Source organism: Crotalus tigris, unplaced genomic scaffold (genome assembly GCF_016545835.1).
Source record: "Crotalus tigris isolate CLP2741 ecotype Arizona unplaced genomic scaffold, ASM1654583v1 scf7180000019175.1090142, whole genome shotgun sequence".
In the NCBI taxonomy this organism is placed as follows: domain Eukaryota; kingdom Metazoa; phylum Chordata; class Lepidosauria; order Squamata; family Viperidae; genus Crotalus; species Crotalus tigris.
The window spans coordinates 750-119,108 of record NW_024097416.1 but is presented as its reverse complement, the minus strand read 5'-3'; the positions used below and the strand labels follow the sequence as shown (position 1 = coordinate 119,108).

At 39.8% G+C, this 118,359-nt stretch overlaps 1 protein-coding gene and 1 long non-coding RNA gene across 2 annotated transcripts; both read left to right on the top strand.

Annotated features, from left to right (window-relative positions):
- Positions 1 to 20,578: 20,578 nt before the first annotated feature.
- On the top strand, positions 20,579 to 115,602 carry GUCY1B1 (guanylate cyclase 1 soluble subunit beta 1). Its single transcript, XM_039360888.1, has 14 exons — positions 20,579 to 20,761; positions 21,236 to 21,309; positions 66,195 to 66,295; positions 67,391 to 67,509; positions 78,101 to 78,298; positions 100,651 to 100,881; positions 101,872 to 101,988; positions 107,585 to 107,718; positions 108,336 to 108,533; positions 109,721 to 109,958; positions 110,888 to 111,028; positions 111,669 to 111,823; positions 113,726 to 113,846; positions 115,162 to 115,602. The coding sequence occupies exons 1-14, from the start codon at positions 20,759 to 20,761 to the stop codon at positions 115,183 to 115,185; spliced, it is 1,854 nt and encodes a 617-aa protein (XP_039216822.1). The 5' UTR covers positions 20,579 to 20,758; the 3' UTR covers positions 115,186 to 115,602.
- Positions 70,268 to 71,360, top strand: LOC120315883. Its single transcript, XR_005558807.1, has 2 exons — positions 70,268 to 70,855; positions 71,095 to 71,360. It is a non-coding gene; the product is annotated as an uncharacterized LOC120315883 (long non-coding RNA).
- Positions 115,603 to 118,359: the final 2,757 nt, after the last annotated feature.

Genomic DNA, 118,359 nt, shown 5'->3' with positions numbered 1-118,359 from the left:
AGTTCTTTCCCCTGGCAAGTGCTTGAGCGTAAAGTGGAATTGATGAAAATGGTGGGACCAGTGGGCTTGCTTGGGGTTGAGCTTCCTGGGTGTTTTCAAGACTTCCAGGTTTTGTGGTCTATCCATACCTGAAAAGGGATTTTATTCCCTTCAAGGAATTGGTGCCACATAAGTAATGACCAACATATCCCGTATGCTTCTTTCTCCCACACGGGCCAGCACTGTTCCGTTTCGGTTTCGTGGATGTATACGTGCATGGTTGCAATACCCCTTTATAGTTTTCTTGTAACAGTACAGCCCCCACTGCCACATCACTTGCATCCATCTGTATTACGAAGGGTTTATCCATGTCTGGATGCCTCAGTACGAGTTTGGCAGAAAAGAATCTCTTTAATCTCTCAAATGCTGCTTGGCATTCCATTGTCCATTTTAGTGGCTGACTAGATTTCACTGAGGATTCTCCCTTCATTTTTAGTAAGTTCATGAGGGGCATGGCTATCTGGGCAAATGAGGGAATGAATTGGTGGTAAAAGTTTGCGAAGCCCAAGAAACTTTGCAGCTGCTTCCTTGTGTGAGATAATGGTGCCCATTCTAATACTGCAATGACCTTCTCAGGGTCCATTTCAATGCCCTATGGCAGTGGTTCTCAACCTTTCTAATGTCGCAACCCCTTAATACAGTTCCTCATGTTGTGGTGACCCCCAACCATAAAATTATTTTCGTTGCTACTTCATAACTGTAATTTTGCTACTGTTATGAATCATAATGTAAATATCTGATATGCAAGCTGTATTTTCATTGTTATAAATGGAAAAAAGTGATAAAGTACAGGTAGTCCTTGACTTACAACAGTTTGCTTAGTGACTGTTCGAAGTTACAAGGGCACTGAAAAAAGTGACATGACCATTTTTCACACTTATGATGGTTGCAGCATCCCCAGGGTCATGTGATTTATATATTTATGCTTGGCAACTGATTCATATTTATGATGGTCACATTGATCCAGGGTCATGTGATCGCCTTTTGCAACCTTCTGACAAGCAATGTTAATGGGGGAAACCAGATTGATTTAACAACCATGTTACTAATTTAATCTCTCTCTCCCTCTTTCTTTCTCTTCCTCTCTTTCTCTCTCCCTCTTTCCCCATTTTTCTCTCCCTCTCTCCCTTTCTTTCTCCCTCTCTCCCTCTATTTCTCTCACTCTCCCTTTTTCTCTCTCTATCTCTCTTTCTCTCCCTTTCTCTCTCCCTCTCTCTCCCTCTATTTCTCTCCCTTTCTCTCCTTTTCTTTCTCTCTCTCCCTCTCTCTCTCTCCCTCTTTCTCTCCCTGTCTCCCTTTCTCTTTCTCCCTCTTTCTCTCTCCCCCTGTCACTCTCTTTCTCTCTCTCTCTCCCTCTCTCTATTTCTCTTTCCCTCTTTCTCTCCCTCTCTCTATTTCTCTCTCCCTCTCTTCCTCTCAAAGATCCTTAAAATCCTTAAAAGTTATGCTTGGGTGGAAGACTTTTTCTTTTACAGATGGGATGGGTTGGCAGTATTCAAAAAAAAAGGAAAAAAAGTGCAAATAGGCATCCAGTAGCTAGCTTGAAGTTTGAATGACTTCTTTCTCTTGCCACCGGCTTCTAGGAGCAAAAGACATCCAGATCTTCCTCTCAAAGATCCTTAAAATCCTTAAAAGTTATGCTTGGGTGGAAGACTTTTTCTTTTACAGATGGGATGGGTTGGCAGTATTCAAAAAAAAAAAGTATTCAAAAAAAAAGGAAAAAAAGTGCAAATAGGCATCCAGTAGCTAGCTTGAAGTTTGAATGACTTCTTTCTCTTGCCACCGGCTTCTAGGAGCAAAAGACATCCAGATCTTCCTCTCAAAGATCCTTAAAATCCTTAAAAGTTATGCTTGGGTGGAAGACTTTTTCTTTTACAGATGGGATGGGTTGGCAGTATTCAAAAAAAAAAAGTATTCAAAAAAAAGGAAAAAAAGTGCAAATAGGCGTCCAGTAGCTAGCTTGAAGTTTGAATGACTTCTTTCTCTTGCCACCGGCTTCTAGGAGCAAAAGACATCCAGCGCTGCAACCAGGCACCCTGGACTGGCCATTCCAGGGCTTCCTGCACCAGCTGATTTAGTTGTTTGCAACCTCCTTTTGTCGCTTGAGGGGGGGGAAGGGACACGGGTGGGAGAGATTCCTTCTTTCTCATCGGAGGGAAGTTATGTTGGACCGTCGACTCTGTGTTGAGCCCCGCGGGCCCGACATTCACAGGCAGGCGGGAACCCACCCGCCGAGCCGCCACCTCCCTATCGCCCTCCAAAAAAGCCCATCTTTCTCCGAAGGGTCTCCAGCCGGGGAGAGGGACAATTGGATGGGGGCGGGTCCTGGAAGACTGGAGGGGTTCAAAACCTCACTTGCTCCGACTTTTATTCCCTCTCTGGGATCTGTTTCTCCAAGCGCTCGATCCAGCTGCGATCGGGATCCCAGAGGGTCGCTCCCCTTCCGCCGGCGGATACTCCGCAGGGTTTACTCACGAGTAAGGGTGAGTGTCAGTCCCGGCTCAGCCCTTTACCCCGCTAAGGCTGTGCGTTGATTAACGGGCTCCCCAGGTTTGTTTGGTGTTTTTTTCCCCAACCCTTCTCCCTCGCCTTCTCTTGCGCCGCCAAAGACCCTTTTTAGGATGGGGAAAATTAGATATCTAGAAAGCGAACTTCTTCAGGAGGGAGTCATTTAAGGGTGGCGGCAGCGAGGAGAAGGCGCCTATGGGTTTACTCGCAAGTAAACCCGACAGCTTCCTTCTCCACCCTCCCCCCTCCTTCCCCAAAGCCGGTTTTGCAGTGCGCACCACACGGCTCCCATTCTCCTCCCCGTGAGCTAAGAGGAGCCAAATTATGTGAGGGAGGGTGGGGTGGGGGGCAAACTTTCAAAGCATTCCCTCCGTGCCCCCCCCCCCAGAAAACGACCTCCTCTGCCTGCGAGGCTACGAAAGGAGAACAAGAAGGGGTTGGGTGGGTGGGATGCTTAATGCTTTTTCATGGAAGTTTCCCAAAATAGAAGGATACGACTTTACAGCTGTCCCAGATTCCAGCTATTTCATTCTCTTCTTCTAACATTTTCATCTTCCACTGAGCGTACTTGATTCTCAGCTAAATGTTTTCTGACAAGTCCCTCTCTCAATGCATTTCCTTTTTCCTAACAATTTCTGTCAGTGGAGTATACACTTCCCCAATCGGAGCCTCGCCTTTGGATCCCGACCAGGCAGGAGGCAGAATAAAAGGAAGCCGTTTAAAGGTGGGAGGAGGGAAAATCCCGAGGTTGGCTTGCTCCCGATTCACCACGAAAAAGGCGAAGGGAAGCTTGCAATTCAGGCAGGCAGGCTGGCTTGCTGGCTTTCTCGCCCGCGCCAACTCCCTTCTCTTCACTTGTAGCCGGGTGATTCCGAGTTTAAGTGCAGCTCCTAGCAACCCCAAGGAAAATCCCATGGATGGGGGTGGGGAGACTCAATTAAGGTGCTTGCAACCCCCACACGCAAGGGCAGAGACCAACCCATTTTTGTTTTTTTTTAAAAAAAGCTAAAATTTTAAAAAAATACAATCCAAAAGTGCTATTTAAAAAAGCAATTGCACTGGGACTTCCGGTGGTTAAAGCGGTGGAGATGGCGGCTACTTTGTAGCCGTCCTCCTGAGAAGGTGTCAGATCCGCGGAGCACAGCGTTTATCAGCTGGCCCGCGGCTCGCAATCCCCTTCCCGGGCGAAGGGAAGGGGTAGAGATCGCATGAATAGAGGTAGAACCTCTTAACTCTCCCTGGATTTTTATTTTTAGGGGGGTAGAAAGAGGGTTCCCTCGGAGTTCATTGCCTTCTCCGCCTCTCAGCTGTCTTTGTTTCTTCGGAAACAAAGCGAGACGCCGCTACCATCTCCGTACTTAAAGAAACCGTGAGTAATCTTAAACCGGACAGAACTGTTTAAAGGATTTTATTTATAGTTTAGCTTTATTTTATTTTTTTTAGTTTATTTAGTTTATTTAGTATCTGCTGATTTTTTTTTTTATTTTTTTGAGCTTTCTCTTTTTTTTTTGGGCGGAAAAGTGAGAGTGAAAGTAAAATGGCGTTTTGAAAGTTTTTTTTTCCTTTAAAAGACGGATCGGCTGAATTGTTGTTTAATATTGCTTTTTTTTTACTTTTTTTACTTTTTTATTCTTGGGGACTTTTAGATTGATCTTATCTTATTCTATTTTATCTTATTTTTAATTTTTTTTTGGATTACTTATTTTTATTGGTATTTTTAAGAAGAAAGGAAGATAAATTAAAATGGCTTCAAAACGACAACCAGCTACTGCAGCTTCTAAAGTAACTTCTTCTCCTGCTACTTCTACTGTGCAACAACAACTTAAAATAATACCCTCAGTGCAGCAACCTAAATCTACTCCACCTTCACCTCCCCCATCTGGCACATCAGCACAAGACATTAAAGAAATAATGGTAAGTGCTGTCTCACAGTTTAGGGAGGAAATGAAACAACTTTTGGATCAGAATAAATCTGAAACTAAGGAGGAAATGAAGAAAGAGATGAAGGAGCTTTTAGAACAGAATAATGCTATTTTGAGGGATGATATACTTCTAGCTCTATCTGGAATGGCCTCAGTGGTTGTGAAGCTGGACTCCAGAGTAGAGGAAATTGAAGAAACAGTTGAACTTTTGGATTATAAATTTCAAGATATGGAGAAAAAAGTGGAGACTTCACAAGATGATATTCTTATGTTCCAGTATAGACAGATGGAATATGCTTTGAGAATAAGGGGTCTGAAAGAAGATAAAACTCAAGATTTGATGGAAATGGTGATTAATGACTTGGCTGTTATTTTGAATATTGATAAAGAAGAGTTACGTGGGGATGTGGAAAGAATTTATAGAGTTAATTCTTGGATTGCAAAACAGAGGAATTTGCCTAGAGATGTGGTGATATATTTTGCTAAGAAGTCTTTGCGAAATCAGATTCTACAAACTTTTTATAATAAAAGATTTCAGATTGCTGCCCAAGATATTATTATTTTAAAGGAAATTCCACCTAAAATTTTAAGAAGCAGAAAAGATTTTGCTTTTTTAGTAAATGAACTTAAAGCAAGACAAATGCCATTTAGATGGGAGATTCCGATGGGCATTGTTTTGAGCCATGCGGGGACACGTTATAGACTTAATACAGTTGCTAAAGCTAAGGAATTTTATAAAACGGTCCTGGGAGCAGGCTCTCCTTTGCCCATGATGCATAAAGTCTTGAGTGACAAAGAGATGGAACAGAAATCTGAAGGTACAGGGATGATGACTGCTGGACAGGTGGTATGGATGTCTCAACCAGAGGTTAAAGAACAGAGAATGACCCGTGCAGCACATAAACGTAAAGAAAAAGAACAACAGAAAAAAGAAAAAGAAAAAGAAATTGAAGAATCTACTCAGCAAATTGCTTCAGTGCCGGTGGGAGGAGCAAGACCCAAAAGCTCTGCTACATATTCATCAGCAGCAGAATTTGAGCGGATCTTCTCCAGGCTGAAGGCCAAGGGAGATGGCAAAGCTCCTGTCCTGGAATGTTAATGGATTAAACATTCCTCAAAAGAGAAAAAAAATTTACCACTATTTGAAACAACACAACAATGATATTATTTGCTTGCAAGAAACTCATATTACAGCTAAAGATCAAAAATATTTAAATAATCCTCGCTTGGGATCTCATTTTGTATCTCCCGCCCCTGGGAAGAAAGGGGGTGTGGTAATCTATGTTAAACAGAATTTATCTGCTACCTTGTTAGAATCAGATCCTTACGGAAGATATGTTATGCTTGAACTTGGTTTATATGGCAAGAAAATTCTTATTGTGGGGTTGTATGCACCAAACCAGCAACAGGAGCAATTTTATAGGTTACTACATCAGAAAATAACTTTGTTGGACTATAGATCCGTGATTTTAATGGGAGACTGGAATGGTGTCTTAGATATACAAATGGACAAAAAAGGCTCTTCTACCTTTTTTAAACAGGCTAAATTACCTAAAGCCTTTTTTGACATGAAAGAAGATTGGGAATTGAGAGACTATTGGCGTGAACGTAATCAAGAAGAAAAGGATTTTACGTTTTTCTCAGATAGACACCAATCTTTCTCAAGAATTGATTTCTTTTTGATCACAACAGATTTATACAACAGGGTGAAGAATGTAAAAATTTTTCCTAGGACATTGTCCGATCATAGTCCAGTTTGGATGGAACTGTTTGTAGAGAAGGAAGATAGGAGATCCTGGCGGGTGAATGAGAATTTATTTAAACAAGAAAAAAATGTTCATAAATTAAAGGAATGTTTAAAGGAATATTTTACTTTAAATATGAACAAGGGAACATCAATGTCAATGGTCTGGGATGCAAGTAAAGCTTTTATGCTTGGTATTTTGATAAAAATGAATAATTTGCATAGACAGAAACAGATTCAGAAACGGAAAGACTTGGAAGAGGAGATTAAATTAAAAGAGAAACTTTTAATTTTAAATCCCTTAGATGAAAAGATTAAAGGAGCTTTAAAATTGTTAAAAACACAATTTAACATGCTGATGGCTGATCAAGCTGCAACTAATTTGCTATTTATGAAACAAAATACATTTTGTAATGCTAATAAACCAGGGAGATGGTTGGCTTATCAGTTAAGAAAAAAACAGAAACAGAGGAATATAGATAAAATAAATTATAATGGTAAATTGGTTTATCAGAAAGAATTGATTAAGAAATCTTTTTTAGAATACTATCAAAAATTATATAAGGGTACCAATATTCAAATTACAGATATAAATAATTATTTAGGCAAAGTCAACTTTCCTAAATTAACAGAAGATCAGGAAAAAAAGATTAACGGTTTAATTACTAAGGAAGAAATTGTTACAGCTATTAAACAATTGAAATTGGGCAAAGCGCCGGGTACGGATGGGTTGACATCTATTTATTATAAAGCTTTAGTAGAAGAGATGATCCAACCGTTGTGTGAACTGTTTAATAATTTATTACAGGGGTTAGAGATCCCTCCATCCTGGCGTAATGCATTTATATCATTGATTCCAAAAGATAGTCAAGATCTTACTTTGCCTAAAAATTATAGGCCTATATCTCTTTTAAATGTGGATTATAAAATTTCTGCAAAAATTTTAGCTAACAGGCTTATGGGGATCTTGCAGCAGTTTATACATAGGGATCAATCGGGTTTTATAACTGGAAGGTATATGAAGAATAACGTTAGACAAATTATTAATTTATTAGAGTATTTAGAAAAGAATAACCAAGTCTCTGCAGGCTTGATATTTTTGGATGCTGAAAAAGCCTTTGATCAAGTGAATTGGCAGTTTATGCTGTGTTTAATCAAGGAGATGAATTTTGGACAAAATATATTACAAGTATTATCCAATATATATCAAAAACAGACTGCTCAAATTATTGTAAATGGGGGTTTGTCAGAGGCTTTTGTAATAGAAAAAGGAACAAGACAGGGATGCCCGTTGTCTCCGTTATTGTTTGTTTTAACACTGGAAATTTTGTTGATTAAAATTCGGGAGTCTCAAGAAATAAAAGGAATAGAAATTAATAAAAAAGAATATAAATTAAGAGCCTTTGCAGATGACTTGGTTGTTACTTTGTCTCAACCTGTTTCTTCGGTGGTGAAATTATTACAATTGATTCAACAATATGGACGTGTTTCTGGCTTTAAAATTAATAATAATAAGACCAAAATATTAGCTAAAAACATGACTAATGGTGATAAACAGGCTCTAGTTAACTTAACAGACTTTGAAATTGTTGATAAGGTAAAATATTTGGGGGTTACATTATCTGCTTCTAATGTAAAATTGTATAAAAATAATTATGAAAAGCTGTGGATGGAGGTACAGAAGGATTTAAAAAACTGGAATAATTTACAGTTATCCCTTATGGGCAGAATTGCAGTTATTAAAATGAATGTCCTGCCAAAGTTTATTTTTTTGTTCCAAATGTTACCTATCTTAAAGAACGAACGTAATTTAGATGAATGGCAAAAAGGTATTAATAAATTTGTTTGGGCAGGGAAAAAACCAAGGGTGAAACTTAAAATAATGCAAGATTTTCGTGAGAGAGGTGGACTCAAGGTACCAAATATGAAATTGTATTATGATGCTGTAGTATTGACATTGATTAGCGATTGGGTGAATTTAACAAATACAGAAATACTTCATTTGGAAGGCTGGGACCTATTTTTTGGATGGCATGCCTATTTAATATTTAATAAAAAAGTGGATTGGGTTTTTAAGTCTCATATTATAAGAAACTCTTTGCTAAGAGTGTGGAGAAAGTATTATAAAAGTGACTTCAAAATACCATTATGGGCTATACCTCGGCATGCCATAGAAGGTATAAGGAAAGGGGTAAATATGGACAAGGTCTCTTACGTACAGTTATTAAGATGGGATGGCCAAGACTGGCAGTTAAAATCTTTGGAAGAATTAACACATGAAAACTTAACTTATTCATGGTTCCAATATAGACAAATAGTGGATAGATGGAAGATGGATTGTAAAATGGGCTGGCTTAGAGAAGATGAAATTTTTTTAAAACAAGTAAGAGATCAAAGGCCAACCCATATTAAGAGAGTTTATGGGGTTTTAGTGGAATTAGATTCAGAACTTGAACTAGTTAAAGATTGTATGATTAAATGGGCACAGAATATTGGTGAAACGATTTCAATGGATACTTGGGAACTTATTTGGATAAGAAATGTTAAATTCACACAAGCGCAAAATTTAAGAGAGAATTTTTATAAGATGTTTTATAGATGGCACCTTGACCCAAAGAAAATGTCCATTATGTACCCTAATCTACAGCCGAAATGCTGGAGATGTGGATATTTGGATGCTACCTATTACCATATTTGGTGGACGTGTAAGCATATAAAAGCTTTTTGGATTAAGATATGGTGGAATATTCAAAGAATTTTTAAAAGAAGGGTAAAATTTACTCCGCAATTATTTTTACTAGGTATTGTTATTGACTGTGATGCTAAGGAGGTTATATTGATGTTAAATTTGATTACAGCCGCTAGGTTGTTAATAGGACAATATTGGAAGAAGGAATCTTTGCCTACTTTACAAGAATGGTTTCATAAAGTTTCGTATTTGGCAGAAATGGCAAAGATTTCGGCTTTCTTAAAGGAGCAATCTCAAGAAAAATTTTTTGCGGTATGGGAAAAATGGATAAATTTTATACAACATAATTTGGATATGGAAAAATATTATTTAGCCTTTTTATAATTTGTAATGATTGTTTTTTCTTTCTTTCTTTCTTCTTTTTCTTTTTTATATATATACATTTTTAATGTATTATTATTCATATATTTTTTTTTTTTTATATATATATATGCTTTATTTTTCGTCTACTTTCTTCTTTCTTCTTTCTCTCTCTCTCTTCTCTTTTTATTTTTTATTTTTTTTTCTTTTTTAGTATATATTATTCATTTTAAAGTTTATGTTATGTATATTATTTCTATATATATTATTACTGTGATTTTTATTATTATTATTAATTATTTTATAAATTGCAAATGTTATTTTTAAAATATTTGTTAAATAATCCTATATTCAGTTCTGGGAAGTCGGGGGGGGTGGGGTGGTTGGGGAGGGGGGGGTGGATTTTTATTTGTAAAACTTTTGAAAAATTTCAATAAAAAAAAAAAAAAAAAAAAAGCAATTGCACTGAATGCATCAAGGCGAGCTGGTGAAAAGAAAAGATGATCTCCAGCACTTTTATTCACAGACACCAGATTTTTTTTTCCCAGATCATAAAATGTCCATTCCTCCCTCCAAAAGGGAGGGAATCAAAATACAAAAGGAACCCACTCCCATGGCAAAGCTCTCCGGTGTGCTAATTCCACAGCTAACAATCCTTCCTTCCCTCCCTCCCTCCCTCCCTCCTTCCTCCTCCTACCTCATCCCCCTCAACTCCTCGCCAGCCCGTCTCCCCTCTTCCACTGAGGCGCGAGCGACTGCAGGCAAGCACGATCTGAAGCAACTTCGCCGGCTTCACGGATTCCCCGGGAAGATACGTCACAGACGCCAATATCTGGGCCGCAGCTTCTGATTGGTGAAAAGGCTGGGAGAAGGTGGGCTGAGTTGTTGGCTCTTGCTAGCTCTACCTTAGAGGCGGGGAGTCGCTCCTTTGATGCTTTCAGTCTTACCATTCTCTGTGTTATTTTTATGATAGAGGAGCGGTGTCTTGGTTCCTAAGACCATCGGAAATAGGTGTTTTCCGATGGTCTTAGGGGACCCAGTGAAAGGGTCGTTCGACCCCCAAAGGGGTCGCGACCCACAGGTTGAGAACCGCTGCCCTATGGGGATATGCGATAACCCAGGTAGTCTATTGTTTCCTGGTGGAATTTGCATTTTGATAATTTGGCATATAGGTGGGCAGCTCACAGTTTCTTTAAAACTGCTCTGTCTAGGTTGACAGGTTTCTCTTTGGATTCGGTGAAGATAAGGATGTCATCTAAATAAACCAGGACCCCCTTAAATAGGTGCTCCCTTAGTATCTCTTTGATTAATCGCATAAATACTGCGGGGTCCCCTTGTAATCCAAATGGCAAAACTTTGAATTGGTAGCACCCCATTGGGAAATTAAATGCAGTTTTCCATTCATCCTTTTCCTGAATTCTAAAGCGGTAATATGCTTCCCTTAAATCTAATTTAGTGAAAATTCTTCCTTTCAAGAGGTGGGATAACATGTCCTTCATGAGGCGTAGGGGGTATAGGTTGCTTTCACTGATTGCATTCAAGGAGCGGTAGTCTACACATAAGTGTAAAAAGCCGTCCCTTTTCTCTATAAAAAGGACTGGGGCAGCCACTTTAGGCTTCGCAGGTTCATTGAGCCCCCTTTCTAGGTTTGTATTTATGAATCTTTCCATTTCCTCTTTCTCCTTAGGGTTCATGTAGTCTGGGGGGTTTTGCCCCAGGCTTGAATTCTATGGCAGAATCCGTGGGTCAGTGAGGGGGGAGCTCATCCGCCCTCTCCTCACTGATAACTTCAGCAAGGTCTCGGTATTCCTCTGGTATTTCAGGTAGCCCCTTTTCTTCTCCCATGGATGCTTTTTCCTTTCTTAATTTTGGCAGGATTCCTTGGGGGTTTAAATCCCTAGGGTCCCCCTTCGGGAAATTGATTTCTGCCATCCTCCAATTTACCCAGGAGTTCCATTTCTTTAACTATTCCAGCCCTAGGATCACTGGGCATTCCATGCCTGGGGTCACTACAAATGTTACGTCTTCCTCATGGTTTCCCAGGGATAGGTGGACTAGTAAAGTAGCTAGGGTAGCTGGCACTTCCCCCCCCTGTTATGGACCCATCTAACTGGCCAAATGAGATTGGTTGTTTTAGCCTGCTCACTGGAATGCCCAAATTCCCTACTAGCATCGGGCTAATGAGGCAGCGGGTGCAGCCAGAGTCTATTAATGCTTTCACTTTGACAACTTCAGGCATGGAAGGGGCTAATATAGTCACTGTCTTGAGAAGGGGTGTGATGGGTCCACTTACCAGGGGTTCACCCTCTGAGCTGTCATCTGAGGTGTCCACTGGCCCTGCGGTGTAGGCTGGAGTTCCCTACCCACATTGGGCAGACGTTGGGGACTCCACAGCCTCTCTCGCTCTCATGGCGGGTTCTTTTGGCTTGGCTGAGGACTTCCCGGATTTCCTGGCCGGTGATCAGTCTGGGTTGTGCTGAGGGGCTTTCAAGCGGCATTCTACGGCCCAATGCCCCTCCTGCATTTGAAATAGCCAGTTGGCTTCTTCGCTATAGCCAGTGGCTTCACTGGCTCGTTTGTCGGTTCAGGCGGTGAGCGCCCCCATGGTTTTCCTCAGTGGTTCCACTTCAGTAGGTCAATCTCTGCTTCCTCTGCCAGGACGTACCATTCGTCGAGTTGGTGTGGGTCCCCCTGGGGCAGGCAAGTGTCAAACAGGTCATAATTTAGGCTGTCTTTGAATTGGCTAAGGAGGATGTCTTCCGGCCAGTTCAGCTTGCTGGCAATGGTCCGGAATTATTGTGTATATTCAGCTACCAGGCATCTGCCTTGCCTCACTGTTTTGATTCTTTCACAGGCTTTGCGATCAGCCAGGGGATCCTCAAAACGCCTTCTCAGAGAGGACATGAAACGGTTGAAGTCATTGAGCTCTGGGGCATCGGAATCGTGCAAGTTCACCACCCAATCTGTGCCTGGTCCATCTAGAGCGGATTGCACGATACGGATATGGGCTTTGTCGCTGGAGATGTCCCGGCCGTATTCTTCCATATAGTTGAGGACTTAGGTTAGGAAAAGCCCCAAGCATGTCAGTTCCCCCTTGAATTTCGTGTCCAGCGGCGGAGTCTTTGAATGGGTCAGTGCCTTTGTCGTCAGTGGTATGGTCTTCCATCCTGATCGCCATCTGCAGGTCGGTGGGGAGTGGGGGCTGCTGAAGTGGTCACTACTGGATCAGCGGACATCCCCGGGACTACAGGTTCCAATTCCCCTTCAGTGTTTCTCCAGCTGCAGCTCCAGGTGCTGGTGCTGCTGCGGGACTCAAAATTCTCCTCCCCTAGAGAGCCGAGGGTTCTTTTCATCAGGTCAATAGCTTTCTCTAGGATCCAGTTCGAGTGCTGTGCATTACTTCCTTCATCTTTGCTAACATGCATGGATTTCTCCATCTCCTGCTTCCATTCTGGTTGGTGGCTGCCCCGTCTCAGAGTCACCTTCCTCGATCTCTTTTCCCACTCGCCTTTCTTTCCAACTCCTATTGACCACCGAGGTTTGTGGTTACGCATCTCCACCACCTCTTCTCCTGAAGAGTATGATATTTCAGATCCTGACAGCTGGCAGATTTTCGGTCGGGGGGAAGGCTCCCTCTCCGTGAGCTTTTCTCCCTTCCCTGCCTTGTCGTCTGACACTGTAATTTTTGCAAAGTTCCTCGGCAAGATTCTTCCTTCCAGGTTGACTATTACTGCAGATCCTGTCTAATGTAAGGAACCGCTTCAATCCACATCTTAAGAAAGCAGAACTTTTGGAAACAGTCTCTTCCAACAGGAACTTTTATTAAAAGAAATTGATAGTAGGCATAATAGACAGGATCTGAGGGATTCTGTTATACATTGATGTTTTAAAGTGTCCCTAAGCAAACTGCTCCCCACATTCCTTCTGGCCGACTCAGGCTGGCAATTCTCTAGGTGTTAAACCAATGAAAGATAAATCAAACTGGCTCCATGATCATTCACCAGATCTTCAGAGTTTATCTTGACGACGGAGAAATAAACCAGATTCCAGAGGTCTGTGTCTTTTCACCCCCCCCCCCTTTTCTAGTTTCCCGGTAAGGAAGAGAAGTTCAGAGGGACATAGTATAAGAGTCAAATGATTCCATTGTAATAGTTAGTAGAGGCGAATAAACAAAAGGTTACTTTGTAATGAATGGAGGAAGTGAAAGTAATAAAACCCCTCTGCATGTCCCCCCTCCCTCTTGGGAGTATGGCAGGACCCAGGAAATAGTAATAATTGGTTTTAGATTAGATGAGATAGATAGAAAGGAAATATAACTGGATCCTGACATCCAACCTAGAAGCAAAGAGAAAGTTTCTGACAGAACAATCAGTGGAATAGGTTGCCTCCTGGAATTGTGGATGCTCCATCATTGGAAGTTTTCAAAAATAGACTGGATAACCATTTGATTCGGATGGTGTAAGACTCCTGTCTTGAGTTGGGGGGTACATTAGAAATTCCTTGCCCATTCTATGTTCTATGTTAGGCATCCCATGTAGGTTGGGAAACTGCCCCCCCCCAAAAGGCAGAACTCAGATCATTGAAACATTTTGCATTTCTACTTTTCCTTTCCCTCCCTATAAACAGTAGCTCCAGCATTTCAGTTAAAGACCGACTCATTTTTTAGCATTAGTTTTTCTTCTGACATGATATATAAATTGTTGGGATACTTTAAAATATGGTTTCAGGCTCTAGTGTATAATTGGAACAAATCAATGACATAAAGCAATGCCAATAGCCCAGTTGTAAAAATCTTTGAATTTCAGGGTCTCTTGATTAAATAGTCCTTTGGATACTCTCAGGGTGACTTCTAGGCTTACTATTCACTTGCTGGAAAGACACATTTTAAATATAAGCCTGCTTCACATGCGGATTCCACCTAGGATTTAGAATTCTATATAAAGAGTTATAATCACACCAATGTTAATATGTAGTAAGCTTCTTTTAAACAGATGTAAACAAAGGCTGAAGCTGGAGGAAGGGAAGAAGGAATCCCAGATTGCAGGACAAAAATTAATGGTTTTAAGGTACCTGAACGCATATTCTGGTGGAAAGTTAAAGTAAGATCACTTCAATAGGAAGTGTTGGGTTTCTTTAAGCAAGAGTAGACATTTGCTTTGGATGATTTATTATGGATCCTAACAATGATCAGAGTATTAGGTTAAATGGTCTCATAAGTGATTCTAAGATTGGAAGGTTCTAAAGAAGAAATGAGTCTCTAACTATTAGGTAGCACAGAAAATGCCAATATCTATCTTGTTTGATAAATCTTGGCTATTCCTGTAATAGATACAATCTTTCCAGTTTTCATCAGAAATTATGATCTGCGCTATTACTATACAGAAGAACTGGAAAAAGAAAAAAGTTACTGCTTTCCTATATGCAGTGTTTCAGTCATATTCAAAGTTTTCTTTGCACTGTCTTTCAGAGCCATGAAATTCCACTTATATGTTTGTTGAGGCATATACAAACATATAACCCATTGCTATGAATGCTCCATAGTACCCAAATACAACAATTCAAGATGTTTCTCTCCCAAGTACAAAGGGTAGATCTGAATGTTAAATATGCAGTTATGTTGGAACATGAAGTTAGACATACAGTCAAAGAAATAATAAACTATTCAGGAATTTGGAATAAAATAAACACTCCTCTAACAATATATGTCCCCTGGGCTTTGGAGGTTTCAGTGCCAACAGCAGAATAGCTCTTCTGCTTATACCAGCAAGCAAAGACAAACTTTCCTTTTCCTTTGTATCTATTCAAACTTCATATCTTAACACACATGAACACAATCCAATTAACCCTTTCATTATTTTATATAGTCTTGATAGTCTCTTTGCTGAAGTAATTCTTAAACAACTGGTTCTGAATTAGGAATATTTGGCTCTGGGAATAACTGGAACATAGTTCTCTGGAAACTCTGAAATAAATAAGCTTTCATCTCTGGTTGAAAGGTAGGAAAGAAAAAAGACATCATTGGATTAATCAAGCAGTTTTACCAACTAGCTCAGAAACAACATATCAGAGAATACTGGCTTTGTGGTACTACTCAATTTTTAATAAGTTGTGCTAATAGCAGGAATTGCCCCATAAAAGGACAGAAGAAATAATTCCATTTGGGGAAATTTATTCAGCAAAGCTGAATGTTAAATAAAGTTTATGTCACGCTTAAATCAATTTAAAAAGTATGTAGCTTGATGACAGACTGTATACTTGAAATAAAAAAGTAGTAAAGTAAAATAATCAGCTAAACCAGTCTTCAAAATTATTTTTTAATGAAAAGGCTGGCAAAAAGTGACAAGCATTCAATTTTACTGCACTACAAATGCACTAGATAAGGGATGCAAGGAAAGTCCCAAATAGATATATAATCTTGACAATACAGATAATGATTTCTGTGTAGAAGAAATCAAGTTCAAATTTATCATTAGAAAAAACTGGATGACCAACCAGGTACAGTATTTTGGAAAGCTTTACAGCCCTCTCTAAGTGATTTACAGAGCCAGCATATTGCCCCCAACAATCTGGGTCCTCGTTTTACTGACCTTGGAAGGTTGGAAGGCTGAATCAACCTTGAGCCATTCAGAATCAAACTCCTGACAGTGAGCAAGTTAGTTTGCAATACTGCATTCTAACCACTGCGCCATCATGGCTCAGTGTAGAATTACAATTCATTGTATATAGCAGATCTCTCCAACCTTTCCGGGCTTGCAGCCGGGACGGAAGGAGAGCAACTTCCAAATTGGTGTGTGCACATGGGCACACGCAAATGGGGCCACATTCACTGGTGCACTAGTGGTTGCATTTGCATATGCGGCATGAGCTAGTGCCATGCGCATGTGTGAATGGCCATGCACCTCCCCATGGCAGCTAGCGGCCCCATTCGCACATGTGCAAATGGGCCACACACACCTACCCAGCGCTAGCGGCCCCATTTGTGCCCGCAGACATGTGCAAGTGGGGCCACAGGTGCTAACACAAGTGGAGGGAGTACAGCCATTTCCATGGCCCGCTGGCCAGGAGGCTCCGGCCGGTAGTGGGCTGCGGCCCATAGGTTGGGGACCCCTGGTATATAGCATTAAAATCCAGATTGTCCGATTGTTTCAGGTTAATTTAGTCTAGTCAGTTGAAGATGTCTAGAGAAAATGGAGTTGTGCCATTTTGAGGGATGGGAATACTGATATCAAAAGAACTCCTCCCCCCATATTCTTTTTCTATAATGAATTTCCTGTAGACTTAAGAATCAATTTATGTGGATGAATGGAGAGACTGACACACTAACACACACAGAGAAAGAGAGAGAGAGAGTTGTCTTGACAGTGCAGAGATTTTTATGAACAAATAATAATAATATAATAATGTTGGAAGGGACGTTGGAGGTCATTTAGTCCAACCCTCTGCAGGAAACCCTATACCATTTCAGAAAAATGCTGTCCAGTCTCTTCTTAAAAACTTCCAGTGTTGGAGCATTCACAGCTTCTGGAGGCAGGTTGTTCCACTGATTAATTGTTCTAACTGTCAGGAAAATTCTCCTTAGTTCTAGGTTGCTTCCCTCCTTGATTAGTGTTCATCCATTGCTTCTTGTCCTGTCTTCAGGTGCTTTGGAAAATAGTTGATTCCCTCTTCTATGTGAAATATTGGAACACTGCTATCATGTCACTCCTCGTCCTTCTCTTCATTAAACTAGACCAGGGGTGTCAAATTCGCAATGTCACGTGACATGTCATGACGTATTGTGACTTTTTTGCCATTACCGGCAATGGAGTGGGTGCGGTTTCGATATGATGCATCCGGCATGCGAGCTGGCAGTTTGACACCCCTGAACTAGACATACCCAATTCCAGTAACCGTTACTTACATGTTTTAGCCTCCAGTCCCCTAATCATCTTTGTTGCTCTTCTCTGTACTCTTTCCAGAGTCTCAGTGTCTTTTTTACATCGTGGTGACCAAAACTGGATGCAGTATTCCAAGTGTGGCCTTACCAAGGCATTGTAAAGTGGTATTAACACTTCACATGATCTTGATTCTATCCCTCTGTTAATGCAGCCTACCCACTGTGTTGGCTTTTTTTGGCAGCTGCAGCACACTGCTGGCTCATATTTAAGTGACTGTCCACTAGGACTCCGAGATCCCTCTCACAGTTGCTATTATTGAGCAAGATACCACCTATATGTGGTATTTGGATTTTCTTGCCTAAATATAGAACCTTATTTTTTTCACCATTGAATTTCATTTTGTTAGATAGTGTCCAATGTTCAAGTCTGTCAAGATCCTTCTTTAACTTAAGCCTATCTTCTGGAGTGTTGGCTATTGCTGCCAGCTTGGTGTCATCTGCAAATTTGATGAGTTTCCCATCCCCTCATCCAAATCATTGATGAAGATGTTGAAGAGCACTAGGCCCAGAACAGAGCCCTGGGGCACCCCACTACAGATTTCCCTCCAGGTAGATGCAGTTCCATTGAGGACCACATGCTGAGTACAGCCAGTCAGCGAGCTATGAATCCATCTGGTGGTGATGCTGTCTAACCCATATTTTTTTTATCAAGTAGTAGGTTGTGGTCTACTTTATCAAATGCCTTATTGAAGTCCAAGTAAATTATATCCACAACATTCCTCTGGTCCACTAATTTTGTCACCTGGTCAAAGAATGCAATAAGAGTTGTCTGGCATGATCTGTTTTTGACAAATCCATGTTGGCTTTTGGTAATGACTTTATTTGCCTTAAGGTGTTTGCTGATTCGTTGCTTGATTCCAAGATCTTCCCAGGTATTAAGGTCAGGCTGATAGGTCTGTAGTTTCCTGCATCCATTTTTTCCCCTTTTTTGAAGATGGGAACTACATCAGCTCTTTTCCAGTCCTCTGGTAGTTCCCCAGTGCTCCAGGATCTTTGAAAGACATAGTTCAGTGGTTCTAAGATCACATCTGCCAGTTCCTTCAGAACCTTGGGGTACACCATCTGGTCCTGGTGATTTGAACTGATCTAGGGTGGACAGGTGCTCACTTACCATTTTATTGCCTATCTTAACTTGTGTTTCTAATCTGTTTTTTACGGTACTGTTTTTGATAGGTTGGCCTTTTTTCCCCCTTTGTGTAAATACAGATGCAAAAAATGAATTGAGTAGTTCTGTTTTCTCCCTGTTTTTATAAATATAGGCCCATGAGAAAGAAACACATCAAAATCCTTGAAATAAATTCATAAGTTCACATATCACATTTTATAAATTCAGTATGAGAAAAGTTCAGATGAAGCAGAAAAGTGTAGGTTATAAATATAGAAAATGAATGCAGTAATCTGTAAATTGTGAATCAGCCTGGCAAAATCATTTGATTATCTTATATTCCAACAACAAACTGATCATAATAAAATTTTCTTTGATTAGATGTCATTGTTTTATACTGGATGTGTAGTTTGGCTGTTTTACAGATTTTTAATCAAATCGCTTATTTCTAGTCAATTGCAACCTAGGTGCAGTGAGAATTTGGATTCATATTTCATTTTACTTACCAATAACCTGAAAATTGGAAGGGAGTGATTTGAATTGAACCATAATTTGCAATAAAATGTAATAAATTTAGATAATGAGAAACTTGAATAATTCTGCTAAGGGCTAATTTTGCATCATCACCAAAGCATATCTAATACATTACAGTTTCTCCTTTTCTACTTCATAGATGTTAATAATCACAGTATAATTAAAAATCCAATATTAACATACCTCTGAATTTACACTATTGCTTTGAATCATTGTACTCCATATCTTTATCAGTTATTTCCAAAAAATAGAAGGCACCAATGTCATTTCTTGATTTATTTCTGCCAATTTATTTCATACAATTTTTCAATATATCATCAACAATTTCTAATGCCTTTTGCAAGACAGTATAGTACAGTACATTACTGCAATTTTAAAATGGATCTCAGAAGACCTGGGGAGGGCAGAAAGAAACATTTTAAATGAGACCTTAAGAAATATTTTTGAAATATTTAGCATTCTAGTGGGTGGGGAAACTGTAGGCTTCAAAATATTGTTCTATTATAGTTACCAATATTCCTCACCATAATCCATGATGGTTGAAAAAGTTGTAATTCAGTAATGAAGTGGTTCATATCCCTTATCCTTGTTTTAATGCTTCCCATCTATGTACATATATAATTTTGGAAAATGTTATGGTTTTTATCCCCCCCCTGTTTAATGTTCATTTTAATCATGAAACAATTTGGTAAATAATCACAGCATTTTTCCATTTCCTTTGGGAACAGTCTATGCTAATATTATTAATCCTGGTCATTCAGCTGTAATTATAATTTCAGTTGAGTGCTGTCAGATTGGCTCTTCCATATGCAATTATTAATAAGGTCTAAACTACAACAGAATCCACATCTTTGTTGTCAATTGGCAGCTGAAATGAACTGAAAAAGACTGTAAGGGACAATCTGTAATGTCCAGTTCTTGAGGGGACAGAATATCTAAGGATCAAGAAGCAGCATCCCTGAGCTTGTTGGAGACCTGGATTGGAGAACTAGACTTTCGCAAAAGCCTGAAGATCTGGCTCTGCCAGTTGGCTTGGGGCTCCAATGGGGAAATTTCACACTAGCAGTTGATCAATTAATAGCAGTTTTCCCCTATCCCTCATTCTCCCCTCTTCTTCCCCATCTTTAGTTATAACTTGCATTTTTAATTTTAATGTAATTTTATCTATTTATTCATATATTTATGGCTTTATTTTAATCTTGGAAGCTACACAAAATGTCCTTGTGGCGAAATGGGCGGCCATCAAATTTAATAAATAAAAAAAATGTAACAGATTACAAGAATGTGTATACTGTACTTCCTGGAGATGAAATCATGGATAGAATTGACTCTATTCATTCAAGTAAGCTAAGGCAGTGAAATATAACAGAGATAGTTTCCCTATAAGATTGAAAAAATCCATTTCTAGAAAGGTACATCTCTATATTAATCAGAAAAAAAGCAAACTGGTAACTAAGGCGACCGGGCATCATCTAATATTGCTGGAGAAAGCGGTATGAATGTGCGAAACAGAGAAGATCCTGCTCTCACCGCATTAGGGGCATCACACGTGAACACTTATAATGCGAGGTTTCGCATCTTCTTCTCCCCCCCCCCCCACAATCGAGGGATTCACGCCTTTGCCAGCTTTATGTACATCAGCCCGCATTCTCCTGCCCTCTAATCAATTTTCCTCCCCCGGCCTCTCTCGTCCCCCGCCCGGACCCAGAAGAGTACCCAAATTCCTCCTCTGCTTCTGATTGGAAGTCACCCTGTTGGCTGATCTTGCGATTGGCTACGGTCCGGTGACAATCAGAGGGTGCCCGCGTGGGCGGCTGTCGCGCCGAACTGCTGCTTGCCTGCTCTTCTTCAGCATTTGCTTCGCTAAGCCATTGCTGGAACGGTATCCCGCCAAGCCGGGGAAGGGTAGACTGCAGACGCGATGGTGAGTGTGAATGCGACGCTTCCAAGGGCCCGTCAGAGGGTGCTGGTTCGTCTTTAGCAGTAGAGGTGGGGAAGGAAAAGATGCGCGGTGCTGAGGTGGGAGATGGGGGGACGATAGGAAGAGAAGAGCTCCGAAGGAAAAAAGGAGTGCAAGCGGAGCGATGCAGCGGCCCACCCTGCTCCCTCCTATCCGTCCCAGTCCGGATTGTCTCTCGCATTTCCCTTCCCTCTCCCCTTCTGTGCAATAGCTCCGCCTTCAGTGGGTCATTCAATTTTGTCTTGAATAAGTATTAAATACTTGGAGTAGGTGAAGGGACAGTTGTCAGCTTTCCTACCTAGTCTCTTGCTTATTTTGAACCCAACTTGGATTTTTCTCCGGTTTCCACCCATCTTTTCCCTCTTGCCCTTTGCTACTCTTAAGTATTCCAAAGCCTTCTAGCCATGAAAGATTTTTCCTGGCTTTTATCTTTCACAGTATGGTTTTGTCAATCACGCCCTGGAGCTGCTGGTGATTCGGAATTACGGCCCTGAAATCTGGGAAGACATCAAGTAAGTAGAAGCCATGTGGGCTTCAGTTTTACCTGAAAAACCTCAGGGCCAAATGTGTGCATAGAAAACCACTGTCATTTCCCCACTGGAACTGGCTCTGCTTCCTTGTTTCTTATCAGGAAGTGGGGTGAAAGTTTTCCGTAGGCTCTTCCTCCTCCTTGTTTCATGCCTGGTGGAGCTGAGAAGTGAGTCTGCTTCTGCTGTGGGACTCTCTCCAGGCCATTGCTTTGCCTGGTTCTCACGCTCTGAAGGGTGCAGGAGGGAGAGAAGTGCTGGTGGAAGACTCTTATTTCCCCAAGGGGAGAAAGAGGAGGTGAGAGCAGCTTGTCATGGGAAGAGGTGACCGTTTTTTCATGGCTCACTCTGACCACAAAGTTGATGGGAAAACAAAACAGGCAGCCAAAACATTTAGGGTTGAGAATCTCCATGGGGAGAGGGTAAATAACATCTTAAGTTTTTAGCATTTCTAGTTACAGCAGCTATTTTTCAGGAAAGAGTAGGTACAGCTCCATGAATTTTTCAAGCAGGATGAAGCACCTTTTCCAAGTACCTTTTTCTGGTTCTCCCTTACCTGGAATTATGTCCTGTTTTGCTTCCTTGATGTAACCTCTTAAGTAAATATGCATTAGGTTTTCAAAAACAATATATAAACAATATATAAAAGACACAGAACATGCTTTTTGGTGCTTTTGATTCAGTATTGACTCCTGGCAACTCTCTGGACAAGCCCCTGCAGTTTCTCACCAAGATTTCAAAAGTGGTTTGCCATTGCCTCCTAGAGCTGAGAGAAAGAGAGTAGCTCAAGATCACTCAGCTGGCTTTGTGCCTATGATGGAACTAGAACTCATGCTCTCCCAGCTTCTAGACTGGTGCTTTAATCACATCAACAGACTGCAATAGTTATGTTCTTAATTTTATTAGGATCAACTATTAGAATACAAGCTTGCAGATTTGCTATATGCCTTTATAGATGCTAAATACAAAATAACTTGTGTACTTGAGGGATAGATGAGGTGATAGATGGGAAACTCATCAAATTTGCAGAGGACACCAAGCTGGCAGGAATAGCCAAGACTCCAGAAGATAGGCTTAAGATAAAGAAGGATCTTGACAGACTTGAACATTGGGTGCTATCTAACAAAATGAAATGCAGTGGTGAAAAAAGTAAAGTTCTACATTTAGGCAAGAAACACCAGATGCACAGGTACAGTATAGATGGGTACCTCATTCAATAGTAGTAACTGTGAGAGGGATCTCGGAGTATTAGTGGACAATCACTTAAATATGAGTCAGCAGTGTACTGCAGCTGCCAAAAAAAGCCAACACAGTTCTAGGCTGCATTAACAGAGGGATAGAATCAAGATCATGTGAAGTGTTAATATCTCTTTATAATGCCTTGGTAAGGCCACACTTGAAATACTGCATCCAGTTTTGGTCACCACGATGTAAAAAAGATAAGCGGTAAGCGGTATAAGCGGTATATAAGTCTCATAAATAAATAAATAATGAGACTTTAGAAAGAGTACAAAGAAGAGCAACAAAGATGATTAGGGGACTGGAGGCTAAAACATATAAGGAATGGTTGCTGGAATTGGGTATGTCTAGTTTAATGAAGAGAAGGACGAGGGGTGACATGATAGTAGTGTTCCAATATCTTAGGGGCTGCCACAAAGAAGAGGGAGTCAATCTATTCTCCAAGCACCTGAAGGCAGGACAAGAAGCAATGGATGGAAACTAATCAAAGAGAGAAACAACCAAGAACTAGGGAGAAATTTCCTGACAGAACAATTAATCAGTGGAGCAATCTGCCTCCAGAAGTTGTGAATGCTCAAACAGTGGAAGTTTTTAAGAAGAGACTGGACAACCATTTATCTGAAATGGTATAGGGTTTCCTGCCTGAGTAGGGGGTTGGACTAGAAGACCTCCGAGGTCCCTTCCAACTTAGTTGTTGTTGTTATTTGTATGTGGATGCAAACAGGCCAGCAACAGAAAGCCATCCATTCTATCATCCTAAGAAGAATTCTGTAAAATGCAAAACCATTCTATTTGAAGGTTATATATATATATATTATTAGATCTAATATAAGCATTATCCCATTATGCATAAAATTAGGATGTAACTTGAGCAGGGAAATTATTATTCCTAATCCAATGATTCCTAATGTTCCTGAGATGATTTATTATTTTTTGAGGAATTGGTTGCTCTGGATTGGCAAAAATTAATATATGTTCATCACATATTATTTTTGTTGCTGGGAAATCTTAAATGGGCTTTAATAAATTTGGTGTTGGAAAATCTTAAATGGACCTTATGTGGGGCAAGTGATTAGATACAATTTTCTATGGATTTATAGAAGTATTGTGTTAGACTTATATGCTGTTTTTGTCATATATGCAAATTTATAGCCATGCTTTTGTTAAATATTAATTTTCAAAAATTATAGCATAGCCTGATTGCTATATTAAAATCAATGTATGTAAACTAGCCCAAATCACAAAGCCAACACAACCCCAAGAATATATGGAAAAAGAATAGAAAAAGACATTATTTTAACATGTTGGTTGCAAATGTGGCAGCTGGCTATAGGTTTTAAATAACAAGCTTTAAGGGTCTTTTCTAAGACTCTTAGAAAAATGAGATTTTTTAATTTCAAGGCCAACTGGGCTTCTATGGAATCTTAGATATTGTAATTAAAAATATATATTTAGAAATTCATGCACTACATGATGTTAATGCTTGCAACTGTGGAAATTTTGACATGCTGCAATTCATTTGCTAGGGCCTAAAAATTATTTCAAGGGTTCTTCTATGGTAAATAGATTAAGAAAGACTGCCCTAGACGAAACTTCACTTAATAAGTTACATCTTTTTTCTTTCTCTTTGCCATAATTGAATGCCACTTGTTAATGGGCAGGAATATGCACATTCTGTTTTATGAAATGACTATATATATGCTTATCATTTTGTCATTTGGCACAATTCCTCATTCAAACAAATAGTTTCACTTGGGAGACTGCATTACACTTTGTGTACATATAAATAAGATACGATCTTATCCAGGATGTCTGAATCATCCCTTCATAACTGGGTTAAATGTTGTCAATCGTGTATAGAAAATGTGAAATCATAGAGTTGGAAATGGCTATTGAGATTAGAATCTAATTTATATGCTGAAGGAATCTCAATTAACATACTGGCTAGCTTCAGCTTGAAGACATTGACCAAAGGACAGTCCACTATTTTCTGGGGACAGTAGTTGGTTTTACATGCCTTAACTCAATCTATGACCAGCATCCCACAAAGGCAGTTGGATGCTCCTTTGTACTTCGGCACATTTGGCTGTCCATGAAAGATAAGCACAAATTGGATCTGATTACACTTGGATTAAAGACCAGTAAGAAACTAAACTGGAAAGCTGAAAAAAAAAACAGCAACATTCCAGAACACTCTGGAAATTTATTTTGATGTTATTGCCAAAAATAAAACCTCTATAACTAACCCTGAAATACACATTCTGTGAATGTACATAAGTATGCACAGACAGAGAAAAAAGAGACAAAAAACTATTTCAGTAAGATAAATAGACTTTTAATTAGATTTACTTTCCTTTATTAAAAATAATAGGAAAAGGGAGGAAGAACAATTCAGAAGGCTTTCAGCTTTCTTCATTTGTCTTCATTCAGGAAGATGCAAAAGAGCAGTAACATTTAGTGGTAGGAGAAAAACCATATTAATTCATTTTTGTTTTGATATTTTAGTTTATCAAGTAGTTGTTCTTCTGTGTATTCAAGAGAGGGTAGAACACTTATGTGCTCCTAGATCTTTACTTATAGAAGGAGGCCCATCTTCATTAATCAGTTCCCCAATTCATTTAGGAAACCCTTTTATGTTAACTGCCAGTTACTTCCTGGGATCACAGGCATAATTTTTTTTTTAATTCTATCTGGACATGCTAGTGATAGAATATGAGATGTTCTTCACACATACATTAGCTTCTCTGTTGATGTTTGATTTCTTCCCTGGATCTTCCAAGCAGGTAGTTACACAATGAACTCACTTTTTATAATGATTGAGTTTTTAACATACAGCTGTTTCTCCATCCAAAATTTACATATTTCTGAAAGTGCAGTTACTTTCAGTCACATTTATCTTGTCAGCCTCCTGAGGATCAAAATGTATGCAGAGGAAATAGATTAGTAAGAACAGGTTTAAAAAAAATCATCATTCTGAAACAGGAAAAATGGAAATGAAATACAAATCATAATCTTGTGTTTCAGGCACATTTTTGACAAACTGCTAATAGTAAATCTATCTATATCACATGATGAGAAATTCATATTGTTCTTCAGAAAGTAAATAATAATAATAATAATAATAATAATAATAATAATAATAATAATAATAATAATAATAATAATAATAATAATAATAGTAAAGTTGGAAGGGACCTTGGAGGTCATCTAGTCCAACCCCCTGCTCGGGCAGGAAACCCTACACCATTTCGGACAAATGGCTGTCCAGTCTCTTCTTAAAAACTTCCAGTGTTGGAGCATTTACTGCTTCTGGAGGCAAGCTGTTACACTGATTAATTGTTCTCACTGTCAGGAAGTTTCTCCTTAGTTATAGGTTGCTTCTCTCCTTGATTAGTTTCCACCCATTGCTTCTTGTCCTGCCTTCAGGTGCTTTGGAAAATAGCTTAATTCCCTCTTCTTTATGGCAGCCCCTGAGATATTGGAATACTGCTATCATGTCCCCCTTGTCCTTCTCTTCGTTAAACTAGACATACCCAATTCTAGCAACCGTTCCTTATATGTTTTAGCCTCCAGTCCCCTAATCATCTTTGTTGCTCTTCTCTGTACTCTTTATAGAGTCTCAACATCTTTTTTACATAGTGGTGACCAAAACTGGATGCAGTATTCCAAGTGTGGCCTTACCAAGGCATTGAAGAGTGGTATTAATACTTCACGTGATCTTGATTCTATCCCTCTGTTGATGCAGCCTAGCACTGTGTTGGCCTTTTTGGCAACTGCAGCACACTGCTGGCTCATATTTAGGTGATTGTCTACTAGGACTCCGAGGTCCCTCTCACAGTTACTACTATTGAGCATGGTGCCACCTATGCTGTACTTGTGCATTTGGTTTTTCTTGCCTAAATGTATGTTTCTCATGTAGGTTCCTTGTCTTTTATACTGTTGCTTCCCTTATGATTAATGTAATAGTGATGAAGTAGTATGCCCAACTTTAACTTCTGCCTATGACAAATATATATTTCCATTTTCTTAATTAAATCTGTGTTATGGTAGGCATAACATTAAACTGAATTATACTAATTTAATTAACTAAAGAGGTAAAAAGAAATATTTAGCTATTTCAACATGCAGTTCTTCTAATCCTTCCATGGGATCTTTGCCAAATGAGTTAGATTTCATAAACACAATATTTGACAGTGCAATATATATTATCTGCTAAAAGTAATTGAGTTTATGGGGCTTAGCTCTTAAGAGGTAAACATATGATTTTAAGCCACATGAGATTTCAGAGTTTTGCAGCTCAGTTCTTTCATTTACACAAAGTGAACCAGAACAATATTGTTTAAAGTGAAACAGGAGATTCATCATTTCTAAGACAGAAACAATACACCTAAAAATACACACACAAATGCTTAGCAAACCTGTATAGCAGGACTAACCACTCTTTTGTATCCTGTTTTAGATTACCTACATTCTTTTGTGTGAACTTTCCCAGTGAATCAAACCTGACCTGATTTATTTTCAAACTAGATCTTAAAGGATTCAATTTTCTTTCGGACTATAAAAGGCAAAAATCATAGTTTTGTCCACCTATGTATTTTACATAAGTGCACAAAAATACGATTTAAAAAAAATAATATTTTTTTTTTATCTACCATAAGAGCAGTGTGGTGAAAACATTTGCATCCCATTCAGAAGGTTGAAAATTCAATCCTAGGTAGTGGTAGATGTTTCTCTCCTAGGGTGCAAAGAAAAAATATTTCCCGCAAACTGCATGGTGTCAGGAAGGCCATCTGGCCAGTAAATGCTCAGCTCCATCTAGTTGCCCTGGCTCTACTCCAAATTAAGGAATTACAGGGTCATAAAAATGCATTTAACATAATTTTGTCCAAAGTAATCATATCTTAAAGCAATTTATAATAAAAAGTGTTAAAATAAGTAACAAAATACTGTAAATTAATATTGCATAAAATATATTTATTAAAATAACTATGCAGGGTGGGGAACAAAACAATTCATCCATATAGGGAAGGACCCAAAGGGGATAATATGGTAAGATATTCAAGAGAGAAGACAAGATATCATTTCCAAACCAAGCACAGATATAGTCTCATGTGCAGTGTGTTACAGTACATATGTTAATCTATATTGTTTTTTTTATTATTATTATTATTTTTTATTATAAATTTTTAAAATTTTACAATAAAAACCCCTTCCCCAATCCCTCCCAACCCACCCCAAAACCCTCCCCCATTCTTCCCAGAGCTGAATACAGGGTTAACTAGAACTTAAAAGAAAAAAAAACTTTTAAACCCAAAAAAACCTTAAACAAATATAATTACATTCAGTAAACTAATTATTAAATACTTTAACTCCATTATGTATAAAAAACAGAAAGAGAAAAAAAATTAATAATAATAATAATAATAAAAAACCACAAAAAATCTTAAACTTTAAATATAAATTATTCAAAAGCTAAATGATATTTTCTTATATCATACTTATATTGTATAAAATTTATCCATCTTTTCCACACCAAGAGATACTTCTCTTGCGATTGATCTTTCAAGAAAGCCGAAATTTTTGCCATTTCAGCTAAGTAAGAAACTTTAAAAAACCATTCTTGCAAAGTAGGCAAAGATTCCTTCTTCCAATATTGCCCTATTAACAACCTTGCCGCTGTAATTAAATTTAACATTAAAATAATCTCCATGTCATCACAATCAGAAACAATACCCAACAAAAACAGTTGTGGGGTAAATTTTATCCTTCTTTTAAAAATTCTTTGAATATTCCACCATATCTTAATGCAAAAGGCTTTTATACTTTTACATGACCACCAGATATGATAATACGTTGCATCCAAGCAACCACATCTCCAACATTTAGGCTGCAAATTTGAATACATATGAGACATTTTTTGTGGCTCAAGGTGCCATCTATAAAACATTTTATAGAAATTTTCCCGTAAATTTTGCGCTTGTGTAAATTTAACATTCCTCACCCAAATAGTCTCCCATGTATCTAATAAAATCAGTTCATCAAAATTTTGAGCCCATTTAACCATACAATCTTTAACTAATTCTACTTCGGAGTCCAATTCCACTAATACACCATAAATTCTTTTTATGTGGGTTCGGCTTTGATCTCTAATTTGTTTTAGCAAGTTGTCATCCTCTCTAAGCAAACCCACTTTATAATCTATCTTCCACCTTTCCAATAATTGCCTGTACTGAAACCATGAATAATTAATGTTTTCTTGTGCTAATTCATCTATGGATTTTAATTGCCAATTTTTACCATCCCACTTAAGTAATTGTATATAAGAAATCTTATCCATCTTAACTCCTTTCCTTATTCCTTCTATTGCATGCCATGGAATAGCCCATAATGGAATTCTTGAATCAATTCTATAATATTTCTTCCAAACCCGAAATAAAGAAGTTCTTAAAATATGATACTTAAAAACCCTGTCAACTTTATTCTTATAAATTAAATAGGCATGCCATCCATATAATAAATCCCACCCCTCCAAAAGGAGTATATCTAACATTTGTTAAATTAACCCAATCACTAATTAATGTTAAAACCACAGCATCATAATACAATTTCAAATTCGGTACCTTGAGTCCACCTCTCTCTCGTATATCTTGTATAATTTTAAGTTTCACTCTTGGTTTTTCCCCTGCCCAAACAAATTTATTGATACCTTTCTGCCATTCATCTAGATTTGCTTCTTTCTTTAAAATAGGTATCATTTGAAATAGAAAAAAAAACTTTGGCAAGACATTCATTTTAATCGCTGCTATTCTCCCCAATAGAGACAATTGCAACTTTTTCCAATTCTCTAAATCCTTTTGTATTTTAAACCACAGCCTTTCATAATTATTTTTATACAGTTTTGCATTGGAAGCAGATAAGATAACCACCAGATATTTTACCTTATTAACAACCTCGAAACCTGTCAGTCTAACTAAAATCTCCTTATCCGAGTTAGTCATGTTTTTTGACAATATTTTAGTCTTATTGTTGTTGATCTTAAAACCTGAAACTTGTCGAAACTGATTTATCAATTGTAGCAACTCCAATACAGAATAAGTTGGTTGAGACAAAGTAACAACCAAATCATCTGCAAAAACCCTTAGTTTATAATCATTTTTATTGATTTCTATTCCTTTTATATTAGGTGAATCATGAATTTTAATCAACAAAATTTCCAAGGTTAAAACAAACAGCAAAGGCGACAATGGACAACCCTGTCTAGTGCCCTTTTCAATTGGAAATACCTCTGATAAACCTCCATTAACTATAAGTTGCACCGTTTGTTTTTGATAAATGGCTCGAAGAGCCTGTAAAATTTTATCTCCAAAATTCATTTCCTCAATCAATCTTAACATAAATTGCCAATTTAACTGATCAAAAGCTTTTTCAGCATTTAAAAATATCAATCCTGCAGAGATCTGGTTGTTCTTATCCAAATATTCTATTAAATTAATAATTTGTCTAACATTATTTTTCATATATCTTCCAGTTATAAAACCAGTTTGATCCATATGTATCAATTGATTCAGCACAGTCATAAGTCTATTAGCTAAAATTTTCGAGAAAATCTTATAATCTACATTCAGAAGAGATATAGGTCTATAATTTTTTGGTAAAGTAAGATCTTGATCTTCTTTTGGAATCAAGGATATAAAAGCTCTACCCCAAGACAGGGGGGTCTCTAATCCCTGTAATATATTATTGAAAAGTTCCCTTAAAGGTTTTATCATCTCATCTATCAAAGTCTTATAATAAATTGATGTCAATCCATCAGTACCCGGTGCTTTACCTGCTTTTAATTGTTAAATTACTGTAACAATTTCTTCTATAGTAACCAATCCATTAATTTCTTGTTTCTGATCTTCTGTTAACTTAGGAAAATGAGCATCTTGTAAATATTTGTCTATATCTGAAGCCTGTACTTTCCTACCCATATATAATTTTGTATAATAATCTAAAAAAGATTTCTTAATCAATTCCTTCTGATATACCAATTTACCATTATGATTTATTTTATCTATAATTCTCAACTTCTGTTTCTTTCGCAATTGATAAGCCAGCCATCTCCCTGGCTTATTAGCGTTACAAAATGTATTATGTTTCATATAAAGTAAATTGGTTGCAGTCTGATCCACCATTAACATATTAAATTGCGATTTAAGCAATTTTATAGATTCTTTAACTTTCTCATCTGTAGGATTCGAAATTAAAACTTTTTCTTTTAATTTAATCTCATCTTCCAACTCCTTACGTTTTTGCACCTGTTTCTGTCTATAAGCCTTATTCATTTGTATCAAAACCCCATGCATATAAGCTTTACTTGCATCCCATACCATTGACATTGAAGTTCCCTTATACATATTTAAAACACAATATTCCTTTAAATACTCTTTAAGTTTCTGAACATTCATTTCTTGTCTAAATAAGTTTTCATTCAACCTCCAAGATCTCCTCTCCTCTTTTTCAATAACCAGTTCCATCCACACTGGACTAGATCTGTCAATGTCCTTGGAAATATCTTTACATTCTTTACTCTAAAATATAAGTCCGTTGTAATAAAAAAAAGTCAATTCTTGAGAAAGATTGATGTCTGTCCAAAAAAAAGGTGAAGTCTCTCTCTTCCAAATTATGTTCTCGCCAATAGTCTCGCAACTCCCAGTCCTCTTTCAAATCAAAAAAGGCCTTAGGTAATTTGGCCTGTTTAAAAGAAGTAGAAAATCCTTTTTTATCTCTATATGTATCTAAAACTCCATTCCAATCTCCCATTAATATAACAGATCTATAATCCAATAAAGTCAATTTTTGATGTAACAACCTGTAAAATTGTTCCTATTGTTGATTTGGTGCATACAAACCTACTGTAAGTATTTTCTTACCATACAATCCCACTTCAATCATTACATATCTCCCTTGAGGATCAGAATCTACTAAACAAGCTGATAAATTTTGCTTAACATAAATAACTACACCCCCTTTTTTCCCAAGAGCAAAGGATACAAAATGAGATCCCAATCGAGCATTAACTAAATATTTTTGATCCTTAGAAATAATATGCGTTTCCTGCAAACAAATAATGTCATTATTATGTTGCTTCAAATAGTGAAATATTTTCTTTCTCTTCTGAGGGGAATTAAGGCCATTAGCATTCCATGTCAGGAGCTTTACCATCTCCCTCATCCAATAGCCTGGAGAAGACTGCTTGAAGATCTGCCATTGAGGATTGCACCGAAGATCTCTTAGGTCTTGCTCCTCCCACAGGCTCAGAAGCAAATTCTTGTGAAACTTCTTTTACCTCTTTCTTCTGTTGTTCCTTTTCCTTACATCTATGCGCTGCCCGAGTCATTCTTTGCTCTTTCATCTCAGCTTGTTGAAACCACTCAGCCTGTGATTTTCCAGCTTTCATCAATACAACTTCTTCAGACTGCTGTTCTACCTCCTTCCCATCCAAAGCTTTAAACATTATAGGTGGTGATGAGCGTGCTCCCAGGACCCAAGCATAAAACTCCTTTGCTTTAGAAACAGTATTAAGTCTATAACGTGTCCCCGCATGGCTCACCACTATTCCAATCAGAATATCCCATCTGAATGGCATCTGCCTCTTTTTAAGTTCATCTGCTAGAAAAGCAAACTCTTTTCTTCTTCTTAAAATTTTAGATGGGATCTCCTTTAGAATTATAACATCTTGTGCAGCAATCTGAAACCTCTTATTATAAAAAGCTTGTATGATTTCATTACGCAGAGATCTTTCCCCAAAATAAATTACCACATCTCTTGGCAGATTTCTTTGCTTTGCGATCCAGGAATTGACTCTAAATATTTTTTCAATTTCTCTGGATATTTCCTCTTTTTCTCTGCCCAGAATCACAGCAAAATCATTTACTACCATCTCTCTCAAGTCTTGTTCCATATCCTCTCTCAGGCCTCTGATTCTTAAAGCAAATTCCATCTCTCTATATTGAGACATAACAATTTCATTTTGTGAAATTTCCACCTTTTTTTCCATTCCTTCAAATTTTTCCTCCAACACCTCCACTTTATCTGCAACTTCTTCAACACGAGAATCCAATTTTTCAACCACAGAAGCAAGTCCTTTTAAAGCCAAAACTGTATCTTGCCTCAGAATACTGTTATTCTCCACTGAAAGCTCTTTCACTTCACCTCTAATTTGAGATATAACATTTCCCATTATATCTTGCAAGTCTTTTATCGTTATTGGTTGCAAAGGAGGAGAAGATGGTGGTGTGGCTTTAGGTTGTTGTGCTGGTAATATCGCAGGAGAAGAAGCCACCTTAGGTACTATAGAAGTTACTTGGCGCTTTGAAGCCATCTTCAAAAAAAAATTATTTCTTCTTTCCTCCTTCTTAAAAAAAAATACAAAAAAATACAAAAAAAAATCCCTTAAAAAAGTAACAAAAAGAAAGTTAAACAAAGAGGGAGAATAATCCTCCTGAAACCCAAATCCTCCTTCAAAAAATCATTATAAAAAAGAGTAATTAAGTAACCAAATCCGTTTCGTTCCGTTCCGATCCCTTAAAGAAAAAAAAACCTGCCAATCGCCATTTTACTTTCCCTCTAGCGAAAGAAAAAAAAGAGAATAAAAATAAATCTTTAAACTTAAAGTCCAAATAAGATCCAAAAAAATAAAATCCTCTGTTCAGCTCTGTCCGCTTTTAAAATAACTCATCAGTTCTCTTTAGTCGCGGAGGTGGGAGCGGCGTCTTGCTTTGTCCCCAGCAACAAGAGACAAAGACAGCTGAGAAGCAGAGACAGCCTGAACTCCATGGGAGCACTCTTTTCACCCCCCAAAAAAGATTCTTTTGGGGATTTCAGAGGCTCTACCACTATTCAGGTGATACTCCCCTCCCTCCCTTTGCCCGGGAAGGAGGTTTTAAACCGCAGAACAGCTGTTGCCTGCTGTTCTCAGCGGTTCTAACACTTTCTCAGGAGGACGGCTACAAAGTAGCTGCCATTGCCAGCGCAGCACCACCCAATCTATATTGTTAATATGTTAAAATACGTTAAATGAATTAACTAGTATCCAGGCTATCTTAGCTAGGAAAGAAAGGTGATAATAGATACTCTGGCAAAAATGTTAATTGAACTTTTAATGACAGTGAAGCTTGTTGCAATTTCCCAAACAATATATCCATTCTTTCTGAGAAATATAACATTGACAGACTTACTAATTCTCATACCTAGGAATCATCCTACCATAAAATTCTCAGCTTATTGGAATGCAACCTCATATTATTAGTTGTCACCTATTTCACTACTGCATCTCTACCCAGCTAATTAATTTGCATAAGAATGACTCTTGCGTCCAAATGCTGCCTACAGTGGTTTCATTTAATTTTAAATTTCATTGGGAACAAAATCTCTCATGACTCACAATTTCATAAGAATGTAAATGATTTATAGTATTTACAAAACAAAATACTTGCTGTTAATGAAAAGGTCAGTCTCTGCATGGAGTGAAATCGGATGATACTTAACAATCCAAGTAATATTTCTGTTTGTTGTTTTAAAATAATTTTATATCCAGAGTTCATAAGGATGCCATCTACTTTTACTCTATTAGCTTTCTAAATTAATTCTTTCCAAATTTCCAGAATTTCAGTATCTTATTTCCCCAATTAAATGTACTCTATCATGCATCTGGTCAGTAATATCAAAATGGCAGGCAGGACTGGGCAGGCAGGATTGTGCCCTTTTTATGTGCATGAAGAAGGAATGAGGCTTCAATTGCCTGATCATGCTGACAATTTTGATATAATTGTCTGTCCTTGTGGATGTTCTGTTTGTTGATGTTGGATCTGCAAAAACAAAAAGATTTTATATGAATATAGTAGCATCCATAACAAGCCATGATAATGTTAACATGACAACACATGTAATGATCTGATTGAGCAAATGGTATGTATATATAACACCAAGCTGTCTGAAACAAGTATTTAAGTTGTGTCATTTAATGAAGATGTAATAAAAAACTTTCCCTTTTCTTCCCTTCCCTGAGATCAATACTTATTTTCCTTTATTATCTGTCATTGTATAAAGTGGCCTTCAGATAAAAGAAAACATCTTATTTGCTTTTACAACAATATTATAGTCATACAATATATTCTTCTATGGGTCTTATTATTTTGGTATTGTCAAATTATCTATTTGCTTACAAAAATGTTTTTTTGTTTATCTTAATTTGAGATATCATCTCAGCGTCATGTAAAATTCTACGCAAATAGGCTTAGTTTATACTGACTCATTGTGAATTTATTACCACAAACATATTACATAATTTAGAGTTAAATAGATTGTGCCTAATAAATCACATATTGCTGAGATACTGAGAAAGGTGATAGAATGGTGACACAGAAGCTTATTCCTTTTTATAAATGTATTAGTTTGATAAGGTGCTACCAGACCCATATTGAGTTTTGGCTACCATAAACTAACATCACTGTCTTTCTATAATATCCACAATAATATTCATCTTCGAGGTCAGGATTTCTGAGACAATGGCGCTGTAATTCACTAATACTTTTTCCAAGTAGGCATGAGATCCAGTGGTGGGATTCAGCCAGTTCACACCATTTTGGCAGAACTGGTAGCTAATTTTTTGTTGCCCAGGCCCAGAATGGACTTCCGGAAACGGAATCCATACAGAGAACCAGTTATTTACATATTAGAATCCCACCACTGATGAGATCTCATTTTTCTTTCCTTCTTATTTTCAGATATAAATATAAAGTAATAAACATAAGCACATGGCCTGAAGATGTGTTGAAGGAATTAGAAATAAAATCAATGATTTCAGTTTATTATTTATTTAGTGTATGATGAGAAATGATAGAAGTAAACATATATACACATAATTACACATAATTATAAATAAAACTTATATGGGGGGGGTATGGCAGTGGCCTCATAACTGGATGTCCAGTTCAGCTATTCAAACAGTCGCCTCTGGTACTGCTTCATGCACATCTTATAGTGAACCAGAGAATGCACATCATGGGCAATCTTGCACAATATGTTTAATAGTTTGTGTATTAGCACCACAATTGCAACATGGGGAATCTTTCCATTGCCATTGATACTGAGCAGAGGCACTTCTTCCAGTATCACACCTAATTCTGTTCAATTTTGACCAGACAGAGTGAGGCAGATCAAAACAAGATGGTTTGGTAGAGGGATCACCAAGAAGGTCAGGCCACAAGAAGGTACCATGGACCATTCCTCTCTCCGGGCATTCTGGAGGGCATTCAGCTGGGTAGAAGTTAAATGAATAGCTGTTTTCCATGCTGGTCTACTTGATTTCAATCTTGTGATAGGCCAGTGATGGCAAACCTTTTAGAGACCAAGTGCCCAAACTGCAACCCAAACCCCACTTATTTATTGCATGGATGCCAGATGGCCTACTGGGTGGGTGTGGCCAGCTCAACGTCACTCACATCAGGGCGCTTGTGCGGGTCTGGGCAGGACTGAAGTGGATGAGGGTCTCTGGCAGAGAGGAATGGGTCCACTAGAGGAGCCTCACTGAGCCTCAGGCCATGCAGGGGGGCCCCGGATGGTGGCACGGACTGCCTGGAGCCCTGGGCAGCAGAGGTCAAGCACCCAGCCTGGCCCTTGAGGTCCCATGTCACCAGGAATTCACAGCCCTGCCTACCGTAGCCGTACTTCCCCATGGGGGTTCCCAGCTGTGTTTACCTCCTCCTCAAGGCTACTGCTTCTGTGCTCACTCTCCTTGGCCAGGTTGTTCATGGTGGGTGCAGGAGGGCAAAGTGTGTGGGTCAGAGGGAGGCCCACTCCCTCTCCATGCAAGGAGACCTGGCTTTGTAACCAAAGCATCCTCAGCAATAGGATGGGAGACCACCAGGGGATGGTGAAAGGGCAACAGGGCTACTGGTGGCCAAGTACTAAGGCAGACCCTCAGACCCTCCCTCCCTCTTATTCCAATCTCCTTCCTTCTTTTCTTCCTCCCTCCCTCCCTTTCTTCCCTGCCTCCCTCCTTTTCATTCCCATCTCCTTCTTTCCTTCCCTTTCTTCCTGTTTCCCTCTCTCCCCTCCTTCCTTCCCTCCCTCCCTCTGTGTCCAGGAAGGGACAAGGGGAGGGGGAGAGGTTGGAAGTGCTTCTCTCAAAGAGTGTTGGAAGAGACCTTTGAGGTCTTTAGTCCAAGCCCCTGCTCAAGCAGGAGATGTATACCATTCCAGACAATGGAATATCCAATCTCTACTTAAAAGCCTCCAGTGATGGAGCATCCACAACTTCTGAAGGCAAACCTTTTCACTGGTTAGTTGTTTTCACAAGTCCTTAGTTCTAGGTTGGTTTTCTTCTTGATTAGTTTCCATCTATTATTGCCTTCTGATGCTTTGGAAAATAGGTTGACCCCTTCTTCTCTGTGGCAGTCATCAAATATTAGAACATTGCTGTCATGTCACCACCCCTAGTCCTTTTCACTAAGCTAGATGCACGCAATTCCCACAAACATTTGTCATGTGTTTTAGCCCCCAGCCCCGTAATCATCTGTTTACTATCCATTTAGACCAGATGGTCCCCCTGGTTTGGTTTATAGAATAGTGGCCATGAGCAGAGCCTTCTCCAGCACTGAAGATGGAGAATCCACCAATGGGTTTAGACTGTGTTCCTGCCCAATCAGATCAAGTCAGCCAAAGTTGCCATGCCTCTCCTGGGCTAGAAGGTCCCAGTCTTGACTTGATCTTGCCCATGAACAGACGTGCAAGTTTGGCTCTTAGGCAGGTGTAGTCTCCATTGGTGGATTTTCCATCTTTCCTTGACTTTAAATAGTTTTCTGATCAGTGCTGTGCTCAGCACTGAGGTCAGATTGCTGTTTATTCCAACCCCCTTCCTTCCCCTCTTAACCTTAAAGTGAGGCTGGGATCAGCTTCTCTTTCTGCGTTTTGTTGTCTTTCGGTTTTGTTTTTCTCTATCCTCCCTAACCTTCTCTGTTGGATTCCTATTAAGTTCAGTTCCATTTAATAATTTCTCCAGGAACAACTGTAGTTGTCCTTTCTATTTTGCTTTAGTTTCCTTCCCTGATTGGGGTCTGGAACGCAGCTCCAGGAGCTACGATTCAAGAGGGGGTGTGTGGGAGTGCTAATCAGTAGGAAGGCTTATCAGCAGTTTAAAACACTGTTTTGTTGCCTTTTTTAGTGATTTACGGGGCTGTCCTTGCTGTTCTGGGGGGCTGAAGGATCGTCGCTTCCCTTTTGCAGCCCCTGTTGCTGGCTGAGCAAACGCTGCTCCGAACGGGGTTTTTTTCATCGAATCAGCTGGCTGGCAGTTCAGTTAGGCGGCTAAGCAGGACGGCAGACGCAGGCGAGCTCTGTTTACTTTTCAGAGGCTTCGACTGCTCCATTGAAGCTCTTTAGTGATTTTCTCGTTGGTGGAGTTCTCTGGATCCTATAGGGAGGCTCAGAGATGCATAGTGGTGGCCAAATAGTTATTAAGAATTGCGTCTGCCATTTTGTGGATCCGAACACCATTCTCTGTTGTTGAACAGTCTCAATGAGTTTCATTTTCACTTCGGCCACCATCTTGAATCCGCCATTTTGAGATCATTAAAAAAAAATAACAGTTCTTTCATGATTATCTGGTTTTTTTGTTTGGAGCCTGCACTGAATCCCTTTTCAAAACAGTTATTCAGTTTAGTAACATTCTCCTTCTAGCAGAATTTCAACTGGTGTCTCCTCAACTACACTCAATATTATTTACACACACAGTAGGTCCTTGACTCTCCCTGTATAGCAGCATTGAATAAAATAGCAGTTTCTGGATTCCAGGTGTACCCTATCGTGCACCTAGGTTATCCATTAATTGTTAGTTTCTGGTTACCAGGTGTACACTATTGTACACCTGTGTTAGCCATAAATCAGCAGCCCTTGGATACCAGGTGTACCCCATCGTGCACCTGTATTATCCACAAGTTAGTAATCATTGGATGCCAGGTGTACCCTATTGTGCACCTGTGTTATCCATAAATTAGTAGTCCCTGGATACCAGGTGTACCCCATCATGCACCTGTGTTATCCATTAATTGGCAATCTTTGGATACCAGCTGTACCCTATCGTGCACCTGTGCTATCCACAAATTAACAGTCCTTGGATACCAGGTGTACCCGATTGTACATCTGTGATTATCCAAGTAGACAATAACAGCTGTCTCTGGATACCAGGTGTACCCTATCGTTCTCCTGTGCTTATCCAGAATAGACAAACAGCTGCCTCTGGATACCAGGAGTACCCAATCATGCTTCTGTGATAATCCACGAGGATGGAAAAATCTGGCTCTTCCAAGAAGGGACTTTCACCTCTCTCATCAACCTCTAAATGACAAAAATCTTCCAACCAAGAGGCGGCAAGTAAGATTTCGGCCAAGGCTAAAGCCAAGGCTAGATCTGCAGGAAAAACATCAAAAAAGGAGGAGAAACAGGCCAGTAGGAGACACCGGGCGTTAGAGAGGGTATTCGCTAAAGCCCAAGAACAGACCAGGATTGAAGCCACTCAGGCTGAAGTTCCTTCATTTGATTTACCACTGGGACCCTCCACTTCCCCTCTGGGAGTCTGGTCCACAGGAGACACTGTCTCTACCACTCTACCGGGTGATTCATCTCATCGAGGACACATCTTGCAGCCTGTGGCTCAGCGGTCTCTGCAGTCCGCCCTGGAGGCCACTTTTACCCCCACAGCGGCTGGACTCAGACTACCAGAGCTGGTTCCTCTGCCCACAGAGGACAGTCTAAATGAGTTGATTGCTCAGGCGGTAGAGCGCGCCTTTCAGGCTAGATCTCAGGTACCTAGGGCTACCTCAGTTTCTCCTCTGCCGATTCACCAGCCAATGACGGAGGCATATGGTGCACCTACTTGACCTTCACAGTTGTCTTATTCTGAGGGTTCATCCTTTCATGAGTATGATGCGGACGTGAGGATTCCGATGTCAGATCAGGAGGAAGACCCTCCTGAAATGCCATCCTTTATGGGTCTCTTTAATCCTTCTCATTTTGTTTCCCTACTCCGAAAGGCCACTTCCACAGCCCATCTTGGTCCCAAGCCTTCTACATCAACTTCGACTGCGGCTCCGGACTCGGAGGCGGATCCGAACTTCATTGAACTGGTAACCACACAACGCCGTATACCATGTCCTTCTATGTTTCTGAATGCGATCAGGAAACAGTGGGAATCCCCGGGTACCCTTCCCATCCCGAGTGGCAGCGATAAAAGACTCTTTAACGTGGCCCAGGACTTAGCAGATGCCCTAGAGGTCCCCAAGATGGATGAACCCTTGGGACCCCTGGTATCTCTCACTGTCACTCCTGGGGACGTGTCTGATGCCCTAAAGGCAGAAGACCATAAAAAGGAGCTCACCTTTCGCAAGACACACCAAGCTACAGCTGGGGCTATTAGGGCAGCTACATCAGCCTCTTTCTTCAATAAGTCTGCTCTCCGCTGGCTGAGGCAGCTCCAGACCAGAATTCGGTGGAGGATATCCGAACCCACCAGGATTTGAGCAAGATGGTGACAGCAATGGAATATGCTTCCGATGCAACACTGCAGGCGGCCAGATTTTCAGCCAGGGCCATGGCTTCCAACGTTACTGGACGTCGTATGCTTTGGCTGAAACACTGGCATGCAGACGCCAGGTCCAAATGGCGCCTGTCAGCAGCCCCTTATCGGGGGGAGGAAGCTGTTTGGGGATCCTGTTTAGATCCTTACCTTACAGAGAATAAGGATAAGCATAAGGTCCTCAATCACCTTATTAAATGTCCGGACAAAAGATCCAACACATACTAACGGAGGCAGTCCTTTCGTTCAGGGACTAGGTCCACTTATTCCTGTCCGCCCCTCTCCTTTCCTGTTAGACAGGACAGACAATCAGACAGAACGGGCTCTAAGCCCAGGCATCAATTTCAGGGCAAACGGTCCTTTCGTGGGAGCGGTCGGCCCTTCCGTCATTCCAGATGACTCTCCGGCGGTCCCTCCCATAGGCGGCAGATTTTCTCTCTTTGCCAGCCAGTGGGAGGTCACCACCACAGATGCATGGGTGTTGAACACGGTTCGTCATGGATTCTCCCTAGAATTCCTCACCTACCCTCCAAATTGCTTCCTCTCTTGTCCCCAATCAAGGAATCTCACAAAGAAAAGGTTGATGCAACAGGCCACTCAGCATCTCGTAAACATAAGGGCCATAGAACCGGTACTGTTGGATCAGAGAGATCGGGGATTCTACTCCATCCTCCTCATCGTTCCCAAAGCCTCGGGAGGATGGAGAGCAATCCTAGATCTAAAAAGACTGAACCGGCATCTCGTTTATAGAAAATTCAAGATGCAAACGCTCCAGTCAATTCTCGGAAGCATAAGAAGAGGAGACTTCCTGATGTCCGTAGACCTCACGGAAGCTTATCTTCACATCCCCATCTCTCTCAGCTACTGCTGGTTTCTACGGTTTGCTTACAGGGGCAGATACTACCAATACTGGGCGTTACATTTTGGTCTATCCTTGGCCCCGAGAGTTTTTACCAAGGTCCTCGCTGTGCTAGCAGCTCACCTCCGGATGGTGCCTGTCAGGGTCCAGTGTTACCTGGACGACATTCTGATTTAGTCATCATCAGGACAAGCTGCTCTGACGGATCTAGAAAGGGTGATCAACCTTCTTCAAAACCACAGGTTTTCAGTGAATTTTTCAAAGAGTCACTTGTCCCCTACAACAAGGCTATTACACCTAAGGGCCATCATAGACACGGTCGACTGCCGTGTCTTTCTATCCCAGGAACATCGGGACAGCATACGACAGTTGGTCCTACAAATATGTGGGAGCGGCATGGCAACAATAGCAAGTCTCTCCCAATTACTGGGGAAATTGATATCAGTCATTGCCATCGTTCCTTGGGCCAGGCTCCATTCCAGGACACTTCATTGTTTTCTGCTCCCTTTCCAGAAACGGAACCTCAGCTTGTCAATTCGGAAAGTGCGAATTCCACTCAGTGTCACGCTCCCTCAGGTGGTGGCTCTTGTCGGCCATACTCAGGGGGTACTCATTCAAGGAACCGGACCGAATTACTCTGACAACCGACGCCAGTCTATTCGGTTGGGGTGCGCACCTACAATCACAGTGGGCCCAAGGCTGTTGGTCCCGGTCCGACCTTCTACACAATATAAACTGGTTGGAGCTGAGGGCCATACAACTGGCCCTTCGACACTTCCACAACTTGGTAGCGAAACGTCACGTACTGGTCCTCACGGACAACGTTGCTGCCAAGGCCCATGTGAATTGGCAAGGACGCACTCGATCCCGTACCCTCCTGACCGAGGCTCTTCTTCTGGGTTCTTGGGCGGCCTCCAACAAGGCAGATCACATATCAGGGGAGGCAAACACGCAAGCGGATCTCCTCAGCAGGACGACAGTGAACCACTCAGAGTGGCGCCTGCACTCGAGGATTTTCAGGGAAATATGCCACAGATTCGGTTTTCTGATTCTAGACCTATTCGCCTCCCCGACAAACGCTCAGGTACTGAGGTTCTTTTCCCGTTTCACATGCCCAGGGGCAGAGTGCACGGACACTCTACGGAGTCCATGGCCAGAGGGTCTGCTCTGCGCTTTCCCTCCTCTCCCTCTTCTCCCGGTGGTCATACACAAGATCCTCAGGGAAAGAGCGGAAGTTCTCCTAGTGGCACCATACTGGCCTCGGAGACTGTGGTTCGCCGACTTAGTGAACCTCTCAGTAGCAGAACCATGGAGGATTCCTCCGGACAGGGTCTCGCTCAGTCAGGGGACGCTACTTCACCCAGACCCCCAATAGCTCCAGTTAGCCGTATGGCACTTGAGCGCTCAGTTTTAGCTCGGGAGCACTGCTTGCCAGGAGTCATTTCTATAATCCAGGCCTCCCGTTGGGCCTCTACCAACCGGATTTATGAGGCCACGTGGAGAAATTTCTGTTCATGGTGCTCAAAGCACCACCTGACATTGTCAGATCTGACAATTCCTCACATATTGGATTACCTCCTGGAGGATCTGGAGAGGGGTTTGGCTCCAAACATACTACGCAGACAGATTGCTGCTTTGTCCACCATCCTTACATGTGAATCTGCAACTTCCCTGGGTCACCATCCCTTGATCCGATCATTCATCAAGGGTGCTACCAACACCAAGCCTCCTGTAGTCCATAGATATCCCTCCTGGGAATTACCGAGGGTATTGCAGGCTCTTACCAATCCGCCCTTTGAACCCCTCAAACATGTGAGTTCAGATTCTTATCACTCAAAGTGGCTATCACCTCCGTGCGGTGGATTTCTGAACTAGCTGCTCTCTCCACTAGAGATCATTTGTGTATCTTTCACCATGACTGAGTGGTCCTTCATCTTGACACAACCTTTGTTCCAAAGGTAAATTCCTTATTTCACAGGACTCAAGAAATTGTGTTACCAGATTTCTGTCCTAATCCCTCACATGATCTGGAATGGCAGTGGCATCTGCTGGACGTCCGCAGAGCACTTTGTTATTATATCTCGCGGACAGCTGTCTTCCGCTCTATCGAAGCCCTTTTCATTTCATATCATCCTTCTTCCAGAGGCAGGAAAGTGTCGTCCTCCACGATTGGCAGGTGGATCAGGGCTTGTGTTGCGGAGGTGTATAGGGTGGATTCAGTGCTGGTTCCAGGGCGCATCACAGCCCATTCCACCTGTAGTAAGGCTACTTCTGCAGCCTGGGCTACTCAAGTGTCCATTGAAGACGTTTGCAGAGCGGTCACATAGTCCTCTCCATCACCCTTCATTAAACATTATAAAATCGACAGGTTCGCCTTGGCGGAGGCGTCCTTTGGCAGGAGGGTTCTGCAACAGGTACTTTCCCAAAGTGCCTCGCTGGGCAGGTCTGATTCCCTCCCTTAGAGACAATTAGCTTTGGTTTGTCCCATTGGTGGACAATGCTGGAGAAGGGGCGTTGTCTTACTTGAACGCCTTTTCTCAGCACGGAGATGGAGAATCCACTCCCACCCTAGCAGGTTATTAGGCCTAGCTTTACATTTATGAGCCAACATGTCTTGCTGTCAGTCATGGCTTCGCCTTCATCAAGACTGGGACCTTCTAGCCCAGGAGAGGCGTGGCAACTTTGGCTGACTTGATGTGATTGGGCAGGAACACAGTCTAAACCCATTGGTGGATTCTCCATCTCCATGCTGAGAAAAGGCGTTCAGGTAAGACAACGCCCCTTCTCAGAGACAGCACCCCAATTATAGAACTTTCTTCCAAGGAAAATACGAACAGTGCATCCCTCACCTGTTTAGCAGCAACTCCAAACACTGTTCACCGAGGCACATGTAGAACAACACCACATTTTATGGTCAAACAGCACTAAGTAAATTACTACTAATATTTTTCTTTCTTACAATACACACTTTTAATATTGTTTTAAGCAGTGCTGGTGATGCTTTACAATAGCTCTCTTTGAGAGTTTTTTTGTAAACCACCCTGGATTTCTCTGAAACATTTAATTTCAAATTAGATGTTGATTTAATAAATTAGGCAGAAGAAATAAATGTTTAAATACATCTAAATCCCACAGACCTATTGCCTCCTAGGCGCATACTGCAGAGAAAATAAGGCATTGCATTTCTAGCCAGCATAGCCACAAGATTATGGGAACTGTGGTCCATGACAAGTCTTTTCAACATACATACCACTGGTGGTATGCATACGACGGGATGAACAGCACTGTAAAAAAATGTAAAAAAAGTGTAAAAGTGGATGAGGTGACTGTGGGAAAGTCAGCTGGAACTGCATGTTGCCTGGGTCCTGTGGAGAGCCCAGGATCAGTGCGTTCAGCTTCAGCTGATTGGGGTGTGGTAGGCAGCCTCACGCAGTCTTCAGGCAGAGATTCAGCTGGAGCTGCGAGAGGCATTGCCTGGCTCCTGCTGAAGGGGAGAGAAGAGATGATATTAAAGGCGGTGAGGGAAGAGATGTTATTAAAGGGGGTGGAGGAAGAGATATTAAAGGGGGTGGGGAAGAGATGTTATTAAGGGGGTGGGGAAAGATATGATATTAATGGGGGTGGGGGAAGTGTGTGTGACAGAGAGACAGAGAGACAGAGAGATCCCCTTTTTGTAAGTTTGCTTATTCTGCAACGCTTTCCTTTCCCTACACTTTTGCTTCCTTGCTGGCTCAGTCTCTCTTTCTCTCTCTCCCTCACACACAAAAATTCTTCCTGCCTTCTCCTCCTTCTCACCCTTTTCCTCCAACTGTACCTGAACGGAGGGAGGAGGTTAAAAAAAGAAGGGGGGAAGAAAGGGGGAAGCTCCCCTTTTTTGTAACACCTCGGCTTCTTCCTCCTCCTCTTCCTCTCCACCCTCTCTCCATACACACACACACACACACACACACACACACAAAGAGAGAGAGAAAGAGAGAGAGAGAGAAATCCTTCCTGCTTTCTCCTCCTTCTCACCCTTTCTCTCCAGCCACCACACGTTGCCAGCCGCTAGCTGTTCCAGGCTGCAGCTCTGCATGACTGCTGCATTCCCCTCTCCGGCCCTACAACATGGCGGAAAGGACGAATGGGAGTATAGCTTGCCACTTATGAGGGAGGACAGCTCCATTAGCTGTTGTCCTAATACTAAGTCAAGCCTTTGAATTGATTTTTTCTATACAAAAGAAAGAAATCATCTCAATAAAACAAAATGTGATATGATTTCCTGTCTATTGAGATCAGAATATTTAGGGAAAAAATCTAATTTTGAAAACACATCTTTTAAAACTTTTTCTATTTAAGTTTAGAATTAATATTAAAGTAAAACTTAAAATAACATGACAATTCTGTGGGTTGGCATGTGTTCAGAGTTGTAGATCATGGTTTCCATACATGGTGAAATCTATGAAGGGGATTTCCCCCCCCCCCCTAAAAATAGGAAATGACAGTTACACATTATACTGTGTAGTGTTTTGTTAAGCAAAAAGTCATCTGCCCTGTGCTGCAGTTGCTCCTCAAGCAATCATTTATTTTCCAATAGTTTATTTTATGAAACAAGTAACCTTGGTCTACAAAAAAAATAATAATTCTGAAAGCATTCCTGTCTTTTTAGATATGTAGATTTATCATAGCTATCATACAGTATTTATTATGCTTTTATATAAAAACCAGTTAACATTGTATGAATTAATGTATTAATGTTTGGTGTTTACCTATCTACAGAAAGAAACAGGGACGCTAAGAGATAAGAATTTTTCTTATTTTCAGCTGTTGTTGACAGCTGTGCAGTGAAAGCCAGGCTTAAAAATATTTTAAATTATAAAACAATAATTCTTGCTTTTTTTCTCTCTTAAAAAGGGAAGGCTAAAAGTAGCATTTATCTTATTAGAGTACAACATAAGGTTTATCTCTCAGAAATATTCCAACTGCTTCCTGAGGATTTGGATTCATGTGGTTTCCTGCTCTTGGACTTTAACAGTAATCAGCAGCAGCAACTGCCAAATGTTCTAGCTCCTCTTAACTAATTGGAGTTATTTATATGCACTCCGTCCACCCCTTACCCTGTTACATGCATCAGAGACAATGGATTTACATAAAGGAAAGTCCTGACATCTATTTTGATACTAAAATTTGTAACCTCCAATTTGATTTGAATAATATTCTCATGAAAACAAAAACAAATAAGCATAATTGCAGGAAGTTGGACAACAGATATTACACATTATATTTTGACAGCTTGTATATTTGGGCTTCCATTGCAAACTATTGGTATTTTGCTGAAGATGAAAAGAAAATCACTGAAATACAGCTTTCCCAAGATTTTCTGTCACAAAAATTTGGGGTATTCTACCTTGGCAATATATAATTGACAAAGCAATGTTCTGAATTAACAGCAAAGACAATGAAAGGGAACTTCAGAATTGTAATGGTCTGTGAGAATAACCTTGAGAAATGGAGGAGGAGCTGCAGCCTAGGTATTCTTGTCTCATGTCAAAAATGCAGAAACTAGAAAGGAAAAATCATTAATTTAAATTTTAAAAAATTAAAAACTTTAGTAAAAATATAAATTTATATAGTTCTTGTCCAATGCTGGGCCATAATAATGGCAGAGGTATTTCTGACCAGCAAGTCATTCTGTGCATGTCAGTCTCGGGGCACTGCAAAAGATAGTTAATTGTTTGAATAGGTGCCACATTCGCAGTAAACATCCTTATCCTCAGAAAGGAACATTCATTTCAACATGTGGTCTTTAGTTCTAGTCAAACCAGTGTGCAGTCTATTTAAACATCTCCAAACTGTCCACTTCTCCTTTGAACCACCAGGCAGCTTCTTTTATCTAATCATAAAAGATGTTTTACATTCCATCTTTTTAGTTCTTCTATTTGAGGTGTGGTAACAATCTCCTTGGTGCAGTCTAAAAAGCTCCTTGATTTCAATCTTTTTGTAGGGGATACTTGGCCAAATAATGGGTGTGCCAGATCATGTAACATCTTTCCATATTCCATGTCTTGTGCCACAGTCCTTCTAATGCCTGGCAAGGCTATTCCTGCCAAGATATAGTTTGCCAAGTGGGGTGGGGTGCAAACATCCAGTAACAATACGACATGTATCACTAAGCACTCTATCCATCTGTGTAGAGTGCACAGATGAGACAAAATGGAGCAGGTGTATTTTGCCGCTGAGTAACACAGTGCAAATGTGGCCATTCATAGAATAATGGGATGGGCAGCCCAAGTACTATAGTTCCAGCCAGTGTTCTGGGGAGATTATTATGGGTAGAGATCTTTTGCTTTAAATTGCAACAATGTCTTTCAAAAGTTAATTATTTGGTCCAGGGTAATGCCAAGGGAACATGGTGTCTCACAATGTGCCAGATTCATTCTATCCCAGATAATTTTGACCCTGCATCTGGCCTCTTGTTTTTAAGATGGAATGTGCAGACATTCGTTTTGATGGATTAGGTTTTAGTCCATTCTCATATATTCTTAAGAGCTAGAGTAAGCTTGTCTTCTACCTCCTTGAAGTTTGTTCCCTGAGAAGTAAGTGCCAAATCATCACATAGATAAAAGACAATGTATCACATTGTCAATAAATTTTACAATAAAGGCAATAAATTTTAATAAATGAAAGTGTATTTCACTAGATAAAAATGTGTAGTTTTTATATTTTTATATATGTATTCAGAGGCAATTGGAAATGGAAGGAAGTTAGAATATTGGATTTTTTTGCTTACTTTGTGTATTTCTAAATGTATTGTAGCATTTCTTCACATTATGAAAAAATGTGAATTGTAAAAGTAGCCTTCACAAGGTAAAAGTTTAGAGCCTTTTTGTCAGACTGGCCAAGCCTGCTCCCTAGGAAAGAATGACCCTTGACTCCATGGGTGTTAAAGAAAAGTACTTTTATTAGAGATGCTGAATGTGAGCTAGGCAAGCTATGAAGAAAAACCACACAAAAATCATATTGAAAGCAATCCCCAATGTTTCGGTGCCTCAGGCACCACTGTAAATTTCCCAGGGCCGGTGTCCTTGAAAGCAGGAAAATGGCTTGGTTTGGCACCTCTGGTTCCTGTTAATGTCCATGCTCCCCAAATTCCCACAGCATTCTTTCACACCATGAGTACTCTTCCCCTCTCAAATGCCACCTGTCCCTTGCTTGCTAGTGAGCATCAAAGAAAGCAAAGATAGGCAACTGACATTTGGCTCCCCCTTTCAAAGGCGTTAACCCTGGAACACAAAGAAAAGAAAATTTAAATAAGCAATTAAATGGGATGAGGCATTTGGGGTTTGTCGAGGTATTTTTTGTGGAAAGAATTCAAAAGTTTGGCTGCCTGAACATGACATCCATCAACCCACTCAGATTGGGATGCAGAGAAATGTTTCCATGCTATTAGATACTGTACTTTCCCCTTGTGTTTTTGAGAATCTAGGATTTCTTTTACTTCAAAGTGTTGCTCTCCCTCTATAAAAATGGGAACAAATGGAAAATGAGGAGGGCGAAGGGGAGAGGGGACTTCTGGTTTTAGTAAGCTACAGTGGAAGACATTTTTCAGGTTTTTTGGCAGTTCTAATTGCACTGTGACTGGATTTATAATTTTGTTAATAGAGAATAGACCTATGTATTTAGGACCCGATTTTTTGGATTGCTGGGCAGACTGTATATATTTAGTTGAAAGGTATACTCTGTCACCCACTTTAAACTCTTTTGGCTTGGTGTGTTTTTTATTGGCTTGCTGCTTGTATACTTTCTGCACCTCTACTATGTAGTTTGCAGTTGTTGTATCTACTCCATTAATGAGGTAGCTTGGGGTTTCTCCAGAGGTAGCTTGGGGATTGCCACAAAGTCCTAACCTGAGGCTACCTTAAAGGGAGTAAATCCAGTGCTACTATTTTCTAATGGGCCTTAGAAAATCTGAGCAACAACAAAGCTAGTGGAGGTGACAGTTTTCCAGCTGAGCTATTCAAAATCTTAAAAGATGATGCAGTAAAAGTGCTACATTCAATTTGCCAGCAAATTTGAAAAACTCAACAGTGGCCACAGGAATGGAAAAGGTCAGTTTACATTCCAATTCCAAAGAAAGGCAATGCCAAAGAATGTTCAAACTATCGCACCATTGCACTCATTTCACATGCTAGTAAAGTTATGCTTAAAATCCTACAAGCTAGACTCCAGCAGTATGTGGATCGAGAACTACCAGAAGTACAGGCAGGATTTCGAAGAGGCAGAGGAACTAGAGATCAAATTGCCAAACATACACTGGATCATGGAGAAAGCTAGGGAGTTCCAGAAAAACATCTACTTCTGCTTCATTGACTATGCAAAAGCCTTTGATTGTGTGGATCACAACAAATTGTGGCAAGTCCTTAAAGAGATGGGAGTACCAGACCATCTCATTTGTCTCTTGAGAAACCTATATGTGGGTCAAGAAGCAACAGTGAGAACCGAACACGGAACCACTGATTGGTTCAAAATTGGAAAAGGAGTCCGGCAAGGCTGTATACTGTCGCCCTGCCTATTTAACTTATATGCAGAGCACATCATGAGAAAGGCAGGGCTAGATGAATCAAAAGTTGGAATTAAGATTGCCGGGAGAAATATCAACAACCTAAGATATGCAGATGATACCACTCTGATGGCAGAAAGTGAAGAGGAACTAAAGAGCCTCTTGATGCGGGTGAAGAAGGAGAGTGCAAAAGTTGGCTTGAAACTCAACATTAAGAAAACCAAAATCATGGCATCCGGCCCTCTCAATTCCTGGCAAATAGATGGGGAAGAAATGGAGGTAGTGACAGATTTTATTTTTCTGGGCTCCAAGATCACCTCAGATGGGGACTGCAGCCAAGAAATTAAAAGACGCTTGCTCCTGGGGAGGAAAGCTATGGCAAATCTAGGCAGCATTCTAAAAAGCAGAGACATCACCCTGCCAACAAAAGTGCGTATAGTCCAGGCCATGGTTTTCCCAGTTGCAATGTATGGCTGTGAAAGTTGGACCATAAGAAAGGCTGAGCGCCAAAGAATTGAGGCCTTTGAACTATGGTGCTGGAGAAGACTCCTGCGAGTCCCTTGGACTGCAAGGCGTTCAAACCGGTCAGTCCTAGAAGAGATCAACCCCGACTGCTCTTTAGAAGGCCAGATCCTGAAGTTGAAACTCAAGTACTTTGGCCACCTAATGAGAAGGAAGGATTCACTGGAGAAGAGCCTAATACTGGGAAAGATTGAGGGCAATAAAAGAAGGGGACGACAGAGAATGAGATGGCTGGATGGAGTCACTGAAGCAGTAGGTGTGAATTTAAATGGACTCCAGAAGATGGTAGAGGACAGGAAGACCTGGAGGAACGTTGTCCATGGGGTCGCAATGAGTCGGACACGACTTCGCAATTAACAACAACATGTACTGAGATACTGTATAATATGCCACCTCTGCAATTGGCAAGAGATCAGTCCAGTTGTCTTGTTGATAATTAATGTAGCATCCGAGGCATTGTTCCAGCACTGAGTTGGCTCTCTCGCACCCCCATTTGTTTGGAGGTAATAGGAGGAGCTTAAGCCCTGAGCGGTGCCCATCAATTTCAAAAATTAGCTCCCACACTGCAAAATGAATTTTACCCCCGCTCTGAGATGATGCAGTCAAGAATGCCATGCAGCTGGTAGATATGTTATACAAATAGTTTAGCTAAGGTGCAGGCTGATGGGATTTTGGGGCATGAAATGAAATGGGCTTGTTTTGAAAAATAAGTCTGTGACCACCTAAATTACACGTTCCCTGAATTCTCCAATAATTCTACTATAAAGTTCATAGAACATTATTTCTAAGGTGCATGGGGGTTTGCCATTGGTTGTAGTAATCCCATGGGTTTCTGTTTTAGCCAAAGCACATACTGGGCAGCTGGCCACATAGCTCTCAGTGTCTTTTTTGAGGGATGGCCACCAAAATTGCCACTTGACCAAATGCAATGTTTTTACAAAGCCAAAATGTCCTGCCGCTTTTGAGTTATGGCAAATCTGCAAAATAGTAGCACGCAGAGGGGCAGGAATATATAGCTTTGCCCCGATCAAGGCCAGTCCATCCTTCAGAGTGCATTCCTGAATAGTTAATATTATTAATTATTAACTATTCATCATTTTTAAGGCAGTTCTCCATTTGTGTAGTATTTTGCAGGGGATGCCTGGCCTCTTGTTATTACTACTGCTACTAATTGGTTTGACAGAATGACTGGTTGGATGATTTCTGACCTGGCACTATTGTGCTGTGGTAGCCGAGATAGGGCATCTGCTAAAAAAAGTATTCCCCCTGGGATGTAGCATTGTTAGTTAAAGTGGTTAAAGTATTGCGCCCATCAGACTTGCTTAGGGGACAATTTCCGTGGGGTTTTTTAAGGCTTCCAAGTCCTTATGATCTGTCCATACCTGTACTTCACATGGGTGTTTAGACCCCTCTAGGAAATGTCACCAGGTGAGCAGTGCCCATTGAACTGCATAAGCCTCCTTTTCCCACACTGCCTACCTCTGTTCTGTGTCAGTTCGTTTTTTGGAGGTATAGGCACAGGGTTGAAGGATCCCCTGGGAGTTTTCCTGTAGCAGCACTCCCCCCACGGCCACATCACTAGCTTGAATAACAAAGGGGACATCTGGGTTTGGGTGCCTTAGTACGGGCTCTACTGTGAACAGTCACTTGAGTTTTTTGAAGGCTACCTGACATTCCATAGACTATTTAAGAGTTAGCTAGATTTGGGCTTTCCTTCCTCTTTTATCTTTAATAGATTTGTTATAAGTAGGTGATTTGTGCAAAAGAGGGAATAAATTGCCGGTAAAAGTTTGCAAACCCTAGTAAGTTTTGAAGTTGCTTCCTTGTGCACGGAGGGGCATTCTAGCACTGCCTTAGTGTTCTCTGGGTCCATTTCCACTCCCTTGTGTGAGATCCAATACCCTAGGTCTTGGTGGAACTCGCACTTTGAGAGTTTAGTGTACAGTTCGGCTGCTCATAATTTTTTTTAGTAGTGCTTGCACAAGCTTCACATGCTTATATAACAATAAGCATTGTTTCAAAAGAAGCTTTTATTGAGAGTTAGTGATAGCAGTAGAGCAAAGCAAGGTCTGAAGATTTTATGCATGAAAGGTTATATCATAATGTGCAGTTAGGACTCCTCTCCCTGGTATTCAACAGTTCATTTGAATTCCACCCAATCCATAAGTGATAAGATGTTTTGAGAGCCTGGCAATATAGCACCCATCTTAAGATCTCCCTCAGTTTTGTTTCCCAATGGTCCCAGGCTCCCCTATCTGGAGATAAGGCAGATGTCTTTAAGCTACATTCCTTTCTCATGGAGGGAGGGCGACTCAAAGCAAATCAAAGCAAATACATCTCCCAGCAAGCAGCCCTCCTCCCACCAGAATGGCAGCTCCCAAAAATGATTAAACAATTAAACAAGGTAGTAATAAAATGTGAGCAGGTAAAATAGAGGGGTCTTACATATGGCTCCCTAATAGAATGACAAAAACCCCTGAAAAACAGAAAGAGGGAAGGGGAAAAGAGGAACACAATCACATCAATCAGGCTTATCAAGATAGTGTGCATGGAAACATTTAAGTAGTCTAGGGCAGGGCTTTTCAACCGATGGTACACGTACAGGTGCACCTGGCAGGTAGTGCACGACTGTCCTAGACAAGTGCAGCGAGGGAGGGGAATGAACTGAAGCAGCAGTAGTATCGCACAAGCCTGAGAGAGAGAGACAGCTGGAGCTGCAGGGCTTCAGGGCCCAGGATCGATGCGTGCAGTTACAGCTGATTGGTGTACACAGCTACAGCTGATCAGTGCTTCTGCAAGGCTATGGGGGTTGGGCAGAAGCCCAGGATCGGCACGTGCTTCTGTAGGGCTGCAGGGGCAAGACAGAAGCCCCAGAATTGGTGCGCGCTTCTGCAGGGCTGCAGGGGTGAGACAGACACCCCAGGATTGGTGCGCACTTCTGCAGGGCTATGGGGGTGACAGAAGCCCCAGGATCAGCGCACTCAGCTACGGTTGATTCGTGCTTCTGCAGGGCTTTGGAGGGTGGGCAGAAGCCCAGAATCATTGCGCACTTCTTCAGGGCTATGGGGGTGGGCAGAAGCCCAGGATTGGCACATGCTTCTGAACTGTGGGGGCGAGGCAGAAGCCCCAGGATCAGTGCACTCAGATACAGTTGATCAGTGCTTCTACAGGGCTATGGAGGGTGGGCAGAAGCCCAGAATCATTGCGCACTTCTGCAGGGCTATGGGGGATGGGCAGAAGCCCAGGATTGGCACATGCTTCTGAAGAACTATGGGGGTGAGGCAGAAGCCCCAGGATCAGCGCTTTTTTCAGCGCCATTGTAACTTTGAACAGTCACTAAGCGAACTGTTGTAAGTTGAGGACTACCTATAATTTATCACTTTTTCCCTTTTTCGGTGATCAAGTTTTTGACACCTTGCTAGGCGACTGGTAGTACTCGAATATTGCCATATCCTAAAAGTTGTACAATCTGTGAAAAGGTTGAAAAGCCCTGACCTAGGGGCCTTTATGTCTGTCTTATAAAACCATTTGTTCTGTGAGGCAGGAAGGTCTTCCAAGTCACAAGATACTGAATAGAGCCATGATGTTTACAAGAGTCTAAAATGTCCTTAATTTCAAAATGTTGTTCATCCTCCACCATGATGGGAGGTGGAGGAGGAATGGCTGCAAGCCGAAGCATAGATGTAATTTCAGGCATGGGTGGATTTGTCGTAGACTTTTGGAGTATTCTAGTTCAACTGTAACTGGATTGATTATGTGTTTAATAGGAAAAGAACTGATGTATTTCGGCCTTAATTTTTTAGAGGGTTGTAATGAATGCAAAAATCTAGTGGAAAGGTAAACTTTGTTTCCCATATGAAAAGGCTTTCATTCCATTTGTTTTTTATCTACCTGAGCTTTGTAGGCTGCCGTAGTGTCGTTAAGGGCTTCATGACAACAGGCCAAATGTTTTGTAACTGCTGAACAGAGTCTTTAAGGGAAGGAATGGCAGGTTTGTTAGCAGGTAGTTCCGGCATAGGGTTGAACATTTGTCCATTAGCTACTTGAAAGGGGGTAAAGCCAGTGCTGGAATGCACTGAATTGTTATAGGCCACTTCAGTGAGTGGTAGTAGGTCAGTCCAATTATCCTGCTGATAATTAATAAAACAATGAACATATTGTTCTAGAACAGAGTTTGTTCATTCTGTCCATCCATTCGTTTGAGGATGATGACCAGATGACAACCCCTGATCAGAACCTAAAATGTCTAAAAAAGGCTCTCTAGAACTTGGAAGTGAATTGGACACCCTTGTCTGAAATTATCCATTTTGGGGTTCCATGCAGCTGATAAATATGCTGCACAAATAATTTGGCAATGTTTTTGCAGTCAGGATCCTCTGACATGGGATAAAATGGGCCTGTTTTCAAAATAAATCCATAACAACCCAAATGACAGTGTTTCCTGCGCTTTCAGGCAGCTCCACAATAAAATCCATAGAGATCTGTCTCCAGGGTGCTGAAGGGTTTGCGATTGACTATAGGATCCCAGCGTTTTGCCTTGCCTCCTTTTGGCCACTATACATGTAGGGCAGCTGGCAACATAACTGTCAAGGTTCTGACTAATGAAACACTTCAAAGAACTTCCAGGCATTGTTTATCCTAAAAAGTCTTTATTCATGTAACAGAATGTCGGCATGCCATGAATGGGATGCCAAAATCTGAAATCTCCTCCCCTGAGCAGTTATTTTGCTAGCATAAATCCCTCCCTTATTTTGCTGTCATAAATCACATTTTCCAATCAGTTTGAAGGGCAAAGTTTCCTGTGCGCTGTAGTAATCACTCCTTAGTCATTGAAGGGTGCAAAGAAATGGCCACCCTACGCAGCCTTTTATTGTTTAAATAGAGGTTTGCAAATAGCAAAAGATACAGCATAGTAACAGCATTTCATTGGCTAAAATCCTTTACCAATCCTCAAGAGTAAAAAGCTAGAGGCCATAAACAGTTCACCGGCTAGCCTTATCAAACTGGCAAGGTCACACAGACCTGCGTACTGTCACGTCACCATGGTGATGTGAGGGGGGGAGAAGATAGATGCAGAACAAAGGCACAAGCGTTGGGGGGCGCAGTTTTCCGCACACGACTTTCGCCTGTCTCTCATCTCTACAGTGCGCGTGGGCTGCTTCTTAAAGTGAACCCACACACACACTTTCTCTTCCCCTCCCAGCATCATTTAAGTTAACTCAAAAAATACCACATAGCTCTGCATATTTTGTCAAGGCAATAACAACCAAAGTTAGCAGCGTTGACAATAACTTTCAATGTCCTTCTTTAATGAAGGCCACCAAAATTGTCTTTTTAGCAGGTGAAGGGTTTTTACAAATCCAAAATTCTTGTCATCTTGTCACAAAAAACAGAGTTATTGAAACACAAGACACCCAATAGAAAGAATGCCTCTGTGTGCACAATGAATCTTGAATATGGGCTTTAATGAGAAGAATTTAAAATGATAAACATGAGCTCAGAAAATATTTAAGTCCCATGGAATAAATATTTTGTATCGGACTTAATTGTTTGTGACAGCCTATTATCAAATTTGTCCTAGATAAAGTTGAATTGTATTGTAAGTTATTTCAATTGTCCTCTGGCATAAAGAAATCTGAGACTCTATCTATACAATCCAATCAAAGAACTCAGACGGAGGTTTCTATTAAAGAGACAGTTCTTTTATTTGATCAAATGAAGTGCTGGGTGGGTCATAATCTGAAATGCTGGCAGTGATTGCATTCAGAGGTACCACACCTTAGATCGCTTTATAAACTTTGTCAACCAATCAACATTAGACAATAGAGTTATTACCATATAAGAAAGACATCAATCATTCCTGTACACTCCCTTCTTCCCTCCTCAGTATATCTGGGTATGTGTTTTCTCATGCTTGCATAAAATTTGTCCCTGATGCAAACGCTGATTACATAAGTGAGATAGCAGCAGTTAGGCTAAACCATTTGTTTCTTTTTCTAGTTCCAGTTACAAAAACTATGCAGTATTAACATTTATAAAAGAGATGTGCTTTCTTTTTTCTCTCTAGGATGATCTCCATTCAATTTTGCCATTGTTCTCTTGGGAGCATTTCTACTGATGAGCTATTCCTTTTTATATTAAAAATTTATTGCAAGGGTTTTCACAATGAATTGTTAATGCAGTATCTAGACAGAGCATCAAGGTTATATGTCATGTTTTCTAACATGGCCATAAATCACAGTAAGGAAAAACAGCGCTATGTAATCAGGTTGCATACAGTTTTGTTAGCAGAAGACCAATGAAATGCTGCAATTTTTTTTTGCAAAATATGGACCAAAAGATTGAACTGTTAATATGATCACTGTCCTTCCTCTGCCTACCCAATTGCTTAGTTGTCATTTGGCCTGATTGCTTATAGTTACCACTATTAGATAAAAGGTTGATACAAAGAGTGAACAAATAGCAGAAATATTAAAAGTTCTACTTTGCAAAAAATTCCCTGATAGATTGGTTAGAAAGTCAAAGTTAATTGTTTCAATTTATATCATTTGTCCATCAAACAAAAATTTGGAAAAAGAAAGGAAAATTTAGAAAATACCCTTATATAATGTGGTAGATCAAAATATTAGACTATATAATAGGTCACATAATACACCAAAGTAAGTTGTTTTAATGTTCTCTGCAAACATTAGGATTTATTTGTTTATATACATCTTTCTCATTGAGTTTAATGCAGTTTAAATATGCTCAGTTATTTGGATTATTGAGCAGAATTACAGCACTGCCCTTTATCCAAAGGAGTAAATTATTTATGTGATAGAGAAGCCTGTTCACTATCCTCTGTAATCTGTTTACTGGTGGCATATGCCCACCCAACTTAATTTCAAAACATAAGCAGTGACTTTAACTTCCACTTCTTTCTGTGTTGCTCTTCCCTGATAATAAATACTCTTTTTGTCTTGTCCTTGAATGAACCAAATTGTGATAGAAATAGGTCAAACATAAAGGTCTATCAACTGCTCCCAAACTGAAGAAACACACCACCTACTCAATAATATACTTCCTGGGCTCAAATTCACATGTGAAGAGGAAACAAACAAAAGACTCCCATTCCTCAACATCGACATAAGGAGACTAGTAAACGAAGAACTGGAAACTGCATCTACCGCAAAGCCATGTACATGGACCAGATCCTCAGCTTTGCAAGCAACCACCCCATCGCATACAAAAGAAGCTTTGTCCAGACACTCTTCAGAAGGGCCAGGACACAATACAGCATCACAACACTAAGAGAAGTGGAAGAGAAATGGCTGCTTGACGTCTTTCTTTGTAACAGCTATCCAAAAATCTTCATATTCTGACACACAGGACCCAAACCTTAACATACCACAAAGCCAATCATTATGCAAAACCTAATCCTACCATACACAAAAGGGGTGTCAGAATTCTCCAACCTCTAGGAATAGCAATAGCCCACAAACACACAGCCATTCTTCGCCAGGAATTATCCAGAATCAGATACAGAAGGATGAATGAAACAATGTAATCTACAAAATCAACTGTAACAATTGCAACCAATTCTAAGTGGGACAAATGTCATGTCAATTAAAAAACAGGATCCATGAACAATGGCTGGCAGTCAAACGCCATGATCCCAAATCCTTAATTTCTGCCCACACCGATACCAAAAAGCACCAGTTTGATTGGAGTAACACAAAACTCATTTGCCACGCTACCATCCGCCACACTCATGAGTTCATCGAAGACTGGCACTCCATGAATAATTCCATCAACAGACACATTGACCTACAACCAGCCTACAAATTCCTCAGAATCCAAATCAACTGTACAGCTAACCAGAGACAACACCGACCCTCAACCATCCCACAAAAGCCCCCCCAACCAGCACTTCACCTCCCAATGACCCTCACCTGAGGTAATCTTCCCATCACAAGATCCATCACAAGACCCCCACTCAAACATGGCCCATCAGAAGACCCTCACTTGTCATACCTACACATGACCCATCATAACACCTACTGACCCTTATAAACAGAAGAACAATGACACTGCCATCCTCTAAACTCCACTGAAGATGTTACCTAGTCTGGTAATGAAACATTAGGAAACCAATCCACAAGCTTGGAGAACGAACCTTCACCCTCATAAATGACTATATTTATTGATCACAAAAAAAGAGAAAAAGAATTAGACTTATTTGCTTTAGTGTTTATACACACTCTCATCATCTACCAAGGGTGAGAGTAGATTGCAAAACTTTTGATTAACAGTACATTATCATCTCCTCTAAATCCTAAAATGTGCTAAATCTTACATATGGTTTGATAAGATAAACCACATTTATGTATAACATAAATACAGTACATTTTATGAATGTATTTAGCTTACAGTGTATATCTGTATCTGAAGTACAAAATCTATTTTTCGGTATCTTTTTCTACCATCTGATTATTATTAATTTATGTATTATTAAATTTTTATGCCACCCATCTTCCTGATAAGGTGACTCTAATAGATGTACAGATTTTTGTAGCCCAGAACTGGTAGCACCAACTTTTTCTTATTTTAGGGTTGACAGGAAAGGAACAGCTAAAACTATACAAAAGAAACACTATCATTGTTTATTTCTAATATCTAAATTAACTAGTTTTAACTAATCCAGGTGCCTCTGAGAGTCCATTTATGGTGTGCCCGGAAGTAAGGGTAGTTTCTTTTTCTAACTTCTCATTTTGCTAATGATATATGAAAACAATTTTGTGTATGACAAGAAGTGTTAAGCAATTATTAATTGTTATAAATTATTTTTGCTTGTGATAACTTGAAATGAATGTATTTCTTTAATATTTGATGGCACATATTGAGTCTTAGTGCATGACTCTATTTATGGTAAAGTTTATCAAGATACTTCAATAATAAAACCAACAAACAGGGTTTATATTATTACAAATAATCTGAATTAAGCTCCTTTGTATCCTCCACTACTGTCACTTTTCTCCCATTTATATCTTTACCATGTTTGTTTGATTGTTGTTTTTTGCAAATCAGTTTGGCTAGAACTGAAGTATCTTCTAAATTAGGAGTAAAATATGACATTAATTACATATCGCAATTATTCTGTATTTGTTTGACCCGGCAGCTATTTTCAAAGGAAATCTCATGTAGACATTTGAACTTGATACTATACTTCATGAATATTTTGAGAAAAAAGCCCAAGTGCAAATGGGAGTTTTCATAAATAGCTGCCCTAGGATAGTTTCAACCAATATATTAAGAAAATTTATAATATAATTATAAAAGTTAATATTTTAATTATAGATTATAGGGTTTGAAAAAGTATTCTAATATTTTACTAGGCTTATTACTAAAATTTTGACTTTCAAGTTTAGGATAGAAAGCATCTTTGCACTTGCAAATGATATCAGCAATGTTTTAAAACATAAGATCCCCAATGTCTGTATTCATATCTAATAGAGTTTGTTTAAGAATTAGTCTAAGTTTTAATTGACAGGTATGATAATGTAAACCTACTCTCTGCAACAAACATGCTTCTTGGGTTGATAGACATAATTTTCAGAATTTTTGAAGTCATGAATTCAAAAGAAACCATTTTGGCTTAATGAGCAGGAGGCCGCATGGCTGATTGCGCCACTGCCGCCGTTCACAGCAAAAGGCCATGTGGCTCATCGCACCGATTGCACTGCTGCCGCAGCTTACAGCAGTGCACGACGAGCCATGTGGCCCTCTGAGCAGCGGCAGCAGCACGATCAGCCACGCGACCTCCTGCATATTAAGCCAAAGTTCATGACTTCAAAAATTCTGAAATTATGTGTATCAACCTCAGAAGCATGTTTGTTGAAGAGAGTAGGTTTACATTATCATACCTGTCAATTGCACTACTGCTGCAGCTCACAGCAACTGTGCAATGAGCCATGCAGCCTCCTGCTAGTGGTGGCTGCAGTATAATTGGTACGATGAGCCATGTGGTTTCTTGTGAGCGGCAGCAGCAGCACGAGCGGCGCAATGAGCCATTTGGCCTCCTGTCGTGAGTAGCAGCAGCAGTATGATCATAGCAGTGCGATCAATGCAATGAGCCATGCAGTCCTTTGCTGCGAGTGGCAGCACCGGCATGATGCTCCACATGGCATGTGGCTATAAGCGGCCGCAGAAGAACTTGGGCAGCAGCACCACAGATGTCGGGGCCTGAGAGGCCTGGGTGCAGTGGTCCTAAGACCTGGTGCCTCTTTTGGAGGCAAAAAAAAAAATATAAGACCGAGTCTTATTTTCGGGAAAACATGGTATACAAGTCATGAAACCACTGTACAGACAACATGGTAAAACAGACTGACTTCATATTGGCAAAGGAGTGCAGCAAGGCTTCTCCTTATTTATTCATCCTATATAATGATTATATATTAAGAGAATCTGTAGTGGAAGAAGATGAGTGTGGTTTTAAAATTGGAGGAAGAAATGTAAAAAATCTTCACTAGATTGATGACACTACCTTTACAGCCAAAAAATGAAAAGGATCTGCAAGCTCTAGTGATAAAAATCAAGTGGTGCAGTGAAAATAATGTGACTAAATGTAAATATAAAGACCAAACTAATAAAAATTAGTTGAACAACCAACCTTAGAACTGACTATGAAGATAGTGAAGTGGTAAATAGCTTTTGCCTTTTAGGATCAACCAACAATAATGAAACAAACAGTCAAGAAATCGCCTGCACACTAGTACTTGGTAAAGCAGCCATGAAAATCTTTGAAAAATATTCAAATCCGTGAAGTGTCTGTATTTATAAACATCAGAATTATGCTAACTATACTATTCCCTGTGACATTCTATGGAAGCCAAAATTGGACTTTGAAGAAGCAGGATAACAAGAGTATTGACACTTTTGAACTTTGATTTTGGAGAAGATTCCTGAAAATATGGATAGCCAAAGAAACAAACCAGGGGGTCATTGACCAAATCAACTCAGAGTTCTCACTTAAGATACAAATGAACAGGCAAGTGATCCTAGTTCAGCAGCATTAGCTGCTGGGAAAGGTAGAAGGAAAGAGGAGAAGAAGAGGACAATGAGCATCAAGTTACAGTTACAATAGCAATAGGTGCATTATTGGAAGACCTGAAAGACCAGGTTAAGGACAGATTGTCATCTGTCTTTCTATGTTGTCACACTAAGAATTGACAACAATTTGATGGCATATAATCAAGGATATTTTATGGAACTAATGTGAGATCAGAATAATGTCTTATAGAATAAAAGATCATTTTCATTACCAAGAAAATGATTACATGATTGACTACATGTATGTTTTACCATTTACATATATGTAAAGTTCTAGAAAATTCACAGCAAACAGGTTTATGACAACCTCCCCTAATTGACAATGTTGGCTATTTGCAAAAAAATCTTTTTTGAAAGTTAAATATGCACACATTATAGTTCATAGAATGAAATTTAAAAATGGAGGTAGATAGGTAGGTAGATAAACAGACAGACAGAGCAAATATTAGAAGCATTTCACTTCAAATATTGAAGATTCAGCAGTGAAATAGCCCTTGGTACAAGGTGTTAAAAGTCCATAGATACCAAATGTAGAAAGTTAGGCATGTACAGTATATAATAGTTCTTTTGAAGGTGGCTTAATTCCCTAATTTCCAATGTATGGTTTCTCTACTGCTATACTCTTGAAAATCATCTATATCATGAAGTTTAGATTAAAAGAGAGATTGCACACTACTCCATCAGATACATTTCAAATTGCATTAAAATTAAGCTTACATTCAAATAAAAATTGTCCATATGAATATTTTTGAAAATGTATTTGGTGTCTGTAGATGTATTGGTCTCTCACCAAATCAGCAAAATTGGATTACAAATTCTCTTGGACTTGGAAGCAATGACCTCACTGGTCTGAATACTTCAGCCTTTATTTCTAGGTAAGAAAATAATATAGTAACATAGCTTGAGCAGAAATAAAAGATATTCAAGGATACCAAAGTACAATAAGAAAAGGAAAAAAAATCTTATGACCTTGTTCCAATCAGGAAACACAAAAGAGATGATGGTGGGCAGATGCCTTTAAATTCAGCAAGTATGCAATACCCTTCTGATTAAGTCTCAATAAAAGTCCCATCTTAGGGGAATTTCTGACTATATGAGCTCTAAACCATATTACTGCTTTTGTGTGTTATTTCATGGATTTTGCCAAGACCAAAGAGGGTGCTTATCTTCTCTTCTCCTAGGAATGCTTTGCATAGTACCAACTAACAATGACACAATCAGAAGATTAAGATGTATTTCTTTTCCAAGATTGAAGATGAGAAAGGCAATTCTATTTTATAGGCACCCCCCAGCCCAAAGGACAAGACAAAGCAAAGTATACAAAAATATAACTCTTTAGTGACAAAAATAAATGCTTGCTTGAGTCTGTGTTACATAATCATTACACAGGGATATGAAGTTTTATTATAATATATCAAAGAGATACATATAATTATCCAATTCCTCCTTGCTAATCTTCTTGTAAAATAACTAGGATTACAATACATTTTTTCTAATTCCAAATGAAAAAAGGAAACAATAGTAATCTTTAGTGTACTTTCTGCTCAGGAAGGAAATATGAAGTCCTTGGGTGATTAGCTTTATTTTAAACTCCAAATTTAAATGTGCATAATGATCCTTTTACAGTGTGTATATTGTAGATATATGCTTAAATTTAGCTGGGAGAATAGTTATAAAAGATTTTTAGCAACAACCAAAGCTAACTCAACTTATTTTGGTGGACATGTTAGATTTGTAATTTGGTACAAGGAATAATCTTTTCTTAGTCAATTTCTTGGATCATTTTAATGAATAGCAATTCATTAAATAATGAGACTGGTACATGAAAATTGTCCTTTGGTTGATTATTATAGAGATGTATGAAATCATTAATTATTTACATTTTTCAGCTGGGGCAGCATACAGTATTCAGAGGGCTAGATATAGTTTTACATGTTCGAATCTTTCCAAATACTTAGTTACTTCTATTATTGCTGTTTATTTATAATTAAGAGCAGCATATTGCAAGTTCAGTAGTATCCTTTTACCTTCATACTTCGGTACTTCTGATGATACAGACCAATCAGCCTGATATCAATATCTGGGAAAGTCCTGAAAAAGAATCAAGCAACAGAACTGTGAACACCTAGAAGCGAGCAAAGCTATAACCAGAAGCTACCACAGGTTTGTCAAAAACAGATCATGCCAAAGAAATCTAATTTTATTCTTTGACAAAGTCATTAAATTAGTGGACCAGTAAAATGTAATGGACATAGTATACTTGAATTTCAGTAAGAGATTTAACAAAGTAGAACACAACCTACCTGTTGGTAAGCTAAAAAAAAAATTGGGGTAGACAATATCACCATCAAAAGGATTTGTAACTGGCTGACAAATCACTCTCAAAGTGTGGTCCTCAATGGAACTACATCTACATGGAAGGAAGTATGCAGTGGGGTACCCCAAGATTCCATTTTAGGCCCAGTACTCTTCAACATCATCACAAACAACTTAGAGGGAATAGAAGGGGAATTCATCAAATTTGCAGACAACACTAAACTGGTAGGAATATCAACATTCCAGAAGATAGGCTCAAGATCCAGATGGATCTCAACAGACTTGAACACTGGGCCATATCTAACAAAATGAAATTCAATGGAGAGAAAAGTAAAGTTTTACACTTAGGCAAGAAAAACCAACTATATAGATACAGATTAGAACAAACGTGGCTCAATGCCAGCAACTATGAAAGGGATTGTGGAGTCCAAGTGGACAATCACTTAAATATGAGCCAATAGTGTGTGTCAGCAACCAAAAAAAAAAAAAAAAACCAATGCAATCCTTGGTTGCATTAACACAGGGATAGACTCAAGATCACGTGAAGTATTAGTACTGCTTTATAAAGCCTTAGAAAGATCCACACTTACAATACTGTATCCAGTTTTGCTTACCATATTATAAAAAAAGGTGTAGAGACTCTGGAAAAAGTGCAGAAAAGAATAACACAGATGATTTGGGAAATGAAGGCTAAAACATACAGAATAGTTGCTGGAATTGGGTATGTCTAGTTTAATGAAAAAAGGACTAGGACATGATACTGTATCAGTGTTTCAATATGTAAGGGATTGCCACAAAGAAGAGGAAGTCAAATCTATTCTCCAAAGCACCTGAAGGCAGGAAAAGAAGCAATGGATAGAAACAAATCAAAGAGAGAAGCAACTTAGAACTAAGGAAAATTTTCTGACAGTTATAACAATTAATCAGAGCATCACTCCCCCATCGCAGGGAGAGGGAACCGACTAGGTGGTTCCGCCCCAGGCGCCTAATGGACCCAGATCGGTTCCAGGAGGAGCTTGGGGAAATACCTGACTCCCTTGTCCACAACTCGTCCAGGTCCCTGGTTGCGGCCTGGAATGAGGCGGCGGCCGGGGCCCTGGATCGCCGCCTCATATAAATATGTAAATAAATAAATAAATAATCAGTGGAATGAATGCTCCAACATTGGAAGTTTTTAAGAAGAGTTTGGACAACCATTTGTCTCAAATGGTATAGGGTTTCTTGCCTGAGCAGAGGGTTGGACTAGAAGACCTCCAAAGTTCCTTCAGACTCTGTTACTCTATTCTATTATTTTATTTATTTATTTGTTTGTTTATAATATATAATACAAAAATACAAAAGAAAATAGTAGGGAAGTAGGGGAGGAAATGGGGAAGGGAAAACTGGAACAAAGCGAAAAAAGAAAGAAAAGGCATTAACTTCCGACTCCTTTTGGTGCAATAGAGTAAAATAATAACATCAAACCTCAACTTTTTACTTTTACATAATAATATAAACTAGCCATTTCTACAATAACAAACTTATTAATCGGTAAAACCCAAAATCAAAGTTTCATTTTTTCCACCTGAAGCACAAAGTCCAGAAACGTTTTCCAAGTAGAAGCCAAAGTAATTATATTTTTTCTTTGACCAAAGCAGTCAATTTAGCCATCTCTGCTAACTTCAACTTTTGTAACTATTCATCCATTGTAGGAATCAAAGTGTCCTTCCATTTTTGTGTGTAAAGTAATATTGCTGCCGTCAACATATATAACATCAAAGTACTAATTTTTTCTAAGTCTTTTTCCATTAAACCCAGAATAAAAGTTTCTGATTTTATATTCACTTTGAGAATCTTCTGTATTAAGATGTGAATTCAATTCCAATATTTCTTTGCTTTATCACATAGCTACCACAAATGATAAAAGGTCCCTTCTTTACATTTGCATTTCCAACATTCCTTTGAAATACCTTTATACTTTCTTGACAACTTATCTGGTGTTAAATACCAATGATACATCATCTTATAAAAGTTTACTTTTAAATTATAATTTAGTGTAAATTTTAGACCTTTCATTCACATATTCTCCCATTGTTCAAGCATTACATTCCATTCAAAGTTTTTTGTCCATTGAGTCATACAATGCTTTTCATATTCATTCTCCAAATTCAAATTCAATAACAATTTATAAGCCTTAGCAATAATATATCAATCACTACCACTACCATAACTCTTTTTATCTAATTTAAATCTTTCTTTCAATTGTAAATATGTAAACCAATGGCAGACATGTCCTTCTGATTCTAGTCCTACATTAACACAAAGTCAGCTGAGTAACCTTGAGCCAATAGGTCTCTCTCTGCCCTAGGAAGCTAGTTGTAATGACTTGTTCAGGCAATTGCTAGGAGTCAACATTGACTCAAAGGCATACAGTATTTTAAAAAAACTCACACAAAAATCCAGTAAGTTGTTATGTTATGCTGTGTTATGTTTTCTTATGTTATATTTGAGATTTTTCTAATATTGGAGTCAAAATATGACATTTATACTTTATTTCTTTTTTATTTCCATTAAGATTGTTACCTTGGGCCATATTACATCTTCACTCCTACACATTTTCAGTGTTCTCAGCAACTAGCAACTTTGATCTTCTTTTTTATAAATGTCCAAAATATATCATTTTTTAAAAAATATGTTGTACTTTGTTCTAGGAGAGAGGCACAACTGGATGAGGAAGGGCAGTTTCTGGTCAGAATTATTTATGATGATTCCAAAACATATGATTTGGTTGCTGCAGCAAGTAAAGTCCTCAGTGAGTAAACGTGGCTTTCTTTCAGCATTGCTTCTAAAGGATATGATGCAATTCAGCTAGTTAGGCCGTTGCCTTCTGTAACTTGTTTTATGATATACATGATAGTTTACACATAGTACAAAAAAAAGTTTTCTGGACTATTATTTTTCAATGACTTGACAATAGTATATGCAGTCATTCTTAGAATGTTTGAAATTAAGAGCAGATCTCAGGACTACTAAGGAACACTTTCTTTAGAACAGACATGTCAAACTTGCAATGTTATGTGACGTCATGCAATGTATCAGGGCTGTTTTGCCATTGCCGGCAATGGGGTGGGCACGGCTTCTGTGTGACGCATCCGGCCCACGGGCCGGCAGTTTGACACCCCTGCTTTAGAAGTTATACAGTGGCCTCAGAGGATCAATTTTCTTCTGAAGTGGTTAAATTTATGTTCATATTCCTACATGCTATGATCTCAGTAAATATTAGTGTCCCCTTCACTGGCTGATTTCTGCCACTTAAATTTGTATGTATATGCATATGTACATGCATAAACACAAACATGTGTAATACATGTGAGCATTTAACATCATATATAGTTTGCCCCAAATTGTTTTAAAACAGACTTATGAATTGTAGTTTGTTGAAATTAGAATTGTGTGAAATAGAATGCAAGATACTTATCGTATTTTCTCAACCAATGGAGATATGGCACACAATGTATTTTGCATATCACTGTTATTCTTTATTATAAGTTTCAATTTAGAAGAACAAATGTACATGTGTTTATCAGAAATTTGGAAGAATTTGTTTCACACAATCCAATCCTTTGAACTTTGAGACAATTCTTGAAGCTCCTCTAAATGTGCTGGTTATTTAAGTTGAAATCTCTAAAATGCTTTAAGTTCTCATAAATATTTTAAAACTGGTTTTGAAAAGAAGTAATAGATATAGTGTATCTTTCTACACCATAATTGGCTGATTTCCTTATGGTATTGGTTGACATTACTCATTTTATTATTTTGCTTAATCAGTACTGTACTATTATTTCTTCTTAGCAAAAAGCAACTTTCAAAAAACAGAATTTTATTGTTTTGTTTGTTTATTTTGCAGACCTTAATGCTGGAGAAATCCTTCAAATGTTTGGGAAGATGTTTTTTGTGTTTTGCCAAGAATCTGGTTATGACACCATTTTACGTGTGTTGGGATCAAATGTTAGAGAGTTTTTACAAGTAAGTTAACTGAGACAAATCATCAATGGCTCTGTTCCAGGACAATTTAATTTGAACAGTGTGGTTTGCTGTGGTACTATGCACATTTACTTAAACACAACAATGTAATTTATCAAATCTCTGGATCCTTTCACTCTGGCTACTTTGCAGACAGTAACTTTTTATTTGCTATGACACTAGCCTTATCAAAAATAATGTCTTGATAATTCACATTTAAGAACCAAAATAATACACCCCAAACTTCAGTTTTTCTTGTAATTAGGAAATTAGTGGAAATTATAAGAAGAAACATATTCAAATAGTAGTAATCTAAAACAGGGCTTTTCAACCTTTTCACCCATTGTACCATTTTTAGAATAAGGCAACATCCGAGTACCACCACTCACCCAGCAAGGTGTCAAAAACTTGATTCCCCCCAAAAGGAAAAAAAATGATAAAGCACAGGTAGTCCTCGACTTACAACAATTCACTTAGTGACTGTTTGAAGTTACAATGGCACTTAAAAAAGTGACATGACCATTTTTTACACTTATGACTGTTGCAGCATCCCCAGGGTCATGTGATTTACATTTGGATGCTTGGCAACTGATTCATACTTATGACGTTCACAGTGTTCCAGGGTCATGTGATCACCTTTTGCAACTTTTTTACAAACAAAGTCAATGGGGGGGCGTGGCCAGCTCATCACTCAGGTTGCAGGATGCCTGTGTGGGGGGAATCCATGGGTCTCTGGTGGAGGGAGGTGGGACTGGGGTGGGTGCCCTCCTTCCCTCCCTTTCTCCCATTGTTCCTTCTTTCCTTCCTTTCTTCCCTCCTTCTTTGTCCCTTCCTCCTTCCCTCCCTCTCTTCCATTGTCCATCCCTTCCTCCCTCAGGTTGTAGGGTGCCTGTGGGGGGAAATCCATGGGTCTCTGGTGGAGGGGGTGGGACTGGGGTGGGTGCCTTACTTCCCTCCCTCTCTCCCATTGTTCCTTCCTTCCTTCCTTTCCTTCCTTCCTTCCTTCCTTCCTTCCTTCCTTCCTTCCCTCCCTCCCTCCCTCTTTGTCCCTTCCTCCTTCCCTCCCTCCCTTCCATTGTCCATCCCTCCCTCCCTTAGGTTGCAGGGTGCCTGTGGGGGAGAATCCATGAGTCTCTGGTGAAGGGGGGTGGGACTGGGGTGGGTGCCTTCCTCCCTCTCTCCCATTGTCCCTTCCTCCCTCCCTCCCTTCCTCCCTCCCTTCCTTCCCTCCCTCCCTCTTTGTCCCTTCCTCCTTCCCTCCCTCCCTTCCATTGTCCATCCCTCCCTCCATTAGGTTGTGGGTGGAATCCATGGGTCTCTGGTGAAGGGGGGTGGGACTGGGATGGGTGCCTTCCTTCCCTCCCTCTCTCCCATTGTTCCTTCCTTCCTTTCCTTCCTTCCCTCCCTCTTTGTCCCTTCCTCTTTCCCTCCCTCCCTCCCTCATTCAATTTTAATTTCTTCGATGGTGGTTCCTTTGCTGAATCACTTTCCTTTTGCGGTCGGCTCAGTGCAGCCAGGAGCCCAGCACAGCTGCTGTTCTTCCGCAGGGAGAGGACAGCGCAGGCAGCAGAGGAGCGGGGAAAGAGCCGCAGCTGCCAGACTCCCTCTGGTGCGTTGCACACAGAGAAAAGCAGTGAGCGGGGAAGCAGCTCATTCATTGCTGCAGCCAGCCCTGAGGAAGAGCCCGCACAACCCGCAGGTGAATCCTGCCTGGCTGCATTCTTTGCGGCCGAAAGAAGGGCTTTGATCCCGCTTCCCCTTTGCTCTGGCTGGGTCCGTGAATGCCAGATCTAATCCAAGGGCGGTTCAAAAGGCCAGCAGACTGGCTGGGGGTTTTTGGGTGGAGACGTGAGCCTTCCTCCGTCTTCTTGAATCTGGCTTTGATCCTGCTTCCCCTTTGCTCCGGCCGGGTCCGTGAATGCCAGATTCAAGAAGACAGAGGAAGGCTCACATGTCTCCACCCCAAAGCCCCCAGCCAGCCTGCTGGCCTTTCGAACCGCCCTGGGGTTAGATCTGGCATTCATGGACCCGGCTGGAGCGAAGGGGAAGCGGGATCAAATCCCTTCTTTCAGCTGCAAAGAATGTAGCCAGGCGGGATTCACCTGCAGTTCGTGCCAGCTCTTCTCGGGGCTGGCTGTGGCAATGAATGAGCCGCTTCCCTGCTCGCTGCTTTTCTTTGGCTGTGGCCATGCGCAATGCACGAGAGGGAGTCTGGCAGCCGTGGCTCTTTCCCCACCCTGTGCGCTTCTCCGCTGCCTACACTTTCCTCCCCCTGCAGCCAAGGGGAAGCAGCGGGCAGGAACCGCAACAGCCGCTGAAGCACAGCCATCTGGCTCAGCAACAGCAGCGATGGCGGCAGCAGCTCCAAACTCCAATTGCCTCCTCTGGGCTCTTTTATGCCCTCCCCACTCTGGTCCAGTGAAGGTCGGTCAGGACCCCTGCAAGCAAGCGAGATGGGCAGGGGCACGAATTGGCACGTGCTCAGGAACACCAATCTCGTGCTCCTGCCCATCTCGCTCGCTTGCTTTCCACTTGCTTTCTGCAAGCAAGTGAGATGGGCAGGAGCTCCTGGGCCCCCTGCGCCCGCCATTAACCCTCCTGCCACCATGCAGGATAAGGTTGGCACCCTCGCCCAGATGCCCTTCCCTCCCCCAAGCATTTTTTACTCACCTGCTCTCAGCTGCACTCCCTTTCTCCTTTTGCTTCTCTGCCTTCGTTTGCTTCTCTGCCTTTGCCACGTGTTTGTGGATAAAAAAAAAAAGTTCCATGAGATTTTCTAACTTCTTGCAAGAAGTTAGAAAGTCTCATGGAACTTTTTTTTTGTCTCACAAACACATGAAGGCTGAGAAGAAAGGGAATGCTGCTGAAAGCAGGTGAGTAAAAAAAAACACTTGTGGGAGATGAGGGCATCTGGATGGGGGCGGGGGGGACCCAGGCAATGCGTCATGCAGCTCTAGCAGAATCTCCACTGAAAACTGCTTGAGGCTGCCTGTTACCCACAAGGCCACCGCCAATCAGCTGGAGCTCCATGCTTTGATCCTGGGCTCTCAGTAAGACCCAGGCAACATGCAGTTCCAACTGACTTTGCCACAAGCTTGTGTGGCACTGCTGCCACATCACCTCATCCACTTTTACACTTTTTAAATATTTTTTTTACATTTTTTTTACTATTTTTTAACATTTTTTTTCAACCCATCCTATGCGTACCACCAGCCAGGTACAGTGGTACGCGTACCACTGGTTGAAAAGCCCTGTCCTAGCAGAGTAAGGGCACCTCCTTTCAAGGGAACTCTGCCAACCATTTTCAGACCAAAAAGGGGTCCATGAGGTCCTGCTGCTCCCCTACACAGTGAGTATGGGCACCTCCTTCCAATAGGCTTTTCTACCCAAGGGTTTCAGGCTCAGGGGAGTCTGGGAGGACTTTCTGGTCTACCCTAGCAGTGTGTCAGATCCCCTCTGTTTCACCTTTTTGGGGGGTCTACCATTCTAGTGGGAGGGGGGAGGTTTCACTCATTTGGCATAGGGCTAACTGATGTATTTCTTTTACCTTATTCTCTCTGTTTTTGATGAATCTTTTTTGGTGTGAAGAAGGGGGAGGAATATGCCAGGGGCCATCTGCCTTATCACCGCTCCATTGTAAAGATGAGGCTACGCCTGGGAAATGTCTCTTATCATTCTGGTTTCCAAACCAACTTCGCACCTGTGGATTGGCTGGAAACAAACAGGACAATTGGGCTCTAGGAAGGATTTTGAAAAGCGATATTTTAATGTAGCATTCTGCGCGGGAATTCTTTAGATCTTGCCTTGCCTTTCTGTTTTCACTGATTCTCAATAAATGTTCCTGTTTGAAAGAATGCCTGTTTGAAGAGTTTTGCTTCCTTAGGAGCACTAGATGAGGCAGGACCTTACATTAGGCAATGTTAGAGAATTTTAATTTCTCTGTTGGTGAAAAAATAAATCAGAAGCTCTCACAGTTGACTGCATTTAGCTGATTCAAAATAACTTCTTTATATTTATATCAAAATATTTACAATACCATACATTCTTTTTTACAGCAACATAGCACAATTGAAGACTTCTTACAGAGAGATACAGAGACAAACCTGAGACTGGAAATCCAGCTCCTAACTCAATACCCTTTTGCACAGACTCAGTAGCACTTTCTTCACATTGGCTGACTGAGTTACCACATGACTCTTCCTGCTCATGAATATTCCAACACTCCTCCCTCCATGACAGGAAGAGACATCAAACCTATTGACTTAACACATTCTCCATAGTGAACATTACCCAATGGTTTAGTCATCATGTCTGCCAAATTATCGTCAGAAGAACAATGATGTAAACTAATCAATTTTCCTTTTACAGCTTCCCTGACATTACAATACTTAATGTCTACATGTTTACTTCTGTTCTTCACCCTGTCACCAGTTGCCATTTTTATACAGGCACCATTGTCTTCAAATACCTTTACAGATTCTTTTACATTAATATTTAAATCTTGCAACAACTGTACATCATTATTTGGCAATACTTCTTTCTTATATACCCACTTACAACCCACAACTTTGGTTCCCTGTGGCAAAATCACTGATTTAAATACTTCATGGTCTCCCATGGATTTCATCTGTTTATCCATGGCCTCTTTCCATCTTTCTTGTTCAGCTTTTGGTAATGCCAACACTTCTTTATAACTTCTTGGCTTGTACCACACATTGCAAACCTTTACCTTGCTGGCAGAATACCTGTCAGGCAGAATTCCTTTATTACATTGCTCTGACCTACGTGGTATTAACTGCTCCTGTGTCTCAAGTCTTTCTAGTTTCATGTCTTGTTCAGCCTCTCCTCCCTGAACATTGACATCTTCAATAATCATTTTTCCATCATTAGATGAGTTATTGTCATTAAACAGATTACCGTCATTAAGTGAGACATACCCAGAATTTGCATTAATTCTGTCCCAATTTTGTTCTGCAAAATTAGCAGACCTTGAAATTACAATTCTTTTACTTCCATCGCTAAAGCGATATCCTTTTGACCCTGGCTCATAGCCCACAAACCTGAGCTGTCCCTTTCTTCTGATTGCTTTCGGAATATGTACCCATGCAGTACTTCCAAAAATTCTCAAATGTGCCAGTGATGGCTTTCTCCCATATAGAATGGCATATGGAGTATTATTAATGGAGGAACTCCACATCCTGTTAACTATATAATTGGCAGTCAATATGGCTTCTCCCCAATATGACCTGCTTATACCTGCTAATAATGAATCTTTCATTGTTTGCAAAACACCATTCCTTCTTTCAGCTACACCGTTCTCTGCTGCTGTGTAAGGATTTGTACGCCTGTGTCTTATCCCCAACTGCTCCAACCATTGTTGGAATTTAGTTGACATAAATTCAGTACCTCTGTCAGTTTGCAGCTGACACACTTGTTGTCTGTACCTTCTCTCTACAAAACTTACCTACTGTTTGAATTGTTGTAGCACCTCTGTCTTTGCTCTAAGCAAGTAGCAAAAACTATACATGCTATAATCATCAACAATTACCAGTGCATATTTTGCTCCTCCCAAAGTGGCTTGCATAGGTCCCACCAGATCTGCATGGACCAGCTCTAGAGCTTTTTTTGTTTGTCTTGTGCTATATTTACTAACTGAGAATGCCTTTGACTTTGATGCTTTGCATACTGCACAGTCCAAATATGTTTTGCATCCCTTCAAATTTAGCCCTTCTGCAAACTCTTGCATTTGCTGCAAAACTTTAAAGCTTGCATGGCCAAGTCGTCTATGTAGAAGATGAACACATGAATCATGCTCTGTAACATTCTTAAATATATGGGAACATTGAACCTTTTGTCCCTGTAATACATATAGATTATCTTCCTTTATGCCTTCTGCACAAATATTCCCATTCCTTTTGATAAGACACTTCCCATTTACAAAAATGATCTCAAAACCTTGTTTGTCTAAATTAGACATACTTAACAAATTATGTTCCATCTCAGGTACACAAAGCACATTGGTAAACATTGATTCCAAATATGGAATTTTTACATCACCTTTTCCGATGACTTTTGCTTTCTGGCCATTTGCCAAAGCCACAGCTTCTTGTGCTACTGCAACAAATCTGCAAAATAATTCAGAGTCATTAACAATTGTTTGACTTGCCCCATTATCTATTAGCCACTTCTCTCTGTTGTTGCTATAGCAAACTTTTGCAACACCAAAATGTTCCTTTTGCAAATCAGTCCTTTTTGGTTGCACAAATGTCCTTTGCTGCAAAGTGTTCCTTTGCAAACAGTTCCTTTTCAGATGGTTGTTTGCTCCACAAATGTAGCAATTCTTTTCTTGCTTAGCTCTCCGCCTGCAAAATGTTTCTTCTTCAGAGACTTGCAGTCTGGACCCCCTCCTCAGGAATTTCACCTTCTCGTGGCTGCTTCTAAAATGGCGCTTTTCTTGTTCATTAAGCAGACATGCCTTTAAAGCCTTAAAATGTAAGTCTTGCTCTTCTTTACACTCAAATATGGCAGAAACTATGTCCCAAGTTTTATCTAAACTGTTCAACACCAATAAAACCTTCTGGGACTCAGGGAATTTAATCCCAGGTTGTTTAAGTCCAAAAATGAACTTTGCATTTTATTTAAATGCTGTTCCACAGATTCACCTGGTTGCAAACAGGCCCTGTAAAGTTTTCTTGCATGCAGAAACATTCACGTGCACAGCTCTCAACTTCAACCAAATCTCCTTTGCAGTCTTTAAATTTGCAACATTTAGAAATTGTTCATCATCTAAATTCAAGATGAGATAAGCCATTGCTTGATCATGACTCTTCTGATAAGCAGCTGCAAATACTTGTGATGGATTTTCTACAATATACCACAGCTCTTTAGCTTTCAGCAAACATTCCATTTTAGCAGCCGACACAATCTAATTCTTCTGACCTAAACGAGGCACAGAGTTTTCCTCAAATTCCATTGCAGCCATTCTGCTAATTCTGTCTTGTTCTTATACTTTCTAAACACAGGCAATTTCTTCCAGCTTTAAATTACAATGCAGTCCTTAGTAAGCTCTGAGCCCATAACCTGTTAGAGAATTTTAATTTCTCTATTGGTGAAAAAATAAATCAGAAGCTCTCACAGTTGACTGCATTTAGCTGATTCAAAATAACTTCTTTATATTTATATCAAAATATTTACAATACCATACATTCTTCTTTATAGCAACATAGCTCAATTGAAGACTTCTTACAGAGAGATACAGAGACAAACCTGAGCACTTTCTTCATGTTGGCTGACTGAGTTACCACATGACTCTTCCTGCTCATGAATATTTCAACAGGCAAGATACTGTGGAGTCTGTGGACGCTATGTTGCTCCATGGCAGTGTGCAAGAAGAGTCCGAATGATGTCCTGAAGTAGAGTTTCTCTGGATGGATGGAGATGGCTGCTATGGAGGAATCCAGAGATCAAGGTGGTTGGTTGGTGTTGCGAAAAAGGAAGATTGGAATGAAAGGGCCCAATGGGTAACTTTCACCTGAGACAGCTGAAAACCGGGCTGGAGGCATAAAATAGAACTGCTCTGTGATGACAAAATAAATCAAGAGAGAGCAGGATCCCGCCGACCAGATCCTGAAATGGGCAATTCAATTCACGGTTGAAGCTTTCAAGACCTGAAAGTGAAATCTGAGCGAGGGAAAGGTGACAACTGATCGAAGAAGCCATGGGAGGCAGGAACAAGTCAGCAACCGCTGATGCAGCTGCAAGGGTGGCTGGCTCTACCAGAGTGGCAGAGATCACTCCAGCCACCCCTTAGCAGCCTAGACACCTAGTAGCCAGGGGGAGAGCCCCGCAGCCCCTAGTAGCCAGGGGGAGAGCCCCGCACCCAAAATTGTTTCCCTTTGGGTGAAATTTGCCAGAGACCTCCAGCAATTGGGATTTTTCCTCGCTCACATTCTCAGCTACATACAAGTATATGGAAGGACCCTCTCCAGTGAGGAGGCTAGAGTCAGGTTCGTCACCCTGGCTCTGGAAGGCGCCTTGGCCCGTTCCAATGACCTGGAACTCCGCTTCATATCAGCCCTAAGAAGGCATTTCAAAGACCATCTGACTGATCAGAAGGTATAGGACTGCATAAAGATGGTGAAACAGGGACACTGCCCTGTAGCCAAATACACAGAGGTCTTCCAGGACCTGGCATGTTGACTTAACTGGCCTGAGGACATCTTAGTGTGCTGCTTCCAGAACAGACTCGATGATCTGTATAATGCCTGTATTGCCCGCAGAGCCCTGGTCTGCCTACATGACTGGTGCATCCTGGCTGAAGAAGCAGAGATCAACCAGAATTGCAATCCATATCAGTCTGATAAAATCTGGAAGAGATCTCCACCAGAAAAGAAAGGGGAGGCAATCAAACCCATGGTGGCTCAACCATGCTCAACTGCCTGCTTCAAATGTGGCAAGGAGGCCCATTGCACTCTGAAATGCCACATGAAAGTCCCAGCCATGAAGGGAGAGCGGCTGTCTGGAGGGAGGCTAATGAAACCAACTCAATGCCCAAAGGATGCAATCCTGAAAACCAGGGAGGTTGTGGAGTTCCCCCCAATCCCAAAGTCAGGAGGGGGAACTCCGAACCCACAGGGAGATGAACCGGAAACACCTGAAAGTGACTACGATGATGACCCCTTGGCAAGTGGGCCAATTGCACTAATCACAATGCCCATAAAACTTTAATCTCGGGCAAGGAAGGAAAGGTGGCCCTAAATGCCCTACTAGACTCAGGCTGCACCAGGTGTCTAATTAGCCCAACCTTGGTGGGGAAACTAGGGGTCCAACTGAGGAGGCTAAGGAACACCATTTCCTTCTGCCAACTTGATTGGTCCATCACAGGGGGCGTCCTGGCCAGCTTTGTCATTGAACCCCTGGGTCCTACCATGGGTTTAACTTTCATAGAGGTGCCTGGTATAGATTGTCCCCTTATTCTAGGGCTGACGTGGTTGAAAAAATGGAACCCCTTGGGTAGATTGGCGGGAAGGGAGCATGAGATTCCCAAAAGAACAGAAGCCCCCACCTGAGAAAACTCAGGGTGAGAAGGGGAAACCATACTGAGATATGGTGGTGACAGCAAAAGACAAGGAGCTAAAAGGCATACCCAGGGAATACCGCAATTTAGCTGAGGTGTTCAGCAAGACAGGTTTGGATAAACTCCCTTCTCACCGGTCCACGGACTGTGCTATCCAGATCATACCCAGAGCCAAACTCCCAAAGCCCAAAATATATTCCATGACCCCCAGAGAACTAGATGAATTGTGGCAGTTTATAGATAGGAACCTGGCCTGGGGTTTCATACAGCCAGGAAGACCCTGAGTGGCAGCCCCTGTATTGTTCCAGGAAAAGGAAGATGGATCTCTTTGTCTCTCTGTGGACTATAGAGGTCTTAATGCCATGTGGGTGGAAAGTGTGTAACCCTTGGCCCTCATGAAAGACATGCTGGCCCACTTCGTCAAGGGAAAAGTGTTTTCTAAACTGGACTTGCGAGAGGCATTTACTGGGATAGGATCAAAGAGGGAGATGAGTGGAAGACAATTTTCAACTGTCCCCTAGGTTGCTTCCAATTCAAAGTGCTCCCCTTTGGACTACAGGAAGCCCCTGCTGTGTTCATGGAGCTGATAAATGAGGTGCTACATGAGTACCTATATTAAGGAGTTTTGGTGTACCTGGATGATATCGTAATTTACACCAAAACGAAAGCTGAACACGTGAAATTGGTCAGAACAGGCTCTATGCAGCCAAGCTGTATGCTAAACTCTCCAAATGCAAATTCCACCAGGAGAAAATTGACCACCTAGGCTACTGGATCTTGTATGAGGGGGTGGAAATGAATCCAGAAAAGGTGTGCGCCATTTTAGAATGGGAAGCCCTGTGCACCAGGAAACAGTTCAAAGTTTCCTGGGCTTCATCAACTTCCATAGGTAATTTCCTCCTCTTTCACACAAATCGCCGTCCCCATCACAAACTTGCTAAAGACCAAAGGGGCAGGGGATAAGCCAAAGCACAACCAACCACTAAAGTGCACCATGGAATCTCAAGCCACATTAAAAAAACTAAAGAGACTTTTCTCCACAGAGCTGGTGTTGAGACACTTAGACCCAAAGAAACCATTTGTCATTCAGGCTGATGCTAGTGATGTGGCCATAGGTGCAGTCCTATCCAAGAAGATGAAAAAGGGCAACCACAGCCCTGCTCTTACACCTCAGAGATAGCCATCTGTGTTGTAACATCAGAATCTACCTTTTGTTGTTCTTTTTCTCTACGTTTATGAGCTGCACGAGTCATTTTCTGTTCTCTTGGGTCTTCTCTTATCTCCAAACACTGTTGCATAGATTCAACCAATAACTCTTCTCCTGTTGGTGACCTAGATCCTGCAGCCAACTTTAGTATATGTGCTGCTGAAGCGAGCACTCCAACATCTTTTGGGGTTTATTTTATACATAAAAGGTATACTTTGAATCTCTGTTTACCTAAGCTTGAACATAGCTTCTCTAATAAGAATGTTAGAAAATTAGATTATAACATTTTCTTGTAATTATTTTTCCCCCAGAATCTTGATGCTTTACATGACCATCTTGCTACAATATACCCAGGAATGCGTGCTCCTTCCTTTAGATGTACAGATGCAGAAAAGGGGAAAGGCCTCATTCTGCATTACTATTCAGAGAGGGAAGGGCTCCAAGATATTGTCATTGGAATCATCAAAACAGTTGCTCAACAAATTCATGGCACAGAAATAGATATGAAGGTAAGTGTTAAAATAATGTCTCTCCAATAATTGATAGTTCACAAATATAGTTCACAAACTTATTTATAGCAATTTCTTTATCTCTTTTTCAAAAGTAAACTTATTTTCAAGATACCGTGTTCCCATTGTTAGGCACAATGGATTATTGTGACAATGGATCATTACTTTGTAATTCTATTTACAAATTTCAAGAGTTAATTTTTATTTATAGGAAGTTACAAATAGCAATATCAGGAACAGAATCCTGTGTAAATTTTGTTTAATTTATGGCTAATTGTAATTAATTGATCCAACAATTCTAGAATCCTAAATATGTTTATGATACAAAATCAGGATTTGCCCCACTATTTTATTATCTGACACAGGATGGGAAGAGGATTCTTAAGAATGGACAAAAATACTACTACTAGAGAGTAGTATTACTAGAGAGTTTCCAATTCTAGTCTTCATAGAAGAGTTACTTCGGAATACCCCAGTTTCTTAATGTAAACCTGACTTCTCCACTTGGTGTCCTTCAGATTCTGTGAACTTTAGTACAGGTAATCCCCAAGTTACGAGGGTTCACTTAACGCTCATTTAAAGTTACGTGATGAACGCCCCTTAGTGCTTACGAGCAAATCCCGAAGTTATCAATATTGCAGCACCACAGCAGTCATTCGCCCTTACGAGTGACCACAGTGGCTCTGCAACATTCACCTTGGTTATTCCCTTCCTCCCCACCCCCACCCCGGTCTCCCTAGGCACCAGGCCTTCAATACTCACCCTGCAAAGATCGAGATCCTTTGCCTTCTTAGCTGCTCCAGGTCTTCGGTGCATTCACAGAGAATGGAGGCCTAAAGTAACACAAGATCACGTGAGATCAGTGGGGCAAGATCTCATGCTACTGATCTTGCGTAACTCATGGTACTTTAGGCGTCTGTTCTCTGCAACAGAGAATGGAACCAAAGCTAGGGGATGCTTCCACGTGTCTCCGGAGGCTGGATCCAGGCTCCAGAGATGTTTTCCAGGCCGCTGCTGCCTGGATTTGAGGCTGGGGAATGCTTCCGCATACCATATGCAGTCTGATCACGGGGGAGGGGAGACTGTGGAAGTTTTCCCCAGCCTCAAATCTGGGTGGCAGCAGCCTGGAAAAGGCCTACAGAGCATGGATCAAGTCACAGGGGCACGCAGAAGCATCCCCTAGCCTCAAATCCGGGCAGCGGCAGCCTGGAAAAGGACTCTGGAGCCCAGATTGGGCCACCGGGGGGGGGGTTGCGGAAGCATTCCCCAACCTCAAATCTTGCCGGCAGCAGGAACCATGGCAGAGAGGAGACAGATCTTTTCCAGGTGAGTCCAGCATGGCAGGAAGGAAGAGGGAAGCATGCAGTATCTTAGTGAGTCAGAGAGGCCTTGGGGGCCTGTTCCAGCACTAGGCCCTCCATGGCCTTCCCCACCCTGAGATACCTCATATTCGCTTAATGAGCCGCTTGTGTTTTAATGAGCAAGGGAGTGGTTTTGTATCTCAAACGAGATTCACTCTATGAGTTTTCAAGTTACCAGTGGAATGGGCAGGCTCTATTACACTTCTAACTCAAGGAATACCTGTAACCATAATTCCCAATTCGTTGACCATGCTGTTTGAGAAGTACCAATTTGGGAATGACTATCATTACCTGTTCAGGTGTGAGGACATCAATTCCTTCTCTTTTTGTGTCCTCTTATTTTCTTTTTAAAAATATACACAAATAATAGACTCTGCATAGACTATGTCAGAACCCATATTCTAAGAGGACCCCTTTCTCGCTTTAATCCTAGCTCTACTCTTTCTATTCTTTTGGGTTCTGCCATGCTCCTGGAGGGGAGGGAGGAAAAGTACTGTGGGCTATTGCTCTGATTTCCTCTATTGCTACACTTTGCTGCTTCTGCATATTCCTCTTTGAACTATCTTTCCCCTTGATGTCAGCTAGAGGGGGGGGGAGAAGAAAGAAATGCACCTCCAGCAATTGGTTTATCTCCGCTTTTGGAAAGGAAGGTGTGAAGAGCCAACAAAACATCGCTGCAACCCTGAGACAGCCTGGCATTATCTGCTCTTTCCCACAACGGATTTAACACCTGAGGATTGGTCCATTTGAACTGGCTGGAGGAACTTTGGGGTGGGGTTTCCTGGGACACTTTTAATTGATCTGAGTGGGAAACCCTCAGATCTTGTCTATTATGCCTGCTATCAGCTTCTCCTAATAAAAGTTCCTTTTGGAAGAAACTGCTTCCACGAATTCTACTTTCTTAGGATGAGGTTTTGAAGTGGGCCCTGACTTTAGACAAGATCTGCAGTAATCATCAGCCCAGAAGGAAAGCCCTTACTGGGGGACTTGGCAAATCATGTCAGACAGTGGAATAGAGAGAGACAAACCTGCTATGGGGGGGGGGGGGAAACCTCCCGCCGAGCAGACCCCTGCAAGCATTCCAGTTCTGGATCCTCTAGCTCTTCGGAAGAGGATGTGGTAACAGAACGCTGCCACAAGCCTAGGTGGTCAATGGGCATTGGGAAGAAGGACAACTGGGAGAAGACAGCCAGAAAAGTGACGCTCAGACGGGGCAGTCATCAACCAGGCTGGAAGGAGGAGATGAAAAGGTCTCTCAATCTCAGCGAGGACGAGGAGAATCACCTGGGGCATTCCAGCCAGTTGCTGGAACAGGCAATTGGCATGATGAAGATAGCTCTCGATTCCATGAAAGAGGAGAAAGCCAAATCCTACCGAAGTACCATCTGCCTGGGGTCCAGCAGGAGAGGAAATGAAGGGGAACCTGAACCTGAGGTCCCAGACCCATCTGATGGAATCACCGAACCTGCCACCGTTTGCCACTGCTGCAGCCACCCCTCATTGCGTGGAAGCCACAGACAGGGGAGACAACACAAACGGAAGAAGAGGCAACATTCCATCCAGAAGTTCCCTCCACTAGATGTGAAGTTCCGTGGGAAGCCGTGGCACCTGGGATTCTTCCTAACCCAGGTACTCAACTATATGGAGGAATATGACCGGGACATTCCCACCAACCAGGCCAGGATTTGCATCATGCAAGCTACCTTGGATGGCATCGCAGCAGACTGGGTTATAGACCTCCATGACTCTGATGCCTTGGAGCTACAGAATTTCAACCAATTCATGGTCTCCCACAGGTGCAGGTTCAAAGATCCTTTGAAAGCCTGGGAGCGGATAAAGACAGTGAAACAATCAGACGGCTGGTGGCGGAATACACTCAAGAATTCCGAACCTTGGCCAGCAAACTGAACTGGCTAGAGGACATCCTGCTTAGCCATTTCAAAGATGGCTTAAACTATGACCTCTACGATGCCTGCTTCCCTCGGGGAGATCCTCACCAGCTGCAAGATTGGTACATCCTAGCCGAGGAAGCTGAGATCGACTTAGCCAAGAGGCAATGCAGAGGAGGAAGACCTTGGGGAAAATCACCACTGGACGACCTGCAAGTCAACAAAGCAGTTGTCAACCTCCAAAAGAACCGCCCGGTGTTTCAAATGTGGCAAGGAAGGGCATTGTGCCGCCGAATACTGTTCTCGCACCCCGACTGGAAAACCAGGCCAGAAAGTCCAGAAAACCACCAGCAAAGCCGAAGGAGGCAGCCGTGAAAGGCACAGAGACCGTTGAGTACCCCGCCTCAGCTCAGCAAGGAAAGGGAACTCTGGCCTACACAGTGGGAGCGTCCAACTCATCCGATGACAACTCCGAGGATGAACCCTTGGTAAGTGGACCCATTGCGCCCCTCACCAGGACAGTAACTTTGCTAGCCCCAACCTTGACCAAAGCTGTAGAAGTTAGGGCATTAATTGACTCCAGGTGCACTCGCTGACTTATTAGCCCAACACTAGTGGGGAATTTAGGAATACCGGTGAGGAGGCTAAAGAAACTGATTTCGTTCAGTCAGTTAGATGGGTCCATAGCAGGGGTGATGCCCACCACCCTAGCTATGCTACCACTTCAACTCATCTTGGGGGACCACATAGAGACTATAACATTCGTAGTAACCCCTGGCATGGAATGTCCCATAATCCTAGGCATGGCGTGGCTAGCCAAATGGAACCCACAGGTGGACTGGAGAATGGCAGAACTTAGGTTCCCAAATGGGGAATCAACCAAGGCACTAGCCCAGCCCCAATCAGGGGAAACCCCAACTGAGAAAGCCACACTAGGGGGAGAAAAGGAAATACCCGAAATACTAGAGGAGTATAGAGACCTAGCTGAAGTGTTCAGTGAAGAGAGGTCTGATGAATTGCCGCTGCATTGGCCCACAAACTGTGCAATAGAAATCAGACCAGGCATGAAACTTCCAAAGCCTAGATTATACTCTATGAGCCCATTGGAATTGGAAGAAATGCAGAAATTCATAGACAAAAAATTTAGAAAGGGGATTCATTCAGCCAGCAAAGCCAAAGACGGCCACCCCTATATTATTCCGAGAAAAGAAAGATGGAACTCTTTGCCTCTGCGTGGACTATAGGGCTTTGAACACCATAAGCAAAAGCAATCTATACCCTCTTCCCCTCATGAAGGACTTGCTATCTCACCTTTCAAAGGGGAAGATTTTTACCAAGTTAGACCTAAGGGAAGTATACTATTGAATTAGAATTAAAGAAGGAGATGAGTGGAAAACCATTTTTAATTGTCCCTTAGGGTATTACTAATTCTGAGTTCTACCTTTTGGGCTACAGGGAGCTCCTGCCATATTCATGCAGCTGATAAATGACGTACTAAGGGAGCACCTATAAAAGGACATGCTCATTTACCTGAATGAGATCCTTATATTCACAGAGACCATGGACGAACATGTCAAACTGGTCAGGGCAGTCCTAAATAAACTACAGGCAGCCCACCTCAGTGCCAAACTTTCTAAATGTGAATTTCATAAAAATAAAATAGACTATCTGGGATATGCATATCCCCAGAGGGCATAGAAATGGACCCTGAGAAAGTCTTGGCAGTACTAGAATGGGTGCCACCCCACACGAGGAAGCAATTGCAGAGCTTCCTGGGATTTGCCAACTTCTACCAGCAATTTATTCCCTCTTTTGCCCAAATAGCTTTACCAATCATGAACTTACTAAAAACCAGAGGGGAGGGAAAACCCAACCCAAGCCAGCTGTTAAAATGGATAGTAGAATGCCAAGCCACATTTGAGAGACTGAAAAAGCTGTTTTCCATAGAACCAGTTCTAAGGCACCCTGACACCAACAAGCTTTTTGTAATTCAGGCAGATGCCAGCGACATAGCAGTGAGGGCTGTACTGTTACAAAAGAAGGATGAAGAGGCATTACAGCCCTGCACATACACATTGAGAAAACTCACCGAAACACAGGAGAGGTGAGCAGTCTGGCAAAAAGAGGCATACACAGTGTGATGGGCTCTCCTCAGATGGTGGTACTTTTTGGAAGGGAACAAAATTCCTTTCCAAGTGAGTACCGACCACAAGAACTTGAAAGCACTAAAAATGCCCAGGAAACGCACCCCTAAGCAAGCATGGTGGTTGCAACATTTCCACCAGTTCACACTGAAACATCTACTGTGGGGGGAACTTCCTGGCAGACGCATTATCCAGAATGCCACAATATAATAGCACTCAGGCTAGTGTAACAAGACGGCTCATGCCAGAAACACAAGTGGCAGCACGAGTAACTACCCGAGTGCAAGCCAAATTGCAAAAACCGCTAGTGAGCCAAGCAGGAATTGAATTCAGAAAAACACTAGAAACCGATAAATGGTTCCTAAGTCATAAGAACCTGTGCACTATTACAGATGGTCTACCCTGGGTGAGAGAACAACTATATATATCCAAAAGTCAGAGACTAGCATTCATGCAACTTTGCCACGATTCAAAATCAGCAGGCCACTTTGGGTTTGTGAAGACATTACACCTAGTTAAAAGACAATTTTGGTGCCCATCAATAAAAAAGGACATTGACACGTAGCCAGCTGCCCAATTTGCACATCAGCAAAAAGATTACAAGGGAAATCACCTGGGCTGTTACAGCCAGTAACAACCTTTCAGCACCTTGGAAGGAGATCTCTATGGAGTTTATAGTGGAGCTACTAGAGAGCAATGGAAGCACAGTCATCTGGGTTGTAACGGACCTGTTTTCCAAACAAGTGCATTTTATCCCCTGCTCAAAGATCCCTACAGCAAAAACACTAGTGAAACTGTTCATTCAGCACATCTATCACCTGCATGGAGCCCCACAGCGCATCATATCAGATAGAGGAGTGCAATTCACATTGGAGTTTTGGAAGGAGTTTTTGATTCTCTTAGGGACCATCCAGGGACTGTCATCTAGTCATCATCTGTAAACAAATGGTGGCACTGAACGATCAAACTCAGTACTAGAACAATATCTAAGATGATTTATTAATTACCAGCAGACCAACTGGACTGACCTACTCCCATTCACTGAAGTTTCTTACAAACAATGCTGTTGACTCTATCATGGGCTACACTCCATTCCAAGTAGCCATAGGACAAAGTTTTAATCCAATGCCAGAACTTTCCCCTGAAGAACCTGCCATCCCTTCGTTAAAGGAGTGGATTGCACAACTAAAGAACACCTGGCCGGTGGTTAGAAAAGCATTGGATGAGGCTAGACAAGCATATAAGACTCAAGCAGATAAAAAGAGAGTCAAGTCAAAATCTTTTACCATAGGGGAAATGGTTTGCCTATCCACTAAGTACCTAAAATCCCTACAACCATCCAAAAAATTTGGACCCAAATATGTAGGACCGTTCCCCATTGTTAAAATTATAAACCCAGTAACAGTGAAATTGGAACTTTCAAAATCTGTCAGGCAAATCCTCCCAATCTTCCACTGCAGCCTTTTAAAGCACAAGCAACAGTCACCATTAAGACCAACTGTTGCTCCACCCCCTCCTCCCATTATAGTAGAAGGGGAACAACATTTCAAAATTAAAGACATTTTGGACTCCAGGAAATACCAAGGCTCCACTCAATACCTAGTGGCATGGAAACATCTCCCATCCTCCCAAAATGAGTGGGTCCACAAATGCCATATTAAAGCTCCCAAATTGCTAAAAAAATTCCACACCGAATACCTGATCAAGCCTGATTAACTTATGCATATATTTGTCTCTATGTCTCCATAGGTGAATCTCTCTTTTTTTAAAGGGAGGCAGGATGTCAGAACCCATATTCTAAGGGGACCCCTTTCTCGTTTTAATCCTAACTCTGATCTTTCTATGCTTTTGGGTTCTGCCATGCTCCTGGAGGGGAGGGGGGGAAAGCACTGTGGGCTATTGCTCTGATTTTTTCTATCATTACACTGTAACACTTTGCTGTTTCTGCATACTTCCTCTGTGAACTATCTTTCCCCTTGATGTCAGCTAGAAGGGGGGGGGGAGAAAGGAATGTGCCTCCAGCAACTGGTTTATCTCCGCTTTTGGAAGGGAAGGTGTGAAGAGCCGACAAAACATCGCTGCAACCCTGAGACAGCCTGATGTTATCTGCTCTTTCCCGCAATGGACTTAACACCTGGGGATTGGCCCATTTGAACTGGCCGGATGAACTTTGGGGTGGGGTTTGCTTGGGACACTTTTAACCTATTGATCTGAGCAGGAAACCCTCAGATCCTTTCTATTATGCCTGCTATCAGCTTCTCCTAATAAAAGTTCCTTTTGGAAGAAACTGCTTCCACGAATTCTACTTTCTTAGGATGAGGTTTTGAAATGGACCCTGACAGACTAGTTGTAGAAACCATCTGACTTCTGGTTTCTTTAATTCTATTCCTGTTCCATAAATTGAGAATGTCCCATACATTATTTTGTGTTATTATGGATGAAATCATGTAGAACAGCCTTTAATACATTATATACTTTATATCAGAAGTCAGGTGATATGACAGTTTAACAGAAACACAAACATTATTGATTAGAAAGGATAAATAAAAGAAGAAGTATCATATATATAAGAGAGTGACTTCAGTAGGCAAACAGTGCTGTTCTTCTAGTCTTTTCTGCCTCGCTTGGTTGGTTCATGTTTTTTCTTAACCCCACTGACAAAGAAAGTGTTTGTCTATGATTTTCATATATTACTATTTTAAAAAGGTTGTTCTATTTTAGTAAAGATTGTCAACAATTATGTAAAAGGACTACACATGTTGTTTCATATGAACATGAAATTGCCTTGAAAAATATCCCTTGGAATGAGAATTTTTGATAATTGCTCCACTTCAGGTAGAATTAAAGGCAATAGAAGTTGTGAGACAACTGAACATTTGTTCGATTTTTTTATTCTACAACTTTTGTAGTTTGCTAGAGCTTATTATGACCATTGTAGGAAATGAATACAATTGAATACCCAAGCAAACAATTTTGGTGGTAATTTTAAATATATCTAAACATCACAGTCAAGCTTTTCTATAAATGCCAAATTTAGTTTAATGCACCCAACACTTTAAGTAGATTTATCTTGCCTTTCAATATTCTGTACATGTGAAAACAATAAAGATGATTTATTCACACATGGAATCAGCTTTATGTTCTTTTACTTTTCTACTATTGTGATCTAGTTGCAAGAATGAAATGGGGAGCTTTGCTTTAGTTTTAATTTAGCTTAGCTCATACTATAAATTGCATCTAATTTTAATTATGATTTATTGGTATTCTTATAAAACAAGATTTCAGAATGATTGCTTTCATTTACCCGTAGTTACATCTGATTACAGCGTCTCTGTTTAGGCATGCTATGCTTGAGGAAATAAAAAAATATTGTTTCCTCTCTGATGCATTTAAGATGGAGGTGGTTTTTCCATAATCTATATCAAGTTACTTGACTGAGTTTGAGTTTTGCCACCAGAACAAATTGGGTTCACCATTGACGACAGCTGGCTAGCTAGGTGCTCCACAAACAAACTCTACCTACCTGGCAGCAGAATAGTATTCCCATCTGAGATAACATGGCTATTTCTGATGCTGGTTCAACTGAGGGATGGCACTGGTAGGCTACTTTCTATTATGCATTAAGAGCAATTTCTGCTTTTCAGATCATACAGAAAATGAGTAAATGGTAGGCACCAATCTAGCATTGTCAGGTAAAGTGACTGCTTACAAACTGAGGACTAAACTAGATAATATCTGTAATTCATACTTTAATGCCTTACTTCTGTTTTATCTTTTAAAGTGTAAATGTTGACTGTTTAATCAGGATGGATTGCACCATGGGTGGAGGATAACTGATTAGATAAACAGATCCAGTTAAATACTTAAAAAAAGAAAACACCGTATCCTCACCGGTTTATTGATTTGCCTAACGTGGGCCAGGAAAAGCATTAGTGAAATTAGAAGTGGAATAGAACAATACTTATTGTTTAGTTTTACCGAAAGATCTTCCTAGAAAAGTCAGTCAAAGGCAAATGAAATAGCTTTAATAAACAAAGACAATGCCCTCCCAAAGCAGGTGGGGCAAAATTGTGCATAATGTTGGCTACAAAAATATTTCTGGAAAGGTTATACAATTTTAATAATGACTGTGGCAAAATAAAGCAACTATAGTATCAATAGGTACAATCTCAAAACATCTGGAGTACCATTTGCATATCATCAGCATTGACAAAATCCCCATCAGTCAATTGAAAAAGAAAAGGCAGAACAACTTACATCCTGAAATAGAATCTTTAATACCATCAAGCAACATCTGCCTATCCCACATCTCTCAGAAGAACTTGATAGGTGGATAAAATGCCAGATCCAGTCCAAACATCTGGCTGAGTATATAACCAACAATAATTTAAGAAATTTATATGCTGGCCAACTTCCAATGTTGCTGGGCAGCTTACAATCATTAAAATATTTAAAAACAAAATACAATAGAAAAATACACAGAGACAAAAACAGCACAAGGCAGAACAACAACGGCAAAGAAAATTGACCCAGAAGGTAACAGAAAGAAAGGGTATCAATCATGCTTTCCAAAGAGCCAGGTCTTTAAGGTCCTTCAAAACTCTTTCATAATTATATTAACATTAAATATTGTAATTAATAAGTGATTGTTTAGGCCTGCATCTTTGCATATATTATGATTTTTTTTTCTCACTATAACTCATGCATATATTAGGAAAATTGTGGAAACACCAACTATTCTTCCCTTCTGGTGCTAAATAAAAATATTTAATTTATTCAAACAATATATGTGACAACATAGCTTAAATCTAGAAAAGAGGGGAATGGGTTTTTTTGTGTGTGTATCTGCTACATCTTTGAAATCTGATGGGCAATTTGTCTTCATTTTTACTGCTGTTTCCATGGTGAAAGACTTCGTAAATGTGCTAGTTGCTCTTGTTTGCTAGCTAGCTCATGGAGGAAGATAATTTAAACTTTATTCCAGGTTGTGTCACTGGTACTAGTTATATATATGTATATGTATATGTATATGTATATATAGGTCTTTGGTTGTTCGGGTTTTCTCCCGCGTAAAATTGGAAGTGTCTTGGCGACGTTTCGACGAAGTCCCATTCGTCATCTTCAGGCTGGTGCATTCGGCTTCGTGCTTCGAGGAGCAAGCACGAAGCCAAAAGCACCTCGAAGCACGAAGCCGAAAGCACCAACCTGAAGATGACGAATGGGACTTCGTCGAAACGTCGCCAAGACACTTCCAATTTTACGCGGGAGAAAACCCGAACAACCAAAGACCTACATACAAACACCCGCGAAAACCTCAGAAAACAAATATATACATAATATATATATATATATATATATATATATATATATATATATATAGGTCTTTGGTTGTTCGGGTTTTCTCCCGCGTAAAATTGGAAGTGTCTTGGCAACGTTTCGACGAAGTCACATTCGTCATCTTCAGGCTGGTGTTTTAGCTTCTTGCTTTGAGCAGCAATGTGTGGTTTTAGCTGTTTCTTCCTTTTAACTGCCAGTGGGGGTATGAACTGATTGGGTGGGAGCTTGGCTGTGTTCTGATTGGGTGGAGGTGTGTTCTGAATGGTTAGGGGCTTGGCTGTGCTCTGATTGGCTGGGGGAGTGTTCTGTTTGGTTGTGCTCAGGTTAGTCTGAGTTGCAGAGGGGTTTAAGATTTTGGGGTTAGGGAGTCGTTTGTCAATAAGGGCAGGTTTCCAAATGGCTGGTAGGCGGGAGGTATCATCTCGCTTGTTCATGCTGTGTGGGCGTTTTTCTATCTCGATGGCTTCTCTGATTATTCTGTTATTAAAATGTTCACTTTTGGCAATGGTTCTGGTATTTTTAAAGTCAATTTCATGTCCTGTGGCTTTAAGGTGTTGGACCAGGGAAGATGTTGGTTCCTCTTTTTTGACTGAGTTCTTATGTTCTTCAATGCGTGCACTTATTCTTCTGTTGGTTTGTCCGATGTATGTGGTGGGACAAGTGGTGCATGGGATTTCGTATACTCCTTGATTTTCTAATTCAATTTTATCTTTGGGGTTTCTAAGGATGGTGGATATTTTTCTGTTTGTGCAGAATGCTGTTTTGATGTTGTGTTTATGGAGGATCTTACTGATTCTGTCTGTGGTGCCTTTTATGTATGGGAGGAGGGCTTTGCCGTTTTCTTGTTCTTTGTCTTGGATTTTAGTGGGGGTTTCTTTTTGGATTAGGTTTGTAATCTTATTTCTATGGAATCCATTGGATGTTAGTACATTGGTGAGAGTGTGTAGTTCGGGTTTTAGGTGTTGTTCGTCAGCTAAGCGTTTTGTTCTGGAGATGAGTGTCTTGGCTACAGAGTTGATCTGTGCTGGGTGGTGGTGTGAGAGAGCGTGCAGATAGCGGTTTGTGTGTGTTTTCTTCTGGTAGATGGTGTGTCCTAGGGAGCCATTGGATTTCTTGTAGACTAAGACATCCAGGAAGGGAAGTTGGTTGTTAGCTTCTGTTTCCATGGTGAACTGTATTTTGGGGTGTAGGCTGTTGAGGTGTGTGAGGAAGTTGTCCAGTTTTTCTTTCCACCATCCTTAGAAACCCCAAAGATAAAATTGAATTAGAAAATCAAGGAGTATACGAAATCCCATGCACCACTTGTCCCACCATATACATCGGACAAACCAACAGAAGAATAAGTGCACGCATTGAAGAACATAAGAACTCAGTCAAAAAAGAGGAACCAACATCTTCCCTGGTCCAACACCTTAAAGCCACAGGACATGAAATTGACTTTAAAAATACCAGAACCATTGCCAAAAGTGAACATTTTAATAACAGAATAATCAGAGAAGCCATCGAGATAGAAAAACGCCCACACAGCATGAACAAGCGAGATGATACCTCCCGCCTACCAGCCATTTGGAAACCTGCCCTTATTGACAAACGACTCCCTAACCCCAAAATCTTAAACCCCTCTGCAACTCAGACTAACCTGAGCACAACCAAACAGAACACTCCCCCAGCCAATCAGAGCACAGCCAAGCCCCTAACCATTCAGAACACACCTCCACCCAATCAGAACACAGCCAAGCTCCCATCCAATCAGTTCATACCCTCACTGGCAGTTAAAAGGAAGAAACAGCTAAAACCACACATTGCTGCTCAAAGCAAGAAGCTAAAAACACCAGCCTGAAGATGACGAATGTGACTTCGTCGAAACGTTGCCAAGACACTTCCAATTTTACGCGGGAGAAAAGCAATGTGTGGTTTTAGCTGTTTCTTCCTTTTAACTGCCAGTGAGGGTATGAACTGATTGGATGGGAGCTTGGCTGTGTTCTGATTGGGTGGAGGTGTGTTCTGAATGGTTAGGGGCTTGGCTGTGCTCTGATTGGCTGGGGGAGTGTTCTGTTTGGTTGTGCTCAGGTTAGTCTGAGTTGCAGAGGGGTTTGAGATTTTGGGCTGCCTTGCTATTTTTTGGCTTCGCGTTCGTGGTCGTGCTTCCTCTTCATGGAGGGTGTCAGTTTGCTTCATGTATGGATTGGAGGGGTTTAAAGTGGCTAATGATGCAGCTGTGGTCAGAATAATCAGAGAAGCCATCGAGATAGAAAAACGCCCACACAGCATGAACAAACGAGATGATACCTCCCGCCTACCAGCCATTTGGAAACCCGCCCTTATTGACAAACGACTCCCTAACACAAAAATGACACCAGACCCACACTCACTAAAACCACACAGGATGTCACCACCACACATCCACGCAAAAAACAAGCCCAAAGCCACACCGATGACGAGGCACGACCACAAACCAGAAGCCAGACCACAGCTGCATCTGTGGCAGTTAAAAGGAAGAAACAGCTAAGACCACACATTGCTGCTCAAAGCATGAAGCTGAAAACACCAGCCTGAAGATGACGAATGGGACTTCGTCGAAACGTCGCCAAGACACTTCCAATTTTACGCGGGAGAAAACCCGAACAACCAAAGACCTACACACACACACACACACACACACACACACACACACACACACACACATATATATATATATATATGCAGGAAGTTTTTTCAGACAGATGTCTAATTGATTACACCTTGACATTTTTTAACTGCTATACTGCAGTTTTACTTTTTACAATCTCTTTTGCCTTGCAGCCCCCAACTAGGGGCATTAAGCAGGCTCAAGTCGCAACTGCGAAACATTACAAATCCAAATTTCTTTTTCTGACAAAGAATTAAAGAATTAAATTGGGAGACTAAGATGGCCATTTCGAGCTCATTCTGCTCTCGTCAGTTAGCCACACCCTTTATGGGATTCGAACCTGGGCAGTTTACATACTAGGCAGTGATTTAACCACCAAGCCACAGGCTCTCCTCCCTCTTTGCCAGTTGAGTCAAGGGAGTATATGCAGGAAGTTTTTCAGACAGATGTCTAATTGATTACACCTTGACATTTTTTAACTGCTATACTGCAGTTTTACTTTTTACAATCTCTTTTGCCTTGCATCCCCCAACTAGGGGCGTTAAGCAGGCTCAAGTCGCAACTGCGAAACATTACAAATCCAAATTTCTTTTTCTGACAAAGAATTAAAGAATTAAATTGGGAGACTAAGATGGCCATTTCGAGCTCATTCTGCTCTCGTCAGTTAGCCACACCCTTTATGGGATTCGAACCTGGGCAGTTTTTACATACTAGGCAGTGATTTAACCACCAAGCCACAGGCTCTCCTCCCTCTTTGCCAGTTGAGTCAAGGGAGTATATGCAGGAAGTTTTTTCAGACAGATGTCTAATTGATTACACCTTGACATTTTTTAACTGCTATACTGCAGTTTTACTTTTTACAATCTCTTTTGCCTTGCAGCTCCCAACTCTCTCTCTCTCTCTCTATATATATATATATGATGTCGCAGTTGGCGACTGCTGCTTGTGGATGGCTCTGGATTGAGCTGATACAGGCAAAAGAAAAGAAAAGAAAGATTTCTTTCTCCCATATTTGGGCTGACAGGGTGCACATTCAAGGTAAAATCTCCTCCCCCTGTCTCTCTCCTGATACAGCTGACAAAGTGAGAAAGAGCCTGTGGCCTAGAGGTTAATACAACTGCCTAACATGCATATAGCCCAAGTTCGAATCTCAGAAGAGTAAGTCTGGCTGAAGAGAGTTAAGAAACTCGAAATAGCTATCCTAGTTCTCTCTTTATTCTTTGTTAGCAACCTAAAAATACAAAATGATGTCGCAGTTGGCGACTACTGCTTGTGGATGGCTCTGGATTGAGCTGATACAGGCAAAATAAAAGAAAAGGAAGAAGATTTCTTTCTCCCATATTTGGGCTGACAGGATGCACATTCAAGGTAAAATCTCCTCCCCGTTTCTCTCCTGATACAGCTGACAAAGTGAGAAAGAGCCTGTGGCCTAGAGGTTAATACAACTGCCTAACATGCATATAGCCCAGGTTCAAATCTCAGAAGAGTAAGTCTGGCTGAAGAGAGTTAAGAAACTCAAAATAGCTATCCCAGTTCTCTCTTTATTCTTTGTTAGCAACATATGTATGTTGCACACACACACACACACACACACACACAATCACCTTAATATTTGGTAAATAGAGTGTTTATATTTACAATCAATAACAATTAGTTTCTATAATTCCATAATCCACATAGTAGCTTTCCTTAATTTTCTCTTCTTCCAATAATATTCTCATTTATCAGCCTTAAATTAGTACATTTCTTAGTATTTTAATAGATTAACAATTGAATATAAACATTTTTTCTAGTATTTCAACCATATCAGTGTGAACTTTCTTTTCCAATTAATCATCTTAATCACCTTATCATAGATTCTGTTTTTAAAGTTCTTATTTAAATTTATTTTCCCCCCAATGTTCTAAAACATGTTTACCTGTTAAGATATTCTTAGAGTTAATTATGCTTAAGTATTTAAGTCTTTTTCCTCATACAAGCCATCCCAACAATTTTACATTTCTCATATCTTAAAACAAAAACAAGAAAGAGAAGAAAAAAGGAAGTAAATAATATGCTACTTGAAAAACATGTCCCTGATAAGCTAAAATACATTTATGTCCAAAAATGTTTCTATTCTTTTTAACCATATTCAAACAAATATTTAATCTTTAAATATTCTGTCTAATAAATCCACAGCTAATCCTTTGAAACTATTCAAAACATTCTTATTAATTGAAATTTTTTCAAAATCCATTATCTAAAATCGCTCTACAAACTTGGTCCTTTTATGACTTGTGGACTTCAACTCCCAGAATTCCTCAGCCAGGCATACTGGCTGAGGAATTCTGGGAATTGAAGTCCACAAGTCATAAAAGGACCAAATTTGAAGACCCTGATCTAAAACATTTTCTTCATATAAATCATTCCAACATTTTTATATTTCTCATATCATAAAAAAAATACTATGTTACTTAAGGAGCCTATCCCTCTTAAACTAAAATTCATTTATATCCAAAATTTTATTTCTTTAACCATATTCAAACAAGTGCTTAATCTTTAAATATTCCATCTGATAAGTCCCATCATCTAATTTCTTAATTCTAACTTTAGCCTCTTTTTTTGCCAAACATCTTTCCTAATCAATATGCTACACTGGACCAAAAGGTCTTCCCATAGTTTTGCAGATATTGTTGTAAGTACAAGAGACGAGTCAAGTAAGATGTTTTTGTGGGAGTGTTTCGCCCCTTTGTATTCTGTGAAAATCTTTTTCTTTCTTTCTCTCTTGGTTTCTCTTATCATTTTTTGTCTCTCCATTTCTTGTAATACTCCTGACAGCTCTGTAATACATTTTATCAAATCTTTTTTCTTGTCCTTAGACTTATATTGCAGTCTTGAAGTATAAGTTGTCTTTTCCATATCCAATATTTCCTGCAAGTTTTTCTCCACTTGAGTTAAATCATAGTTCCATTGTTGAATTCCATCTTTAAATCTCTTTCCTCTGATTTATGTTCAGTTATCTGCTTTATTTGATCATTCTCTTTTTTATTTTCTGAAAGTTTTTTTGTTGTGAAGTTAAATTGAAGATGTGTTCATTTAAATTTTCAGTTATTTTTTAATTTCCTTGTGGTTTGAAGTCATTGTCATTTGTATTAATTGTAACATAGCATACATTTTCTCCTGGAAAATATTTGTTTTTTCTTGATACGTTTTTTTCTGCAGATCTCTGATATTCCATGACAGCCAAAAATCAAAAGTTTTCCTTTCTCTGCAAACAGCTCTAGAGTTACAGTTCAATAAGTCTTTATAATCCAGGAAGGTCAATTTTTTCCCTACGTTTATGGTTCTCGCTTTGTAGATAGCCCAAAATGTTTTCTTTTCTTTATTATAGCTGTTATTTGTTTAATTAAAGTGCTGAAGGTCAGAAAAACAAGTTATCTTTTCCTGGGCTTGCCAGTTCCTGTATTAGAGCAGCTATAATTGTATATTTTCATCCACCCACTAGATGTCAGCACCAGTTCATTTTTCAGTTTTCAAAACAGGCAATTGCCTTCTGTTTTCATCAAGAAAATCTTAACTAATTCCACCAATTTCACACTTATCTAGATTTAAGTCTTATATTCATTTCATTTCAGTATATTTCTGTCCCCCATAAAAATTTAATTCTCCACTTCTATCTGTGGGCAAAAAAATCCCTCCTCTCTCTTTTGGAGGATTTTTGCATCTTGGGTTTTTTTCCCCAGAAGATCAATTATCAAGTAAAAGAGAGAGAATCGGTATTCTTACCCAGTTCCAAACATGTTGTTTACTATCAAGTTTAACTTAGGTTTTTTTTTTGGCTTCAGCTGCTTGTAGCTTGGGCTCGACTCTGAAGTAAAGTTAGCCTTTCTTCTGTTGGTTTCTGGAGGGCTTTCCCTGAACAATTGGATCGACTGCCATCTCTCTGCAATCAGCGGGGCTTCCCTTCTTCTTTGTCACCTCTTCAGGGAGACTTTAGGCCCATTTAGGGTCCCCAAACAGAAAAGAATCAGCTGTAGGGTGCAGAGCCCCACGATCCCTTGGTTATTTGCGCTACTGCGCAAAACCGGAATCCTGGTACTGGTATTCTTGATTAGCCTCTTTGTTAGCACATCTATCTCTAAAGCTGCATGAAAGCTTATGGAATGTAGAGAGTTCATAGAAAGGGAGTTGGTTTTATTTTCCACTTCCCTGCCATTTATTAGGATCAGATGTTTCTGCTTGAAAAAAATCTCACAATCTAATATTGAAGATAATACAACTGTTTATAGTCCTGTGAAAACAAAGCAAGGAATGGAACTGTATTATTCAGTATTATTTTGATACAATGGAAATTGGAATGTTGTCAAATTTGCTAGGAATGGAAAATGCAACTTTTTGCAACAGTTAATATTTTAAAGATGAAAGAGATTATTGCATCTAATTTTAAGGTATCTTTTAATAGAGTTGTCATGTAAGTTTGGATAAAATATCTTGAAGTGAGTCTTTATATCAGTAATATGTAGTAATATATATTTTTTAATCCTATCAAATGCTTACTTAGTTTGTTCAGTGTTCCTATTGTGGACTGAATGTAATGCAAAAAATTCTGCTAATTTCAGCTGTACTTTAATGACTTATTTCTCATTTCTGCTTTATGTATGACCTTCCTTCTCCCAGACATATATTCTCCCTATGATTGTCTTACATTAATTTATGTTCTAAATCATTTGCTATAAATTGCCTTGGAACTTTGCAGTTATTGACACAGGAGACTAGCAGAATACTAAAAGATGAATTTTATCAAATTATGAAAGTTTACAGTGCTAGTGTGTATTATTGTCAGTTTTTGAAACAGCCTGAAACAGTAGGATGTTTGTTTTCTAGCTAATGTTTTGTCTTGTTTACCTTTTCAATTTGGTGGTTAATTTGGTGGTGGACAGAAAATGATTAAATCATTTACTAGTATTTTGAACATTTCAGTTATACTGTTCACAAAGTGTTTTTGAATAAGTCTACTCTACAGGACTTAATTTATGTCTTTATTAAAAAATCTTTGATTAGTAAAACCTGGGTACAATCAGTCAGATAGAATATTTTAAAATATATTTGAAAGCCATTAATTCACATTTTAATTATCAAGCATTTGGCTGGTAAGAACTTTAACAGCAATAACACTCTTTTATTTCTGTAAAATAATATCTTCTGTGACATATTGTACATATGACTAGCCAAAACTAAGATTATTAAGACTTATTTTTCCAGTCACAATGATGCATTACTATTTTAACCAATAAAATTTTGGTAACTAAATACCATTAATATGTATTATATAGCTAAAAAATAACATTTAAGCATTCAAGTTAAAGTGGAATCCATGCCTACTCAGAAGTAAAGTATGTTGAATTTAATAGAATTTTTTTCCAGGTATACACAATATCTTTAGGCTCTTTTACCTTATTGTGTGGTAGTTTGTCAGTGATATTAAATGAATAGTTTCATGCCATGTACATTATTTTCTGCAATGCAGTTTATATAAATTCAGTGGAAGGCTATGAATGTATGTTATTTAGATCATCAGTTTAAATAACAGTGAGCCACAGATAGAACTAATTTTGGAGGAACCCTATTTCTTTCTTTCACCTTCTTGCCTTCTTTCCAAGCAACAGTGCAAATAGTTTAAACAGTAGAAGCAAATTCAGCTTGGATCCAGAGACTGATTTTGTATATGACAGAGTACATCTCTTGTACATGGGGAATAATTTCCTTCTTCTGGGGTAAAAGCTTTATATAATTTGAAGAGAAATCAAAATATAATTTAAAAACTGCTACTCTTCTTAAACCTTTAATTCAGAGTTATTGAATCTATATAAGGATGTAATGAAAGATTCTTTATGAATATGATTACAGTATGTTAAAAAATAGTAAATGTATGAAAAGGGGTTTATATTATAACTGGACATCTACTTCACAAAACTATATTGTGAAAGTGTAAGGACCCACTTCAATCCCACATCTTAAGAAAGCAGAACTCTTGGACACAATTTCTTTCAACAGAACTTTTATTAAGAGTAGTTGATAGCAGGTATAATAGACAGGATCTGAGGAATTCTTTACAGATCGATACTTTAAAGGGTCCCTAAGCAAACTCCACCCCACAGTTCATCCAGATGGTTCAGACCGGCCAATCCCCAGGGGATTAGTCCATCGTGAGAAAGGGAAGATAGCATCAGTCCGTCTCCATTTGTAGTACGATGTTCCACAGCTCTTCACACCTCCTATTGGGACCACAGAAATAAGCCATGTTCCAGTTGTTTATACTTTTTTCAACCCCCCCCCTTTTCCTAACTGCCTGCTTAGGGAGAAGAAAGTTCAGAGAGATGCATAGTAAAGGGGGCAATTTGTTACATTGTAATGGCCAGCAGACCCAGAGGCAGTAAACAAAAGGTTACATTGTAGCGAATAATAATAATAATTAATAATAATAATTGACAACATCAAGCACACTGAAGTCAAGAAAAAGATTAGAGGTGAATACATCAAGAGAGTGAAGAAGAACTTAAAGTCCAAGCTCAATGGAGGAAATACCATAAAGGCAATCAACACCTGGGCAATTCCAGTCATTAGGTACACAGCTGGAATAGTGGACTGGACTCAACCAGAATTAAAAGCAATGGATAGGAAGACCAGAAAAATAATGACAATGAATCATGCCCTTCATCCAAGCAGTGACATTGACAGACTTTATCTACCAAGGCAAATAGGTGGGCGTGGAATGCTACAAGTACATCAGATGGTTGAAGAAGAAAAAATGGCTTTGGAAGAATATCTGAAGAACAATGATGAAGATGCACTGAAATTAGTATATCAGGAAGGCTTACTAACTACTGGAGAGACCAAACTGGCCTACAAGAAAGACCAAATGAAGAACAGAATAGAGGCATGGGAAGACAAAGCACTACATGGCCAATACATTAAAAAAATAGCTGGGAAAGCAGATAATAACAAAACCTGGCAATGGCTAAGAGCAGGAAAATTGAAGAAAGAGACCGAGGGACTAATTCTGGCTGCACAAGACCAAGCCTTAAGGACAAATGCATATAAAGTCAAAATTGAGAAGACAGCAACACACAGTAAGTGCCGCCTATGCAAAGAAGCTGAAGAAACAGTGGACCACCTGGTAAGCTGTTGCAAGAAGATTGCACAGACTGACTACAAGCAGCGGCATGACAAAATAGCAACAATGGTGCATTGGAAGATCTGCAAAAAATATCATTTGCCTGTAAGCAAAAACTGGTGGGATCATAAAATAGAGAAAGTCATAGAAAATGATAAAATTAAACTGCTCTGGGACTTCAGAATTCAAACAGACAAGCACCTGCAACATAACACCCCAGACTTAACAATTGTCGATAAGAAAGACAAAAAAGTCTGGATAGTGGACGTGGCAGTGCCTGGAGACAGCAGAATAGAAGAGAAAGAACTGGAGAAGATAACAAAATACAAAGACCTACAAATAGAAATAGAAAGACTGTGGCAAAAGCAAGCAAGGGTAGTACCAATAGTAATAGGCTCCTTGGGTGCAATCCCAAAACAACTGGAGCACCACTTGAACACCATTGGCATTGACAAATTCGCTATTAGTCAATTGCAAAAGGCAGCCTTACTAGGAACTGCTTCCATCCTGCGACGATATCTGTAATACCATCAAACATCCACATCTGCCTATCCCAGGTCCTGGGTAAGGACTTGATAGGTAGACAAAATGCCAAATCCAGTCTGAATATCTGGCTGACTGTGCGATGATCCATAATAATAATAAAGTTGGAAGGGACCTTGGAGGTCATCAAGTGCAACCGCCTGCTCAAGCAAGTAACCCTATACCATTTCAGACAAATGGCTGTCCAGTTTCTTCTTTAAAACTTCCAGTGTTGGAGCATTCACCGCTTCTGGAGGCAGGATAGAGGAAGAATAGAGGAAGTGAAAGTCATAACCCCACAGGCATATCCCCCCTCTCCCTTGGGAGTATTGCAGAATCTAGGGGAAGGTGAGATTTGGTTTTAGATCGTAGTAGATAGAAATGAAATATAGGAATAGAGGAAGTGAAAGTCATAACCCCGCAGGCATATCCCCCCTCCCCTTGGGAATATGGCAGAATCCAGGGGAAAGTGAGATTTAATTTTAGATCAGAGGAGATAGATAGAAATGAAATATAGGAATAGAGGAAGTGAAAGTCATAACCCCGCAGGCATATTCCCCCTCCCCCTTGGGAGTATGGCAGAATCCAGGGGAAGGTGAGATTTGGTTTTAGATCGTAGTAGATAGAAATGAAATATAGGAATAGAGGAAGTGAAAGTCATAACCCCGCAGGCATATCCCCCCTCCCCCTTGGGAATATGGCAGAATCCAGGGGAAAGTGAAATTTAATTTTAGATCAGAGGAGATAGATAGAAATGAAATATAAATGGATTCTGACAGAAAGTGTCCCATTTAGACCAAATCCCTCTGACTTAAATTATTATATTTCATTATATTTTAAAGCAAAAGCATTTCACTGGCACTATTTTTCCTTTCTTAGTTTCATATACTATAGAAACACTGGATGTATTCGAAGTATTGTAAAAGGACTTAGGTATTCTAGAAAGCAGAGATTCAAATTGTCAAGTTATTCTTAATCGTGCAAGGGACTTTTTGGAACCTATAGTTTTCTATGCTGTAAATTGAATCTTCCTGGTGACCCTCTTCCTTTGACAAATCACTTGATCTGAAGAGCAAATTGAGCTTCAAAAGCAGGCTTTCTTGTTCTTAAGTTATCATGCCTTACATTTATGCTATTAGTTCATTGCTTGGATAGCTATAACACTGCCAGGAATTTTAATTTAAGTCTATTTATTTTCAGTCATGCACTTCAGGTGTCTAGACTGGAATTTAATATGAAAGTTAAGAGCAATACTTGTTGCTGAGGAATAAAAATAGACTATTATTGTAGTAACCACCTTTTCTTTATGATGTTCAGGTTATTCAACAAAGAAATGAAGAGTGTGACCATATTCAGTTCTTAATCGAAGAAAAAGAATCTAAAGAAGAAGATTTTTATGAAGATCTTGACAGATTTGAAGAGAATGGTACTCAAGAGTCTCGCATCAGTCCATACACATTTTGCAAGGCCTTTCCTTTCCACATTATATTTGACAGAGACCTAGTTGTCACTCAGTGTGGAAATGCAATATATAGAGTCCTTCCCCAGGTAAGAATTCTTGTTTTTCCTGCAAAGCTTTTGAATTCCAGCCCTTCTACCATCCTACTCAAGTGCTACTATTCACTTTTATATACCAGTTCTATTATTCAATATTTTGTAAGCACCACTTGGACTATGAAATGTATTTCACATTTCTTCCTTTTTAGTATTATATCTGAATCTGCACACATAGAAGTTTTAGTAATCAATCTTTTAAACATTTTGTTTTAAAAAATACTTATATATTTTTAATAGTTTTCACTTCATATTTAGCTATGCCTATGTTACCAGCTGAAAAGGTTTTTTTCCTGTCTAAATTAGCAAATATTAAGTATTCCATCATTTAAAAATATTTATATTATTTATATTTCTTCCTTTCCTCTGCCCATCCTTTTCAGGTTGATTTTCATAAAGTATAACAATGGAATACAATCCTTCATGAAAAGCCTAGAGTTTTTCATCCTAAAACTCTTTTTCATAAAGAGTCCATCTGAATTTATTTTAGCCTATGCAGCCTGAATCAATGTAAACATGAAATTTGGGAACAGGCCCTCTGTCAAAGTAGAAGTGACCATTAATTTCTAGAAGTATTGCTTGAATTACTGCTGTAGATTATAGAAAACAAAGAGAGCATAGAGATCATTTAGAACAGCATTTCTCAATCTTGGCAACTTTAATATGTGGACTTCAACTTCTAGAATTACCCAGCCATCATGCAAAGTTGAAAAATACTGCTTTAGAATATTTCCTTGCTCAGTGTCATTAAAGATAGGATTCTCATCCTGGAGCTTGGACAGTGTGAACAACTCTTATTCAATTTAATTTTTTATGCAAGAAAGTCCATTATTTAATTGTTAACAATTCAGTACAATATGAGCACTAATTCAATAAATATTATTGTACTATCCACCACAGATAGAACATAGAAAAACGGACTGCAATCACTACCAGAATTCAAAGTTTAAAAATGTTTTTCTTTCTTTTTTACTTACATTTCAGCTCCAGCCGGGGTATTGTAATCTATTATCAGTATTTTCACTGGTTCGGCCTCATATTGATATTAGTTTCCATGGAATCCTCTCACATATCAACACAGTTTTCGTGCTAAGGAGTAAGGTAATCTAAAACAGGGGTCCCTAACCTTTCTGTGTTGGCAGCCAGGTGGGAAAGGGAGGGGCAGGCACCTTTATGTGTGTATGCGCGTACATGCTAATGTGGCTGTGTGCGCGCACAAATGGGGCCACAAACATGCGCCTCTGCAAATGGGGCTGCTAGTGCTGGCATGAGGCTCATGGCTCAGCTAGTGCCAGCTTGTGGCTCGGCTAGCACCGTTGCGAGACTCACAGCTCATGGCTTGGCTAGCACAGCTTGCAGTGCAAGACTCAGCTAGTGCCAGTGAGAGGCTTGTGGCTTGCAGCTCGCTAGCGCTGTCGCGAGGCTCATGACTCATGGCTCATGGCTCGGCTAATGCTGGCGCACAGCTCACAACTTACTGGCATGAGGCTCACAGCTCGGCTAGCACCAGTGCAAGGGGGTGTGCCCAGACACTCACATGGCCCAGTGGCCAAGAGGCCATGGCTCAGCAGTGCACCACTTCAAACGGTATCTATTGTACTAGGAAGAAGATTTGAGCATAAGTCTTTTCAAATTGAACATAATAATGATCAAACAACTTCTAAAAGAATTGACCCCTTAGAAGAAGAAGAGAGATGGAAACATGTCATTAATAGAAAAAAACAGAAACCTAGAACAAAACCCCTGTCCAACCCAACCCACTCTGATGCAGACCACCGGTGCTGAGCAATCAATTTCATTGACTGTCCCTGGAAGAAAACATGCAGACATCTAGAAAAGAAGCATCATCAAATGTCCCTAGAATAGTAGCAATATCAAGTGCTTCTGTGATAGACAGAAAAATATCCCAAAACTCCCTAGGGAAAAAAATGTGAGTATTGGTGATAGGAGATTCAATTCTCAAGGGAACAGAATCAGCCCTCTGTAGACCAGACAGTCAATCCAGAGAGGTATGTTGTCTCCCTGGAGCAAAAATCAAAGATGTGGCTGAGAACTTAACCAAAACAATAAAACCCACAGATTACTGCCCTTTTTTATTACTATATATAGGGACAAATGACATGAAAATGGACCTGAAAACTATTTACTGATTATGAGCAGCTAGGCAAGAAAGTCAAGGAGTTGGGTGCTCAAGTAGTTTTTTCATCTGTACTGCCAACAAAAAGTCAACATCCAGCAAGAGAACAAAGGATTCTAGAAGTGAACCACTGGTTAAAAGGTTGGTAGCACCAAAACAACTTTGGATTTCTGGACCATGGTCTGCACTACCACCACAATGGACTTTTGGCAAGCGATGGGATGTATCTCACAAAAACTGGGAAGAATGTTTTTCGAAAATGACTGGCCCAACTTATCAGGAGAGCTTTTAACTAAAATTGAGGGGATAGAGTGACAAATCTTTAGGATCTCCAGGACCTAATACCAAGCAAAAACCCATAGAAAACAAGTCAAATAATGAGGTAAGGAGGGATGGGAAGGAAGACAAACTCCAACACCAAGTAGGAGACATAGGAAGCATACCCAGAGCCCAGAGCCAGACATAAAGATCCCTGCCTATATACAAATGCTTAGCATTTGGGGAACAAACAGAGTGAACTTGAATTACTAATACATGAAGATAGATATGATATAATTGGAATTACTGAAACTTGGTGGGATGAAACCCATAACTGGAACATACTGATAGAAGGATACAAACTGTTCAAAAAACCCAGACCACATAAATGAGGAAGTGGAGTTGCACTATATGTAAAAGACCACTATATTGCTACAGAAATGTATGAGATCAAAGAAGAAAACCTCCTAGAGTGCATATGGGTCAACATAAAAGAAAAAAAGAATGACATTGCCTTAGGTGTATGCTACAGGCCTCCCAACCAAGCAGAAAAAATAGATGCACTTTTTGCTGACCAATTAACAAATATATGTAGGAAATACACTACAAGAGTAATGGGAGACTCCAATTACCTTGACATCAAATGGAAGACTAATTCTTCACCAAGTGAGAAATTGAATAGGTTCTTGACCAACCTAGCTGACAACTTTGTTGTCCAAAAGATAGAGGAGAGAACTAGAGGGACTTAATTCTCATGAACAGAGAAGAAGTGATTGAGGGAGTTGAAACTTCAGGAAACTTGGGTGAGAGTGACTATGTCGTACTGGAATTCAATATAATGCAAACAGAACCAATAGAACATCATGATTCCAGAATCTTAGACTTTAAAAGAGCTGATTTTAATAAACTCAGAGAGAGCTTGGGAAAGAGACCTTGGATGAAAATCCTAAAGGGGAAAACAACTCAAGAAGCTTGGGAAACTCTAAAAAATATAATCATAAAAGCCCAGTCCAGTACAATACCACTGAAAAAGAAAAACAAGAAATCTAAGAAGAAACCAGCATGGTTGCACAAAGATCTCTGATAAACTCAAAGACAAAAAGGACAAGTACAAAAAATGGAAAGAGGGACACATAGCTAAGGCAGAATATCAGCAGATAACCAGACAAAGTCAGAAAATCAAAGGCTCAGAATGAACAAAGACCTACAACAAAAGTCAAAGATAATAAAAAAAATTCTTTCAAAATATAAATAACAAGAAAAAAATCAAGGAAACAGATGGTTCACTAAAGAGAGAAGATAGCAAAGAAATAACAGGCAGCAAAGAGAAAGCAGAGCTGTTTAATTCATTCTTTGCATCGTTCTTCACGCAAAAATAAATTATTGCCCAACCTACCAAAAACCTAACTGTAAAAGACAGACTAGAAATAAAAGTTAAAATAAGCAAAAAAAAAAAAAAATGATAAGAGAAAACCTATTCTGATCTTGAATATAAATCACAAAGATCTGATGGATTACATCCCAGAGTTCTAAAGGAGCTTGCAGATGTCATGTCAGAACCACTGTACCATATTTTTCAAAAATCCTGGAGCACCAGGGAACTACTAGAGGACTGAAAAGAGCTGATTGGTTCCCATCTTCAAAAAAAAAGGGGGGGGGAAACAGACTCAGGGAACTACAGACCAATCAGCCTAACATCAATACCCAGGAAAATACTGGAAAAGATAATCAAAACACAGATCTGCAAACATCTAGAAAGAGTAAAGTAATAACTAAAAGTCAGCATGGATTTGTTAAAAACAAATCATGTCAAACCAATCTTATTTCTTTCTTCGACAAAGTGACCAGCGAAATGCTGTGGACATAGTATACTTAGATTTCAGTAAGGCATTTGACAAAGTAGACCAGAACATGCTGCTTAGTAAGCTAGAAAAAAGTGGGATAGACAACAACACCATCAGATGGATCTGTAGCTGGCTGACAAACCGTACTCGATGAGTAGTCCTTAATGGTACTACGTCTACATGGAGGTAAGTAAGCAGTGGGATACAACAAGGTTCTGTCTTAGGCCCAGTACTCATCAATATCTTCATAAATGACTTAGATCACAGAGGGGAGGGAGTCAACCTATTTTCCAAAGCACCTGAAGGCCAGACAAGGAATAACAGATGGAAACTGATCAAGGAGAGATTCAACCTAGAAATAAGAAATTTTCTGACAATGAGAACAATGAACCAGTGGAACAGTTTGCTTTCAGAGGTTGTGGGAGTTTCATCACTGGAAGCTTTCAAGAAGAGACTGGACTGCTATCTGTCAGAAATGGTGTAGAGCCTCCTGCTTGGGTGGGGGGTTGGAGTAGATGACCTACAAGGTTCCTTCTAGCTCTGTTATTCTATTCTATTAAAGACTTAAAGCTCATATTAGTTTGAAAGGGTTAAAACCCTTTGGGTACGGTATTGGATACTGTACCAGTTTTGGTCATTCCAATGTAAAAAACATGTTGAGACTTCAGAAAGAGTGCATACAAGAGTAACAAAGATAATTAGGGGACTGAAGGCTAAAATATATAAAGAATGGTTGCTAGAATTGGGTATGTCTAGTTTAATGAAGAGAAGAACTAGGGTGACATGTTAGCAGTTTTCCAATATCTAAGGGGTTGCCACAAAGAAGAACGAATCAAACTGTTCTCCAAAGCACCTGAAGGCAGGACAAGAAGCAAGGGATGGAAACTAATCAAGGAGAGAAGCAACCTAGAACTAGGGAGAAATTTCCTGACAGTGGAACAACTTGCCTCCAGAATTTGTGAATGCTCCAACACTGGAAGTTTTTAAGAAGAGATTGGACAACCATTTGACTTCCTGCCTGAGCAGGGTGTTGAACTAGATAACCTCCAAGGTCAGTTCTGATTCTGTTATCTTTTGACTGTCCATATATGAGGATACACCATGTTGGATCTTGGATGAGCTTCCACAATCTGTGAATCTTAATGGAACTAAAGCTTATGCTTAAAGAACCAATGGTAGCTGTGGTCAAGAAGGCAGTCTCATCTTGTGTACCAATTGTATCCTTTCAGGGCCTTTAGGTAGTCACTCATGGTCATCTTGATTATTGTCTTGTGGTTCTACATAGGACTGTTGGGCCACCTGGACACCCCAGCTGGTCCAGAATGCAACATTATGAGCCATGATAGGTGTGCCTTGGTATCCCCAGTAAACCTCTGCTTTGCAGGCTGCACAGATTGCCAATTTGCTTATTGGTGCAATTAAAGCGCTGGTCTTTACCTATAAAGCCTTACATGGCTTAGGGCAGTGATGGTGAATCTTTTAGAGACCGAGTACCCTAAAACCAGCCCGGCCTGCCCTCGCCCAACCTCACAGGGCCACCTGCCGCTTCCACGGCCTGCCACCCGCATCCTGCAGCATCATCTGCATGTGACAGGGACGAGGGCGGAGTCTTGTCCCTGCTGCCCTGTTGCCATGTGCTTGGCTGTGCTGCTCTGTGCGGGCCGTGCCTGGGGTGAATCTCCGGGGGGCTGCTGGGGGGAAGGTGGGGCTGGGGCGATGGCGCGCGTGCCCACAGAGAGGGCTCCAAGTGCCGCCTCTGGCATGCGTGTCATAGGTTTGTCACCATTGGCTTAGGGCCTGGTTGCTGAATATAGATTAGCTGATCTGTCCTGCATAGTTGGTATGCTCTGAGTTCCTTTGGTTAAATAATGCTATCTATTTGGACCTTGAAAGTGTACTTTCTGTATAGCATTGCTTGCCCTCCTGAATGAGGTTTCTCCTGAGATTCATATGACCCCTACCCTGCTATTTTTCAGAATATGGTAAAGATTTGGCTTGTCAACTGGGCCTTTGGCAAGGGAGAGTGAGACTCTTGCTTTGTTTCCATTCAGTCTATTATTCTTGCTATTTATTTTTAAATCTTTTTTCCTCCTTTTTAATGTTCTATTGTAATTTCTTCCTTTTGATTATTTTGAGCCACCCAGAGTTGTTGAGAACTGGGTTTAACCACAACAACAGAAATGTTTTTCTTTATCATATTTGTTTAGGTAAAGATCAGAAAATCAGAAATAAAAGTGTTCCAGTTTTCTGAGGGCACAGGCTTATAACAATGGTACTTTTCACTGAAGTTTCTTTTTGTCAGGGCTTCTCTTCTCATAGAACGCCCAGAATGGAGTTCCGGCAACTTTTTTGGATGGAACCTTGTAGGATAGGCAAGGCGGGTTGTATGATGTGTGTGAGTTCCGGCACCTTTTTTTTCTTTTTAGAAAAAAAAGCACTGCTTTTTGTTCTTTCATAGGAAGGACTTTTGGATGTGGAAAAATTGGAATGTGAAGACGAGCTGACTGGTACAGAAATTAGCTGTTTACGCCTGAAAGGGCAAATGATCTACTTACCTGAAGCAGATAGTATTCTCTTTCTTTGTTCTCCAAGGTAAGCAAATAAGATTTATGTCTATAGTGCATTTATATTGTTGCAACAACTAGAATTGCAGGCTTTGAAACCAAAGAGCTGTGATGCAAAAGGTTCTATGTTTGTTTTATGTTATACTGCTACATTAGAAGATTCTTTTTGATTCTTGATCATGAGGTGATTAAACATTTCTGCTTGCCCTGCATCCTTGTATAAGATCCACTCTTGAAGCTGATGATAGCATCACTGCTGGGGAAAGTATCAAAGTATAATAATATTAAGAAAAAAAAATAGGCAATATAAAGGTGGCTGGTAATGGTACAGTCCCTCAATAACAATTATTTTAATTCTTGTATTTTTACTTTGATTTCAAACAATGTTGTGAAAAAATCAGTTATTGCAGCAGACTAAAGCTAATGTTAGTTGATGAACTGCCTTTTTATAGAAATGTACCACATATTTTGTTAGAAGAATAGAAACATGCGATATTAATAGTGTATTAAATGATAAAATAGAGATGTATTGTTACTTTTTGGCAATTAAAAAATATTTGCAAAACAGATTAATCATTATCTTTTACATAAATACCAGAAAAATCTTACTCTGTCATTTTCTCATCTCACTTTTAATTGCATTAGTGTGATGAATTTGGATGATTTAACTAGAAGAGGACTCTACTTAAGTGACATTCCCCTGCATGATGCTACTCGTGATTTGGTCCTTTTGGGAGAGCAATTCCGAGAGGAGTACAAACTGACACAAGAACTGGAAATATTAACAGATAGGCTCCAGCACACTTTAAGAGCTTTGGAAGATGAAAAGAAGAAGACAGATACGTAAGATTTAATCTCCTACTTAGAATATGAAATGGTATAAATGATCGATTTTTATCACTCTGTCCTCTGTTTGGAGGCTCATAAACAACTCTGATTCCTAATTGCCTAGTTAAAGTCAGTGACGTTACTCTAGATAAAGTAAGATAAAAATGTTGAACAAAGACAAACTGTCTCTTGCTGAAGCCTGAGAATGTTTTCTATTTACAGTTCTTGCACACATGTGACCTTTATACTTAAGTCACCATTTCTCTATCAGTCTGGGTGGATAAAGAAGATATAAATGTTTGAATACAATGAACATGGTTTAATGTCATGCCATGAACGAAATAATCTGGTTATGAAGTTTTGTAATAAACGCACTCTTCAGCCTTCACAATCTAAATGCTTCCCAAATGAGTTGCAATTCACTCCTCATAATGTGTAGTCATCATTGCTAAATTAATTTCTAGTTATGAGAGTACATCTCAGAGATATCTATTTTTGAAATCCTAATGTATAATGGGCTACTACTGACTTTGTCTTTATTGAAGTATTTTCTGTTACAAAAGCCATTTTGCATTAAATCAGGGTTCCCCAATGCCCAATACGCAGCTTACTACTGGTCCGCAGCAAGTGTTGAGCGAGCACACAAATCTCCATTTGTGCACCTGCCACTTGTGCAAATGGAGCTTCGCAAGTGCGCGCACATGCCACCTATGCACAACCATCCCCTTTCCCCCCCCACCCCCCCGTCACTGTTGATACACAAAGCCAGAAAAGTTGGGGACTGCTGTATTAAATTTAAATAAGTAAAAATAAAATCAGAAACATGTAACAAATCCAAGTGAAGTGCTACAAAAATTGTTAGCTATTGATAATATAATTATAATTAAGAAGCATATTAATAGCAATTTAACCATATATCTATTCAGCAGAATGTAATTTGCCTATGTTGAGCTGAAATGATATATGTCTCTATAAATAGCAATAAAATAATATAAATAAATAAAAGTATAAAATAATTTACTGTATATATTTATTGTGTTGTTTGTTTAGAAGTAAAGTTTCTAATGCAAATTATGCCTGCTGTAGAATATAAGTTTTTAAATCAGTGAATACTAAATATGAATATAATAAATTTATCGGAATAAGATTAATTTATTTCTTTTCTATTTTTTCCTTTGCTACTGTTACACAATCTTATGTAGATTATTGTATTCTGTGCTTCCTCCGTCGGTGGCCAATGAATTGAGACACAAGCGTCCTGTACCAGCAAAACGTTATGATAATGTGACTATATTATTTAGTGGCATTGTTGGTTTTAATGCCTTCTGCAGTAAACATGCCTCTGGAGAAGGAGCTATGAAAATTGTCAATCTTTTAAACGATCTTTATACAAGATTTGATATTTTGACTGATTCACGAAAAAACCCATTTGTTTATAAGGTAAATATGATATGTCCTTTCTGTTCTGTGAAGAGGGTAACACTGTATAAGGGCGAGCTTATGACTAATAGTGTAAAATATATATGGCTGAGCATATTTTTTATGTATTACAAACAACAGAAGCTAGAAAAGTGGGTTGCATATTCCAAAACATTTTACTGAAGTCTCATCTCAAACTATCTCTTGGCAACTTTCCTAATATGGGCTTACACAATCTGATGCTAGGCACAATGTTTACAGTCTGAAATTAAATCCCAGGTTGGTTTATCATGAAATAGAATGAACAATCGGTTTTGGTCAACAGACTGCTAGAGCCTATACAGATAAACATAATAATAATTTCTATTTTATTATGTTTAACCATGTAGTCATAATTTTGAATATTACATGTCACTGAGGATTAAATATTATTCAGGAAAATTGCTTTAACTACTGCTATAAAATAGTATAGATAATAGGTTTATTGCTTCAGGAAAAGATTGCCGTGATCTGTGGTCTTGCACTTCCTTTTAGTGGCTTATTGGGAGATATATATTTTGATGTACTTCCTAATCACAACATTATTTTTAAATAACATTTCTTCTATTGACCATATTGGAATTTTGGCAAATGAAAGCCAATGGGTATATTAAGATGGAAAGGATGTCATTTTGGGGCAAAAAAGTGCTACATTGGGGTGGGAAGTTAGGAATACATCTCCCATAATTATTAATATGTGTATGTTCTGAAGATTTTAGCTTCTCAGGATTTGTAAAAAATGGGGAAGATTGGGTAAATATGTTCCATGTTTGATAACTATGAAAATAATCTTTCTAATGAAATGATATTGCTTTAATGTCAGATAATTGATAATCAAAGGTTACTACTTTATTGAGACAAGTAAAGAAAGGAAATATCATATCATAACTTTCAGATTTATATTTTGCTAGGTTGAGACAGTTGGAGACAAATATATGACAGTAAGTGGCTTGCCAGAACCATGCATTCATCATGCACGTTCTATCTGCCACTTAGCATTGGATATGATGGAAATAGCTGGACAAGTTCAAGTCGATGGAGAATCTGTTCAGGTCAGTGATTGGCAACATATTATGGGATTTAGGGATTTAATTATGATGCAATTTCAGTCCTAACTTAATGTAGGATCAACTTTCAGGTTTTTAAATTCCATAAAAATAGGCAAGATGATGACCCACATTATGGGAAATCTGTCTGCAACTTCTTTACTTCCTGATTCCTTGTGGCTATATAGATAAAACAGTTCTTAAAATCGAGGGTTAATTAGTATACAATTATGGACAACAAGAAGAAATCTTATATATGTTAACATGCCTCTATAATATAGTATTGTAATTTATCTGGAAAAAGATGGACCAATAGACTAATATTTCTTTGCAATTCCTTACTAAGCAATTGGTTATATTTCTAAATACATAATTTTATTTTGCCATTCTTAGAGAAAGTGTAGATATTTTCAGAATTACATTGAATGAATTTTCTAGTTCAGTTATATAAATGAAAACTTGAAATAGACCAACTATACTATATTTGCTCTAGGTTTGTAGTATTGTGTTACATATTTTGGTATATAGATTCAGTTAAAATTAAGCATAAGGTTCATAGTGTATTTTATTACTGACTAACAATACTATTGACCTAATACTAAATCAACTTGTTATCATTTTCTTTTCTGTTGATTTTTTATAATAGATTACAATAGGCATTCACACTGGAGAAGTGGTCACAGGTGTAATTGGCCAAAGGATGCCTCGTTATTGTCTTTTTGGGAACACTGTAAATCTCACAAGTAGAACAGAAACAACAGGTGAAAAAGGAAAGATCAATGTCTCTGAATATACTTATAGGTGAGAAATTAAGTTTACTTATATCATTGTATCTATTTCCAAAACACAAATTTTAAACCAAAAATGCTTTATAAAATTTACTCTAAGGATATTTTCTTTCAATTTACACTAACTAAAGTTTAGTTTTAAGTTGAGATAAATTCCTGGTAAAATATGGATACACCCTTGTTATTTTTGTCATAACAGTATGGAAGTAGTTCACCTACAGATAATGCACGACTTATGACTACAGTTGAGATCAGAATTTCTGTTGCCTAGTTAGGCAGTTGTTAAGTGAGTTGCACCTTATTTTACAATCTTTTGGCTACAATTGTTAAGTGAATCTCATGATCATTAAGCGAATCCACCTTTCCCTATTAACTTTGCTTGTCAGAAGCCAGCTGCGAAGTTCACATGACCCTGGGACATGCAGCAATTATCATAAATATACTGGTTTTCAAGCACCTACATTTTGATCACATAACTGTGGGGAAGCTGGAGTGACTATAAGTGCAAGGACTGGTCATAAGTCTTTTTTTCAGTGCCATTGTAACATTGGACAGTCACTAAATGAATGCTGTAAGTCAAGGACTACCTGTAGTCTAGTTTACAACCCTGAATTCCCTTTGCTTCAACTTATACATCTCATTTTAGGTAAATTATTTAGATTAAACACTTAGCATTGCCCAGAGGAATAATATAATCATTTTCAAACAGTCTGAGTGGTCTTTACAATGTAACTTTTGACAAATATAATTTAATATTTAAATGAAAGCCAAGATACTAAATTTCAGTACCTTAACTAGGAATATTATTCAGATGATGGCTTTGGATGATCAGGCATTCAGCATAATGGAAGGTGCTGTGTGTCATTTTTTGACATTGTACATTGTATTTTCTTTGATCTATCTATTTTTGGATTCTACAGGGTATTATGAGTGTGTGTACTCTGTATATGGTCTTGGTTCTTGATGTTGACATTCAGAATGCCTGCTGCAATATGTTTGTTATCTTCAAAGGGCCTTCAAATTGTTTGCAATCAACAGACAAAAGAACAAAGTGCAAGTGCATATTTAAAATCTCAAGCCATTATCAACATTATTTGTGGCTACTGTTTTCCTCAAAGGCTCTTTGCTGATAGCTTGTTTTGATTCAATTGATTTTTTTGGAAATTTTTGAATGTCATACATTCACCATTGAACTCTAAACATTCTCTTGTGCCTTTTTGCTCGCGGAGATTGTTTAAAGATGCAAGAAGGTGCTGTATTAATCAGCCTGTTCTGTTAAGGTGTATGCATTCATTTTGATCGTGCATTTATGCCCCGTTTATGTCCATAGTATATTTTGCTGCAAAAGTATTTGAACTTGTTGATTTGGTACATTTGATCCAGTTATTAAAAAAGCAGTTGAATTGCTGATCAAGGTTGTTTGTGTGACTTATAATTATACTTTTGTTGTTTGTGCTTCTGAGCATGTGAATGTGATTTAATATCTTCTGACAGGAGTGCTCATGCTCTGGAGGAAGCAATTGAAAGGCTGTGCCTTGGGAGATCAGAAACAGAGCCAAATCTATATACCCTCACATTCTTTTCAGAGTTAGAAATCCTATAGCCCCCAGACAAACGATCGCTCCAAAGAAGGCTATGACTGAGGATACCAGATCCAGGCTGTAAAAAATCCAGATGACAAGAAACAATAAAAGTTTTCTGTAACTCTCTGCTTCCTTCTGGTTGTCATCCAGATTTTGGCAGCACAAGAGACCTAATCACTGTTCCTCATGGATGAAATGTCCAGCACTGTTCCAGATTTGTTTATATTGAATCACAGCCAGTCTGAACTGTGTCAACAAATCTTCCAGAATTCAATGTTCTACATTTAAATTTCATTCATGCTCTTATTTAATTATAATCCGTTTAATTTCAGATGTCTGATGACTCCAGAAAACTCAGATCCACAGTTCCATCTAGAACACAGAGGTCCTATTTCCATGAAGGGTAAAAAAGAACCAATGCAAGTTTGGTTTTTGTCCAGAAAGGGCACAGAGGTATGACTAATTGAAACATTTTATCAAAATAAAAACAAAACAAAAATGATGCAAGGACTAAATATGGTTTAAGTAATCAAAATATGTTCATCAAAATAAAAACGAAACAAAAAATGATGCAAGGACTACATATAAAATCTAAATCAGGCTTTCTAATTGCAAAACTGAATATCCTCTTGAAGAAATGAGCCATTTAAAAATATTGCTATGTTAATATATTTGTTATTTTGACAGCCAATTACTATTATATATTACCAGACTTTATGTGTTTGTATTTCAGGAAATTTTTGAGAAAATGCCAACTGATTAAACATTAATTTTAATCTTTTCCCCTCCTGCACTAGAATTGGTATTTATTTAATGTCTAGTCCTAGTGATATCAGACAATTTACTGTTTTGCACATTATAGTCAAAAGCTCTTTTTACACTGCTTACGCTTTAGATTTGTTTTCAAAAATGGTCAGAACTCCCAAATTGGTTCTGACTTTGAACAGAAAGGATGGATTCTCTGCTTATTTTAATTGCCTTGACTTTTAAAGTTACTTAATTGCTGGTGTACTTCAAGTTTCCATGGCTAGAGGATTTTTTTTCTTTAAAGCCAATCATAGAGTAAACTGTAAACCACACAAGGTTCAGAACCCGAAATAGCAAATTTGAAGTGGCATCATTTTTTTTAATAATCTGAATGTTGGAAATAAAAACAAGGGTGATCTTTTTCAGATGGAAGCTTAAAAATATAAAAAAACAACATAAACTAACAATCAAGAAAAAAGATAAAGACTAAGAAGAAAATAGGGATGGAAATGCAAAAAGGTATAAAGAGAAAGAAAAGAAAACAAAGATATATACAAAGAATAACTTCCAACTTCTGCCAAGGATATGAGGAACACTTCCATTCAACTCTTAATTAATCTATTTTCATGGTCACAGTATAATATTAAACTGTTATCATATATAATGGCTGCAAAATAGCATCACTCTTGGAAGCAGTAAATAATAAATATCCAATTGAAAGATAAGTAAACAAGATTAGCCTAGCCTTCATTAAAATAAATAGAATCTAATGCTTTGATGTATTATTGAGAAAGAACTAACTCACATATTGCTCTATCCTTTGAGACATCACACAGATTCGTATCACAGTAAGTTGCAGAAAAATATCTGTAATTCTAGTGGCTTATGAGGAAAAAGAAAATGTTTCAAACTATTTAATTTCTATAGTTCACCAATTAAAGTATATTTCTGACATGCCAGATATTATTATTATTAGATTTCAGTACCTTACTTTTTAAACCTTTTTTTGCATGCCTTCAAGGAAGTAACACATGATGCTAAATGAGCCAGGTGAAAAGCTGGAGAAGAACAGAGTGAACCCTGTCCTGCCATTTATCTAGCCTGGCAGTATAAGATATGATTGCAGTTGCTTCGATTTTATGTCCAACTCCACAATAAGCAGCAATTCTTACATCAAGTTTCCTGCTTTTTCTGCTTTTTGTTCAGTTTGTATTTGATATTATAATATTTATGCTGTATATATGTTTCAAGATCTTTTGTCTTCCTTCCTGAGTTATGAACATAAATAATCCATGCAAATGCCTACTAATCATAAAATAATATTTCACACATGTGCTTTTCATCTCTATATTTTGTGACTAATCATCATGATATTTAAGCTTGTGTATGCATTTTCTATATAGAAGAAAAATGAAGGCATTTATGTTAGGTTTATGGAAATAAATACCAATTTCCACTTTAAGCTGATCATATTATTATGCATACGTTATCAAACCTTTTGTGTATATAATTGGTTTAAATATTTGTTTAAATTAGGGATAGAAAGACTTTCACAGAAAAAAAATAGATGCCCTATTTTAAGTCCCAGACTTAGGGCAGATTTTTTGGTCCCTCATCTGATTTATTTTGGAAGCATGTCTCTATGAATATTCATATTTATCCAATATGTATGAAAAAGGCCCATTATACAAATCAGCAGCAAATTGCTTTAAAAATGTTGCTTTAACAACATCCAAGGAAAAACATATGTTAGAGGAAATTATAGTACATGATTGCCAGTATGCTTTGATCTGTAAAAAATGTTAACTTGGGAAACACATTTGGATTTTTAAAAATCTGGTCCTTTCTTATGTAGCCTTTCTAGAAGTCCTGTTCTTTTGGATAATTTCACTTGTATCAGAGCACTGAAACTAATTGTATTTTCATGATATGTCTCTAAAACTTCAGAGCATAGATTTTATATGTACTATAGTAATATTTTATCCTTCCAAGCTTTTAATGGCAAGAATAAGAAAAAATTATAATTCTGTTTCAAATTGCATCCGGGTGGAATCTCCAAATTAATGATGATGCACTTCTGCAAAACATCTTTTCTACTGTTTATCCATAAGTAAAACATTTCACATATGAGTAAGTAGTAAAACCTTTCAAATTACCTTCATTTTATTGCTTAAAAATAATTAAGTTATATGTGGGTGAATCAGATTCATCTTGTGTTCATATATAATCCAATGGAAACATAACGCTTATGTAAACTGCATTTATATTTCTATGAAGTTCTGATTATTTATCCATATTCCAAATATGTCAAATTAATAAATATAGTTTAGGTATATTGTAGGGAATAATATATCAGTTTAAATTAATTTGATATTTAAATATGTATTAGATATAAATAAATAAATCATGATGATAAGGCCAGGCGGGAGGCAGAGTAGAGTTGCTACTATCATGCAGAAGACTCAGATGGTTTTCTGCTTTTTTGACTTTATGAAATTGCATTCTAGGGATCAGTTGGGATTGTAGTTACTGTACTAGCCCTCCTGCCTGAGCTATGTTAACTACAGTGTTTTCCCAAAAAAATAAGACTCTTATTTTATTTTATTTTTTTCCTCCAAAATGGGCACCAGGTCTCACCTCGCAGCAGTGGCACCAACAGCCCCATCCAGCTGGCCCACTAATTCTGTGGCAGCTTGCTGCCACTCATGCACGTTGCCCCTGGCCTCCATTTTGCCATCGGGCCTTCAGGAAAGGTCTCTGCAGCCAAGAACTGCGCTCCGGATTGACTCATGCAGTGCCATGGGCCTCCAGGAGGCGCTGTCCGCATCAATTTGGAGCTCAGTTCTCAGTCACAGAGGCCTTTCTGGAAGGCCTCTGATGGCAAAATGGAAGCCGGGGGCAACGTGTGTGTCAATCCAGAGCTCCACTCTCAGCTGCAGAGGCATTTCCTGAAGGCCTCTGATGATGAAATGGAGGCTGGAGGTGACATGTGCATGAGCGGCAGCAAGCGACCACAGAAGAAGTGTGCTGGTGAGGTGAGGCAGGTGTCAGGGCATGGGAGACCTGGCTGCAACAGTCAGTACGTGCGGGGCACGTGGGGTAGCTGCACCCCTAAGCTTGATTTTTAGGTGTGTACCTCGCCCTAAAACTAGAGCTTATTTTTGGGGTAGGGCTTATATTAGGCCCACCCCCAAAAATCAAGCTAGGGCTTATTTTTAGGGTAGGGCTTATTTTTGGGGAAACATGGTATTTCCCATGGCAGGGCTATTTCCCAGACTCAGGCTATCCCATGTGTAATCTGAAATGGCTCAAAAGTGACTCAAAGGTTCATGACCACCATAACTACCATGAGCTTAACCTGGGTCATCAAGGACCCAAGATGTACTGATGGTCACATGCTGGACTGGCTTTTTGTGTGTGTGTGTGCTCAGAACACTCTTGCAGCCCCAAAGATGCTTTTTCACAAGGCAACTTGTAAGGACCCACCCACCCCACTTTGCATCTTAAGAAGACAGAACTCTTGGACTAATTCTTCCAACAGGAATCCTTTATTAAGAGAAAATGGTTGCAGGCATGCTAGACAGGACTTGGGGTTCAAGCTCTCCCATTCAAGGTTTTAAGGGGTTCCCCAGTAGTCCCACCCAATCAACCCCCCTTCCAGTGATAGTTTCAAGTATCACAATTCCACCCCCTTTCTTCTTTCTTCCGTCTGGATGGAGACTTCAGATAACTACATGAAAGGCAAATACCCTTCTTTGGTATGCTAACGCTTTGAGGTTACAATAAACACACATTCAGCATTCAGCTCTTTGAAGTGTACTGAAGGAAGTGAGGGCCATAAAGCCCCTTTGTTCTCCCCCTTCTCTCCCTCTTATGGCAGAATCCAGAGAAGGCAGAATTGGGAGTTTCTATATTTGATAATTAAAGATGAAATATAATTGGATTCTGACATCCGGCCCCTCTTAAAATAAGAGAGATCCACCTGAAAGAAAACACAAGTATAAATTTAGTCAGGCTTGTTAGGATACTCTGTGTGAAACTTCTTCAATAGCTTCGGGGCTCTGACATGACGTTTATGGACCCACTCATTTTGTGAGGTAGGGAGGTGTTTCCAGGCAACTAGGTACTGAGTTGCCCCATGATATCTCCTAGAATCAAGGATTTCCTTTATTTCGAAGTGTTGTTCACCCTCCACCATGAGTGGAGGTGGTGGTGGGAG

Coding starts and splice junctions, on each gene's coding strand:
- GUCY1B1 (XM_039360888.1), top strand. Junction 67,510..78,100: donor ATGTTAGAGAGTTTTTACAA/GTAAGTTAACTG, acceptor TTTTTCCCCCAG/AATCTTGATGCTTTACATGA. Junction 111,029..111,668: donor TCGATGGAGAATCTGTTCAG/GTCAGTGATTGG, acceptor TTTTTATAATAG/ATTACAATAGGCATTCACAC.